Source organism: Mus musculus, chromosome 6, assembly GCF_000001635.26.
Source record: "Mus musculus strain C57BL/6J chromosome 6, GRCm38.p6 C57BL/6J".
In the NCBI taxonomy this organism is placed as follows: domain Eukaryota; kingdom Metazoa; phylum Chordata; class Mammalia; order Rodentia; family Muridae; genus Mus; species Mus musculus.
The window spans coordinates 126523812-126667990 of NC_000072.6; the positions used below are offsets into that span (position 1 = coordinate 126523812).

The following is a 144179-nucleotide window of genomic DNA, read 5'->3' on the forward strand; positions in this document are numbered from 1 at the left end:
AGCTATTTTCATCCCTCCTTCCCATTTCCTTCCTTCCTTCCTTCCTTCCTTCCTTCCTTCCTTCCTTCCTTCCTTCCTTCCTTCCTTCCACCCTCTCTTGTCTTTCAGACCCACAACCTCAATGTCTCCTTTATCCCACCCATGTGTCTGGTCCCCTGCTGTGACTGGTTCAGGCTATCAGTGAATCCAGTTAAGCCAAGTTTGATGGCAGGGCTTTGACAGAAGCTCGGGCTTCTTCCTGGAGTTTTATGTTGTCGTCATAACAACAACTCACCTTTGCAGAAGCTTTCCTGCCTGACAAACAGTTATGTGCCTTCTTTTATTATTCTGCCATTTTATTTTCTGGTATTGAAGGTAGACCAGGACTTTATTCACTCTAGGTTGGTGTCTGTAGCACAGAGCGGTCAAGTTTATTAACGGAGGCATCTTGTTGTATGATGCATGAGCAGGGGCAGGGACCGTGGAGGGATGTTGCTTACAGCTCCCAAGTTCATGTTCAGCTGTCCCTTCTTATGTGGCACAGGCTCATCTGTCACCCACAGTTAGCTAGACCTTCCTTCACTGATTAGCAATTGAGAAGATGCCCCTACAGACATGCCCACAGGCCAGTGTGATGGAGAGGCTTTCTCAGTTGAAGTTCCCACTTCCCAAGTGTTTCCGGTTGACAACCAAGATCAGCCACATCCGGCATCCTCTTTTGCCTCTTTCCCAGTTGCCTTCCACTCTTAATGCCTGAATCACAACCCTTTGTGCCCCACCTCCTGGACACAGAGTGCTCTGAAGCTGCTGTACGGCGACTCCACACTCTACATCTCCAGCACCTTATCTCTGCAGCTATTAGGCAGCCTACTGCCAAGACTGGCTTCCTCTATCCCAAAGCTGAAATTCACATTTCCGGTTTGGATATCCTTAATTGTATTTGATTTAATTCACACCAGAGTGTGAACGAGGATCAGCCTTCTAAGGTGCAATAGGAACTTGAAATCTGTCACCTCCAAGGCTTGGTTATGAATCTGCTCCCTAAAGAAAATCCTCAATTGAGCCATGGTAATGTTTCCTGGTTAATTGTATAACATGCTCCAAAATGGCCCCTTTGGATATTTATCTACCTCATCTCCAAATGTGCGCACCCATGGATTTACTGTTCAAGCTCTACTGAGTTCGTAGCCAGTCTTCATTCATGTCTTTCCCACACAAGTCTCACTAATGCACAGTTTCCACTGTGGAGACACTATTCCTTTGTTTCTGACCAGGCTCCCTCATCTCTGAAATACCTTGTTGTAGTACATCCCCTCTGCTACCCATAGCCTGAAGGTGGCCCAGGCCAAGCATCAGAGACCAGAGAGCTTTAATTCACTTAATTAAATAACAAGCAGATAATTAAGTAGACTTAATCTTCAACCTGGGCTTCTCCTCGAGGGCAGCCCCTTTTAAAGCTTCAGAGCAAAGGCTCTGTCCAACTCAAGGAGATTTCTTCCAGGCTCTGTACCAGTGGTCACCAGCTGTTCCTATCTGAAATATATTTTCCAGTTGCAAAGCCACCCAGATAAATACCCATGATATGGCTAAGCCAGTGTGGGACACTAAGGTCAAACAAAACTCAACTCAAAGAGGAGTGTTGTGGAGCTGGAGAGGGGGCTCAGCAGTTAAGAGCACTGGTTGCTCTTCCAAGAAAGCTAGATTAGATTCCCAGCGGCCACACAGCATCTCATAACCATCTGTAACACTGCAGTTCCAGGGGATCTGAGGTCTTCTTCTGACTCCCTCAGGCAAAACACTCATAAGCATAAAATATCAAAGAAGGAGGAGAAGGAGGAGTGCTGTAAAAGACTGTCTGCAGACGGCACAGCCAACATTCTCAAGAACTCACAGTGTTTGTGGTTGCCTGCACAAAACCTGCCCAAATGGAGCCTGTGAACATTCCAGCCATTATCAGGATCAGGGCAGGTTAACAAAGCCTTACTCCTACATGAAGAGATATTGGCTGTCAAAGGGTGCAGGGGGACGGTAAGTCATTTTATTTAGTGGTATAGCTGCACATGGTGTGTGTGTGTGTGTGTGTGTGTGTGTGTGTGAAATAGCAACCTGAGCATCCAATGCCAGCCAAAAAGAAAAAGTAAAATATTTCTGAAATGACTTGGCTTTTGACATTTCTACACACACACACACACACACACACACACACACACACACACACACACACCCCAAAAATAAAATCAGTAAGGGAAGCATAGAACTCTGGGGCTTCTAACTTTCGATGGCTGGAACAGTTTTATCTTGAATTTTACATTCTTTTACGACTAAGATATCACAAAGCTTAAGCTGAGGACTGGATTGTGGTGGAAGAAATAGATTAACTCCACAAGGTTTCCTAACGTCCTATTTATACTGAAATCCAGCACAGCAGCTGGCACAGAAGAGCTTAGAACATCTGTGGGAACATGGTTGATCTTGGCTCTCCAGGCACTGAGCTACTGATGCTATTGTGAACTAATCCAGTGACCCCCCCCCCCCAGGCTCTGAAAACACAGCCAGGAACAGTGGAAGGAGAAGATGGCACCACTACCTCACTTCTACCTCCTCTGAGTGGTCATTAAACTAGAAAACGGGGGAGAGGGGAGCTAGAAAGCCACACACAGTTAGTTAGGTTTCCTTATTTATAGCATGCTTGCCTGGGTTGTCCTTGGCAACCCAGACTCAGTCAGTCAATCCATCATCAAGGTGCTGACTTTCCTAGCTTGCCACCACTGGCTTCAGCTCACTGTCTTCCATCCTTGCCCCATGGCTCCCTCTTGGTCTTGATAGCACTGCCCTGAGTCCTTGTTGATAAACCTGTCCTTATGATTCCAGAAATCTCAGCTCACAAGATATGCTTCATCCACCTGAACTGCATCCTTGGCACATAGGACAGCGCAAAGGGAAATGGTCAATGAATGTCTGCCATTCTCCCACAGCCACCTGGATGCCAAAAGCATTAGTTACTTGCTATAGAACAATGTTCATACAGGAGCCAGAGTCAAAAGAAGTCAGTGTTGTAAAACAAACAAACAAACAAACAAACAAACAAACGTGTGTATCTGCTACTAACACCAGATTAAAGGTATCAGGATTATAGGAGGGAATGAGCTATATTCTGCTCCCAAGAAGGAATTTGAGCCTGGGTGGAAAAGAGGCAGGTAAGCCACCCACAGATCCACAGAACACGTTTGTGAAAGGAACGTTAAAGGAGGAGGATGGCTGGAGAGACTAAAGACAGCTTCATGGAGAAGATGGATTTGTCATCACACTCTGGAGGGCTTTGAGAGTCAGGTTCACGGGACTAAAGTCAGTTTGGGAGTCCTGGAATGATGCGACAATAGGAGCTGTCCTCTGGAGAGATGGATCTGAAAACCGCAGGCAGAACTGCCTGGAGACAGGAAGTCAAAGGGAAGCAGGAAGACCATGAGGAGGTGACCATGGTTACCAGAGATGATGCAGTTCTCAGAGGTGGCATCACGACAGCCAAACAGGAACAGAGAACAGCATCATCAAGGGAGGGGGAATAGAGGAAGAGCTGTGTCAGCAAATATCAGCTGCCCTGGATAGAGAGTCAGCTTGGATTGCAGCGGATGCAGCTGGTCCCTGGGCACCATGAGACCACGGGCCTCAATAATTGAGGTGATGCCCACTTTAAAAACAGAAGTGGCCTCAGTGGAGGAAAGCTGGAAAGAGAAGGGCAAACACATGGGTGCTAGACTCTCCTGTGAGTGGCAGGCCGGGCATTCTGAGGCACCACAAAGGCAGACGCTATCTCAGTTTTTACAGTAGCCCACCAAGGTGGCAGCCGTTACAGCAAAGCTGCTAATCATCTCTTGAGTTCCCAAAGATCAGAGTGTTGTGGAATTTTGTAATTCTCATCATTACATGCTGGCACGTTATATTACTGGCTCTTGGAGCATCCGAAAGGGCAGGATTGAGTTAAAACACAATTTATATGCTTACTAAACAATGGGCCTGAAGAATTATTAAAGGAGTCAATTTCAAGAGATCAATTATTATAAAAGCCAAAACAAAACAACACACTCCATTTTTTTTTGAGTATGCGAACTCAACAATTCATTATGACCTCTAACTATCATATATTAGGGACTTGTCTTGTGTCACAAATTGCCACTGTTTTGTGTCTGTGCCTTAGCTCCTAGCTTAGGAGATAAAACACAAGACAAGATGCAACCAGTTCAAAGGGGGGAGTGATGGGGGACAGCTGTGGGGTTGAGTGGAGCTTCCTGGGGGCATGAAGATGGAGACTATAAATCAGCTACATCTAAACTGAAATGTCCTTCACTGCCTTCTAGACTTAGGTCAGCCTGCCAAGCGTTTAGACTCAGAGGTATTTATCTGGGGTGCCTGTAACTGGGTCTTTGGATTTCAGCTCTGCTTCCATGGCCCCCAGCTCTGGCAATGAGCTCTTCTGGTTGCAGGGGACATGGCATCTCCTCAAGTCCCCATGGACCCCATATTTCTGTCCTGACCCTGTGTTTTGCTAAGCTTCAACCTCTTTAATATCAAGAATACCTCTGAGCCTATAAAGGCTTGGAAGGAAATAAAGGCAAGTTGATTTGGCTTAACAGGTACCCAGGAGCTGCAGTCCCAGAGAGCTGGAAGCAAGAACAAAAGGCAATGGATGTGCCTCTAGAGGCTAGGCAGAGGGTGCAGCTTGCAGGGAATTTCTAGCCTTTTTTTTTTTTTTTTTTTTAGAACTTGCACAGTGGCTTCGGAGTCAGGGAAATACAATTCCAATCTTACTTTGACAGGTGGTATGAATCATCTCTTTCTGGGCCTCAGTTTCCATCTGTAAAATGGGTAAGACAACCAGGTTACACATGAGAGCCCTTCCAGATGAAACAACCCAGGACACACAGTTTGACAGTGGAAAGGAAACACAAAGGAAGGTGGCTTGTGTGTTGCTTTCTCTGGAGGCCTCTCTCTCTCTCCCTCCCTCCCTCCCTCCCTCCCTCCCTCCCTCCCTCCCTCCCTCCCTCCTTCCCTTCCTCCCTCACTCCTCCCCCCTTCATACACATGCACTTAAAAAGTTCCCACAGATCACTGAAGAGCAGCCCCTGGGCTGCCTGTGTGGTGTCAAGGGCCAGAAGGAGGGTTCCATGCTCTCATAGGCTACAGCCTTCCACAGAAAACTTAGGGAAAACCCTGGATAGGACGTCCAGTGTGACATCATCTCCATCTGCCCCACAGACAGGTGGCCAAAACTGACTTTGACTAAGTGTCAGGAGAAAACTAGGTCTCTCCAAACGTGTTTTCTGAGCGGTGCACTGCTGGTGCACTGCCCTCTCCACATCGGGACCTTGCATTGGTGATATGTAAAGCTGAATACAGGGAAATCAGAGGGACTGCTCTGGGCATCATGGATCTGATGAAACCTCCAAGAGGCAAAACAGCATGACAGTTAAGCCAAAGTGACAAGAGTGTGCAACTCTCCAGCAGAGACAGATTTGACACTTGTAAAGGTTTATATTTTAAGTAGCTATATATAAACCTACAGTAAGACAGATTTTTGCCTCAGCCTACAACACCTAAAACATGCTCAAACTGGTCCCTTTCATAAATGTTGCCAAAGAGGACCACCATTGCCGAGCCTGCTGAGCCTCCCTCTGAACTCTCCTTAGCAAGACTGGAGCTTGCACTGTGGCCCTCAGTCTTAAGTCAAGACACTAATTCAAAGGACCATGACAGACATAGGTCAGGGGCTCCCTTTACATCACTGCTGGAATTCCTCTTTGAGGTCTCTAGAAGGTCTCCGGTGGCCTAGCCCAAACTCCACCTGATCCTTGACCTTCCATTTGGTTATCCCTAGGAGGGACTTGCTCACTCACGGTCTTGTAGAACTTGCTTGTTTTACACTAACTGACCCTTCTCCATGAGTCTGGAAGCCTTAGGTGTTTGGACATTTGTTCCCAGTGTCCAACCGCCATTGAAAGAGAGTAGGCCTACAACAGAGAGAAAAGATCACTTCACCTCCACCCCAGGACCAAACTCCATTGCAAACGAACTTGCCCATTTGCGGAGGCTACTCAGAGCAAGGTATCCACCCCAAACCAGACAGAGTTGCATCAGACAGAATAATGCAACACAAACTCTGTGGAGGCCTCCTCAGAGACCTGCAGTTTGAACTGTTTGAACCCCCTCCGGGGAGCAGCCCCAGCAGGGCCAACCAAGGATCTGGGGATTTTAAAGAGAGTCAAGGATTCTTCTCAAACCCACAGCAGGTAAAGCAAAAGAACAGAAATAGCAAAAAGAAAAAAGAAAGGGGGAGATGCTCGCCTTGCTCAGCTCCCATGGCGCAGCCCAAAGCTCTGTGTACACCTTAGCAATGAAGAGGCAAAGATTTCCTGCTGTGGGAGCCAGGAGGAAACATCTGGAAATGTAAGCATGACTGAATCCACTTGATTTCCCTTCTTCAAGGTGAAGCATGAGGAAAAACAAGGACAGGAAAGAGAGGGGTCGGTGAGGGAAAACTCCTCAGCAGGATCAGCCTGGAAACAGTTCAGACCTCTGGTGGCTTTCCTGGTCACTGGGGCACAAGGGCAAACTACAATGGTAGGATGGGTGACTGCAGCAACTTCCAGAATCAGAAGATCAGGGGCAGTGAGCCCCTTTGAATAGCCCTGTGCGAGCCTTCTTAGTGGCTGGTCCCCTGTCATTGCTGTGTGGGATAAGAGGGTGAACACAGAGACTGGGAAGCCTCATTAAATAATCTTGATCTCTTTTATAGCCCTGAGCTAACATGTCACCCTCCACACATGCAAAAACATCAGTCTTGCTTTCTCAGTTCCTCTACTCAGTCCCTAAGCATGCATGGAACAGTGTGCCCATTCCCTGAAGACTCTAAAGATGAAGTCCGTTATAAATGGGCCAATAGCTTATCAAGCCCTTGGATGAATCTAAGTCCTGAGGGCAGCTCTGTCTGCCACAGCTAATCCTGCCTATCTGTTTTGCTTTGCAGGGAAGGCTGAGCCCTAGGGGTTACCTCTCAGATCCAATTCCCAGGCCAGTGCCAAATCAAAAAACACTAGCTTTCAAGGTGCAGAGGTGACTCCATGAAGCAGGTCTCTGGCAGATGCCTTGCTTTTCAGCATACTGCAAATTGTAAACCAATAGGATCTCTTATGCATACTCCCTAAGCTTTAGTGTGCACTGAAAACCAGCAGAGCCAGGCTGCCTGGTCCTACTGTCTCCCTAGTAGATCTGCTATTATGAAAAGAGTCCTTGAGTAGAAATGACTATGGGTATTCAGACACTGGTTTATTCTATGCTATCTTATTTAAATCCACAATCCTCAGACTTAAACTTGGTGGATTAAATAGGGAGACCCAGCCACAAATCCCCCGGGTCATCTTGAAGTGGGAATGGACCAGTGGTACCTTCCCTGGTGAGGCTGCAGAACAACCAGCCTGCTGCATTCACTAGAAAAAGCAATAGCAAGAATTCAGACAGCTCAGGAACCCAGAGAGAAATTGCTGTGGGATTATCCCACAAGCCACCCAGTTGAAAGAGAAACAAAGAGATTCATTCTGAGTTGAACGATTATGAGAGCGAACCCACAGTTTGTCCTTTAACTGGAACAATGAAACCTTTCCATACTCCCCGCCATGAAGACATGGCTCCTGTGGTGAACAGCCAGGAACTCTCCCTGAGTGACCTTCATCAGACTGTGATCCTCTGAAAGGGCTTGTCTGTGAGCATCAGGCTTGCTTCTTTGAGCTCCCTTGAGCAATTAACAAGAAGGACTTGGGACTTACAGTAAAGGAGACAACCTTGAGAAACCCAGAGCCTGGGACTATAAGAGGACAGCTGCAGGGCGGGGCTCATCACCCTTTTCCCTTAGCCTCAAATCTAGAGTCTGTGTTGACAGTAATAGGCCCACATCACACACAGCCTAGACACAAACAATCCATCTATCATCTTTCTAAGCCAGTGGTTTTCAGCCTTCCTAATGCTTCGACCCTTTAATACAGTTCTTCATGTTGTAGTGACCCCCAACCATAGAATCATTTTGTTTCTACTTCACAACTGTAATTTTGCTATGGTTATTAATCACAATGTACATATCTGATATGCAGGATATCTGATATATGAACCCCCAAAGGGGTCTCCCCCTAGAGGTTGGGAACCTCTGTTTAAGCTCAGTGAGATCTATTAAAAAGAGGATGCTGGACTAACCTGTGTCCATGGGATCACAGAGACTGACTCCCCAACCAAGGAGCATGCAGACACTGGAACTAGGTGCCCTACACACTTGCAGCAGATGTGCAGCTTAGCTTGGCATTCATGTGAGTCCCCTAAGAGTCGAGCAGAGACTGTCTCTGACTTGGTTGCCTCCCTTGGGATCCCCTTCTCCTAGCTGGGCTGCCTGGTTAGACCTCAGTGGGAGAGGATTGCACTTAGTCTTGCTGAGATTGGCTGAGAAGGCAGTCCCCTTTCCAGGAAAAGAAGAGGGGATAATGGGAGGAAGGATTTGTGAGGGCAGGGCTGGGAGGAGAAGGGGGCTGTGATCAGGATGCAAATGAATGAATGAATGAATGAATGAACAAATAAGTAAATGATGGGGGGTAGGGGGATGCTGGGCTCCCTGAGTTTTCTAACCCTGTCAGAGCATTTGCACTGACAGCGCTCATACCAGACAGCAAGTGGCAGACTTCACTGATTAACATGTCACACCCTCAGCAGTAGACAAACTAACACTTGCCCGACAGAGTCACATTTTATTTCCTGCTATCAAAATGAAAAGAATGAATTCTCAAAAGCCTTCTTCCAACATCCTTAAAATGCTTCTGTGAAGAAAGTCACAGGATATGTTTAAGGGGAATAAAAAAAAAAGCAGGTTTGCTGCTCTTCTAGAACATTCTCTACCTTAGACACAAAGCACCAATAGTACATCCCAGAATAATGGGAGGCTTGGGAACACAAACTTGAACAACTTCTTTAGTGTCTCTGCCCCTGGGTTGTCCCAGGAAATGATGACCCCCCCCAAGACTTCATAATTCAAAGTACATCTTAAGAACACACCCAAATATTCTTCATGTGCACTGCTGTACAAAATGCACTCGTCAGCCATAAGAATAATATTTGCCATATACAAATATAATCACGTGTAAAGTAAATTTGGAACACAGGAATAGAGAGGGCTATGGACTCTCTTGGGATCTGAGCTATTTAAAGTCAATTTTGTTTGAGTTATCCCTCTGCTGGGTATAGAAAACTGGCTATGAATACATCCATCTTACAGTGAATGCTCACCACTTCAACGGCTCCTGCGTCATGGAATGCGATACTTTTTAAAAATAGGTGACCCTTGGTGTTATGGAAAGGGGGGGGGATGGGGAAGTTAGAGGGCAGGAGGGTGGGAAGGGTAAACGGGGAAAGACAGGATCCGGACTTTGATGGGTGACCAGGTGGGCTTAAATACTCTATGGTGTAAAGCAGATAAGCAAGCTCAAGAGGAACCGGTTCCCAGCTCTGCTGTTGCAAGTCTGCCTTGATCTCTCTTTACAAATCTGTTTCCCGGCTAGTGTCCAGACAGAGGGCATACAGAGACCTTCGCAGGTCCACGTTGCTCTTGGCCTTTAGGTGACACTTTTCTAGAGGACAGCTACCCCTTCTGATACTGTCAGTACTCTCCAGGGGTCCCCCAGTCTTGCAGAAGGAGGCCTTGCTGCAGCTGACCTTCCGTTGACCTCCTGTGTCCAGCCCAGACTCCCGCCTCTGGATGCCTTGCTCTTCCTTCAGGGCAGCCTGCTCCTCGTGGTCTGTCTCCCGATGATAGAAGTAATTAAAATTGGAGACGATGACGGGCACAGGCAGAGCAATGGTGAGGACCCCAGCTATGGCGCACAGTGAGCCCACAATCTTGCCCCCTACAGTGATGGGCCTCATGTCCCCGTAGCCTACAGTGGTCATAGTGACTACTGCCCACCAGAATGCATCCGGGATACTGGAGAAGTGCGACCCCTGATTGTCTGCCTCTGCGAAGTAGACAGCGCTGGAGAAGAGGATGACTCCGATGAAGAGGAAGAAGATGAGCAGCCCGAGCTCCCGCATGGACGCCTGTAAGGTCTTACCCAGGATCTGCAGTCCCTTGGAGTGGCGGGAGAGCTTGAAGATTCGGAACACCCGGACCAGGCGGATCACCCTGAGGATGGCTAGGGACATGGCCTGCTGCCCATTCTGACCACCACCCCCTGGTTGTTGCTCTGCCAGCTCGGTGCCCAGGGTGATAAAGTAGGGGAAGATGGCCACAATATCAATGATGTTCATAATATTCCGAGAGAATTCTGCCTTGCTGGGGCAAGCAAAGAAACGCACAAGCAGCTCAAAAGTGAACCAGATCACACATGTGGTCTCCACGATGAAGAATGGGTCAGCCAGTGTCCTAGGCAGGAGCGGAGCCACTGTGGGGCCAGAGGAAAGGACACCAGAGCCACTGCCATTTGCCCCTGGGGCAGGGGCTGGGGGCTGCGGCGGCACTGGGGGGTGGCGTAACAGCTCCCGTTCATCCCTGAACTCAGGCAGAGTCTCCAAGCAGAAGGTGATGATAGAGATGAGAATGACCAAGACCGACACGATGGCAATGGCTCTTGCTGACCCAGAGCTTTCTGGGTATTCGAAGATAAGCCACACCTGGCGCTGGAACTCATTGCGGGGCAGGGGCTTCTCCTCTTCCTTGATGAAGCCTTCATCCTCCCGGAAGCGCTCCATGGCCTCGTCCCCCAGCTGGTAAAAGCGGATCTCATCTGCAAACACATCCAGGGAGACATTGACCGGCCTGCGCAGGCGGCCCCCAGACTGGTAGTAGTACAAAATGCCATCGAAGCTAGGCCGGTTGCGGTCGAAGAAGTACTCATTTCTCAAGGGATCGAAGTAGCGCAGGCGTTTGACTGGGTCCCCCAGGAGGGTGTTGGGAAACTGCGCCAGGGTGCCCAGCTGCGTCTCAAAGCGCAAACCCGAGATGTTTATGAGGACCCGCTGGTGATGGAGTGATCCTGAGTCCTGAGGAGCCTGGTCCTCCTCCACTGTGCCCAGGCCAGGGTCGCCTTCTCCCTCCTCATCCTCAGCAGATGGCCTTCTAGGCTGTGGCAGCTCCTGAGGCATAGGGGGCAAAGGCCTCCCACCCTGGCCCGCATCCTCGTGTGTGGCGCGCCTCCTCGGTGATGTTTCTTTGGACTGATTATTGAGTCCAGCCGTCGGAGGGCACCCACACTCTCCCCTGGGGCTCTGCACACAGCTTGCCCCTGCCTCCCCTCCTCCTCTGAGGGTCATGGCACTGCCGTTCTCCATGGGCACCAGGGAGATCTCCATGGCCCGGGGGCAAGGGGCATGCTGCGCCCCCAGACAACCGGTTCCCACACCCCAACTCACGCTCCGCGCCTCGCGGTTTCCTCTTCAGCCGAGGGCCCCCGCTGGCTCTAGGCTGGCTGGGGTAGCTGGCTGGATCCCCTTGGCTGGTCCTGACGTCAAGAAGCTGCTGCCCCTGCTCCCTGCCTCTCTCTCTCCCTCTCAGTGTTCTGGCAGCTGGTTACCAGGCAGCAGAAAAACCTCCTTCCAGCAGATGCAACCTCCAGCAGCCCCTCTCTGGCTGAGCTCCCCGGCCTCCGCCCTCTGTGGCTCCCTCCTCTCCTCCTCCCCCTCCTGTTTCTCCTCTGGGGACGGAGTCAGAGAGTGTCTCTCTGGAGGGTTCAGCTGGGGCCCCAGCAGCAAGGACAGGAAGGGGAGGAGGAAAAGAGCCTGAGGAGCGAGGAACAGGTTGTACCAGGAGCGCTGAAAACTCCCAGGGCAACAGGATGAGAATAGCTTCAGGATCTCAGATCACCTGGGAATGCACAGAAAGCGGAAAGGGGACTCCAGGGGGTGGGAACTGCTTTAGATGCAAGGGGAAGGCTTGTAGCTGAGTTCCAGTGAGTGGAGAAGAGAGTGCTCTGGGTGTTTTTCTTTTAGAGCAGTGCTTCTCAACCTTGCTAATGCTGCTGCAACCTTTAACACTGTTCCTCATGTTGTGGTGAACCCCACAACGGTAAATTTATTTTTGTTGCTACTTCATAACTGTGATTTTACTATTGTTATCATAACATAAATGGAATTTGTTACTGAAGTGTAATGTAAATATTATTGGAAATAGAGGTTTGCCAAAAGGATTGTGAACCACAGGTTGCAAAACCAATGCTTTATAGATTAACAGCCTCTCTCTTTGGGAAAAATGACACTGCAGGGGAGCAGCGAGCTGTGTGTGTGTGTGTGTGTGTGTGTGTGTGTGTGTGTGTGTGTGTGTACTCTGGAACTCTTCCAGTCTATCTACAGATCCATTGGAAGGTATGAGACTGAGACCTCACAGCACCCCCTTAAGCCTGCTTTTCATCATCCAGACATTGGTGATTTGATCTGCTAGTATGGAGCCAGGAGGAGTCTCAACTGAGAGAGAAGCTGTCTGGTCTCCTGCCTCTGCATTCTTCGCCATCCCTCCAGCCTCCTCACCTAATCCTCTTTTTGTAAAATGCACAGTGAGAAAAGAGAATAAATCCTGGTGGAGAATAATTGTGCACGGGAAAGCTCTAAGCTAGCGACTGCATAGAAACCTGTGTAAAGAGGAGGCAGAGGGACTTATTTATTGCTAGTATGTCCAGATCATTCTGGACTTGTGTGTTTTTGCATCAGCTTACTTTGTAAGTACTAGGACTACCTTCAACATACAAAGAAACTCAGGCACAGATAGATTGACTACATTGTATATGGAGGCCACAGAACTTGACTACATTGTATATGGAGGCCACAGAACTAGAAAGTATCAACGCTGCAATTCAAACCCAAGTTGCTGGGTTTAGGGAGCTCGCTTCTTTCTCCCCTCCCCACATCTGGCCTGAGGCCCTTCTTCCATTGCAGGAGGCAGAAGAATGAGTAAGATAAAGATTGGGTTCTAGGCTGGGATGCCAGGGTCCCTCTCTACACTCTGCCCTTGTCTTTAGTCTCTGAGGCTGTTGTGGTCTCCAAAAGCCAAGGGGAGGATTTTTCAAGGTCTGTCAGCCAATTCTAGATACAGCTTCCTCCAGATGTTTTTTGTTTTTACATTGCTGGAAAGTTGCTGTAATTCAGAGTGTCTGATTATATTGTCTATTTTCTTTTCCTGCATATTGTTTGAGATTCTACTCCAGGGATGTCACCACCTATTGTCTGTGAATGAGTCTACAAATACAGGTGCTTTGGAAACTTGAGGCAAAGTTTGTTGAAACAGCAAAGGCCACACAAACTTGCGTTGCCTCTGGAAATGCAGAGGATGTGACTTCATTAGTGGATTTGTACAAGAAGGTTGCTGGGAAGTGGGTGTGTGCAGACATTTGGCTGCATGTGACTTCATGTAAATGGTGTTAGCAGAGATGCAAGGATGAGGATTGAGTGTGGATGTGACAGGTGACATGAGGGGGTGTCAGCAGCCAGCGTTACGACATTGCACTCGCCACTCCACAGTGCCATGGTTTATTAATTCTTCATTTACTAAGGAGTTGAGGATCTAACCTAGGACCTGATACATACTAGGCAAGTTTTCCACTACTGCCTAAAACCTGCAGTGAGTTAGGTGGCTCCATGCTGGGATCATGGTGGGTGAGGTTAGAGATGTGTTGCCTTATATCTTATCATGGAATGATACATCTTGTGCATACGAAGGAAGATGGATATTGATTCAGGTGGGCCACCCTTGAGCTCCCTAGGGGGGAGAGTTCTCAGGAGCTGGGACCTTTGAGAAGACTATTCCTGGCAGAATAAGAAGATAGAACATAAGCACATTAGTCAGGCCTCCTTCATTCTAATTTTGTTTCTTACACACTTAGACACTCCCCCAGATTTCCTGCTGAGTTGCCTTCAGGTGTCACATGTGGCAGCCACACAGGCAAGCTGCTGAGACCTCCCCCCATCATGAAAGACCTTTGTTTTTAGCTGACTGAAAGGGGAGTTAGCTGACAGCCCCAGCAGGATCCTTAAGATCTGGCCTCTGCACTGCAACCTGACAAGAGCAAGACTGGCATTGCAGCCTGACTCTTCCTGCCTAAGAGATTCTCGCATCTCCCTTCACAAGTGACAGCCCAGCACCGTGGTCTCAAGACTGTCCGGCAGAATGTGGATTCCCAGCTGTTGTCCATCAACACCACTCCCAAGTCCACGTCACACGACTGCAGTGAGTGAGTGTGCTTTTCTTTCCACTTACGGATCTGTAGGAAAAAGGATGCCTTCACAGCAGAGCAGTCTCTGAGGTGCTGTGGGTCTTAGACTGCAACTTTAGACAAAGCTCCTGGGTGGTGCTGATGTGGTACTGATGTACCTGCCTGGAAGTCACCCCCTTGAATAGCAACCTCATTCAGATTAGGTCCAAAGGATGACTCTCAAGGAATTATTTGCAGCACCTCATTATTTTCCCAGAATAAAATGTACAGAGGGGAAGAAAGCAGGGTGGATTCATAAGACCGATCCTCTAAGACCATAGGAAGCCTTGGCAAGAGTGCAGAACCAAACAGAGGAGAAGTTATAAGAACAACATTTAAATGAAGGGAACCTGAAGCTACAGGAGAAGGGACAGTGAAATTCAGAGGAGAAAGCATACTAAATGCCAACTTGGTTGATCCATTATTCATTGAGAACCAAGAACAGGAGGGCACACCATTCATTAATTCTGGCACTTGGAAGGTAAAGGATGCATGATTGAAAGTTCAAGGGTAACTTGGGCTACATAGCAAGGCTTTCTCTTACAAAAACACTTACTAAGTCAGACATGATAGCACGTACCTGCAGTTCCAGTACTTGAGAGGTAGAGGTTGGAAGAGTAAGAATTTAAAAGGCCACCCTTAGCTACACAGACAGTTCAAGGCTAACCTAGTCTACATGAGATGGCTAAGTGAAAACTATTTATTTTTTAAAATTATTTATTATTATAAATATTATGTTTTTATTATATTATAAATATTAATTAATAGTAAGTAACTATTTATTAATTAATTATCTACTACCTGCAAGCTATTTCTCCAGGGTGTAGGTAATGTATTAACAACCAGGGCAAACCTCCTTTGCAACCCTTTAGTGTAACACCTCAAGAAAGGCAAACGCACTGGTGCCTAATTTTACATCGCTTTGTTTAATTCCAACTTGGAGAGGTTCCTCACAGAACATAGGGCGCTGTGAGAACAGTGCGTCCCGTGCTCCTTTTGGAACCTAAAGAGGCTTCCCTGAGGTAGTGAGCAGAAGAGGACTCTTTAGATGGAAGGAAGGCTAGGACTTCAGACTCCAGAAAGAAAATCCCAGGCCTGACTTAAAGACCAGAAAAGAAGTTAATGGAACTGACAGAGCCGACTGAGGAAGGGTTCTGAGAGACCGGCCATGACAGAGCAGACCGAGGAAGGGTTCTGAGAGACCGGCCATGACAGAGCAGACCGAGGAAGGGTTCTGAGAGACCGGCCATGACAGAGCAGACCGAGGAAGGGTTCTGAGAGACCGGCCATGACAGAGCAGACCGAGGAAGGGTTCTGAGAGACCGGCCATGACAGAGCAGACCGAGGAAGGGTTCTGAGAGACCGGCCATGACAGAGCAGACCGAGGAAGGGTTCTGAGAGACCGGCCATGACAGAGCAGACCGAGGAAGGGTTCTGAGAGACCGGCCATGACAGAGCAGACCGAGGAAGGGTTCTGAGAGACCGGCCATGACAGAGCAGACCGAGGAAGGGTTCTGAGAGACCGGCCATGACAGAGCAGACTGAGGAAGGGTTCTGAGAGACCGGCCATGACAGAGCAGACTGAGGAAGGGTTCTGAGAGACCGGCCATGACAGAGCAGACTGAGGAAGGGTTCTGAGAGACCAGCCATGACAGAGCAGACGGAGGAAGGGTTCTGAGAGACTGGCCAGCCAGGTAGACAAAAGCCAGTTCATGAAGAGCAAACAGGCCATGTTTTTACGATCTCCCTAGCCCAGGGCTTTCCTCCACACTTAGGTACACGTCTTGTGTCTCTGTTGAAGCAACTGTGTTTCTGTACCTCTATTTCATCTCTCCCATGCTTGATTTGATCCCTCCCCTCACTTTCCATCACTTCCTCTAAAATATGCCATTGTCTTTATGCTTCAGGTGTATGTGAGCACCTACATTTGGTTTCAACTATGCATTACTGATCATCTTCCATTTATCTATCATCTATCTATCTATCTATCTATCTATCTACCTAGCTATAACATATTAATATACAGGTAAATATGTATATAGGTAAATAAGAGGGGTGAGGAGAGAGAGAGAAAGAGAGAAAGAGAGAGAGAGAGAGAGAGAGAGAGAGAGAGAGTACACTGAAGATGGAACTTGAACCAGGCCATGCTTTGCTAACTTCTGGCTTCTTACAGAATTATACATCATGCAAGCTCTATGCTGTAAATTGTAATGAAGACACATTGATTGCAGCTGAACTAAGAAGAAAGCAGTTACTCTTTCAGGAGAAAGGGAAAACTGAGGGACAGAAGCAAAGGTCATATCTAACAATAGCTATTATTATTATTTATCAATTCCACAGTGACTAGGGAGTTGATAAATGTAAGCGCCGTTTAGATGACCAAATAGGGCAAAGAGTAAATTAGGTTTGCTCTGACCCTCAGCTCAGGTTATACATTACTAAATTATCCATTACCAAACAAGCCACATCAATTTTGTGGGTAAAAACAACATTATGGGTAAAATGACAAAGTAGAATGATGGGGTATGCAATTCATTTCCTATTGTTTGAGATATAGTCACTATCTATTATGCTAGTATAATGTTATTAGATTAATATATGATGCAATCCCAAACATGGAGACCTACATTTTCACCTAGGTCAGGAGAAAGCTTCCACTACTGAGCAAATTTTAAATAGACAGAAGGGGAAAGAAATAACATCTGGTTCTAGCTGCAACATCAGGTATCAACTGTGCTTTTCCACAGTGGAGGGGTGGTACACAAAGAGACTCTCGTCAGAAATGTTCCCATGACCACAGCCTGCAAACAGGCTGAGGAAGTTCTCAGGCAGCACAAGTCTGAGAGCTCAGGCTGCTTCCTATCCTTCCATTCGAGGATGTGGACCAGAGACTGCTGTGGGGTGAGCTCTGGCAGATCCCGCAGGCAAACTGAGAGATGCTGGTCTTGGGGCTGCTTCCTCTGCATTCTCTGATCACCTTAGGAGGGAGCTCTTTCACATTATCCTTCTCACAGGTATGCCCCATCCTCTGATTTCTCCTCCCTTCTAAACCTCCATTAAACAAATCCGTTATTCAGTCCAGATCAGGGACACAGTCCCACCCAGACTGGGGATGGCTTCTCCGTGTGCTTTGAACCCTTTGATGAAAATCTTTCTTTCTGAGGAGCTGTCCAGAGAAGGCAGAGCAACCTTGAGACTTCTCCATCTGGACCAGTGAGAGCCTGGTGGAAAGTCAGTCTGTTTAAAAAAATCTACCGAAGGACTTCTCCTTTTCAAATAAATGAAGGAAAAGTTGGTCCGTGGGTCCTTAGTAGTTTGAGCCTTACTGCTGACTTTGTAAAATATACAGCTCAGTGCTACCCTACAAAGATATGCCATGATGCAGTCTTGGTTAATAGAGTGAATGGTGATACTCTCTTGCCTAATCCTCTGTCCACATATAAAACGAGGGGTGGGGGAAGAAGCCTTGCTCCCTCTCAAACCTTCCCCTCCTCATTGCCTCTCAATCCAACCCCTTGGAAGGAAGCCCTGGAAAAGTGGCCTCCCTTTCCTATTTGAAAATGCACAAAAGTAGACGGAAGCAAAGTAAGCGTGCACACGCGCGTGTGCGCGCACACACACACACACACACACACACACGCACACGCACACGTCCAATGTGTGCATGCTGGAGACAGAGGAGAGATGGGAAACAAGTTGGGGTGGGCATGGAAGGAGCATCACAGGAGGCAGAGGGGGTGGGGAAAACAGATTATGCCTACATTGCCCCAGATTCCTGTTTGGACAGATTAAAGTGAGGCCATTCACAAATTAAGGTTCACATCTGGAGCTTGGCTTCTTCCCTCCCCCACCCCTCCTCCCTTTCTGCCTCCCTACACAGTGATAATCGCAGAATAAATTCATTAATGGGTTCGGTGCATTTTCAGAGGACAAACAGAGTGTAATGCGACCTAAATATACGGTAGCTGGGAAGTTCATGGAACAGCTTGCCTTGGTGAGTCACGTGTGCGTCTTGCTTTCTCCTAGGCTTCCCATGGCTGTCCCTCCTCCATTGAGCTGCAGGGTAGAGCTGAATCGCCAGGGTCCCCCTTTTTCTCTTACATCCCGCTTTTCCTCTCCCAAACTGTCTAATCTCAGCACCCATGAAAGTCTTCTGTGAGATTATTAACCAATAGTTTCTCTTTTGTCTCAGCTTAGAGCTGATGGAATTGTATTTTTAATTTCCCAATTCCAACTATAATTCACTCTCCCCAAAGGCTCAGATCAAAGGCATGAGTTTAGCATATTAGATTCAGAGACCTTTTCCAGCCCATTGTAGCCCATGCCATGAAATATGCTTTTGAATCAAGGTGAGGCTCTCAAGATGTGTAAGAGAGTCATTTTATTTAAAAGCAGCTAAGCAAATGTGAGATGTTTTGGCTGTTGTATAATTAAAAACATGAGGGCTGAACCCAATTTATGGGCAATACTCATTTAGTTCTTCTCAGTATGCCCTTCAAAGCACATCCTCCTTATTCTGATTTGGCAAAATGAGGGCTGGATCATGAAAGAGGACTGAGGCTCAGCAACGGTGTCCAAGCAGCTGGAGGCTGAGCTGGGGTGGCCATCAGCTCAGTGCTGCTCAAAGCGTGGCTTATTGACCGGCAATAGCTGAACACAAATGGAGGCTTCCTGGGAAGTCAGTTTCCCAGGGCCGTCTCCATCCATGCTCCATTAGATTATCTGGAGATGGGCCCAGGAAATAGTGTTGTAGGAAGCTCCCACAGGATCCTCATAGCCACTAAAGCTAGGGGAGACTTACTGCTCTGTTGCCTAGAGGTACATAGTGGGCTGGGGCTGGGGCTGGGGCGTGAATTCTCCTCCGCAGGCCTGGGCAGAGTCCATTTCCTTGTGTGTGACATGAAGACCATGTAAAGACTACTTCCCATAGACCTCTCTCTATATCAGTTGTCTCATAAATCACAGCTTGACACATTAACTGACAGGAGCCAATCTATGCCTTTGACTATAATAAGCAGCCACTGACCCTAATCAATGTCCGTTAACTGTCCAGAGTGATGGATGGTGTCATTAGTGGTCTCTCCCTGTGCTGACCCCACAATGCAGATGTGATCGCCTGGGTTAGGGGAGAGTAGGGGAAACTAGATGTCTGGGCATCAGCTTCAGCATCGGGTAAGAGAGACTCATTGTCTTAGCTAGAGTTCCTACTCCTGAGATACAATACCGCGACCAGCAGCAACTGGGGGAGGAAAGGGCTTACTTCCCCAGATCACACTCCGCCACTGAGAGAAGTTAGGACAGGAACTCAAGGCAAGAACCTGAGGCAGGAACAGAAACCGAGAGCATGGAGACGCTGCTTACTGACTTGCTCCCTGTGGATTGCTCAGTTTGCTTTCTTATACCATCCAGGACTACCACAATGAGCCGGGCCCTCCCACATCTATCATTAATCAAGAAAATCCCCAGCAGGCTTGCCCACAGGCAGGTCTTATGGAGGAATCTTCTCAATTGAGGCTTCCTCCTCTCGGCTGATTTAGCTTGTGTCAAGTTGACATCATCTACCCTAAGGCCTTCCTAGGTAGTGCGAGCTTTCTATTGCTGCTAGAACAAGCTGTCAAGAATAAACTCAGTCTTTTGCAGTTCCAGACTCTAGAAGCTCAAAATTACCCTTTCTGCGCTAAAAATCAAAATTTCAGCAGATCAGATGTCTTTTAGGGAGTAGAGGATCATTCATTTTCTAGTCTGTCCCAATCACTCAGGGCCACCTCTACTCCTGGGCTAATGGCTCACTTCACCATCCCTGGACAGCTTCCACATCCTTTGTTACATCTCTTTCCCTGACCCACCTTCGTTGCCTTCTGTCTCATAAAGATGCGATTGCATTTACTCCACCCAAGATCTTCTCTAACTGAAGATCCTTAAAACAAACTCACATTTGCAAGGCCCTGCCTGCCGTAGGAAGCAGCACAATCATGGGTTCTGGGGATGAAGGATGCAGGCGTCCTTGGTGGGTCGTTACTGTGCTGCCATACTGTTCCGACCCTAGGGAGCATGCCCCGTTGAACTTGGAAAGCTGCAAGGGATATGAAAGGTAGGCTGGTCAAATAACCTCTTACAGTCTGTAAATATGCAGGTGCTTGCTCTCTGACCAGAGAGTCTCCACAACCTGAGGCTTTGATCCAGCTAAGCCGTCTTCCCCATACCTCCTGGAAGATGAACAAACATTCTGTTACCACATGCGAACGCCTCAAGCTATATGAACTCAAGCTATGTGAGTCCACACTAGGAGCCTGCTCCCTCATTACTGCCACTTCCTATGAAATGAGAGGCAGCATGATCTCTCACATGCGGCAATCATTTCTTTTTCTGATAAAGACGCTAATCGGGAGAAGGGCAATTATCTCAGCGGACTCGCCAGCCTTTCAGCATGACATTATTGACTGTTTGAAATAACACAGTACTCATTTGCTGCTATTTTAACGTCTGCCTTCTCCTATCCCTCGGCTCCTCAGCTCACTGATCAATCCCACCCTCCTCCCCTGTTTCCTTTGTATTAATTTAGGGAGAATAACTGACTTATTTTCAGCTGGTTGATGCTACCAGCAGGAATCCAATATTAAGAGTCATGACTGAAAATTTTAGTCTGTCGGCTGGCATCCTGCCACCACCCACTGAAGGTCTCAGAAGGCTTCACCTTCTTCCTACCAACAAAGAAATGGCTGGCAACAGTCCCTGCATCTGGTTGCTTGATCTACACGGCCCTTCAGAAGCCCTGGATTGTTCTAATAGATTCGTGGAAATCAATTACAGACCTTGTGAGCTGCATCTCACCGTTCAAGACAGCTTGTGTTCCCGCCTCTGTGTGTGTGTGTGTGTGTGTGTGTGTGTGTGTGAGAGAGAGAGAGAGAGAGAGAGAGAGAGAGAGAGAGAGAGATGAGGAGAAAAGGATGCTAACACTTTATGGAATTGTTTAATTCCATAATTAAACAGAATGACACAAAGGCTGGAATGCCACTTTGCACTTCTGGTCTTTACTTTTTTTGTTTATGTTTGGCTATGTGTATGCATGTGTGCCTATATGGTGATATTGAGTGTGAGTGCATTTGCTCTTGAAGGCCAGAAGATATCAGATCCCCTGAAGCTGGGGTTACAGTTGAGTTGACTGATTGGGTGCTGGGAATTCAGGCCCTCTGCACGAGCAATATGTGTTCTTAACCACTGAGCCATCTCTGCAGTTTCCCCAGTTGGTACTTCTGATTGCTAGTTACATGATGAGAATAAGTAAAATAAACCTTTGTTCTTAATTTATGAGATGGGAAAGGCAGTATTGAGTTTATAGGTTATCCTGAGTGTCTGTGTAGAATACAAGTTCATGTAGAGTATATGACCTGACCTGTGTGGTCATGATAGCTGGCTTTCATCTCAGTGTCTTAGAACATAACCCCTAAGATCTTTGGAATCTTCAAAGGGTGGATTATTATACATAACAATAAATGATTTGAAGGCTGAAACCCATATGATGCTTCAAGATAGGGGCTTATCACTGGAAAGACTAAGGAGGGGCTTGAGAGCTGGTTGTGACTAGAAGGAGGGGCTGTTGGTCGCCAGCAGCTAGCAACTTCATCAGGTATGGCCACACAATGAAATCTCTATAAAGATGTCAAAGAGCAGGGTTTGAGGAGTTAGCGTGCTGAAGGCATGTGGGTTCCTAGAGTGCTCTCCACAGTCTCTGTGCCTTGTTTGTACATCTCATATCTCCTCATCTGCAACCTTTGGATTGAATAGGTAAATGCATGAATTCCCCTGAGGTCTATGGGTCTTTCTAGCACATAACACAAGGTGGGGGTTGTGGGCACTGGGATTCACAGCCACCAGATCAGAGGCACAGATAAAGCAGCCGGAGTTTATAAGTCAGCCCCTCACCCTCTACATCTGACCTTGTCTCCAGGTAAACTGAGTCAGAACTGAATGCTACTGCGGGCACAGTCAATGCTGGGAGGAGGGTGCTGGGAGCAATCCCATTTTATAGATCTGGATACTGAGTGTTAGCTCAGCTAAGGAGATTGTGTGGGGTTTCTTGAGTGGCAATTGGCAGGACCAGAGTCGCTACTGGTGGTAAGAGTGTCACTGGGGCCTTCCTGAGGAACTGGGGCCAGAGGAAAATCCTTACTGGTTTGTTCCAGATTTCTTTTGCCACCATGCTCGAGGCTAGCTTAAGTAACGGAAAAGCTGGATGGAGAAAAGCCAGCGTCCACGTATGGGTGAAAGACAACCCTTTGGTCATTTCCAAGGCACAGTGACCTGCTTCTTTAACTGAGACAGCACTACCTGCTGGCTTATCTCTCTCTCTCTCTCTCTCTCTCTCTCTCTCTCTCTCTCTCTCTCTCTCTCTCTCTTTCTCTCTCTCTCTCTTCCAGGCTAACTCTAGCATTCTGGTCGCAGCTCAGGAAGGGAAGCAGGCCTGAGTACAACACCCTCCTAGATGCTCTTCCGCTGCCAGGAGCACTTGGCAAACACTGGAGATGAAGTGAGACTGTGAAGTGAGAGAACTCGGCTTCCAGGATGCACAGCAGCCACCTCCGTACCCACCTCAGGGTGGATATTTCTAAAGGTAGCAGCTTACTTAGGAACTTCCTTCAGGAAAACTCAGCCCTTTACCCCATGACCCTCCAGGCACTCACAAGAAATAGACTTCAACGTAAGACAAGCCTGTGTTAGATGCACTCCATGACCTACACTCTGGGTCAACGTGAACAAGTCCCATAACTTCTGTGCATCTCACTTCTCTCATTTGCAAGAGAAGCGGTGTCTGGTTTGTACATCTGTGGGCTAGCACTATATCCATTGAAAGCACCAGAAGAAATGGCTGTATCATGCGCTTGGTCTGAGGTGGCTCTGACACCCACTCTGTCCTCATCAATCTGCTGCATAGGGACAACCAGGAAATCAATACATTGACTCTGAGCACAGACTCCAGGAATTCAACTCTAAAGCATTGGGGGCGGGGAGTGAGTTTAAAAATCAACAAATACTCAATAATATAATATAGATTGGAGTCTGGAAAACCATTATTTTTATACACATGAAAGACACCGAACTTCAACATGTCTCAATGTAAAGTAAGGACCAGATTTTAGGTGTGGGAAGGTTTTTCTTTCAGAGAATGAAATAGGGACGGGCAGAGGAGTTACTCAGTAAAGTGCTAGCCCACAATTAATCAGGTCCTGAGTTGGAACCCATGCAAAAGCCAGGCGTGGTCCCTGTAATCCCAACTCCAGGGCAGGATCTACAAGACTTGCTGACCTGTTATTCAGTGGTTTAAGCTCCAGGGCTTGTGAGAGAGCAGCCCAGGAAGGGAAGCAAGCATAATAAAGGCATGGATTCTCCTGGATGTGCCTCAGCTCAGCTGCCAGGAACACTTTGCAAATACTAGAAATGAAATGAGATTGGGTATTAAGATAGAACACAGCCGCTCTATTAAATAAATAAACACGTGAATTCCCTCGGGTCTATGGGTCTCTCTGGCACGTGGAACATAAGGAGGAGTTGTGGGACTAGGGATTCACAGCACAGGTAGAGTAGCCTGGGTTTACAAGTCCCTCCCTCTCCCTCTACTTCTGACTTTGTATGCAGGTAGAACTGGTTGCTACTGACAACACAGTCAATGCAGGGAGGTGGATGCCGCAAGCAATCCCACTTCATAGGTCTGGACACTGAGTGGTGGTTCAGCTAAGGGGACTGTGTGCGAGTCGGGTGGGGAGGTTCCTGAGTGGCAAGTGGCAGGGCCAGGGTCACTACTGGTGATGAGAGTGTCATTAAGGTTTTTCTGAGGAACTGAGGCCAGAAGAAAGTCCGTATTGGTTTGTTCCAGCTCTCTTCTTCCACCATGCCGTATGCTACCTCAAGTCACTGAAAGACTAAATGAAGAAAAGCCAGAATCCGACAAGAAGTGAACGACAGCCTGGAGCAGTCTCAGACCTTTGCAGTTGTCATGGGACCGTTCCCCAAGAGAAGGGTCTCCACACAGCCACGGTTGGGAAAGAGTTTTCTATCATTTCAGAGGCTGGGGTGACATAAACCCTGATCCCCTAAAATAAGCTACCATGCAATTAGAGTAGTAACTCTGTATCAGTCTCTGAGCTCTGCATGCACATGCATCATGCATACATGTATTCCTAAATACCAGCGTGGATGTGGACACACACACACACACACACGATGTCATATCTCACCAGGGCTGGTGTTTAAACAGACCAAAAGTGCATATAGAAGGCAGATATAGATTTAAAAAAATAATAATCCTCATATGCACTAAATGAGTGTGTCAAACTATTAGCTTCTTAGAATTAGATGTATTTAGTATTGAGTTTACATTGACAGAAGCAGAGATTGAGCCCAGCCATCTGCAGGCCAACTGGTCAAATTCAGCAGATTTGAAGAATCTCTCTAGAAGTCTCAGAGGCCTGCTTGAGGATGCTCAGTTGGTTGTATTCAGAATGGTCCCTTCCACCCAGCCACCACCCCCTTTCCCTCTTCCTGTGGCTGCTGCTAAGCTGAGGTGCCCTGGGGAAACAACATTTACCCTAATGTGGCTCCAGTATTAGTGTGACCAACCACTGCTAGGCCGACATATGTCTTGGCCTTGGATTCCTGTCTCAGTACAACAATCTCTCTACTGGCTCTTGGGCATGAATCTTCTGCTGGGAAGACCTCCCACCACACCCGGAGACTGTTCTCGCCTGACTTTGAATCCTTTTTGTGCTCTCTGGGCGGTGAACTTCCTCTTGGTGATTTTTGTTGTCGTTGTTCCTACTTAGTGGAATTTGTAGTCACCTTTCCTGTGGGATTTCCAGACTTAACAAAAAAAGTATAATATTTCCAGTTACTTTGGATTGCATGGGTACTTTTTAGTATAGATGCAGTCTAAACTTTATGTATGACACACTTATGGTGAAATGTATTCATTGCTTGTCTGAAATTCAAAGCTAACTGGTTATTTTGTGTTTTCACCTCTCAGCTCTGCCTCCTGGGCTATTTGTAAATCCACAGGGAAATCGAAGACTCTTCCCAGCTCTGGTCCTCTCTAGCAGGCCGTGCCATCCTCCAACATCCAGCAGCGTTTAGTAAGCTCTGGAGACTTCCCTACGTGAAAATAAATGAAGACGAACCTTTCTCACTAGTCCCCCGATCTCTCTGTAGAGGAGTTCTGTACAGTTTACATTCAGAGTGCTTAGTGGGCTCTAGTGTCTTCCACTGAGACGGGAGAGCCATTGATCTTGGATCATTTTATTTGTGAATATTTACAGAAGAGACAAGTGAACAAAGCAGAGAGATCCACATGTTGACAGAAAACAGTTCTCATCCGTGCACATAGCCATTTCTCTCACCCCAATAACAGACCATGGAACCATACAACTGCAGAGATACACATATAGAGGGTGGCAAGCCAAGAGCTATGGGGGGGGAGGGGGTGGGTTGGGAAAGGGGTAACTGTTCAGCACTACTTCAGAAACCAAGTAATTTCCCACTCCAAGTCAGATTGCCAGCCATCCTTGATTTCATTCACACCCAGGCCTGTCCTTTACCAGTGGTCATGACCACCAGTTGCTGAATCTGAGCCCTAGAGACACATTTGTTGAAATGAGGTAGGTGACAGTCCCTTCCATTATAAGACTATGTCTAGTAGAAGCAGGAGGTTAGCAAATAGTTACAAATCCATGTGAGAAGTGGGTATGAAGACATAATCCATTTCATCCCTCCTCAGGTCTAGAAGGGAGGACATTGTTCATCCAACCAACTGCAGTTCCAGGAATCTGCTAAGAGCTATGCTGTCCTCTGCCAGGGTCTCCAGGAGGACAGCTCTGTTAGTATCAGTCCCTGGTTCCACTTTTTATCTCGGCATCTTCCAGGGTCCCTTGGGGATGTCTGCTGGTGGAAGCCGAAGAAAAGGATGCTGAGGCCAAAATACATGAAGAAACGATGGTTGCTTTGGAGTCCATTGGAAAGGGGTACTTGGTGAAGAGATGGCAAAAAGCATGAGTAGTGTTGGCTACAAACTGAATCTAGAACAAAGAAACAGGAGGACAGAGAGCAGGAGCATCAGACATCATCCTAAGAAAGTGGCAACACCCTTCCCTGGGTCCCTTGACTAGACACCATGTCTACAAGCAGAAGAAAGATTTCCCAATGTTCAGAGAAAATGTCAAGACCCAGCCCATGATTCCAGAATCCTCCTGACCCTTCTATGCATCAGCTGTCCCCGTGTGTCACCCAGTTTTGGCATGCTAGCATTGGTGGCAAACCAAGAGACTCCCAGTCCCTGGGAGGGACATCTCATACTGTCATCAATATGTGCCTGTTGATGGTCACACTCAATGTACTCAGGCTTCTATGTTTGATCAGCAGCCAGGGGTCACAGCATGTTTGTGTTTGGGGGTGAGCTGGCTGAAGCATCCATGTTGCAGATGATGAGAATGAGGCCTGGGCACCTGTTAAAAGTTCTCTACCATGCTTGTTCACTATGGTTATCGCAAAGAACAGAAGAGGTAGCTACTGAGACTGACAAGTAAGGAGACCAAGGAAGACCCTGGGATAAGAAAGGCTTGTTCCTGGTCAGGTATCAGGACACAGGCATAACCCAAAACATCGCTGGGGGTCAGTTCAGGCTCCTGGAGCTAACAGGTCTTTCTCACCTGCCCAAGCAAGGAAGAATAATGCTTCCCCTATATACAGAACCAGGCTGCCATTCCACAGTATAAGTTCTAAAGATGTACCCAAAGAGAAGTGGGTAACAGCCTCCTTACAGCTGGGCATACCCTTGCAAAGCTGTGGATAGAAACTCTACTAAGGTTCTATCTGAGATCTGGCATGAGCCATCTAAGGTCCTGATGGAGGGATTGGGAAGCAGGATGCTCTGTGAGTGCATAATAACTCTTTCTCACTCTCTGGGCTGTTGACTGAGCTCCTGGAAAGCCACTTTCCCAGCCTCTGGGAGAGATAACCAGGATGCTCCCAGGAACAACAAAGGCCTAGCCTTATAACCTCAGGGAAGGGTCATCTCAGAGACATGATATGCTGGCACAGAGACACTCATCTCCTAAGCTGTCATTTTGTCCAGCAAAGAAAAACCCTGCTTTACCAGGCCCTGAACCTCCGAGGGACGACACTTACCTTCCCAGCCAGAACACGTGGGACACCAGCCCACCAATGAAAGAACATGATGCTGTAGCAGTAGATACACTGGAAGTGGAGCTGATATAGGTTCTTACAGAAGGAAGACCTGGAGAGGGAGGAGAGAGGGCGTCCATTCTAGGGGCCTTCTTTCTCCAAGCTTGTCTCCTGGAACTTCAGATATCACTTTGGAAAGGGTCCGGTTTACTTGTTTTACTCAAGGAAAAGCTGAAAAGAAAAACGACAGCAACCATGCATCTGTTTAGCACCTACTGTATGCCAAGTACATTATATGAATCTAAAATCATCTAAACAATACACAATAGTTGGCAATTTATGCTCCCATAGCCTCCATCTTACAGATAGGTAAACTGAAGCTCCAGAAGTTTAGATTCTTGCCCAAAGGCACACAACTAACGTGTGGCCAACCTAGGGTTTGAATAGTCTGTTTTCAGAGTCTAGGATCCTTCAGACATGCTATCCTGTCTCCTCCCACAACCTAGGCAACGAGCTGGGTAAAAGGTTCATAAGAAAGAGCCTCTTCTTTCCACACTACCACATGTGAGTTATGATGTGATCTATCCACATGGTCCTGCAGACCCTCTGGGTTCCCCAGCTGGGCTCTCCCCGAAAGTGACATGTAAAGATGGCTTTTCTGTTTGATGATCTTTGTCACACATTGCTATTCAGTATTCCATTTCGATTTACTCTAGAATCTAGTTGCTAATTGGTGGGTGGTACCCACCTCTATGCAAGTGCATGGATGAAGAGTGAGGAGCCTAAGGAGCCAGGTACTGAGACCAAACATCTACATCCAGCTGGAGGAAGATGCCTGCCTTGTATCCCTGGAATGCCACCCAGTCCTGGCTGACAGAACTCCATATAGGAGCAGGTGAAGGATTTTCACTTTGTAAATAACTCAGTGCCATTTGAACGGTCACAGCACTAGCACATGCTCGCCCTCTGCTGGGCATAAAGGAGAAGTGCAGTGACGCTACATCCTACTGGGGACAGGGCTAACCAGGGGAGGTCCGCCTTTCGCTGTTTCTGTGGACTTTCTGCTCGCACAATGTCTACCCATCTGCAGGCAAATGATCATTAGCTTGGAGAAGAAGGAGAGAAGGTCCTGGTGTGATTACAAAGGGACTTCCAAAAACGCTAAGCCGGACCTTTCTCCGTGGGAGGATTGAGTTTGTTGAAAACTCAGATTCTTAGCCACACCTGTCATCCCAGCTACTGTGGAGACTGAGGCAGGAGGACTAAAAATTTAAAGCCTGTTTGAGTGAGTTTAAGAGCATCTTGAGAGAGTTAGTAACTCTGTTTCAAACATAAACAGTAAGAACTGAAGATGTAACTCAGTGGCCAAGTCCGTGTGAGATGCCCTGGGTTCAATCCCCAAGCCTGAAAAATCCTAAAGGAAGGAGAAGGGGAAAATGGAGAAAAATCAAAGCAGATTCTTGGTTGTCATTTGCAGAGCAGAAGCTGAAAGCCTGGGGTTGAGCTGTTTCTGGGTAGCTGTTTTTCTCTCATTAAGACTCTGGCTGGGTCCCATGGCTGTACACCCCTTTCCCACCCAGTGACTTGTCGGGCCTCAGATTGGATTTTCCAATCCAGAGACTTCCACTCTGCTTCCAGGTGAAAGAGAGCCACTAGCAATAATGATGTGACTGTCCCCTAGCTATGACTAAGCTGTGCCAGCCCCAGTGGCAAGGGCCCAAGCATCACCTAGTTGAATTTTCTTTCTAAAACTTCCCTTTAATTGGTAGATACTGTAACTCAGTTTATGCATACAAAATGAGAGCCCCATCCCATTCTCAGAAAAGTCCCATGTCACATGGCATGGAACTTGCAGAGCCGACAACCAAGCTGGCAAAACTCCAAGAGAGCCAGTTCACTGTCCTCTGTCTGAGACTCCAGGATAATCAACTTTTTCCATTTCGCTTCTGGAACATACTTTTCTCCCAGCTTCCGGACATGTTCTCAGCTTCAGTCCCAGCCCCAGCTCACTGTAGTTGATTGACTAGTAGAAGGAGCTATGGTCAGCCAGAAGTCAGGTGTCACGACCTTGAAGGACTGGGCTAAAGGTGAGGATCATGTCAGAAAGTCACAGAGCTTTTTGTGACACTATGGGAGTGCTCCACTGGGAGCTAACGGGCTGAGCTGAACTTAAGTTTGCACCTGCATCCTTCCTATCCACAAGGAGCTGGAAGCCTGGCTGGGGATGGAAGATGCTCTCCAACCTTCAAAGCTTGTGCTAAGAGAATGGCAGATATGCCACAGGTCAGAGGCATACTGAAAATGGAGGACTAACCTCAACAAGTAGGAGGAGATGCCGCTTTCTGGTAGAGCAAGAACATGTAGAACCCAAGTATGGCTGAACTTCTGGGATCCAATAGGTGGGTGGTGATTCCTGTCTAGAAGAGCAGGCCACCCGCCAGAACTGAGGGAGAGGGTGTGGTTTAAAAAGAGGCTGGAGGCTGTTTAGGGAGCACGGCTTCTGCCCTTTGTTTCTTTGGTTGACAATGCTGTGTTGAAGGGCTCAACTCTTATCCCTATGAACACTGTTTTGAGCACCAAATCACACGGATAAAACACCTACCTCCAGGGTCATGGAAACCAAGAGGGCTGCTGAGGATTCTGAAGAAGAACCTGGCACGGGCGATGGAGGGTTCACGGAGGATTGGGATGGCCGCAGGAGGAGTGGCTGGCTCTCACAGTAAAATGAAAAGCGCTCTCCAGCACATTTCCGATCCTGTGAGGTATCAGTGCCCCCACGTGGTACCAGATGGTACCAGCCACTCTGCACAGCCCTGTCCGTGAAATCTGGGAGGGAGACAAAAATAAATCATGGAGCAACAGACACACCAGAGCCCCGTGGTGCCTGCTCCACAGGCTCTGGGTTGGGAGGGGCTCAGAGCAGCAGGCAGAAATGGCAGTGGCAGTGGAGTGCTGGGGCCATGGTGAATTCCACATTGGCTGTCTGGCTGCCTGACTCCCCTGCTACTGGTTAAGAGAGTTCACTAAGGTTGGTCACAGGGATGGAATGGCCAAAGATGACAAAGGGTCTCGGGTGTTACAGTGACCCCCTCCAAGGCCTTCTAACCCTTGGTGTAGACACCCATGGTTTGACGTATCCCTTAGATGCCTCAGAAAGGAGAAGAGCTGCATGACCCAGAATATATGTCCTAGAAAGTACACCAGGCCCAGATTGTAGGCAGTAGTGATTGTGCCAGCTCCTGAGGGTCACTTTGGGACTTAAACCACAGGGCCCACTGCTACCTGAGAAGACTGGGAGCAAGGAAGGTTCTTAAGTTCTCTGGGAGAGGCATAAGTACCAGAAGCCAGGAGTATCCTTGAGTCTAGAGAAGCAAAGAGGGGCAATGGCAGTCAGGGGAGCGGCCCACCCATCCCAGACGCTCCTTAGCCAGCTCCAAAGCTCACTCAGTCCTGCCTCTCATCCTCAGAATGTCAGGTTGGCTGAGAACTAATGAGGGTTTCCATGATCTCCTACCTCTGTTTTCTGAGAGCCCGACCTGTGGATTCCATCGCTCTCCAGCATATGCCAAGGGCGCACCTGTAAGTAGAAATAAGATTTGCATCTTGTCTAAGTCCTTGCTGCCTGCAAGTCCTGCCTCCCTCTGTGGATCTATGAACCTGAGACCCCCATTCCATCTCCCCGGCTGGCCCCTGGGACCATAGACACCTGCCACTTGCTTTCGGACACCTGACACCCACCCCTGTGGTGCATGCTATTGGCCACATGGGTCCTTGGGCTCACACCTTAATTTCTGTTTGGTATTTCCAGCCTCTAGCAGTGGCTTAGAGATGACAGGGTTCAAGGGACAGAAATATCAAGCAGGGGTTGGAGGACAGGGAAAGACAGGTATGAAGACACCCCCTCTTCCACTCCTCTCTTGTCTCAGACTGTAAGGCCAGGTCTGACTGAGTATCCCTGGCTTCTTCAGCTCCCACCGAGCCCTGGGGTCCTCCATTGCTTTACTTACTCAGTCTTGGGGATGCTCTTGGCTCCTCAGTGAGTGCCACCAGGATTGCTGCTCCAGCTGTGCAGGCTGACAGGAGTCTGATGGAGCATCCTCTGGGCTGACTCAGGCAGGACCTTGCCCTACCCGCCCTGCCCAGAAACTCTCTGATCCTGTGCTCTGGTCTGCTGGTGAGCCCTAGCCCTTTTGATCCTTCTCACACCACATGTGTTCTCATGCACACCACACACAGACACAGACACAGACACACACACACACACACACACACACACACACACACACACTCCCCAATGCCATCTGTGTCCACTCTGAATGCCCTGCTTTTCTTACAGTCAAAGAGAATAAGAGACCCCACAGCAACGAAGGACAGGGGTCAGAAGGAATGCAGAGAGGACAGCACCACGTGGAAGTGAATGGTCTTCTCTTGTTGTCCCACCACCGACTGTTTCACAATGTCCTGTCTTAGCAAAAGTGCCCTTACCATGTCAACAGGAACTCAATACTGACCTGGGCTACATGAAAAGGTCTTGTCTCAAAATCAAAGATGGATAGATAGATAGATAGATAGATAGATAGATAGATAGATAGATAGATAGATAGATAGATAGAGAGATAGATAGATAGTCAGTCAATCAAAACAATAGCTAGATACAGAGTGCATGGGGCCTTGCCAGCACCCTGGGCCCTCCCGGTCCCAGCCTAGGCACCTTCTCCATGTCCTAGGCACTCCTCCCTGTCCCAGCCTAGGCAGCTCCTCCCTGTCCCAGACTTGAGTCTCTTCTCCCCCACTCCCCCTCTCTCACAGAGGTGAAGGATTAGGGATCCCCTTCTCAGCCTGTTGAATCCTCATCTCCCCTCTAGCTCTCCATGTACCAACAATCTGAAGAGAAGCTGCAGTCACTAAAAACTACAGATCAAATCTCCCTAGCACCTACCTCACCCTGCACCTAAAAAGCCGAGATTAAAATGGATGCCCATCCAAACAGCTCTCCTGGGTTCAATCCACCCTCTTTGTTTTACAAGACAAGGGGAAAATATTCCAGTTTAGAAACCAACCTACTGGATTGAGTCATCCAGCCTATGGACACCTGTGCCTGGCTCCCAGCAAGCCCAGGACATCTCCTCCCACCAGGCTCCTTAGGAAATAGTGCCTCGGTTTCTCCTTCTGACAGACTGTGCTCTGTGGCGCTGTAAAGACTCAGCAGATAGGAAACTCTCCAGCTTCCGCACCTGGCACCAAGGCATGAAGAGACCTGAAGACATGGAGAAGACTGTGGCTGCCTAGAACCATGGCAGCCTGCACACACTGGGCTGTGCACACACATGGATACACACCATATTTGAACTCACCCCTTTGCTCCGTCCTGTCCGTGACATTGTCAAGAAAGAGCCTTAGCTGGCCTCCAATCAGAAGACAAGTCCTTGCAACCCTCCCTGTCTTAACATGTGCCACTCTTTACCCAAAAGAATCATTTTTAGATCATTCAAATAATGTTTCTAGCTGGCCCTTGCTCTTCTAGAACCTCCATAGCCAAGACCTGTGCACTGTTCTGCATCAGTCTGATCCTCTCATTTCCTGGTGCTCACTTCCCATTTCTATGTGTCTAAGAGGCTCTTGCTTTCACCCTTACATCTTGATCCAGGTTAACCTAAGTCCCTTCCTCATCCAACACAAAGACTCCCTGCTGTTCTTTCCCCCATCCAACCCGTGACAAACATTGTCAATACCTCCTAAAGCCTGATCATAGAGCAGGCTGCAAATGCCCTGGGGTATATATGTCCACTAGATACATTGAACATCCACATGTAAACATCTTGAGACTAAATCCTGGAGATGAAGTTATTGAAAGGCAAAAGTCTTCCAGCTGAGGACTGGGCACCCTCTGTTGCCAGCTCCCACCTTGTGTCTTTATACTACCAACCCCTACAATTGTCATGTGAGTCTTGAGAAACCTCCATGTGGGACCTGAAACCCTGAGATGCCCCTTTGCTCCAAAGTAAAATCGATTGTATTAAGAGAATGTCTGCTGGAAGAAGGTGCTCTTTGACTGCCCCCACTAAGTGCTCCCAGAGGCTTATAGATCATCCACATTGTGGAGGGGTGTGTCTACTGGCATCCCAGACTGAGAGGGAGGCTTGACCAGACACCACTGAGAGCTCTGTCTACCCTAGACAGTCGAGACAAGGATGCTTTACCCCCAACCTTGCTTAGCCACTCTGAACAACATTGCAGCCTGTAGGGAGATTCTGGATTACCTGACTCACAGCTGAGGGAGTCAGGCCAGCCCTGAGGTGGAGAACTAGAAATTGTATGAGGGAAGTGCAGCACAGAAAGGTTAAGCAACTTGCTCAACATCATACAGCTTGTAAGTGGCAGGGCTGAGATTGAGGTCCAGGCCATCTGCAGGTCAGAGCCACACAAGTCAGATGCACTGTGCTCCCTGGGTTGGGGGCTGTCCTGAGGGTGGATAATAATCAGCCTTGATGCCCACAAAGAGGGCATCACATCTATCTATTTATCAATCACATTCAAAATAGTCCTTTTCCTACTGGGTCTAACAATATTCCAGTGCAACTAGCAACAAAAACTTTCCCTCCCTCTCCATCCCCCTTTCCCTTCTTCCCCTTCCTCCTCCTCAGACATTTCTGCCAATTTATGATTTGTCCTCACCCTTTATTGGCCACCATGCTTGTGTTACCTAAGGAAGTTCCTTCTCAGAGATGGCACCGCCCACACCATCTGCTCCCATTGATTCTCAGTGCACCTTTCTCAGTCTCAGAGTTGGCCAAGGCTGTGCCTTTCAGCTCCTGAGGACAGCCTCTCTGGTCACAGCATAGATGGTCAGGGTCCAACCCTGTCTTCTTAACCCCATTGAGATCTGCACATTTTGTCCCTCTCATAGAATCTAGTCAATCCATTTGTTTCATCATTATCTTTTTAAGTTGCTTCAAATTTTTTATAGAATGACTTGCTGGAGGCTGTAGAAGTAAGTACAGGTGTGTACGAGCATGAGTTATCCAGACTGGGACCATGGGAGGGGTAGAGTGCTGAGTCTTGCATGGCCATGTGGAAAGGATGGTATGACATGATTTCCTGCCCCTGGAACAGTGCCAGCAGGGTGTGGGCCTCTACACGTGTTGATGATTGCTAGGCACAAGGCTTGTTTGTATATTTTACTTTAAATTCCTCCTTTGGGAGAATGTCCTCTCTGCCAAGGACTCTATGATAATCAGAGGCAGCATGAATCCGGGAAGCAAGGGTGTGTCTAATGTCTCAGCAATATGGTAAACACCGAGACCTTCAGGACAGCCCTTAAGGCTATGGGAAAGAACTCTGATAATGTGAGTGGAGACTGGAGAAATGACTCAGTGGTTAAGGGCACTGTCTGCTCCTCAAGAGGACATGGGTTCAATCTTCAGTACCCACATGGCAACTCACAACTGTCTGTAACAGTTCCAGGGGATCTGACACCAATGCACATGAAATAAAATTAAATAAATTATATTCATATATATATATAGTATTATATATATGATATAATTTCTCAACCATGCAAAATATAAGGATTCAATATGAATTATATGAGGGATTTCATGGACCTAATAAACATAGGCAGCTGCACTATGGCACTATGAGCCAGCTTGTCAGAAAGATTTAGGAAGGAGATAAAAAAATTTAGCGAATGGTGGTCACAGGGCAAGATCCCACCCAGTTAAGGTTACTGTTTGTGCTTACAAAAAATAGGCAGATCTCTGAATTCATTTGCAATGTTAAGGACAAAAAGAAAATAAAAACAAATGTGCTTGCTGTCTTTTTCTTAAGAATCAGGGGCCTGGGGTCATGATGCTGATTCATAGGATAATCAAAAAGGGAACCTGGAGTAAATGACTGGATTGATACATAAATAAAAGACGGGGCCTTGGTCTGTGAGAGCTGAGCTCTCTGGATGAGCTGTCTGAAGATCTCTTAGACAAAGCTGTCTCCAGCTTATACCCCATGATTGAGTTGTTTCTTTCACTGCTCTCAAACACCCCTTTCTCAGAACCCCTCTCCAAGCTGAGGCTGATCCTTAGCAGTGGATTCAGGCAGCCACCCCACCCTACAGGTTTTTGATGTGTGCTGCCCAGGGAATGGTCAATGAGCAATGGTTCTGCCTCAGAGGGGAACTTGATGGGGGGGGGGGGGGGGCTCTTTACTTTCTAACTGAAACAGTGTTTCTACTTCTAACTGAAACAGTATTTATACTCTCTAACTGTAAGAATGTTTCTACTCTCTAACTGAAACAGTGTTTTTAATTAGCTCCAGGCCACTCTTTCCCTACTTCTGTATAGAATCTCCCAGAAGAAATACAACTTCCCTCTAATACTTCTGTGTGTCCCTGGGTTCAACGTTCTTCAGTCATGCACATACCCACCTCTATCTGCTCTTCTTTATTCGACTTAGTCTGAACATCTGTAGATACAGGCAGTAAGTAGAGAAAGTCTGAGGCAGGAATCAAGGCTGGACCATGACTATGAAGCTTGGAAAAGGAAAGCGCTCAGAGAGGCAGTGAGAGATGGAAACATGGTATAGAATGTGTACATTCTCTATCTGGCCAAGCAAGCTTTCCCCAGAACTCATTGGCCTCTGCCCTGTGCATATCACCACGGAGCTTTGACTAATCCTTCCCATGCAGCTTTGCGATGTGTGGGTCAAAGTGGCAGACAGGAAGCCCAGCCTAGCCTCACATTTCTCGCAGAGCTAGACATCAAGCCCAAGGCCTTGAGCTTGTCCAGCAAGCTCTGCCGCTGAGCCTTAACCCAGGGCTTGTTTATTGGTTTCCCTTTAGATGTTTCCAGCACTTGGTGGGGGCTGGATGGGGCTGTGGTCTCTGGCAGAGAAGAGAGAGCTAATTGTAAAAGCCGCTCGCAGGTGCCTCCGAGGGCATTCCTGCCAGCTTCGTGGCTGCAATAACGAGTTTCTGAGCATTGTGGGCTATTCCTAACAAGGATAACTAAATCATTCATTTCATTACCGACAGAGCTTGGCAGATAATTGTGCAAGAGGCAATTATCATCACACACATTCCAGGAAGGAGCGTGACCGGCTGATCCTCAACAGCAATGCAGAAGGAAACAGGAGACAGGGCTGAAAGCACTCTGGCCTCCTGCCTGAGATGAGCTGCTTCCAGGCTTTATGAAAGGAAGGGGGAAAGAGAGAGGGCCACAGGAGAGAGAAAGGGAGAGAAGGAAATAGGCAGGGAGGGGGAGGAAATGAGAGAGAAGCAGAAAGGAGGGTAGAAAGAAAGGAAAATTCAATTTGGGAGTATCAGGGGAGTAGGGGGGGGGCCAGTGACTGGGGAGAAAGAAAAGGAGGAAGAGGGGCAGGAAAGAGTGAAAGAGAGAGACTGGAAGAGAGGAAAGGGGACACAAGTGAGAGAGATAGAAGAGAACCAAGAGAGGCATGGAACAGAGAGGGACAAAAGGTCAGAGGGAGACAGGGAGAAAGGGCAGAGAAATCAAAGAGAAAGGGGAGCTGGGAGGAGCCATAGGGAGATGGAGGCTGCACCTGGCACAGAGGTCTCTCTACTCTTTCTGTCCTAATTACTGTAGCCTGACCTCTTTTGTTCCTGTCTCTGTCTCCCTGCAGGCCTGATTGTCACAGGCTTGCCATAGCAACTTACTAAAAATCTAATTTTGTCTCATTAGTCTCTTGATTGAGAAATCATCCTGACTTGATCATATCCATTGTCTATAGCTTCCAAGCACAGCTCTGACCGGTGCCAAAATTCTCCCTGAGTGTGTGCACAGAGGCTGGGATAAATACAGTGTTCTGTATGTGTGCTATGGAACACTACTCAGTCATGCAAAGGAATGAAGGTATGTGCTACCATGCAGATGAACCCTGAATATTATGCTACATGAAGGAAGCCAGCCATAGAAGACCAGGCATCACAAGATCCCCACTAGAGGAAGTGTCCAGAAATGGCAGGCCTGCTTATAACTCTCAACAGAGGGACATAAAGTTGACCAGTGGTCACCTTAAGACAGGAAAGAGAAGAGAGAGGGAAATGGGGGCATCTGCAGATGGGATGAGGTTTCTTTGGGGGAACTAATGGGAACAGTCTAGAATTAGTAATGATGGCCGCATTACTCGGTGGCTCCACTAACAGCCACTGAATTACACTCTGTGAGAGGACAAATCTCGTGGAATGAAAATAAAATCCTTCTTTGATTCAAAGTATGGTGTAAGGTGGGAGTCACCAAAGGCTGGACAAATATGCAGCTATACACTTCTCTCTTCTCTCATGTGTGAATGCGGTATGGCTAGTTGTTTCAGGCTGTAGCCACTGTGACCTACCAGCAATGGTGGACTATAACCTGGAATTATGAGCTTAAAACAAAACAAAACAAAACAAATACAAAACAAAACCCCTCTTCCCCAAAAGTTTCTTTTTGTTAGGGTTTTTATCATCACAGCAACACAAATGAAACTAGGGGGAAAAGCATTAGAATTTCCTAAATGAAAATTATATCTGGGTAGGACAGCCCTAACAAAATAGATCCTGACTCTTAAATCTGTTGGGAATATAGCCACACCATTTTATGAGGGGCTCCTTACATCAGTCCTGTAATTGGCTATTGTCACATGTTAACGTGGTGACACCTACTGGCAGCAATCAGTGGCACACTTCCCACGATTCCTGCTTTTCTGAGGCTTCTTGCCACAAAGACCCCTCTTTGGGTTAGGTCATGTGACCTTCCTTAGCCAACGTGACATAATTGGAATGTCATAAGGACACACATATTGGAGTGCAGCCCACTGCAGACCTCATGTATCTCTGGCAGCCTTGAGCCACCAAACGAAAGGTCCAGTGACCTAAGTGGATTCACCACAAGAGAGAAATGCCTGGCCAGCCTCTGGCTCGTTCCACCACCCAGCAGAGGATCAGACATGTGTGCGAAGATGCCACCATGGACATTCCAGCCCCAGTAACAATCAGATTAAACAGAACACCTGCCTGCATACAGCCCCATACAGCCTCAGAACACAAGGGAAACATCATGCTATTGTCTTCCTAAGCCATGCAAATGCAGGCTGTGATATAACTACAGATGATCAAGACACTGGTACACAGCTGGATCTGAGTGAGATGTGTCGGGCTCATTATTAAGAGTTTATTTCCTTCTTTTGATGAAAGGAGATGTATCTTTAAGCCACCTTTTGAAGAAGCCAGACCAAGTTTGGCTGGGGTAGAGTCCCACATGGCGACAAAAAGCCCAAGGGGCCGCATGCTCCAGTTCACTTGTGACTCGTGAGCTCCAGGACCATGGCCTTAGGGAAACAGGCTGAACTGGGATTTTCAATGTCATGACCAAGGTCACAAGAGTTCTAAGTAGAGGAAGCGGGCTCCAACTGTCTAACACGCTGTCTTCCCCATCGCTTCCTACACTGGTGTTTAATTATTGGCACCACATCAAAACGGAATATGTATGGAGCCAGGAATCAGACCCTGGCTAATGATGGTTGAAGCTCCCTGTATCTCTAAGGAAAGAAAAAAGTTGGGGAGCCCTGCTTGAGCACACAACAAATACCACACTGGATGGAATGATAACTCCAGTGTACTTAGGCTAGTTTGTGTACATTTATGGGAAAACAAGAGGACATTTTTAGTGTTCCAGATTTCTTGATGTCTATTTTTCATGTGTCCAAGGTGACTCTTTGATGTCTCTGTGTATTTGAGACGATAACTACATCCAGCTAATTCACATCTCTGTCTCTTAGCTTATGTGTCATAATGCTAAGAATATCTTAGGACATCAAAGTTCACAGTCACGTTATAGCCATGATCTCTGCTCTCTCCACCAGGCCTCTCCATCCTGTTTCACACTCAGAACTCACTAAAATATTGTTGCCAGTCCCACCTCCAGCCTGCTCCACATTCTGTACATGGGAGGAAAACTTTAGGTATCCAATGTAAATGGACTCTCTCTCTCTCTCTCTTTCTCTCTCTCTCTTTCTCTCTCTCTCTCCACCTCTCTCTCTCTCTCTCTCTCTCTCTCACACACACACACACACACACACACACACACTTTACCCTTTTCAATAGACACTATAATGATTCTAGGTCTTGCTACACTGCACAGAGTTAAAAGGAACACCTTGGGCAAGTGGTTCTTCAACATGCTAACTTCATTTCCTTTGGACACAGGCATGACCCTGGACTGGGATAATGTAGATCTGTTTTTAACTTGTTTTTAAAAACAAAACACTGCATATCCACAAGCATATCCATGTTCCCACCAACAGTGTCTGGCCTCTGCCTTCTCAGATCCTCAGCCATGCTTGCTAGCCTTTTTGCTCTTGATCATAGGTGGTCTAACAAATGTGTGGGGAGAATGCCTGACGTTTTGAGTTTATGTGTGTTTGGTGCCTAATGAGAGTACAGCTACCTCTTTAACTCCTAGAACCCAAGACAGGAGCAGCTACATCACCCTGTGGTCTCTTGCCTGGTTCTCGGCTCTTTGGGAGGTGCTTCTGTGTGTGCAATCACCAGATTTCACATCTTAGTGAAGAGGTGGGTGTCAAGTGGCTCTCTTAGCCACAGCTACATCCCTGCTGCTTGGAGCCATACTCTCACATGTAGGCACTCCATATTTGCTGAGTGAAAAGAAAATAAGCAAATAATTAAGTGGGTGAAATTCAAGACTAAGGCCTGGAGTGTGCCCCCACCTTGTGGCTCAGCTTGGATCTGCAACCCTTGGTGACCCAAAGTCAGTCTTCAAGTCTGGCCACCAGGCTGCCAAGCCTAGCAGGAAGTAGCTGTCGTCGTTCCTGACCCTGCCACGAGGGGGCAGATGTGTCCCATATTTTCAAGGCAACACCAGCCGCTCTGTCGCCCTAGCTGCAAAGGCACCTTGGGCATCAGGCTGAGGGAAATGTTAAATTGCTCTGCCAATATCCGTCCAGCTCAGGGACTGCTACATAGGTACTAAATGGGGCAGGGGTGGGGTGGGGTTATGAAATGGACATCTTGGGTCCTAACCCTAAGTGTGTTGGGCGCTGAAGTGAGCCTTACATATTCTGTTGTTGAGGCAGCGGGATCCCCTAACCAAAGCACTGAAGCCCTCTCCATGTTTTGATTCCAAGCAATGTCACCAAAATGGAGAGGTAGTGTTGAGTCAGCTCCTACACGTTGCTGCTTCCTACAGAAGGAGGCAGGATAACCAACCAGGAAGCTGCTGAGGCGTGGATTAGTAGCATGTGTTGTCTGGCTGGGCCAGTGAACTGTCCTGGGTGCCTGTGTCCTTGTCTCACTTCAGCTGGTCCCTCAGGCATCTCAAGGCAGGCGATGAACACAGTGATGCTGCATTTATAGGTCAAGGGACTGAGAATAAGAATGGCTAGTTAACCAGCTGATAGGCACTCCACTGGAATGTGACTGGGCTGGGATTGCAACCCAGGCAGGCCGTCTGGCTTCTGCCCACCGTGAGACTAGGGATTTGGGAAGGCATGAAGTCTGAGACTTAGAGGTGGCAGTTGAACACCGGGGGAGGTTGAAACATACAAACACCACTGACTGCCAAACGTCTTACCTCTTTTAATGCTCGAAGTCAATCTCTAATCTGACCAGGGACCTGAGCACATTCAGGCCCTTCATTCCCTCAGATGGGATGGAAGGAGCTAGCATCTGGGAAGGCCCCTTACCTCATCTCTGGAGGTGGAGGTAGAGGGGGAGGGCGATGCTGTCACCCAGCTCTCTGCAATCTGCCACACTCGGGGAGTTCTAGTCTCTATTGCTCTTTGGAAGTCACCTCTATACCCTTTCTCCCAGCTCCTAGAGATTCAATTCTGGCTGCTCCACTGTCCAGAAATGACAAGGGTGGGTATAAAGAAAACTAGACTGTGTGCCTGAAGTAAAATATGCCCTCAGCTGCTCCCTTTCAAGGGTTTGGGAGGACTAACTCAGACCTAAAGGGAAAAGCTTCAGGCTGGTCTCTCTTCCAGCGCGGTATCCCTCAGACCCTAGCTCATTCAGATGTGGAAGGGGGCAGGGCTCAGCAGAGGCCAAGGACAGGGACCTCGGCAGATAGCCTGGGTGAGTGCAGGCAGCTGGGCTCTCGTGAAGGTCAAAGTGGCAGAGAGGTCAGATGTCCTGAGAATGGAGGGCCTAGTCAGGCACGTTTCTGCCACTTAGTGGCTGAGAGGTAGGTGACTTCACTGTTAGGTCAAGGACAATGACATAATTTGTCACAGACCCAGAGAGCCCTCACTTCTTGGTCGCTGCCTCTAGAGTCAGGAGCAGCTTTTGTTCCCAGATGATAGAGTGGTAATAGGTACCTAGTCATATGGTTAGGGGCTCCCACTGAGCAAGGCCACTCTATCCTGCCACAGAGCCATTTCCTCTGCACTGACTGGCCTTTCTCCCTCAGGGAACCTAGCTTCTCCATCCCTGGTGCCTGTTCTGACCTGAGCTTGGGCCAACAGAGCTGTCCCTGCGGCAGCGACTGCAGAGAAGGCTTTGCAAGCTCATGCTCCCGCCTCTGTGGCACTGGAAGTTTCCACAAGGTTCTCTTGCTTGAAATAATGAGAAGTCCATACATAGGTTCTGCAGAACAGAAAGGAAGGGACAGGGTGGGAGAGCAGGCAGTATGTCTGTGTGCCATTACCATGGGTCAGATGGGCAGGAGCACTGAGGTGCCCACCTCTCTCCTGAAACACTGGCCTGACATTGTGAGCAAATGCATTTTGAAAGAGTGTGGGGTGGGGTGGAGTGGACATCAAAGGTGTCCAATCCTTGTCATCTGGGTGATGAAAACAGAGGCATGCCTGCTCCTTTCTCAAAATGAGCTCTCTGAAGCCTCTAGAAATGCAGGCCTTGCTTGCTGCAGTGTGACGGTCCATGGCACTCCTTTCCTTTCTGCAAGGAGAACTCAGGGACATCCCTCCCCTGTCCCTGACAAAGATGGCAATAGCCTCTGCCTCAGGGATAGAGGAAAAAAGGAGGTCCCCAGAGTCCACTGTGGCTCTCGGATAGCACGGTGTTCTGTGTCTTCAGAGGGTCTGGTCATCAGCTGGGGCTGGGTTTTCTCAGAGTAGAGGAAGCAAGATGACTCCTCAAAGGCTTTCTCAGAGTGTGAATTCAGTTACAAAATTAGGTTCCAAGTGATTTCTGATGGGGTGCGAGGGGGAGGGGGAGGCACCTAGGCACAAGGAAAAAAAAAATCTCATCCTACATGCCTCGGCATACCAAGACACCCTCAGGACTTCCTTTCTTCCAGATAAGAGTGGAGGGCAAAGGTCGCCAGCCTGACAGTTCTGTCGTCATCCCTACCAGAGACCAGGGGATGCTGATCTGCAAAGCCTCCCTCTAAGGGAAGCTGTGCTTTAGAGAAACAGGCGCGGAGACCTGTTACTTGATGTCCAGGGAATTGTGTGGTGGGACTTTGGTCTGCAGGGTGGCAGGGTTGAGAAGGACTGGGGCACCTTTAACAGTGTCTTAGAGGTTTACTGTTGTAAATAGACACCATGACCAAGGCAACTCTTATAAGAACAGCACTGAACTGTGGCTGGCTTACAGGTTCAGCCCATAATCATCAAGACAAGAACACGGCAGCATCCAGGCAGGCATGGTGCAAGCAGAGCTGAGAGTTCTACATCTTCATCTGAAGGCTGGCTTCATATGAGGAGACTGGCTTCCGGGCAGCTAGGACTAGGGTATTAAAGCCCATGCCTACAATGATACACCTATTCCAACAAGGCCACACCTCCAAATAGTGCCACTCCCTGGGCCAAACACATACAAACCATCACCGAGAGGTAGGAATCTAGGGGCTAGAGAGACAGCTCTATAGGACAAGTGCTTTTGAGCAAGCATGAGCATCACAGTCCAAACCCTAAGCACCCACAGAGACACTGGGTAAATAATCCCAGCACTCTGGAGGCAGATGGGGGGCGTCCCTGAAGAGGACCGGCTATCTAGACTATGTGTATGGGCAAGCTTTGGGTTCAAGTGAGAAACCTTGCCTTAATACATAAGATAGGGGTCCATCAAGGAAGATATACCCAGCATCCCCTCTGGCCTGCACATGCATGCATATTATCCATGTGTTCACTCGCATACGTGCAAACATGTAGGCACACAGGCCACATAATGCACACATGCAAAAATGGGGCTGTTTCTAGCAGAGGACCTCCAGGTCCATGCTGATGTGCCTTCCTTAGAAGCACTGAGAAGTTTCTCGTGGGTCTCTGGTTAGTTGTTGTGGGAAGGTTGTTATAAAAGCCCAGCTCCATCGCACTCTGTCTGAGGTGCGATCCTTCCTCCCCCTCATACTCCCGCCATCTGCCATGCGCTCTTCACCAGAGCCTGTGTCATGCTTTTCAGATTTTGAAAGCTCTAAAACTGGGAGTCAAATAAACTTCTCTTCTTTATAAAGTTAGCCTTCCTCGGCTGTTTCGTTACAGACACAAGAAGCTGACTACTACGTACAGGAGCCCTGGCCATTTACCTGGCCAGGGCTGACCTGGGATGATGGGAGGTTGGGAGAGAGGAACCATCCTTCCACTGGCTCATTCCATGTCAGAGAGGTAGAGGGCTGGGATACACTCCCAGACTGTCCCTAGGGTCAGAGCTGGCCTGACCTTTAGGATCGTGGACATAGCAAGCATGATAGTTCCGAGGCTCTGATTCTCTGTGAGATCCAAGCAAGCCAAACCTCCTCTGAATCTCATTGGTAACACCAGGCAATGCCCCTGGGTGTCCTGCTATGACAGTTCTTTGTTGTTGTTGTTGGCAGATCTCCCACAACCAACCCCCTCCCAGACAAGCCACTGCAGAAGGTTGGGAGGCAATGACCAAGTAAGCGTGGCCAGGTTTTGAAGACTGGCAGGCTCCCTGAATTATTAAAAACACAGTATTTCCTACCCTCCCGAACTCTTAGGCCCTTCGTTGGGAGGTTCTCCCTGACGCTAGTCCTCTCCTTCCTGTCTCAGTTGTATCCTCTCATTTCCTAGAAGGTGTATTCAGGATGAGACCCGTCCAGGTGCCGCCTGTCTGACCATGCCCAGGCAGGGCAGATGTCGGCTCTCCACTCACACAGCCTCTCAGTGACCCAGCAGAGATCGGAACACAGGTGCTGTCCATTTGGAGAGATGATTCTGATCCATGACTCCATCTCTGCGTCTCTCTGCGCATATAAACTCTTAAGCTCAATCAAAGGGGTCTTGTCTTGGTCTTTCCCAAATCCAAAAGGGATTAAGTATGAGAAGCAGAAAAATAGGACGAGGAAAGGAATGAAAGGGATGTTTTACGTGAGAAAATGTGAGCTTCAATCAGATCAAATGCCCCCCAGGCTGGAAACGGGGTCATCCTCATGCCCTGGGCTGCAGGGAGAAGTGCACCCTGGAGCCAGAGTGGACACTGCCAGGCCATCTGTTGGGTTTTCCCTGCATCCCATGCACACCGTGTGAGTGCCAAATCACACTTGAGGAGGCCACCTTATCTAAGTCTGGGAGGATCTGGGCCTCCAGCTATCCTGTAAGACCCCATGGCAAACAGGTTCTATGAAGACAAAGCCCAGAGAAGTCAAGACACTTGTCTAAAGCCACAGAGGAAATCTGTTCTCTTAGGAGCAGGACTCGGCACTCACACCATCCACTGAAGCCGTGATCACGCTCTGATGTCACAATGGTTTTCATGGGCTCAGAGGGGCACAGAACAAACTTGAAGGGCACTGGCACTGTTAAAGCGAAATCAGAAAGAGATTAGCTTTGGAAGAGTAGGGTAGATTCGCATAGCATGGGATTCATAGGAGAGATGAAATTTGAAGGTGGTCAGGGTTAGTGCTACTCCTTCAAGCTGTGTTTTATATGTAAGCACATGTGGACACACACGCTGAGACACAGATATCTTTGTTAGCATCTGTTGGTTTCACAGAAGTCTGAAAAGCACTAGCTTAGCCTGTAGGCGAGGCACATAGGTTCAGTCAGTCCTGGCATTGCCCTTTGGGACAGCTGTCTTAGCTCTTGCATAACTGCATAACTTTGGGCTCCACATCTGTAAAGCGAGAACACTGAGGGGCTGCATCGCAAAGGAGTATAAGAACATTCCAGCAAAATGGTGAAAAGACCACCGGACACAAAGGCAATATCAAATACTAAATACATAGAGGATGTTGCATATATGTGTTCATGATAAAGTCAAAGATACCATACATATATGGAGGTGTGTGTGTGTGTGTGTGTGTGTGTGTGTGTGATGTCTGTCCATACAGAAGAACCTGAAGCTGAAGACACTAGCTATGAGCCCTAGAAAGAATCCAACTGTATGTAAGAAGTAGGTGTTACTTGTCCTGGCCCCCTATATGCAAACCCTGCATTTCAATCCTGCATGTGGGCGTGTGCCCTAGTCTGCCACGCATGCCTGTGTTTGGAGGCTGAGTACCTTTGAGGACAAGGGACAGTTTGAGCTTCTTGACACAAAAGGGCAGAAGCTGAGAAGAGGGGGATCGTAAAGAAATGCCTGCCTCTTTAACTGCTCAGTGGTTCAGGAGTCAAGGCTCTCTCTTACTCCTCCTCCCCAGAGTACCTACATAGACCAGGGACATCGGCTGCCCTGACAGGACAGAGCTGAAGGACACAGGGAAGATGCTGGTACCACTGCAGCTTCGTGGTGGTGGTGGTGGTGGTGGTGGTGGTGGTGTTTACTTGTTTTCTGTGCAGAGTAAAACTCCTCCTGCCCCGCCCTCAGGAGGGAGGGAGGATGGAGAAGGATGCGGAGTCTCAGGATTTTTGCATCCAGGGATGTGAGTGGGTTTTATATTTAGCAGATGACTCACCTCCGAGCACATTAGTCACCGCCTCCCAGCTCCCATCCTGCAGGCGGAGTGCTGGGGATCACAGTGGGGTGAGATTAGACAAGAGATTGGGAGAAGGAGCTAGAGAGCTATGGGAAGGATGGTGGGACACAGTATGTACACAAGCAAGTACAAGAAAGAGTGGGGGGAGGGAAAGAGGGATGGAGGGAGGGACGGACGGGGATGGGGTGGACAAGACTCCAAATTAAAGGGTCCCTTAGAAGAAGGATGCTAAGTCAGGCCCAGCAAAGAAGTTCTGGAATGGTGGAGACTGACTCAGGCTTGCTTCAAGCACTCAGCCATTAAGGAGAGAAAGAGGATCCCAAGACAGAAGAGACAAAGACCCACGACACATACCAACACCTCTTCAAACCCTCCAAATGGTCCTCTACAGTGGGGTGCAAGCAGCTCACCAGCCTGAGTCTCAACGAGGGGCAGGCTAAGGCAGTGATGGGTGCCAGAGTCAATTACCATGGTGGAGACCAAAGATCCTGGATGGCCAATATCAGGAGATCTTGGGTTGCTTATGGACAATGAGGATTGGCATTCCAGCCACTCTCCTCCCTGGACTTCCTTTGCTGGGTCAAGATCTTGTCCCCAGCGGGGCCCACATGCTCCTCGTGTATATTCAGCCACAGACCCCCAAGTTTGCAGATGGAGCACTCACATATGATGTAATCTAAGACCCAGTCAAGCCTAGAAGGTTCTCTGTGCCTCAGTTTACCATTGAAACCCGAGTTGTTCACTTGGAAAGGACTATTTGCCTTATAAAACATCAGGAAAAGAACCAGATGTTACCATGACATTTTCTTGTCCAAAAAAAAAATCTGTTTCCAAAGCAGAGCTAGGCCAGAGGCAAGTCAAGAAAGCCATGCCTAGTCAGATCCCATGGCTGCAATATGGTGAATCCCAGTATTACAAACTCAATTCTTGACTTGCTCCATGGAATCTCATGGACGATACTATGACCCCGGTTCCAAGGATGGGAAACAGGGAGTTGAGAGTTCAGTGACTTAGTCACAAATGAGTGGCCAGTTCCCACTTGTCAGGACTTGAACCCAGACCTGTAACCCTAGTTTGATTTGTTGGTTTGTTTTTGCTTCTCCAAGACACCCCCAGCATCCTGTGGGTTACATCCACACCTTCCAGGGGCTGGCTTTCATAGTTACGGTGTGATTTCTCTTCCATACCATCCCTACTTCCCCTCTCCCTTCTATACATATGGCCCAAATTTTAGTTTTCAGTATGGTCCTGACTCTTCCATCTCTTCCCTCCATATCATGTGACTGTATCCTATACTTGGAAAAACCCAACCCTGCCTCAAGCTCCATCTCTCCATGTCCTGTCCTTGTCAGTCAGCATCCAGGCACTGTCAGATGCCTGGCAGGACCAGGGTTCTTGCTAGCTTCCCTCATCTGCCTGGACTTCGGGCACCTAGAGGACCATGGACGTATCATTGCCTGTTGCTCTGCATCCATCATAGCTTAGTCATATTCTTGCATCTAGAGGAAGAGTATTTCTTAACATGCAGGTTTACCATGGAAAGACACCTTCTGGGAGAGCCTCAGCATAAGCCGCTCTTCCTCAACTCACTTCCTATCCTGCAAGGCCTGCCCCACCCTGGACTGAGGTCAAGTGGTTCCATAGAAATGGAGAGTACAGTCCAACCAAGCATGTCCAGTTCTCCTAAGCCTACCTGTTACCCACTACCCCCGCCCTTAGCCAGCAGGACAATCTCCCGAATAGCAAGTTCATGGCCCTCCTTTCCCAACCCAGGTATATCCTGCTACTGCCAAGGACATCATTTTGATGGATCAGGTGCTATGAGATAAACAAATAATCAGAGACCAGTGCCAGAGGTGAGGGCAAAGGGTGCCAGAGGTGTCCTCCAGGAATCTTGGTTCACCTTCCTAATCTCTGCTTCGGTCACTGTATCTAGACATCAGAAAGAGCAGACATATCATAAACACTGCTGGAAGCATATTCAGTGAGATTGGACTTATTGAATGTGGTGAGCCAGGTGCCGGCTCATAAATCACATTTGTAGAGTGGCAGATAGGGAGCAAGATTAACTTTAATAGTACGAGTTGTGTGCGTGCAAAGAAATGAAGATGGCATGTTAGAATCACAGCCGCCGCTGTGTACCAGTCACTGTGACATGCATTGACCGTGTCTCCCTCTAATGGCAACATCTATATGATTCTAACACAAGAGTTAAGCTCAGGGATGTCAAACCATCCACCTGAAGTGACACAATTACGAGGTATATAGCCAAGACCTGCCTTGAATGGATGCTTGTTTTCATCTCCCCAGTTGAGAATTATTCCTTATAACAACCGTGTTTCAGGCCCCCAGAGAGACAAGGAGAGATTTGCTCTCAATTAAGGCACTGAAGGAAAAGAAGATAAAGAAACAGTAAGGTACCATGGAACCTTGGAGCATGCTCTGAAGTTAAAGGGCCAAAGCAGGGCAAGGTGGACACTCCTGCAACCCTAGGACATAGCAAGTTCAGAGATAGCTTGGGACATAGCAGGAAACTGTTTCTTTAAAAGTAAGTGGCTTCTCTTGAGAGGAAGCAGAGAAGAAAAAATGTTGACAGTTGTCACAGGAGGAAAGCAGAGATCATTATCAAGGCTCAACATAGCTTGTAGGTTATTAGGGAGGGACATACCAGAGATGGCATTGGCTTGGAGATTTGGCCTAAGAAAGGTCCCAAGGGAAGCAGGGGATGTCAAAGACCCAGTTTCTACCAGATGCACATGGATGTAGGGGTGAGCTTGCCCAGTTAATGTGACTATTTAATGTCTTGGAACAAAAGTGTCATGGCCCTTTCTTATGACAATACAGTCCCCAGATTCCAAGATTTGGAACAAAAAGAAGGAAATCCTCTTGTTTCATTTGCATGAACTGACTTTCTTAAAAATCTCCTTCCTGGATATCTGGAAGACGCTGTATGCCTAGCCGGGATTTCTCTTAAGGAAGAAGGAAGAAGATATTCCTAATTAGCTGGCTTCCCAGTCTAGTAGTCTGCTGGAACTTGGCTGGATGGCCAAAAACCTAATACCACAGTCACTGGGGGTGTAGCAGTGATTTTCTTGAGATGTGCCCTGGCTCCCCAAAAGTATCTGCATCCCCAGAGAAGCATACGACACCTGGTCCTCTGTGGCTTTGCCATGTCCTGTTGAGCACTTGGCTTGATGTAGGCAGGTAGTTCTGTTTTGGACGAATTTCTGTTGAACATGTTTACAATCACTAGAAGACACAGTCTGCCTTCCCTATTGCTTCATGGTTATTGTTTACTAACTTGTGATTAATTAATCATTACAAAGGCTGAACGGACCCAGGAGACGGAGTACCAGGGCTTTTTTGGCTCTCTGTTTTCTTCGTCTGGTCCTGGGTATGCCTTAGAGCTGCATTCATGGTATTCTACATGAGAGAAGGAGAAGGAAGGGAATTAAGTGGCCTCCGTTCTATTCAGGCAGCCACTGAGGTTTGGGTTGTGTGCGGTGGTCTGGCTTTGCCTAAGGTGCCTGAACATGATCCTGTTTTTAAAAAATGAGTGCAGCCATAGCCCCAGGAGCCACAGAACCTTCTACAACAGAGTTCTTGCTATCCTCACCTGACTCAGTCCTCAAAGCTTCCTGCTCGCTGGTTTAACTAGCCTGCTGGTTCTTCTCTTTCCATGGACTCTGGGGATATCAGAGGCCCAGCATGAGCCTGCATGCGTTTGTGACTGTCTGACAATTCATCCAAATCTTCTTTGCCTTGAATGCCACCAGAAGCCCAATATGCTGAGTACAGGATTTTCTTCCCTTCTGGAAGATTTGCTCCACTCAACAAAGGGAATTCTATCATAAAATACCCACCCTATCACACCTATATCACAGACACATTCTGGCAGAGTCTCCTATAGAACATCACCCCTGAAGCCTGAGAGCTCAGCCACAGGAATCCCAGCTCTCAAAGACATCTCACCAAAGTAAATATGGCTGTCTGCATGTCTACAGGCAGGTTAAATGACAGACCATCAAGGTTAACCCAGGGCCAGAAACTTGCAAGGCCTATAAATGGCATTCAGAGCTGAATCCCAGTACCACATGTGTCTCACCCCAAGTCCTTCAAGTCTCAAGGAAACTCTGTCTTCAATGCTCATGAACCTGTACAATTCAAAAGATGGCTATTGTGTTGCCAAATTTCAGCGGCTTGCTATAACAAAACAAAACCACGGAACAAAACCATGTGGGGGTTCTTGTGAGTTTACAGACAACCAGAAAAATTGATTATGCAGAATGGCACAGCCCCTAGCATTCAAATACAATCTCTTCATCTACGGGGTCACCAGAGGAAGCTGAAAAATATCAATGATGCCGGTATTTGTTCAAAGCTGCTTTCTGAAGTTTTGGTCAGCCAAAGGTAGGAGTGTGTGTGTGTGTGTGTGTGTGTGTGTATGTGTGTACACATAATACAAATACAACCAAGAATGTGTTATATGAGTGCATGTGTGTGTTCAGGAGTGAATGTGTGTATGTGAATGAGTTCCTGTGCATAGGTGAGTTATCTAAGTAAATGTGTTTGAATTGTCCACATGTTGAATGACTGTGTGCTTGTGAGCAGAAGAGTGTGGTGATAGGAAGAAGATGTCATGGTCCAGCCACCTGACTGATCCAACCAAAGCCCAGGAAAGGGATGGTTTGTAAAGAGTAACCAGGGTGGACGTGGGACGGAGCAACTGGTGCTAAGAACTCCCATAGAACCATGCACAACTCCAAGTCTGTGACTATGAAAAGACAGACTGGGCTGGGCTGATGAATTTGGGGTGGGGAGCCTTAAGCCGCAGCTTGGCTCTATCCATACCTACACTGAACTGCTTGGGATCGCCCTTTTGACCTTTCTCACAGCCCACATATCCTTTACACAGCCGTGCTTCTTCTCATGACTAGGGCTGTTCATCTCAGTTCTGTCCATAGGCCTCACCCTAGCGTGGGAGGGCTCACTACTCATAGGAGTTAGAGAGGGAAAGACTCTAACCTTCGGCCATCTGAGCCTGCATAAACAATGGATGTGTCGACCACAATGTCTTTGTACTCTTCTTTCTAAAATTCAGAAAGGAGTGGACAAATGGGAGGGTGAGTCACCAAATACTCATTTTAATGATATATAGAGACAAGGCAGAAAAAAAAATCACTAAATAATAGTCATTTTAATGACTGGCTTTATACCCCTGGGAATAGGGGTGGACATGTCTACGTACATGAACTATCACTTACAGGACAGAAACCAGCACCTAGGCCCTCCAAAGGAAGGCATCCCAGGAATTATCTGTAAGCACCAGATAACTGGGTATTTAGGCACAAGAATAAAAGAAACAGAGGGGTATTTTTTCCCTTGGTGGGTAGCTCATGCCAGGCCAGACCAGAGGCTGGAAGCACTGGCCCCTCAGGATTTTCTCATTCCTCTGTCAGGACTAAGATTTAAACCAGGGCGTAAACCGGATGCACTCACTCTGATGATCTCATTTGTCTCAATGTTTCTCACCAGAAACAGTAAGAAGGGAGAGCTGGGATGACATTCCATCGCACGGACTTTCCCTGTGTGACCTTGAATGACCAAATGTGGTTTTCTGTCTCAGTGAGCTAATCAATGGGCCATAGCTATGTTGGCACCTATATCTCTATGTCAAATCCATCATCATTAGATCTGGCTGCCTTTGACTCCTTAATGGCGATAAGGCAAGGGACACGGAATAATAAAACAGTTGTTGCCTGTTGCCAGCATTTTCACATCTAGTGGACGCTAAGAACAATTTTAAAAGCCTATAACAAGAATCCTCAAAGCACTATAGTCTAGGAATCAAATGTGATTGAGTATATAGGCTTGCAGACCCAGATAAAAGTAAGTGCGTCCATCCAGTAGATGCATGCCCTGTCCTCAGTAGCCTGGACTACTGTTTCCATCTGAGCAACACAGACCTATGCTTACCAAAATCCAAGACCTACAGGCAGAGAGAGGATTCACCTGCAGTCAATCAAGCTTCAGAGAGCTGCTTCTCTTGAGATCCTGACCCACTCTCTGCCAAGTCTGCTGTGTTCCATTTGGTCAGCTCCTGGACACTGCTTGGAGACATGACTGCTCTTCCTGCTCAGCCCACTCGAGGTAAGAGAATAAAGCAGATGATCAAGGTTTGGGGTGCTTATGCCAGAACTAGTATTCTGAATATCTGCGCCATTCTAATCTCTGCATGGGTAGTACACTGGCTTCCATGCCTCTTGAAGGCAGGGAAGCTTAGAACAGAAAGGTGACCTCCCTTCCTGAGGTCTCAGCCACTATCCAGAGCTGCACTGGCTGGTTCAGCACAATACCTGTGCTGACTCTCAGGTAAGGCTGAAGTTCACGGATATGCACCACCAAATGTAACGTGAGGAAGTTCTCCCTTTTCCCTGCTTCCTGTAGGTCACAGCCACCTATTAAAGCCACCTGGACATCAGATGAACAGCCTGTAAAGCAAATAACAAGGCCAGATGGAAGAGAGGACACTCATTGACTGTCACTGAAAGGGGAGGCATGAGGCCCCAGGGTCTCACCTTGCAGTAAGCTGTCTGCAAAGACACAGCCATGCTGCCTGTGCACCAGTTCCCCCAGGCTAGCCCTGAACCCCAGAAATACTTATTTAGAGCAAGGCTTCTCCCCAGTTAGGGCTGAGTCATTCTGTTCTGTGCCTTGGTAGGAATCTGTCAGCATCCTTGGCCACTATCCACTAGACTCACATGACTAAGGGTTGACAGCCAAAAACACCTGCAGACTCTGTCGGATGTTCCCTGGGGGTAGAAGGACAAAAGTGTCAGGGCCTTCTGGCCTAGGGCTCAGAGGTCACTGTGCAGTATGACTCTCCCTAGGCAGTAAGGACAAAGTGGGTGGCATCAGGTATCTAGGTAATTATGATAGGTCACACACTCTGGTCTGGAAGAACCTCTAGATTCAAGACGCAGTGCCTGATCACCACTCAGCCCAGAAACCTGAGCACCATTTCTCAGGGATAATTTCCTGGTCCCCTGAGCTGAGGCAGGAGACAGGTTAGACATCAACAGCCTGGACCTTCTAGATTTCTTGGGGGATTTATGGCACGGGCCCTTGTGATTTGGCATCTGTGACAAATGCATGAACCTGGATGCAGGCCCTCCCTTTCTTCAGACTGAAAAGAGGATGAGCTTTGCAGATAAGAGTATATAAGGGTAAGCAAGAGGGCCTGTGTGGTCTGCTTTGGCCCCAGGGTCCACAGTGCTAGCATGTAACATTGTCTCCATCCTTACACTCCTACTGCACCACTGCTTGCTCAATCTTACCCTGAGGACCGACCTTTTGACTGCCAAGGACTCACCTTCCAGACATCACCAAAGAGTAACTCAAGACACGATTGGACACTGATGTCTCAGGAATTGAGAGTGCCTATCTCCGCAGACTGTTGGCTGACAGCTATGCCCAGGTCGAGGATGGGGGTGGGGAGCAGATTGCTGGTCACTCCTTCCACCTCAATGAGGCCACCAGGTGTCCTCTGGGGAAGGATGCCACATGATGACAGGATCACAGCAGTAACTGGCTGGTGCTGAACAGGCTGTGTGGATCATAAGGTCCTGGGCACTCCCTGGGTCTTTCTGCTGGCCTTGCCCTTCAGCAGCCCTTGGCTGTCCTCAGCAGAAGCCATGAATCCTAGGTTCTTCTCCTTCCCACAGCAGAAGCATGTCAGGATGTTTTCATCAAGACATTTAAATGTAAGGGGAGTCACACTTGAGTCAAGTCTTTGTTTCCGGGAGGACCCTACTCTCTTCTTCTTGGCTACATGTTCCCCAGGTGTCTTCAGCCCAGTGGCGGCAATAGCTATTCCTAAAAGCTTGTTACAAACACACAAACTCAAGCCCCACCCAGACCACTGGACCTAAGCCCACCTTCTAAGAAGGTCCCTGGGCAGTGGGCTGCACAGTAAAACTCAAACACAAGGTGTTTCCTTGAAAATATGAACATCTCTGGGGCTGACTACAGCAAATGTGCCCTTTGTGACTTACCCCCATCTCTCCTACAATCCCACAAGTCTATCTTGGTCATAGACACTCCTGGAAAAGATGTCTTGCTGCCACTGGCTTATCCTAACAGCCCCCAGGATGCCAACAACTGGGTGGCTCTCTCTTTTTTCTGCTCTCTATCTTGCCCGCCACAACTGTGACTGAATTCTACTCGTGCAAGCCTTAACACTTGGCTATTCAATAAGATTTCATCGGCTTAACGACAGTGAGTCACGGGTCGCTTTATGGCTCGTTGCTAGTTATTTTCAGAGGAAAAGCCCGAGGCTACCACAGTAGAGACTGACCACACAGCCAGACACAGAGGCCAATACAGAATGAGCGGAAAACTCCATCCAGCTGATACAGTCGCTAGGAAGTACCAGGATTTCAGGCCCTCTCTTCCCCCATGCTACTGCCTCTGCTTGCAGAGGAGAGATCAGGGAATGTAGAAGCAACAGCTCCAGCTGGGGCTGGGGTTCCAGCACCCAGGCTCTGCGGTGTCAGTCAGAGAGAAATGGATCGCTGCCTGCAGGTGAGACCACTGGAGCCACACTCCATTCTTGGGGCCGTGTTGCTGGGCTGCCGCAGGCAGGATGCTGTGAGGACCTGGGGCTAAACTCATACAGGCCTGGGGCTCCATCCATGCCCGGGAACCCTCTGTGGCTTAAGAGGATGGCTTAAGAATGCCCTGCTGCAAACTGAGAGAAAAGAACCACGCTCTTTAAAATAACAGAGTGCATCCAGAGCTCTCAAACCTAAGCCCCGCCCCGGAAAGAGAAATGAAGCTCCTCCCACCATTCCATCCGGGTGCTTCCTTCTGACCCCGCCTCTCCTTCTGAAGTCACCTGCCTCTTAATCAGCCTGTGAGGACCCTTTAGTGTTTTATTGGTTTGTCTGTTGTAGGTTTGGGGAGGAGGGTCTCCCTACCTAGCTCCGGCTGAACTTCAGGCTTGTCTAGGACAGGCTCCCCTGTGTGAATTAATGAAGTGTTCCTTTTCCTGGGCTCTGCAGTGGTGTCCTGACACGACCTTCTGCATGTAGCCTAGCCTCCGCTGCAGTTGTTGGTGATGGAGTTGGTGCCACAACTCCAAACTTTATTCCACACTCACCTGATACCTTAGCAAGGTGATTTAACCCACAAACCTTGGGTGAAAATGGGTACAATAACACTTATCTCTTAGGAAATGAAGTCAAATGGGGCAACGGATACATGCCACGCACATAACATACCACCTGGCACAACTGTGTGCTCATGCAGTCACTGGCGCTAAGCTGCCATATTGTCACTAATGGCATGACCATGAAAGCCAGAAACCCCAGTGGTCACTGGCCTGTGCTCCTGGGTGGAGAGAGAGATCTTCAAGTCACCTCTGACCTTGGCAATGTGTTATTTGTCAGCTTGACAAAATCTAAAATCAGCTATCGGATTGTTCTTACTACATCAGCTCATGTGGGGAAAGCCTGCATTCATTGGGAGCCAGACCCCTCCTCAGGCAGTATAAAATGGAGACCAGGAGCATCGCAACGGTCTCTGCTTCTTGGCTATGGGTTCAATGTGAGCACCCTGTTTCACCAAGCCCCTGCAGCTTATCTTCCCTGACATAATGGACTGAGCATCAAAATGCTAGCCAAAGTGATCGTTTCTGAAGTTGTTCGGGTCAGGGTGTTTTTATCACAGCTACAGGAAAAGAAACAAGTTACCGTGAGTAATCAGGTGTTGTCACACAGTAACTCACCTCATGTCGTCCTGAGGCGTGGAAGGGAGGCGGATAAAGATTCTTATTGGTTGCTCCCACAACTAGAGTACCTAGCTCTCACCAAAAGGCTCTGGAAACCTCAATGTGCTTATTATTTAAGAAAATGTGTCTTCGATGTTCTGACGTTTCCATACTGGAATCAAGGCTACTGGTTAAAAGGGCTTAAGAGTTAGGAGATGGGAGCCCAGGGCTAAGCTAAAACATGAATACTAGAGATATTCAACTTTGTATCTGCAAACTAGGAGCTGGTAGACAGAAACCGTACCAGCTATACGTCCATGTTTGGGGTGGGTCTGAGTAGAGTCTCCCATGTCTCTGTGTCACTCCTAAGATGTCTCCAGGACATGTTTGTGGCAGGCTGTGTAGATTGTGTGTTGGAGCTGAGTCAGAACTTTGGGGGGTTGTAACAGAAGAAACAGGAAAGAGCCCAGCCTCCTGTAGAAAGGTGGGGAGGGGCTCGAGATCTGGAGGAATCAGATGATCTCCAGGATCCTAGGAGAGAGATTCTAGGAAGGAAATCTGCATTGGCATCTCTATTCAAAGCAATACCTTCAACCCAGGTCATGAAACCTACATGCCCGGAGGCAGAAAGAAAGAAATACTAGTTTCTGTTCTCTACCTCAGGGGAGACAGTGGAAACCAAACTGCATATAAATGTGTGTGTGTGCACACGCACACACACACACACACACACACACCTCACTCACAGATAAATCTAAGCGATGGCTCTCTGTTAATAACAATAAACAATTTTCTGGCAAGTGAGAAGTCAGCGTGACTGACAGAAACTGCACAGAGTGACAGCTGGGCTCCTCTACCCTGCCCTCTACAGTCCCAGTGAGCTCATCATCTGCCACCAAGACCATTTGTTCTGAGGCTGTACCAGGAGCACCATCCAATGAGAGGCATGTCACCAACCTGAAGATCCTTCCTTGTACACCCACAGGGAGAAAGCGCTCCCTCAGAGCTGGACTCACATAGTGTCTACCTTTTGAACCTGTACATTTGCAATGACCTGGACAGTTTGAAGCCTTCTCCAAATCTCAGCTTTCCCCTGTGGGAGGGACCATGAGGAGGGACACTGGAGGGCTCATGTAGAGAGCAGCTGATTGTCACTGCATTGCCAGTGTCAGTGACGACTGCACAATCATGACCGTGGCTGGGTCTGTGGGATGCTCTAAGTCTATCCCAGATTCCTGACCTATAGCTTGACTGCATCTCCTGCATCTCACGCCCCTATATTGTAGGAGTCTTCCCATCACTGAGACTTGTTGTGACTTCCCATCCATGGCTTTTAAGAGTGGGCAACTTTTCTGCATTATCCCAACCAAAACACAAGAGCCCCCTGCTCCCCCCTGCACTGCATCCAGAATAGACCCCCAGCCTGCATGGGGCTGTGGTAAGAATGAACTCCCAATCCGCTGAGATTCCAAAGGCTGTCCATCACTAGAGCTGAGACAATACATTCCAAGGAGACTGAGCTTCTTGCCAAGGCTCAGAAACTACGAAGCTCTTGGCTTTGAGGGGGCATCTTCTTCTGGAAACTCAGTTTCCCATTCCTTAGCTAGATGGTCAGTACTGTGTCCTTCCACCCCAAAATGCCAAAGATGATGGGTGGAGGCTCTCTAGTCAACCACCACCTGCCACTGAAACACGAACTACTGCTGAGAAGCCCCCCAGACAACCCGGCTGGTCATTGCTAGCCCAGTTCCTCGGGGCGCCCTTTGTGCAGAGTCAGCAAGCACAGCAGAGCTATGGGCAGACCTCAAGAGCTGCTCCACTAGTGTGCCTAGTGGCTCAGTTGTACAATGACAGCGAAGGCAACAGAAGCAACGGAAGCAGGCTTTCTCAGGACTCTTTCCCACGCATCATCCTTAGGACCGGTGACTGTGAAGCTATCTTAGCATCTGTGCTGCTCACATCTTAGTCTGGGACCCTGGCCTCCCCTGGAGTTATGCAGTGCACAGCTGGCACAGCAGTGGGTGGCGGCCTTGGCTCTGATGTGTCTTCCGTGAGTGCCATGCGTTCTCACACCTCCCTGTTTCTGTGTGTGCATCTGCCATTGCCTGGAATAACTCTTCTCATTCTCCAGCTGCACAGCTCTTGCATTCTCTCAACGGCTGCCTGAAACAGCTCCTTCCCTGGGACCCCTCTCTGATCCTGAGCACAGAGTCAATTCTTTATCTCTCCTTCCCAGCCCCCAACCCAGTATCAGTCACTTGGTTAATTATTTAATGCCTCTCTCTCCTCTACTGAATTGTATTTCTAGGTTCTATGACCTTGCCTGGGTGGCTTTGAATTCCCGGTGCCCTGGTGTGCCAGCCTTATGATAATTTTTCAGTGAATTCTTGTGAACTGCGGGAGCCAAGTTTTCTTTTTCTTGATTCTCTGAGTCAAATACACTGACACCAAGATGTATTTTTGAAAACCAAATCACAGGCTTGCTACTGTGGTGCCTATTTGTAATTCCAGCTCATGGAAGGCAGAGGCAGGAAAACCAGAAATCCAGTCATTTCATTGTTGTCTATATAATACATGTGTGTGTGTGTGTGTGTGTGTGTGTGTGTGTGTGTGTGTGTCCCTGTTCCTGCCCCTTCCCATGCCCCCTCCCCCGCCCCTTCCCCACAAAGAATCTCAGGGTGATGTGGAGTCAGATCATGAAAATTGGTAGGGCACAAAATCATGGCCACCATTGCAGAGAGACACACTGAAATGTGGTATCTATAGTTCATTGACACTTAACAGATCTCCCAGAAGGCCCACTCTGTAGGCTGGCAGCTGCCACCATTGCTCCTAATTAGTTTTCTCATCCCCAAGGGCTCCGAGATGAGGGCCAACCACAGAATATGAAATATCTGTATGAAAGGAGGCTAAAGGACCATTCGTCATCGAGGTTTCCGTCAAGGTCAAGAACAGAGGGAGATAACCCCTGTAAATGGTGAGAGACTGCAATAGGCAAAGGTGGAGATCATGTAGCCAAATGGCTTGGGCATGAAAGACACCAAGGACACCCCTCCCTCTCACTGCAAATGCAGCCAGGGCAGTGGCCTACAACCTCAGAGCAAAAGAACACTTGTGTATTCTCTGAACTCAGAGATACTGTGCTGCAGTCACTAGAGAAAGCAGTCTCCAAATGAGGACCAGAAGCAATAGGTGGTTTATGGTCAGGTCTCTGGTGATTTGCATAACCATGTCCATAAACGGTTGTCCCTACTCAGTCGCTCTTGGTCAGCTTCGCTGTCCCATCATTCTTGAGATACGAACACCCCAATGTTTCCCTGATGTTCAGTTGTCCTCCCTACTCATCGATCCCTGAATCCCCAGAGTCAGTGAGGATGCTGCCTGGAGAAGTCCTCGGGACCCATGGAGCTAGTGAGCTTCCTACCTGACCAGCCATGCCTAGTCTCACTGAAGCGCCCCCTGGTGGTCATGAGCAGTTGTGCAACCCCACCAGCATAGGGTCTGATGTCCTGATCTTCTCTTCCCATAGATTGTGAACTCCCTGAACAGCTGTGTCCCCAGAGCCTATGTGTGTAGTTAAAACTCTGACCTTTCCCCAAAGATCTCTGACTTCACCTGCGGTTTCTATGAGGAAATCAAGAAGCCCTTGGAATATCCCACTGTCATGTAGATCTTTGCTTTGGGGAACTGGGGTATGATTGGTGGTGTGGGTTTTGAGCCCTAGCAACAGTGTTATGTCAAGAGGAATTTGGAGGTCACATTGTGTCCGTTTACATTGTACAGGGAGGGGGGAGGTTGCTACAGACTGATATGAGCCACACAAGAGGTCACCTGTGCTCATGTGGTTGGAACATGGATGAAATGCTTGGACACCAAAGTGGCTTGCTGTCAGTCCTTAGAGTCCCCCTGTGTCATCATGCATTGACATCAGGAAGGTTGTGCTACCCTGAGTCAAAGGAGCAAACACTTAGAAGTTCCATGTTCAGAACTCTCATTGGGTTCTACCACGAGTGTCTCTGTGGCTGATCAACCCTAGCCCATTTCCTATAATATACCATCAAAAGGAGTATGACAGCTGTCACGGGGCCCCATGAATCATGTTAGTGAGGAGGTTCTGGGGACCCCTGGACTAGTAGTAGTTCAGCAATGGGCTTCTATGAACTGCAGCTCCATGTTGACTCAGGGGTTCTCGTCTGTTGAGGTAAGGAGGTACTATTCATGGGTCTCCCCTTCTTGGACAATCTAGGTGAGAGCGTTACCCAGTCCAGCAAGCTGGGAAATAAAGGCCTGGGAGGCTCAGGCTCGGCCTGCTGCCTCTCATCCAGATACTTACGAGGGCCTTTCCTTCAGAAGAGAGAACTAGCCCCTGAGTATAGTTTCTCAAGGGCAGTGGTTCTCAACCTTCCTAACGCTGTGACCCTTTAATACAGTTCCTCATGGCGTGATGACCCCCATCCATAAAATGATTTTCATTTTTATTTCATAACTGTCATCTTGCTACTGTTATGAATCATAATGTTAATACCTGATGTGCAGGATATCTGCTATGCAGCTCCTGTGAATGGGTCATTCGGCCCCTGAACCACTCCAGACGTCTCTAGCCTGTTGTGAAGGGTTTGAAGGTAAGCGCCTCCCCTCACGTCCCCAGCTGTGATGTATTTGGAGAGCACAGGTGATGCTTTTCTGGGAGCTTCCCCCTGACCCAGGGACTGTAGGCAACAGAAGATTCTACTCTATGGCAAGAGCACACTCGTACGCTTCCATCTGAGATGTGGCAATATTAGGAACCTGTATAATAGCAGCAGGGGGAGGTGACAGCACTCTTTCTACCACACACCCCAAAGCCTCTGCCTTCACTGACTTACATAATCTCCACAACTCCATGAGGTGAGTATGTTATTATTCTTGTTCTCCTGAGGAGAAATTTGTGTGGTAGAGAGAGATTAGTGACTCATTCAAGGTCACAGAGCAGGTAGAGAACAAAATCAAAGCTTCCAGCTAGGGCTCTTTAACCCTGAGGCCACACTCTCAACACAATTACACACACACACACAGACACACACACACACACACTTCCTGGAGTTGTGTCTGTTATGAAACTATGAGCCCCGAGCCTCTAGATCCTCTCAAGTCGTGGGCCATATTATTTAGAACCTTTACTGTATTAGGTTAGCCTCTAAAATATTACCATGAGGTGACCATTCTTAACCATCAAAAATGCTGATTTTGTGTGGTTCAGTCTAAAACCGTATGTTAGGCTAGGCACAATCTATTTCATCTCAAGGACAGAGGAAACATCATCCAGGTGGGTGGCCAGTCTTTCAGCCTTGGGGCCTCCCACTGCCTAGTTACCTATATGCTACCCTTTGAAAGTGCGGATGGTCCATGAAGCACCCAAAGTCATCCTGTGACATTGCAAAGACAGGTTACATAAGATGAGTGCTAATAGCTGAGAGGGCACGAACACTCTTGCAAGCACAGGATCTGTTAAAAATTTGTAACTCAAAAGACCAGGCTCAGACAGCTCAGCAGCAGAGCACGGGCTCTGGGGTGCATCCCTAACACCATCAAAAGAAAATGAAGTAAACCCAAGACTTGGTTTGGGTTTTCAGCTCTGCCCTTCAACATCTATGTGACCTTCTGCGTTTGACTTGGCATCTCCAAGTTCAAAATTCTATAAAGGAAGGGAAAGAGGGAGAGGGGATAGGAGGGAGGGTGGGAGAAGCTGCTCCCTGGAGATTGCTAAGGAACCATGGTCCCACGGCCATGCAAAGGCTGTAGGATGCCTTGTGAACACGTTGCCCAAATCCTCTCTGTGCAGAATGACCTTAGGTTATGTCACATCCCGACAGTCGCTGTCAATGTTCCCTGTCCACCAGTATTGCTAACTTTTCAGGAAAGTCTCCCATTCAAGTGCCACCTCGCCTAGTTGCTTGTGCCGAATGCCTGGTGTCCTGCTGTGCATGCCCTGAGCAAGGCCAGACCCAGCTAGGCAGTTACATGGGGAGTAAACTGAAGCCATGCAGTGCCTGTCATGCAGCCTTCCTGTCTTCCTGTTCCACCCCTGTGCCTGGAGAGGGAGAGGGGAAGAGGGTCGACACACATCCACCCCTCTTCCTGGCCTCCGTCCTGGAGAGAGAAATGCGGCTCCATCTCCACAAGCCAAAGGAACAGCTTGTGCTGCCTGAGCAGGCGAGCGCCAGGAGGGGATCTGAGTCATTCTGACAGCAAGGAAGGCACTGTGCCAGCCATGCAGAAGGCACTCCTCTAGGGCAGGACAGCCGACATCAGGGCAGGGAGATGGAGCTCCCAAGCAGAGGGCTCCAAGTTGGCTTTGCGGCCACCTGGCCCTTGGAGCACACAAGAGCAAAGACTCCCTTTTCCCTATGTCCGTGTCCATGTCCGTGTGTGTGTGTGTCCGTGTGTGTGTGTGTGTGTGTGTGTGTGTGTGTGTGTGTGTCTCCTTGTGACACAAGGAGCACTGGCTTCCCTTATAGCATGGATCAACTACACACCCTGCTAAGTGACCATGGGCCTTCTGTCCTCACTGGACTGTGGTGGGTCACATTGTCACACAAGGAAGAGACAACACATTTCCACTTCCTACCTATACCTCCCAGGATGACTGCCCTCCCAAACACACACAGGCACACACACACAGGTACACACACACACCCACCACACATCCTTTAATAATTTCACACAAACCATTTTTCTCATGCTTCCCCCTTTCCTAGGTAAGGCTTACATGCTTGCTGGAACCTTTGTTTCCCAGGTGGCAGTGCCACTCGCAGAGGTTATAGAATCTTGGGGGCATGAGGCTTAGCTGACATTATGGGTGGGGCTTGAGGGTTTGAGCTTGGTCCTCTTTCTATGTCTTATTTCTGTTTCTTGCTTCAATAAGATGTGGCAAGCTTCCACCCACGGCATGATCCCACAGTGGCCATGAACTCCAGTATGCCTTCCCTGTCAGTCAAAATGCATCCTTGCTTCTGTCAGCTATTTGATCACAGTGAGGTGAGCTGTCATCACTCAATGACGACTGTGTGCTGCATTGCTTCTTTTCCTGTGACTTAGTAGCGTTAGAGCCAGGAGGTAGCTCTCTGATTCTTAACCCCGACTCACTGTAGAAGCACGAACAAAGATTATAAAACAGTTCCTGGGTTCTACCACAGGGTAACCAACTCAAGTTACAGGCAGGGATGTGTTTCCCAGACTCCCAGAATATACCATGTCTTAGGACCTGCTGGCTCTAGATGCTCACACATCTTCCATGAAGGCACATTCTGTTCAGAGACAGGCCAACTACTACCTTAGCTCTCCAATTGCTCTACCTACCTAGTGAAAGGTCTTCCATAATTCTAAGCCCAGCCCTAGTCAAATATTGTGTGTTTGCCTCATCTCTAGGCCACTCTGGTGTCTGTCACAGTCCTGGCACCTATTTGAGACTTTGATGGCCCCTTGATGGTCCACATGGAGCCCACCAGCTTCTGAAAAATGTGTAAGGAGGAAGCTTGCTTTATTGCCCAGTCTCCTCATTTGTTTGGGGCTTAATATCAGGAGAGACCACCTTACGAGGACTGAGTGAAGCCATCTTCACAATAGCTATCAGGAGCGGCAACAGATTACATTCCTGATGTGTCCTGGGGTCCAGACAGGTGGAATAATGAATCACCCACACCCAGTTGTGTGGATGCTCCCGCTGCCTCCCAGAGGATACATGTCTATAGCAATGGGTCTTTGGAATGGAGAACTGTGTCTGAGCCCAGGGTGGGTGAGCATGGGCAACAGAACACTTCCACCACACAAAAATGCTTGAAGGCCCAGATGGTATTCATTAGAGAGGGAGTCAAGCCAGCACAGGACAGCAGCCTTTTCCCTTCCCCCAGCCTCAAGGACAGCCTGGGAAAAACCAGGTCCTCCCTTCTTGGAATGAGTGTCTGCTGCTCCTTTTTAATTCTAAATCTCTCAGAGAAGGACATTGCTTCTCAGTGCCACCACTCAGAAGGGAAGGGACAGCCTCTCTCTCTCTCTCTCTCTCTCTCTCTCTCTCTCTCTCTCTGTTTTATTGGATATTTTCTTTATTTACATTTCAAATGTTATCCCCTTTCCCAGTTCCCTATGCCCCGGGGTCCCCCCCCATCCCTGCTCCCCTTGCTTCTATGAAGTTATTCTCCCACTCATCCACCAAATCTTGCCTCCCTGCCCTGGCATTCCCTTACACTGGGGCACCGGGCCTTCACAGGACCAAGGCCTCTCCTCCCATTGATGCTCAACAAGGCCATCATCCACTATACATGCCACTGGAGCCATGGATCCCTCCATGTGTACTAGTGACAGTGTCTCTTAACCATCACAATTCAAAATTTAGATACTAGATGTCACTTCCTGGGTGACCTTGTACACACCCAGCAGTTGTGTGGAATGTTCCTCACCCTGCTTACATTTCCTAAAACATAAAGAATATCATTTGATAGGCCAGTGTCAGGGTTTGCCACTTGCCATCTATAGGTCATCAGAACTAGAGGGCCACACAAAATCAGGCTGGAGTACATCATTAGTGAATGAAAATCTGGTACAGCTGCAATCTCAGAACACAGGAGGTGAAGCAGAAGGATGAGTTCAAGGATAGCCTGAGCTACATAGTACATTCCAAGCCAGTCTGGGCTACTGCCCAAAATAAAAGAGAGGGAGGAAAATCTGAGAATGTAACTTAAAAGTAGAACACTTACTTACCTAACACATAAGATAAATGATCTTGGTTCAATCTCTAGCACTACCATAAAAATGGATGGATGGATGGATGGATAAATGAATGATTGAATGAATGAATGAATGAATGAACGAACAGCAACCAGCAAAAACTTGAGCAGGTGCATGATCTGTTACCCCTAGTTTTCTAGAGGACCCCCAAAGAAGCTGGGGATTGGTAAGAGAACTCAAGTTTCCCAACTCTGCTCTGAATGAAGCTCTAAGACACTAAGCCACAGAGAGGGGATGGCCCAGCCTTGAGCTGAAGAACTGTTGGCAGCTGCCTCCTCCAGGAAAAGGAGGAAAAGTGGGCAGCTCTGTGGCTCTGTGGCTCTGAGGCTCCTTCCCCAGCCTGGCACTCCCACTTCGGTCTGCCTGCCAGCCCACAGCACCACCCTTCCTATCGTATCCCAGAGAGGCAACACAAGACCGTTATGAAAGCAAGTGCTTCTAGATTTCAAGGTCTCTGTTTTAAATCCATGACCTTCGATGTGATTAAAATGCTGCTCTTGGTTTCACAGGAGCCTTTATGTAAGCGAGTAGAGAACCATCCCCAACAAGCTGTGCCTGCTTCCCAAAGCCTGCTGGGAAATGGTACCTAACTGCAAAGGCTTTCAGAGCAGAACACCGGCTAGGGGCTCTGAGAGTTTGAAAGAATCTCTTCATCTGATTCAAAAGCCCACAGCTTTACAAATGTGTCCATCCACTAACCTCAGCCTCAGCACACTTAATACATGGGGACTGGGTAAAAGTGATGGTTCTAGGGATAACCCATGCTCAGGGGCAGGAAAGGAAAGGGCCGGAGAAAGATAAGCCAAGAGGTAGAAATGAGGAGCAAGCTTTTCACCCAAATAGAGATTCAAAAGACAGGGCAGGACCAGCATGACTCAGGACAGACAGCTCAGGAACTGTTTCTGAGCTTGTTCGCAATGTTGTGGTAGACCAGTACTCCCAATAGAGCACATTGGACACTAAGTCAGTTGTAGTGTTTCATAATCCCACTGAAAATGAACACAGCTAAAGTTAATCTGTTTTAAGATAAGAACTTACTATGTAGTCCAGGCTAGCCTCAAACTCAGTGTATAACCCCAAACCACTCTCAGGGCAATTCTCCTGTGTCGCCCCCCTAAGTACTGGGATAACAGCCATGTGTCACCATGTCTAGCAGTTTTAATAGTATTTTTAGTTCACACAGTATGTTTAACACATAGATATTTTAGCACACAATCTATATGAAATAACCAACAAAGATAGACCTTTTAATGCCCATTATTTCAAATCCATGACTACTTTAAATCCACATGTGTCTCAGCTCACCAGTGCCACATAACAAATGGTTGACTTCTCCTTTTGTTGAGTAGCTGCCATAGTGTATTGGATGTTCCAGAGAAATCAGGAGAATAAAATAAGCCTGATATGGTTACCAAAACTTCCAAATGAATGGGGATAGTGATATTGAGGTGTCCTTGGAGGCTTTAGAGCATAACTAATTTTGCCCAACTTAGAGGTTCAAGATAGCTCCTGTATCCCCGGGGGAAATGACGCTAGGCCATGCTGCAAGCTGAAGAGATTAAGTCCTGTTGGGGGATGAAGCCTACTAAGAATAGGTTTTAGGAAGCAAGTATAAGCAAAAGCTGGGAAGTGGTTCAGGCAGTCACTCCCATGCTGGGTAAGAGTGAAGAACTGGGTTCTGATGCCCAGGATCCACATAAAATCCCTGTGGTGTTGTACACGTGTGACAAAAGAGTGGAGCTACGGAGACAGGTGAATGGAGAATTTTCTGGACACACAGGCCAAATGAAACAGCAAGCTGGAGGTTGAGTAAGAAACCTTGTCGCAAAAAGTAAAATGGAGACCAAGAAAGGAAGCTACCCCACCTTGACCTCTGGCTCTTCATATACTTGTGAGGGGAAGTACTCCAACATACTCAGTGGCAACTGCTTCTTATCCAAAGATGTGTGCAGCTTCCTGGTACCGAGTAAACTCAACTTCAGTGGTAGCCTCATCCCATGAGAAGTCTGAGAGATCAAGCGTCAGAATCTACCCCCAAATGGCACCTATTATCTGCCTTTGTATGCTCGTGGAGATAAAAGAGCTGATTCCTCTTGGCAACATACACAGCCAACATTTGGAAAGTTCCAGATAACTACAGTTTTACCGCCTGACCAAAATAAAAATCCTGACTCTGCGAACCAAATTAAGAATCTTTCCATCCTCCATTCCCAGGTAGCACCCATCCTGGATCCCAAACCCACCCTTTTGATGTGAACAAAGAAGTTCTTACAAACTTGCTCCCTGATTCTCTCCAGGGACACTGACATTGGTCAAGCTTCTGGGGTTTCCTTGAGAGAAACGCCTGATGCTCTCGCCGATTGCCACTCAGAGAGATTGACACACAGCAAACCAGATGTGAACTGCTGATTTTCATGCTGTTTTGACCCAAGACTCTAAATCACTTCAAGCAGAAAATGTTCTATCTGGCAGAGGGTCTGGAGAACCAAAGATTGGTTAAGCTGAGAAGGAGGGAGACAAATGCTTAGCAACACAGAGATTATGGGTTGCATAAAAGTCATTCTTTTATAATCAGGTCTTTGGGGTCAATGTTATCATAGTGTTCCTTAGAGTAAAGGACCAGAGGAAATCTCCAGTGCTGCTCAAAAAGGGGTCTTTGGGGAGATGAGCTATGATCCTCTGGAATATCTATTGAGTGATAGTCACCAAGTGCCTTTAACTAACTATGGGGTGAACCAGCTTCTGCAGAAGGTATGGTGATAAAGATACCACAGTTCTCTCACTGAGGAAGCTTACTGTGTAGTAAAGAAAAGACGACACGTGGGAACATATCACAAACCCAAGGTACCATCTGTTATGAGAAATATAAACCGACTCCAGAGAGGACCCAAGAGCTGCTACTCACTCTCTCCTATAAAGTTGGAATGCTGGCCGTATGGAATTACATCATCTTGTCCCAGAAGATTAGGATGAAGGCAGTGACAGGCAAATTTGGGTGGAGATAACTCAGGCTGAAAATTGGCCTAATGTAGAGTCTGTGCACAAATACAGTTTTAAGAGTCAAAGAAAGGAAATGCATGTATCCATCAAATAATATCAAACTGAGGTGTGTGTTGACTCAGGGCAGGTAACAGAGCATCCCAAGGTGTGCAGATGAATGGGTGTGAATAAATATCCTTGGAGACTGTAGAATCGGCTAGAAGATTGATGGAGTCTTAATATTGCCTCTCTGGACTTAAATGTGAGCGGTAACACCACTAATTGAGTTTCATAGAACAAGCCAATGGCTGATCCTCTCCTTCTGTTTACACCTCTAATCCAGGAGTGTGATGCAGTTTATATTTATCTCCACTCTGTGTCACCTCATTAACATTAGGAGTGGAAAGTACCCAACGTGTGGTGAACAGAAAAATGAATGGAAACTTGAACTAACAAGCAAAGTGCTGAACATGTCAGAGTGCGCACAGTGGACTCCAGTTCTCCAATACATGCTGATACTCATTTTGGCCAAGACATTAGATATCTCCAAGCCCTGTTTTCTTCATCCGTATCACAGATCTGGCTGTAGAGACTGTTGCAGGTACTTGTGAGGATTAAAAGACAGGGTAATATACTTGATAAACTAAAAAAGAAAATATGTAAACCAAAATATAATTGGTATCTCGCTGATACAATGAAAGAATATGTGGGAAGCTGAGAGTAATCCTCAGGCCATCATGCTTGTCACAAAAACTCTCCTGTGAAATGGATCCACACTGAACATTTACCTTCTTACCCTAGGCAGGAGACCAGTGACAAATGACCAGGTGAAAATTTATAACCAGAGATGTCCACATAGCCTTGCTTGGCAAGTCACTGAGTCGAGGAGATTCTCAGTCTGTTCCTTACAAGTAGGAAGGGTACTGTGCCTGCCCTGAATTTTCTGAGCCCTTGAATTAAGACAGCAGCTGGATCTGCAGGCTTTGTTCACTGCCAAAGCCACGTGTGCACACATGCACACGCACACAGGCATATGCGCACATACCCAAGCCGGCTCCTGACAAGACAAGTGGGCAGTGTCGTGACAAGATTAATTAGACCACTGCTGTAGGCATCGGTACAATTTTCCACCTGCCTTTCCAGATGTGCACACAACAAGTATAGCCAACAGGCCCTGACAGGTCAGGCTAGTGTAGTTAAAGACATGAGAGCGACATCTGGACAGATTTCTTGGAGTCAGAATCTAGCTTCCCACCCTTTCCCGGTGGGTGCTAAGCTCACTGATCAAGACTCTGCTGTGGTTTTATCAAGGAAGCAAATGGCAGAGTGAGCTTCCTGCGTGGGGCCTTCACATCTACATGAGCTAGGTCCAAACCCATATGCCTGTGCTAGGTATGGACTCTTGACTACTTACCTTCACCCCTCCCTGTGATCTCCTGAGTACCACTTACATCAGTCAGCTCAGCAGCCCTGACCAGTGACTTCCATACCACCCTGCTTACTCTAATGGATGCCATCAGCAGGGTACTCCAATATACACATTGTGTTCCATTTTGGAATGAGTTGTCCAGTGTGTTATTTCTTGAATCATGCTACCTGCTGCCCTTTAGAAACAGCATGCTAGGGGTTGTAAGAACTCAGGTTTTTATATAGAGTATAATTTTTGGAAAATCCCACTGTCCTCTCCCCTCTGCCTTTATGAGCGTGTATTAACAGTGTTGGTAGGGATAGGAACATCACTTTACAAAACAACTCTCAGAATCAGCCTACTCGCACATGAAGAAAACAATCCCTTAGTTGCCAAGCAGCTATCAGTCTTTCTATTGGGCTGATTTCGTGCCTCCCTTCACCATCAAGAGCTAGTTTCTAAGCAACTCCTGCATTGGAAGGCCTAGAAGATCTAATCCAAAATGCAGCCCTCTGGCCTCCACTCTACAGCTCCCATACAGAGCATGGAAGCCTGCCATCTGGGTCTTCATAAACTCCCTCCCCTCACAAGTCTCATCCATCTCAGTTTCTGAGCTCCAGCTCCAGATGACAAAAACCAGGGGCCATGTGCGTCTTGGACTGCACCTTCTGCTGCACCTCACTAAGGAGACTGTTCATCAGTGTCCAGAGATGAGAAAGAGAACGAGCAAGAGATGAAGTGATTTCACTCTGTGAACCCTGGACTTCTCACAAGGAATGGAACAGGCAAAGCGCCCCCCTCTGGAAAGGACTGTTGGGGACATACCTGGGCAATCTCAGACTGCTGGCATCCCAGAGTCACTGTGTGCAAGACTCTGGTACAGAAACCAGAGGGAGCTGCCTGATGCCCACCGGCTTCTGTCCCGAAGCCACACAAGGTCAAACCTCACATAAACATGGTGTCGGGCTCCTTGAGGTCCTGTTCCTATCTGAGGTTTAGGAAATAAATCTTTAAAATTAGGATCCAGTGTGACGAACAATTGACCTTTCAAAGCCATTGTGACCTCTATTACATTACTATCATTGCTACATGGCCACGGCTGACATCCCAGTGATGACGACTCAGAGCAGTTACTATGCACCAGGTACAACAGTTCTTCCTCTCGATTGTTTTTTCTACCTTTGCTTTACTTAGAGGTGAGAATTCATATGACATGAATAACCAAACTCCAGAGAGATCACATGACAAGAAGAGAATGTAAAGATAATCCTCTCCTACCCATGGCCTCTGTACTTCTGGAGTCCTATCTGCTAATTTAAATTTAGGCACGAGTTGAAATGCTGAGAAAGAAAGTGTCTCCTCTGTACTGAATACACAGGGATTAATTCCTCTGTCATTCTCCCATATGTTATAACTCGGTGATGTTTTTCATGCCAGTTCCATTGCATCGTGGTTTATAAGTAATCTAGGGATGGCTTTAGGCACAGGGACAGCTGTTCACACAGTATGTGCAAACGGAGCCCCACGTCACTTTATGGGAAGGACCTGAGCATCAGGAGATTGGGGGATTTGAGGAGGACTCCTGGATCCAGTCCCACTCAGTCACTAAGGGATAGCTGAATAGCTCCCTTTTGGCTCTTCCTTGTACAGTTGGGAAGCAAGAAAAGTCCTCGCCAGGCTTGCGAAAGGGTGTTAGGAAATGCCACGCACTGCCTATGGCTCACAACACTTTCACAATGGATGTTTTAGATCTGGAAACAGTCCACCCTCGTCCAATCAAGAAAGTATATAAACTGATCGCATTGAGGGTTGCTTTGATCCAGCTTATTATGGTTTATGCTGTACCCTCCCCCACCCTGCACCCCCCCCCCAAAAAAAATCAGGATTCTTTGAGACGGTTCATTCCAAAAACAAATTAGTGGCCTGTCACTCCTGAAAAGACCAGGGCTGCATGGTCACAGTCAGTGAGTAATTTGATTTCTTTATCCCTTGCCACCCACTGGTGGGTTAAATAGAAAGCCGAAACAGGCAACTAAACCCGATCAGATCTCACCAGGGAATCTGCCAAAACCCCAAACTGCTGTTATAATCCATTCCTTCTTCTCCGCTTCTCTTACAATGATTCCTAAGATTCTTATACCTCACCCCATGACCCTCACAGTGTTGCTGGGTGTCCTTTGCCCCTGGGCAGTCCCTGCTCCCCGGAGAGAAGTCATGGGTGTGGAGCAAAGATTTTGAGTCAGCTACCTAAATGGGTTCCAGCGTCTGCTCTGCCACCTCCCCTTGTGTACTCCTGACAGTTACATAAACATCCTGAGCATGGCTTTCTCAGCCTGCTGATGGGGACCGTGTAGGACAGAGAGGAGAGGAGAGTTCAGTTCTGCACAGTACACTCCTCAGGGAAGGTGGCTCAGCGGTGAAGGAGCTCATCAAACAAGGAAGAGGAGCAGAGTTCAGATTCTCAGGCCCACCTGAAATGCCCAGTGAGCACTCTCACTGCCCCATATGTAATCCCAGCCTCATGGGCGGAGGCAGGAAACTTCCCAACCAAGCAATCCATCCGGAGAATCTGTATCATCAAACTCTGAGTCTGACAGAGAGAGACCTTCAAAGGAACAGATGGAAAAGCAAAAGAGGAGAAGTCCGCAAATCACCCTTGCTCTGCCACACACGCACACACAAACACACATGCACACACTCACATAAAAACAGTGTGCAGGCACCACACACATACAAGAAAAAAAATGGACTTGGGGTTCTCAATTTATAGTCTGAGTTATTAAAAAAAAAGATCCTGTGGAAATATTTGCACACTAAATATTCCTGCACAATAAATCAACCGAACACGCCTTCTAGGTCTGTAATTATCTTTCCTACTCTAGAAGGAGTTGTAATTCACTGTACAAGGAAGGCATTTCTAAGAAGGCTTAGGAGCCATAGCCATCGAAATTGTCCCTGCTGTCTACACAGGACCAGGGACTGCAGGTCCTGTTCCAGATGGAAATGAAGTCAGACAAGCAGAGCAGAGGGAATCAGAGGCACGACTATAGTAATCCAAAGGCTGACAGAGTTGATGGCTCTTACCTCGCAGGCTCTGCAAGCTCCCTGCCCATCACATCTTACAGACAAGAAAATTAAAGGTTGGAGACACCAAGCTAGCAAGAGGTAGGATCTGGAGTTTTGACCAGGCTATCCAGGGCCTGAGCCATGCACCCCTCCCCTCCGGCTCATCTAGAAGTATCTATGAGTGATGCTCCCTACCAGTCACTCTCAGCAAAATGTCGCTGCTTCCTCCACCCTGATCCATGTCCGCCCCCACCAGACTGTCAGTCTCTATTTTGCACTGAGGGAGACAGGTGGGTCTTGACAAATGAGAAATGGCAGCATGATTACCCGGTCCCCTTAGTGATTTCTGCTATGGGGAGAACAGAGCACGTGTGGCTCGGAGCCTGCTCTGAGTGACACAGAGCCCCAGTGTGACTCACAGGAGCATGCGAGGGGTGGCATCACGGCAAGCAGCAGCTAAGAGGCTTCGTGTCAGCGGCAGTGCCAGGACCAGGAGCTGCTTACAAATGTTCCTGGCTCTACAGAGCTGGCCGAACAAGAGCCCAGCCGGCAATCAGGCGCATTAGCCAGGACCCCAGAGTCCTAGGGAGAAAAGTTTAGGAACCCTATGAAAGTACTATTCTAAAGCCTTCTAAAAATGTACTCAGCCTCAGGCTAGAAGCCACTGGCCTTCCATGAGGCAGCTGGTGGTCCTGGGTGGCCCTTTCAAATAAATCTGTGATTCCCATCCACTTCCTTCTGCTTTAGAAGGTGGCATGAGGCTCTTTATTCTAAGTTTTGTAAAGGAAACAGCTTTACTTTTTTAGATAAAGCTCTGGTACACAGCTCTGTCAAAGCTTTTCTCTGGGATCCTTCAGGGGCTGCCCCTCACTGCCAGGATGCTGGTTTGTAACTAATTACTGCATACGCGTGGCATCCAAGCGTGTATGCACGTTTGCGAGCAAGTGTGTGGAGGCCAAAAGCCCAGGCAGGCATCTTCCTTTGCCATTCTCCACTGTGTTTTTGAGGCAAGGTCTCTCGCTAAACCCAGAACTCACTGATTGGCTGGACTGGCTGGCTAGTGAATTCTAGGGATCCTTCTGCCTTTACCTGCACAGCTCTAGGGTCACAAATGTGCAACACCCTGGCTGGCTTTTAGCAGTGATGAGGGAAGACACGGGTCCTTATGTGTGAGCAGCAGGCACCACGCGAGCTATTGACCCAGCCCAGAGACATTGACCCAGCCCAGACACATTGACCCAGCCCAGGCAAGCTGTTCTTACCTAGACCCTGCACTCTAGCTGGGTCAATGAAATGGACAGTCTTAGACATAGTTTGGGAACTCCCAGAATGCTTTGCCTTTCCCTTTGCAATGGTTTCACTGAGTGTCTCTCACAAAGCCTGAGCGTTAAAAGCTTGTCCCGCAGAATGAGTGTGGAGGGGGCTATGGGACCCTATGGGAGGGGCTGTGGGATCCTGTGGGAGGGGCTGTGGGATCCTGTGGGAGGGGCTGTGGAACCCTGTGGGAGGGGCTGTGGGACCCTGTGGGAGGGGCTGTGGAACCCTGTGGGAGAAGCTGCAGGACCCTGTGGGACGTCTTCCTTGTGAGGGAGGTGTCTGTGGGACGTCTTCCTTGTGAGGGAGGTGTGGGGTCTGTGCCATCCTCGTTCTCTGTTTTCCTGTTTAATGGAGGGCCATTTGCTCTCCCGTGGTCTCCAGTTAAGAGGAGGTCCCTTGCTAGAGACCCCAAAAACCAAAGCGAAAATGTCAGGTGAAAACAAAGGTTAAACTCCTGTCTGCTGGAAAGGACCTGCTATGGCACAAACAGGTCCCAGCACAGAGTCTCAGCCGGTGGCGCAGTGTTGGGAGGTCACAGAACCTCAGGAAGGGAGTCACAGTTGGCAGAGATGGGTCACCTGAGTGGGACTTTGAGGTTATAACTTGGCTCCCTGCCTCTGGTTGCGTTCTCTGCATCCTAAACAGTCAAGATGTGAACAAGTCAACTACACACTCCCACCAACAGCATCTCCTGTCACCAGGCAGCCCTCTCTCCATTATGAAGCACACACTGCAACAACTGGGGAATCCCTTCAGTTACTTCTGTCAGGCATGTGTGTGGCCTCTGAGTTGGTGTCTTCTGGGGACTGGGCCAGCTGGTGGCTTCCAGTGTTTCTCCTTCCTTTGTTCTCAGCCAGGAGCCTGGCCACCCTGCTGGGCTCTCCTGAAGTATGTGCTCTGTAAAACCTGAGAGGTATATTTGTTTGTCTAGATACACAAATTCAATGGCATGCATAAGGTTAGTGTTCCAGAAACTACATCATTCCCCCATCACACCCCACTCTCCAGCGTGGAGAAAGCCGGCCTGGGAAGCCCACTGACCTAGGTGATGGAAGAGCGGATCTGGGCAGAGAGAAAGGCGGATGCCTCGTCATTGAGTTCCCGCACCTGGAGCCTGCCGCGCCTGCAGCTTGGGTCCAAGTGCAAAGGGAAACTAGGCACATTTAAAACCACATTTCTTCATCTTGAACTACTCTGTGCTTTATTCTTACTAGTTTCACAAACAGAGGGCCCATGGTGCTTAAGCGTGATGTGGTGAGCTCTAGTCCGTGCTAGTCTACCAGCTACAATTCGGATACAGACCTTAAGATCTGTCCGGGCTTAAGTCAAGCATCCTGGCTTCAGAGAAATCTCCTTTTCCTCCATTTCCGCAGACATCAAGAGACAGCCCTTTAACACTTCCAGGGTGCTGCTAAGCTTTCTCACAGTGCAGTGACCTCTGGTGAATGTTACTATTTCCCTGACGTGGTTTGAACATGTCCCCCAAAGGACTATGGTCTGCCCCACTGTGGTCATGTTGAGAGATAAGGGAACTTTTAAGAGGCAGAATCCAGTGGATATGGTTAGGTCAGGTTATTACAAAGGGTGCCTGGCCCTGAATTGTGCTGGCGTCTTGTCTTACCCTGATGTCTCTCTTTCTTTCAATGCTGTCCCTCCCTACAACGATGTTACCTGCCATGTTGTAATGTGACTGTGAGGTCCTCACCAAAGCCACCGAGATCCTGACCCCAACTGGAATCTCCAGAACTGTCTGCTAAATCATTTACTTTTTATTTTGTAAAATACTCAAATACTTTGTTACAGCAACAAGAAGCCAACAGAATATTCATGCGGTACACCTTGTGCGCCTTACCTTGGGGAGAATGAACTCTGTTCCCCCCATTCCTTTAGTTTTACAAGGAGAGGAAAATGGCGAGAGAGCAGACAGCAGAGAGACAGTGGTGTTCAAGGGTCACCTGGAAGGAGCCAGGGCCTTAGGGGAATAGAGCCAACCCATTATGACCCAACAGGAAAATCCAGGGTGCACCCAACCTTACTCTCTGCTGCCCCTACTGTTGGCCCAAGTGGCATGTTCTCTGGCACAGGCAGGTCACAGAGCAGGTGGGAAAGGCTGCCTTGTGAATGTAGGAACTCAGGAAGATGCCCAGGCACTAAGCCTTCTCCTTCCCAACACAGAGAGAGTCCACAAGAGAAGGTGGAGACCATACCCACAGCTGATCACCTCTCGGCAAAGCAATTCTTTCACTTAGGTCTCTAACATCTCTTGTGTCTTCCCACTGACTGGTATGGGTAGATATTTCAGAATTCCCTCCCTATCCAGGCATGTCACTACAGAGAGATGAGGCTGGCCATGCCCAGGGTGAGTGAGATCTGGGATGCAGAATGCTATGAGCTGTCTGAGCCAAGAGGAACAGAAGCCTCCATGGCCTGCCCAGCATCACATAGCAACAGGGCTAAGAATAGATCTCAGGCTCCTGCTGCCCACCCACCCCCAGGCTCTCCTCCATCCTTCAATGAGTGCATGTGATGCTGGCCCTCCTGCAGAGCCCCCACTCATGCATGGGAGGTGACTACACTTCATTCAGCCCATTGATGCTGCTTGGGGGTGCAGGGCTTGGTTTGTGTTCAGGAAAAGTAGAGGGAACCTTCCCAGAACTCGCAGATCTGCTCTTGTGAAGAAACGCCATGGTCCCACTTGCCCTGGACAGCCATTAGCCCAGAGGCTGTGTATTGACTGACTTCAGAATCTCAGGTATAGTCAGCTACAGCCACGCTCCCGCCTGCCTGCACCCAAGGTCCATACTCAAGGAGGCTTCTTCTGTAGCCTGGGGGCTGCCTCAGCCCATGGACAGAGTGCTGTGGAAGGTGTAAAGCCAGATCCTGAGTCCCATGCCTGGATCCCTTCTAATTCCACCACTGCTGACAAGCCGAGTGACAAGGGAAACTCACTTCCCTTTCTAGTCGGGCATTTCTTCAGGAAAGGAAGGCATAGAACCTTGGCCTCTGGGAACCTGGATCTTGTGTCCCTTAGGCCCTTTGACAGCCTAGCTTTTTCTGCTCTTCCTGGTGCAGACTAAGCAGCGTGGCACATGACCTGGCTTCCTAGATCCCTACACTGGTGTCCCAATGATGACCTTACGTCTTCTTGCCCTGGTAGAGTAGCTGTTTCCTTTAAGGGGACTTCACCTAGAAAAGCCAAAGGTCTTGGGCGGGGTTGTTACTTTCTCTAGGACTCCACAGCCCCTCCCTCAGGTAAAGTCAGGAAGCCTTTGTATGGTGAGGGAATGCTAATATAAAATCTCTAATGTGGGTACTAGGGGACAAGATTCCGAGGGGTAGTTAGGTCCTGGGGGCAAAGCATTCATGAGTAGCTCAGTGAGCTCCCACCGGAGAGTGATCTCTTGTCTCTTTCTCTGTGTAAGGACCCAGGGAGAAGATGGCCATCTATGAACTAAAAAGTGGTCCTGAACTAATGGGGGATGCTGTTAGCATCCCCATCTTGAACCTGCAACTTCTAGAACTCTAAGGAACATTTTTGCCTGCCGGCCTGTGGCATGCTAAGGTATTTTGTAGGCGTGTTGTCTGGAAAGCTAAAGGGAAAGGGGGTTGACTAGGGTTTGGATCTCTCTTGAGGGAAGACGGCCTTGACTCCAGCACCTAGTGGCACTTCAAATACTAATCACAGTCTGTGAGTCCCAAGTCTGGGTGACATTGAGCATTTTTCATAAACTCACTACAAAACAACAACAACAACAAAAAAAAAACCAAAACAACACTAACCCAAAGTCCAACAAGGTAAGGGTGAAGGGCGTTTCCTCTGGCATTTCAGACCTTTCAAAATGGTGCCTATGCATTTTTGTGAAGGAGGACAGGGTTCGCTTAGCCCCTTTTAAAACATGATACAAATGCATGTGTCCCGCATGTTATCGAACTGTCATCTTCAGGTCCAGGTTTTTATTCGTGGAAAGAACACTGAGGGACATGGCTGAGGAGCTGAGGACGGGCTTCATCACTGAACTAGTCTGGAATTCCTCCAATATCGATGTCCTCCCTGGGGACAGAGAGAACATGGGTCTGTAGACGGTCATGCTTACACAGCGCTGTGTGAAGGTGACCACGAATGTGGTGGTGGCAGAGACCCTAAGCTAACTGAGGCTGTTGGTGGAGCCGCCTGGGAAAGTGGAAAACCCTGAGCAACAAACACTGCTATGTCTGGGAGAACAAGGACAGAAGGATTGTATTTGGTCCTTGGGGTACCCATGTGGGACTGGAGGAAAAGCTTTCATAGTGGGGTCCCGTCACAACACCATTGGGAAAGAAGACTGCTTCGGCAGTCTTTCTGAAATGCTCACCTACAGATCTCTGAGCACTGTGGACTCCCATCCGCTCCAGCTTTCCAAAGCTACCTCTCTCCCTGGGAATCTAAGCCTTTTGCCCACACACTCAAACTCCACCCCAAAGCATGCTCACTGAACTACTCCAATTCCAACCTCCCTTTTCCTATTGACAACATTTCCGTGGCCCAATCTGAGCAAACAGCACAGTGGAGGAGAGCGGATGTCTGTGAGCTAGCTAGTGATTAAGCCATGACCAGCACGCATCGCTTCAGTCATCAAAATTTCATGAAGTGCCCGTCGGCAAAAGCCACTACAGTGATTCCTCTAAGAGGAGAGCGTCAATATGGCGTCCACGGCCAGGCCAAGTGTTTACTAATGTGCTGATTCGATGAGAAGAAATCGCTTCCCTGTGTTCAAAGAGAGGAGTGGGAAAAATATAGAAATATAGGCATCCTAGCTGCCCTCTTTCTCCATAAGGCAAGATTTCAAATAATGAGCAGATCTACAACAGATGGGCTGGGTTTTAGCACTCCTGAGGGGGAGCACATGGAGCCAGTCTGTCTCTCTCTAAATCTAAAGAGAACGTGAGCCAGCGTCAGTGAGAGCATCTCCCTCCCTCCCTCCCTCCCTCTCTTTCTTTCTCCTCCCCCCCCACCCCCCCGTGTGTGTGTGTGTGTGTGTGTCTGTGTGTGTCTGTGCGTGTCTGTCTGTGTGTCTGTGTGTGTGTGTGTGTGTGTGTGTGTGTGTGTGTGCGCGCGCGCGTGTGTGTGTGTGTGTGTGTATACAAAGAAGGAGGAGAGATGGAAAATCATGAAGGTGAGGAGGAAAGAAACAGGTCTATAAATCCAGGAGATGCATGAGGAACAGGTGACAAGCAAGATAGAAGTCACACATGGATGGTGGAAGAGGCAGAAGTGGGGAGAAAGAATCCAGGAACCAGCTTGATAGACACAGAGAGAGCAAGCAGAGAGGTGGAGGGAGACAGACTATTATTAGCTCAAGGGAAGGTATTGGGCAGGATGAGGGTGGGTAGGCACCTGCTTCTATCACAGTTCTATACTTGCTGAATGGTGCACACACACCCCACTTCTGAGACTATTTCTACAGCTGCCAAGGGTAGGAGACAGGCCAGCTGATGTTGGTGTTTCTTTCCAGTTCTTCCTGTCAGTGCAAGGCTACAAACGAGCCTCCAGACCTCTCAAGCCTTTAAAGACACTCCTGCAGGAGGGTTCTGGGGATGAGTCCATGCCACTCACATAGGCCAGGCTGCGAGAAAGCAGAGTCCTGAGGGTGCGCACGCAGGGCACATGATGCAGCTCCTGGGCACCCCTAGCTTGGTGACCCCCCCACCCCCCGGGGCACTGACGTACACTCTCTGTAGAGAGTTCTCTGGCACACAGACAACCTCAGCCTTTTCTTCCACCTTTCCCTCCATTGGCCAGTATAGCCTTGGTTACCAAGACAGTCTCCTTGGTAGCTAGCTTCTCAACCATTTGTCTTACCTGCATGGACGTTACTTGATTTGAGTTAACGTTTTGTGGATTTTTCTCTTACTATGTTGTTATCCTATATGAGCATGTGGAAACATCTTAGATACCTTCTTCTTCAAGCAACTCTGAGAACACACACACCCCTGCTCACATCACCTAACCAGCCAGCGAGTTAACTAGAAAGAAATCCCAGGGCAAGTGTTATAGTTCTGTGGTTTTAACTACATGGACTTATGTCTTTGCTTAGTCTACTTGCTGGATAGCCTTGGCCAAGTTACATAAGTTTTGTGGCTTAGTTTTAGGTAGGTGGGAGGGGTGTGTGTGTGTGTGTGTGTGTGTGTGTGTGTGTTTCACCTGCAAATCAGAAATGTTACCAGAAGCCCTCTCTTCATCCCCAAGTAGCTGTGAGGATGAAAGGAAAGGCAGAGCTGAGGAAATGGAAGGGCTTTTCTTGGCATATTTTGGGCTCTTTACAACATCAACCCAGAGAAGTGAATATAGACACTTTCATATCCCAAAGAAGCACTGTCAAAGGATCCTTCCCACCTCATGAATGAGCCAAGCTTCCCTGGAATGGCCATTGACAACATTGCTCCCCAGACTCTACTCTCTTCTGTGGTCAAACTCTTTGTATCAGTCTGGGGTTTCCTCCATTGTGGGAGTACTCTGAAATGCACGAGATGCCCATCATTAAAGCTTCCAGTACCTTCCCTTAGAGCAGGCAGCTACATTATCATGCTCACTCAGCTCCAGGTTCAAGAGTGATCAATGGTGTCTACATTGGCTAGGGCTCACATTTCTGCTGTCCACCATTACTCTGTATGCCCCCACCACTCTATGCCCAAGCCTTTCTTCTTTCAATCACAAATCTCTCCCTGCACCACACAACCAACTTGTTGTCATTTTGTTAACCCTCCCATGGATCTACTCTAGACAAAGAGCAGAGAGGCAGCAGCTCTCACCCATGCGGTCAAGAGGCTGAGTTTAGAGACCCGATCTACCATCAGCTTCCTGCTTGTATGTATGTCCCTAATTAAGATGAGAGTCCTTGATGCTTACTTGACTTTGGCCAAGATAGGGTGGTGGTCCTTAGTTGCATCTGTTTGTTCCCCCACCTTGCAATTGCTCAAGTGAAATATATTTCACAGAATCATAGATGCATCCCTCTCATCTACTTGTCAAAGCCCTTTGGTACCCTGTAGTCCATCGGGCTAGCCTGTCACGTGCCTCTGCTCACTCATCACCTGCTATTTGCACCCATCTTCTTGCCCAGGGTCCTTTCTCCTTGCTACTCTCCACCCATACACAGTCACCTGACAATCACCCCAAGCTCTCTCCACACTTCACCCTCCACACCCACTCACTCTCTTCCCAGGATGTCCACCTGAGCCATTCCTAACGGCATTTACGCTTTGCATGTTCCCAGAAGTCTTCTTGGTATCCTTATAGCATGCCTCATCTACCCAACCTCTCAGCCACCTCAGGTGGGCAGGCAGCCCTTCTCTGGAGCCCCACAGATGTTCTGCCACATGTGGGCACGTCTCTGCTCCTCATGGAGCTTGAGGAGGATATAAACCATCTTCCTATACATAAACTCCCATGGCTCTAGGCACTGGGCTTGATAAAAAAAGATTCTAGGCTTTCGCTTCTAGAGAAAAGTGAGCAGAGATAAACAGGGACGTAACTTTTGTGCTGGCCTAAGAACTAATCTCAAAACCCCTGAGGCAAAGAACCTTCAAAGAGGTGGGAGTCAGCAGGTCCCAACAGGAACAAACACGCTGCACCTGACTCTCCCGCTTACCCTTCATCTTCTCTGCTCCCTGGTGGCCTGAGAGCTACAGATGCTGAGATGGAATAGTGCTCCCTTATACCGGTAGCTCTGTGCTTCCAGAGAAGTACATCTAAGCACAGTCAAAGAACGAACAGAATGCCAGGCTCAACTCCAGCTTAATAGCTCCCAAAGACAGAGCAGCTGAAGAAAGCTTTTGAGTGGCAGGAGTTCTGGGTTTACCTGCAAGTGCGGCTTAGAACTGGAGGTCTGGATGCTGTGCTGTCTGAGTGGAGGCTGGGGAGAGTCTGTTTTCTCTTTACGAGCCTTCTCTCCTTTGCCAAGGCTCTCTGGCCCTACTCTCACATCTTTACTGAGGTTTGGCTTCCCTGTCAGGTGCTATATCTAGGTTTATGAAATCCCCTAATAGGGAGAGTATGGTGGTGCATGCCTTTAATCTGAGCACTGGGGAGGCAGGTCTAAGTTGGTCTCTGTGAGCCAGAGGACAGCTTGATCTATATAGCAAGTTCCAGACCAGTCAGGGCTATATAGTTAGACCTTGTCTTCAAAAAAATATCCCTCTACTAAGATCTTCTACACCCTCGATGTTTTTCTAGGTCCTTGATGTTCTAGATTGCCCTTATTAAGATTAAAGGACAGCCAGTGTACCAATGTTCTTTGTTCAGTGAATCCTCTTAGGATATGGAGAATCTCAAGGGGACACAGCCAGGTATAATGAAAATGCACACTTGCATTCCCACAAATGCTTGCAGGAGATTATCAAAATGTACCTAGTACATGTACATTTTCTTAGACAGGCTACTCAGACAGCCCTATTCCATAAACTACCAGACAAGAAAAGGGTTCCAGAAGAAAGGTACAGAAAACACCAACCACCTCCACAATCAAATTCTCCACAATGGCTGAAGTTTCCTCACATGCTAGTTCCAGCCTAACATGGTGTCTTAGTCAGGGTTTCTATTCCTGCACAGACATCATGACCAAGAAGCAAGTTGGGGAGGAAAGGATTTATTCAGCTTACACTTCCATACTGCTGTTCATCACCAAGGAAGTCAGGACTGGAACTCAAGCAGGTCAGGAAGCAGGAGCTGAGGCAGAGGCCATGGAGGGATGTTCCTTACTGGCTTGCTCAGCCCTCTCTCTTATAGAACCAAGACTACCAGCCCAGAGATGGCACCACCCACAAGGGAACCTGCCCCCTTGATCACTAATTGAGAAAATGCCTTGCAGCTGGATCTCGTGGAGGCATTTCCCCAACTGAAGCTCCTTTCTCTGTGATAACTCCAGCCTGTGTGAAGTTGACACAAAACTAGCCAGTACACATAGTGTAGACAAAAGCAGAGACCTGAAGGCAAGGCACAAAATGTCTGTGTCCCTGACTCATGGGAGGCCAAGCCTAGACAAGACAGTGTGTCCTAAAGAAGGAGAGGGCAGATACACCAAGCCTTTTCATCTAATGCTCTCCTGACCACGTCTAAAGCCAGACCTCAACAATGAACTTAGTGAATCTGTTGTGCTACTGGAAGGCAAGAGTATGACGTCAGCAGAAAAGTGGCCACACTTCCTAGCAAGGCAGAGTAGCTGACCAAAAGAGTGCCTGTGAGAATGACTATATTGTGGACGGACTGATGAAGAGAGCTATACTGTGGGCAGGTTCATGAGGGTGGCTATATTGTAGACAGGCATGGCACACATCTGTGAGCACAGCCACTCAGCTTAAGACTACCCTTGGGCCTGCTAGTATACAGAAAACATTAAGAGTCTGAGTTCTGAACATTAAGGCTCAAGGATTCCAGTAGTTTCTTGGCATCACAATTATCAACATAACTATACCTAGTTGATAGTTATCAAATGATAGCTTAGGTAACAACCATGATAAATAACATCCTTTATCGTGTTTGACTCTCATGAGAGCCCTGAACTGTCCATATGTTTTTATAGCATTCTACAAACAGGGAGAGTGGTCCATAGAAAGGTCATGTGACCTACCTAAGGTCACACACATTGAATGAAGCAGCAAGAACCGGCCTCTTGAACCTGAACTTAGTTAGAAAGTAGCCTGGCAGAAAAGAGAATTCTAGAACTTCATGAAGATGAAGGTATGCACTCTGTGGGCAGGTTTACACAAATACTCACACTCTAACTTTGGCCAACCCAAACCTGGATGGTCTTGGGAGTGTTGCAGTCGATAGTGAGGAGACAGACTTTTTCTCTAAATGAAGATAACTAGCCCTACTAAGACACAAGTACTGTGCCAAGAACTCATATTTAGAAATAAACTATTGTCTAGAAGTGGAAGACACAGGGTTAGGGAGCATTGGGGAAAAAAGAAAACAGAGATCACTATTTTTTTTATTAAAGCTTTGCAGAGAAATAACAAAAAATTATATCCCCCATCTTCTACGCACAAACATCGGGCAAAGACCACACACACACACACAAATCAGATCCGTGCAGAAAATACTTTCCAAGGGAAATACTAATCTCAATCACAGAACTTTGGCAGGCTGCAGAGATTTGGAGGAACATCAAGAAAGATCTAAAGATAATGATATTGGTCAGAAAATTAGACACAGCTATGCAATCCAATAAGACAGTGAGATTCGACACTGATCCACTTGCAGGGGTTCCCGAGCCAGCTGGGGTCAGAAGAGGAATCAGTCCTGGGCTGAACCCCTGTGGGTCACAGTTAGAGCACAACACTTGGGATGAGTCTCTGTTCTGGATCCTAGGAGGGGAAAAGAGGGGACGACAAAGACAAAGGATGGGAGTGGAGGATGGGCACTCAGTGGTGCAGACAGATAACAGGAGAGGCGGGAAGAGAAAACGGAAAACTGAACAACAGTAAGAAGAAATTCTAGCAGTCATGTTGTTTGTTCTCCAAAATGCACAGAGAAGTCAAGGGACCACGGACTACACTGAAACGCCATCAATCCCATGCCCTGCGCTGGGGTCCCAGGGCTGTCCCCATGCTGTCCCTGGCTTAGACGTATGCTACACTCAGCTTCCTTAAAGACGTGTCATGAAAGTGGCTTTATATATCCACTGGGAACTTATGGAAAGTTCTTAATTATGCTTATGCACACAGGCATGACTTCTTGGGTCAAACCCAAATCCTTCCACAACCGTAACCATTTTTCCCCTTTTTCTGCTTAACCATTTTTTTTTCTTTTTGAAGGAGAATGCTTCAGTATCTGTTGTGTAAACAACAGCTCTGTTCTTGAAGGCTCTTGTGGCAATGTGGTTTTCCTGATCTCAGCCGAAACAACACCTCAATTACTTCCAGGCCTCTCATTTTCCTGCTCTTCCCATTTTGGAATTTTGGAGGAAGAAAATAAACAAACAAAACAAGAAACCTCAACAAGACCTGGCAGAGACATAAAGATTTAACTCTGTCAGCAGGGGTCAAAATATGTGTCCCCCAAATGGCCCACCCCTTCTCCTTAGATCTGACTTTCTTAACTCTGCACAATTGACATGCTATTGGTTTAGGTATAATTTTTTTAAGGAGATGGAAGTCTTAACATGGTAGCTCAGGCTAACCTAGAGTTCAGTATATAGCCCAGGATGACCTCAAACTTAGCCTCAGCCTCTCAGAAGCTTAGATTGCGGTTGTAAGCCACCATGCCCAGATAGTGTTTTGTCGGGGAGGCTGGAAATCATAGAACATTTAGCATTTTTCCCAGGCTATACATTAGATGCCAAGAGTATCCCCATTCCAGCTGTTCTAACTAAGCATTTCTCTGGATTAATGCTATCTGTTCACTGGGGGAGGCAGTAAAGCGAGCTCAGTCTACCTTGTGCACCCCATCTTCTCTTTCTGACTCTATCCCTCTCAACACACACCCCATCCATTCAGGTCATGACCTTGATTCCAGCATGAGACTTTGACAGCCATGAGAGCTCATGGAAGAAGCTGAATTGCTTCCTCCCACAAGCTGGACTCCAGACTGACCAGCTTGGCCAGGGCTGTGTGAAGTACAGCGAAGAGACCAGTGGAGCTGGGCTACAGGTCCCCAGAAATACAGGTGAGGGAATACGAGCTCACCTGGGCACTATGGAGGTCAAACTCAGGGTGAAACCCTTCCGACCCAGCCGACCCCTGTCCACAGAGCACCATGCCATAAGAATGCCAATCTAATGTGGCTCTTAGCTCCAAAGGTGCTGCTTTGTGTCCAGAACTTTCTGCAGCTTAATTGTCTAAAGGTGGCCTTTTCATGCCTCCAGAACGTTCCCTCCTAGCTGTCTCCCCGGGTTGCCAGGCTCTCTGCAGAGTACTGATTCTGGTGGCTCTGCAGAATAGTCACAGGACCAGAGCCCAGCTCCGGAGAGGTGTTCAGTCTCACTAGAATCCCTGCCAGGAGAAACAACAAACAAATTACTCCAGGCACTGCGCAAAAACCACAGCAGGGCTAGCACTACCTCACCGCAGGCAGGAGTGAAGGAGACAATTCCTTCCTCCGCATCTCCACGGAAGCCTGGGACTTGAAATTCCAGTGCTGCCAAGTCCCACCCACCTGCACCTAATGCTAAATAATCCATCTTATTGTTCCTATTAATAAGTATAAATTTGACAAGTGAGGTCCTCTGAACGCTAAATAACCTTTGCAGTTTGTCACCGGGTCATCCATCCAGAGTGGGGAAGAGCCTGGCTAAAATGGTAATTACATTTTTGCAACCCGTGGTTGTCAGGAAGGACGATGGTCACTTCCTCGGTGACAGGGGATCCATGGTCTAACTGGGTCACATTTTGTTTTCTAGCTAGCAGACTGCTGCCCCAGTGAGAGTGGACCATTTAATGCGCATGCCCGTGCACTAAAAACTAGTGCACCCCTGTGATTTCCAGGCAGAAGAACCTCCAAGGTTAAGCGCAACCCCCAAGTCTGCGGGGGATTCCTTCCCAGCACTGTGCCTTCAACACCGCTTCAAAAAACCTTTAAAAAAAATATATATGCTATTGTTTGCAAAAAAATTAAGAATAAATACAACTGGAGATCATTGCATTAGACAAATTAAATCCATTTCTAAAGGGCAAATATCCCATTTTCTCTCATTTGCAGATTCATAAAATCATGTATGTATAATATATGTAGGTATCACAATGACAGTAGAAGTGAAACTGTCCAGGAGACATGGGGACTCACAGGAGGGGGAAGAGGCTGAGGAGTGGGGGGAAAGGCACATTTTATACCTACAAATGTGAAATGGTCCTATGAAGCCCAGTACTGTACATAATGAATACAAATCAATAAAATATATATGTAAAATAACTTGATAAATATACATCATCTCAACAAAACACAAGCTAAATCAGCAATCACTTACCCGATGGGAAAAATTAATCCACGTTCTTTGGCCTCATTTACAAGCTAATTACCACAGAGTGTTTTGTAACACATGCATTGGTGACAGCAAGCCTGTTTAAGCCTTAATGGACTTTAGGGAAACCTGGGTCTGAGCTTTTCCTTTTTGCACAGTCATTTCTATTTTAAAGTAATATTCAGCTCATACAGCTTAGAAAGGAAAGACAAATATCTATAATCCCAACACAGTGACAAACAGTTGGGATTCTCCTCTCCCCAGAGCAGAACATTTTTTGGTGAGAGATAGTCGGATGCAGGATGCTAATCCCATCAGAATCTGAGTAGAATTGGTGTTTAAGAGAAGCGAGGCACACAGTATCTCAGATGGACGATGCATGCTGAGGCTTGGGAAAACCTACCTGCCATCCCCTCTGATGCCCACTGCATAGGAAAGTAGGTCTGCTCTGCCAGGTACATGCTGCACACCCTCCCCCACCTCTGGTCTCTGCTCTATTTTTGATCTACCTTCCCTCCACCATCCCCATCCAAGCTGAACAATGCCACAGTGGCCGGTGGAAGGCATCTAGCACACCAATGGTCAGCCATCCACTCATCTGCTGCCACACTGCTACTACTGAAAGCACAGAGCACAGGCAACCCAGGCCTCAATGCAGAAAAGCCCTGCTGAGGCTTAGCCATCTCCCGAGGCAGGATGCAGCAGAACACTTGGCAGAAGTCCCTTCTGTACCGCACCAAGGGATTTGGCGGCTGTGTGGCTCTTGAGCTCAGGACATACAACTGTTTGGATTCACCAAGTCTAGAGTGAAAACACAAAATGCAGGGAAGAGGTGGGGGATCCTTCAGTTCACCTAAACAACTAAAACAATGTGCTTTAATCCTAATCTGCCCCTTCCTCTGACAGCAAAACTGAGGTGCCCCAAGCCTTTTCCCCCTTTGCACACAGATATGACCCGGCTGAGCAGACCTTGGATACCTGAAGGAAGGAAGCGCCTCGGATTTGTTCAGACTCTACCCTGTGTCACCAAAGCCCCATCTCAGGCATGTGAACTGACTCCCTCCTTCATCCTAGCATTCTTCCCACTGTGGTTTGTGCCACCAATCCAAGAGGACAGTGCATACAAGGCAGAAAATGGAAGGACCAAAGACCACTTAGAATGTGGATCATATGCAGTTGGTGGCAGGCACTCCAGCCACTGAGGTGAACAAAGGAAGAAGCCCAAACATGCATAGGGTGAATGATTCAGGTTAGGAACTTACCACCTCCCTCTCCCCTTCCCCTCTCTCTCTTACTCTATCTCTAACTCTATCCATCTCTATGTCTATCTCTCTGTCTCTGTCTCTGTCTCTATCTCCTCTCCCTTTCTCTATTACTCTCCGCAGCCCCAGCTTACTTTTGACTAATACCAGTGCTAAAGCACAATAATGCCTACGAATGCCTAAATTACTTCTGGACTTCATTTTCAAGGGCAATGTAAGCTGATATGTCTACAAATGAAATCGTAGAACTCGGCTCCCTGAGGATGAATCACATTTGAGTGGGGTTTTCAGGTTTTAGTTTTTCCTCCTCTGAAAATAAGACCCGGAGTCCTTAGAGACCCCTCAAACTGTCTCTGCGCTTCCCAGACAACTGCTCAGGGGCAGAATTTTTCTCAGTCTCCATCAAGGAAGAAAGGAAAGGCAATCCTTCCCCCTTTCTTCTCCCCACTCCTTGAATATCTTTGGGGGCTTTATATAACTCTTTATGCTGTGCCCCAAAGAAATGAGCAGAGGTGAGAAGTCTGAGAGAGCCCGCTGACTGTCCCACTTCTCAGGTGAGGAGACATCCCAAGGAGAAGGCCGCCACCATGGCTCATACCACTGTCTACACGCCCTGGCCAGGACTCCTCTGTTCTTCTTAGCTCACCTCCATAACCCTCCTTCCAGCTGGGGGAGAAGGCATGTGCCTTTAACCTAGCACTTGGGAGGCAGAAACAGGTGGATCTCTTAATTCAAGGACAGCCTGGTCTACAGAATGAGTTCCGGGACAGCCAGGGCTACACAGGAAAGCCTTGTCTTGAAAAATAAAAACAAAATATTTAAAAAAAATGACAATATACCTGGACACCTAGCACTCCTTGCCCAACCCAGCCTCAGCATATGCTCATCTTTCATAAACCAGTTGGTGGGGCTTTTTTTTTATTTTTGTGCTTTGTTTTGTTTTGTTTTGTTTTGTTTTAAGAGTCATAGTGTATAGCTCTGGCTGTCCTGGAACTCACTTTATAGACCAAGCTGGCCTCAAACTCACAGAGATCTGCCTACCTGCTTCTGCTTCCTGAGTGCCAGATTGAAGATGTATATCTCTACACCAGACAGTGACTTTAAAAATTAAAAAAAAAAAAAGAAGCCAAAAGTCAATTTCCATAACAAGAATGAATGCGGAGGACCTAAGTGAAACCAGCCAGACTCAAAAAGTTAGACTCCACATGACCCACCTCGAGGACTCTGGAGCAGTTGGTGGCATAAAGCAGGCTGGGACTAGGTAGCATGGAGGTCAATGGATCAACAGATAAAAGGTTACAGTTCCACGGGCTAAGACCCAGAAACTTCTGTTAACAAAGTGACTGCTGTCAACCATAAAGCACTCTTCATTCAAGAGAGCTAGAAGAAAGGGTTTTGGATGCTCTTACCACAAAGAAACCTTGACCATTTTAAGCAATGGATGTTCTAAACACTCTGATTAATCTTTGCATGTCACATCCTACTACCCCCAGAACTGTGTTCCCTTGCTGTAGCGTCAGACATGAACAGCAACTAGAAGAAGTGAATCCCAGGCTAGCCCCACAGAGCTAAAAACGGGGTTAGGGAAATTGCAGAAATTGCAAAGAAGGCAAGGCAGGGTGTGTCTGCTGTTGGTCTCAGGGGTCCCCCTGGAAGGGGTACACAGGGAGCAACCAATGTGGGCAGGTTTGCCAAATGTTTGCAGCACAGGGGTTTGCAGGAAGGAACACATCTGTTTGGAAGGGCTCCTAGTGGCACACCAGTGACCAGTGTCAGGAAGCTGACACAGCAGACTGCTGTGGGCTCTGTGGAGACCAAGGATGCGTGGGATCTTGGGCATAGGAGCTAACTCTGCAGGCCCAACCTCGGTTTCAGAGGTCACTCCACCATCCGAAGCCCAAGCAGCCAGGCTGTGCAAAGATTTCCTGCTGTCTTCTTTCTGCTGTCTCTGCACTGAGCCTGGGAGGAGCTGTCCCCAAAGGCTCAGGAGGAAGCGCTCTGATTACAGAGGATGAAAAACTCCCTGAGGAGCTTAGGTCTCAAAAATACTAAAACGAATCAATGGCTAGAGAAAAATCTACATGCAAACCGATGATCACCTGAGGGGGGACAGCTGGGCAGCTTGGCCCCCTGGGATTTATCTCAGGCTTCCAGAATGTTCTTGGAGATTCCAGTTCGTATTTTTAGGCCCAGTCCCACGTGCACTGTGGTTTCACAGTTTTACTGATGGCTGAGTGGCAGTCCTTCTGTGAGTGCGACCTTGAGTTCTTGGCAGGACCACGGGCCACTCCCCACCTCTGTGTGATGGGCAGATTATTGGAGGAAGGGAGTTCAGAAATCTTTAGCCTTTCATGCTGCCTTTTCTCAGTGACAGGAGTCACTGTTCTGGAGTGTTCAGGCTTCAGTGACATTAGGGTTCTCTCTATGGAGCCCCAAGGTGTAGGGAAAGTGGATCAGAAAGCATAGTGACAGCAGTTCACTGGTGCCTAAGGCTGAGCGCCTTTTGTCTCTCTACTCACTCCGGCCACTCAAAGGCCCCAGGGGAAGAAGTTACCAGCAGTGCTGCTGGAGGACGTGCATCTGCCAACAACCAGGCAAAGCCTACTAGGAGAATCACTGTTTCCTTCTCTATAAAGGGGAATATCAGTAGCACCGAAAGAAAGGCTGGGCAGTGCTTCTTGACCTCCCTAATGCTGCAAGCCTTTAAGGCAGATCCTCATGTTGGGGTGACCCTCCCCCAACCACAAAACTACTTACATTGCTACTTCATCACTGGGATTTTGTTACTGTTGATGACCCCTGTGGAAGGGTCCTTCAACCACTAAAGGGGTCATAACCCAAAGGCTGAGAACTGCTGGGCTAGATGCTCTAGGATAAATTACTATCATTATTTTTCAGTAAGAGTTGCCTTGGTCATGGTGTCTCCTCACAGCTATAGAACAGTGACTTAGAAAACGTGTGTGTGTGTGTGTGTGTGTGTGTGTGTGTGTGTCCCTCAGTGTGTGGGCTCGCACATACCTGGTATGTGGCTCTGAAAATGTAGTTGCAAAAGGTTATGAGCCACCATATGGGTGTTGAGAATCAAACCCAGGTCCTCTGAAAGAGCAGCAAGTGCTCTTAGCCTCTCATCCATCTCTCCAGCCCCATATTTTGTTTTGTTTTGTTTTGTTTTAACAACAACAACAAGGAAACAGGACCAGAGAGATGGCTCAGAGATCAAGAACACTGTTGCTTTTGTGGAGGACCTGGGTTCGATTCCCTCACCTGCAGGGTGGCTCACATCTGCCTGTGAGTTCAGTGACGGGGATCAAACACCCTCCTCTAATCTCCATGGGCACCAGGCACACATATGCTGCATATATATACATGCAGGCAACCACTCACATGCTTGAAATAAAATTTAAAAGCCTTTTTTTAAGAAGGAAAATAATGGGTACTGGCAAAGATGTGCAGAGATTCTGATCACCTTGTGACGCCATTGAGTCAGTTGATTTGGAAATCAGTTTGACAGCACCTTAGAAAGTTAAACCTTAGAATCATAGAATCCAGCAATTCCACTCCTGCCTAAAGGAGGAGAGGGGGAGGGGCTAATGGGGGAGGGACTTGTAAGGGCAGGCAGGACTGGAAGGAGAGGAGGGATGGGGGCTGCGATCTGGTTGTAAAGTGAATAAAAAATAAATTATTGAAAAACAAAGTCAAGTTCACACACACACACGCGCGCGCACACACACACACACACACACACACACACACACACACACACACCTATACCCAGACATGCACAGCATTATTATTTGTAAGCAAACACAGAAAACAATGGAAACGCCCAGTCGCCAACTCATCTGCAAACAAATGTGGCATTTCCCTCCAGCAGGAAACCATTCAGTCACAAGAAGGCTGAAGAGTTGATGCAGTTATTTAGGAACCCCAAAGACACTTTGCTAAGTGAAAGAAGCCAGACCGAAAAGGTCAAAAGGCTAGGATACGATTCTATTTACATGGAAGACTCAAACTAGGCAAATCCCATCCAGAAGCCAGGTTGATACTGCTGGGGCTGAGAGAGGCAGGGGATGGAAATGGCTGACAGTAGAGGTGGAAACTAGGCAATTCCAATGAAAATATTCTCGAACTAGATAATGTAGGTAATATTCTGAAAATCAGAGTATATACCTTCAAGAGTGAACTTTATAATATGTGCATCACATTTTGGTAGAAAACACTGGCATAGAAAGATTTGGCCTGGAGGGGTCTTCAGTGTCCTTTCTCGATATAAAGAAGCAACAGGAACAAACACTATCACCTGCTATGAGGTCATGATCTAAGTGTTAACTGCTCAGCGAGTGGTCACACAAACGTGACACAGACAGGCAAAATCCAGAGCTCTTGGCACTGCTGTGTTAGCAGGAGGACCTGAATTGGCTCTCTGCAATCCACACAAGAGAAGACAGGCATGGTAGCAGGTGCCTGCAATCCCAGCCCAGGAGAGGCAGAGTCAGGAGGAGGAATGGGGTTCCCAGGCCAGCCAGCATCACCTACTTGGCTAATTATAGGAGAGGATGCGATAGCACTGAGACTTCATCCTGACACACTGGGAGTCATTAGACACTTGGGGCTATGCACTTCTGGGCAGGAGGAAAGGGGTGAGGGGGACAACAGGGGGGCAGGTTATCAAAGCCCCAGTGAGAAGGGAGGAACAAAGGCCTCTTTGGGAAGCTCATGGGGCTTTGGGGCAATCCCACGCCAGTTGAACAAATAGCAATACAAGAAAGTAGGCCTGGTTGAAGAGCAGGCCAGCATCTTGCTGGAGTAGGAACCAGGTTACGAAACCTAAGATAGTGGCTTTGGGAAGCCGGGTCCTTTCCTGGATACCTAGGAAAGGCCACACTGCCTTATTCTCCCTCAACTGAAGGTTTGTGAACATAGACCTCCTTGAGCTGCTCTCCTGGTGTCTGGCTGAGGAGAGCCTGTGTTCCTCAATGGTTGGTGTGGACATCAGGAAGCCACGCCCACCGAGGGAACAAAGCCAGAGTGGCCAATGGGTAGGTCTGTGTGCCCAGTGGAAGACAGACCTTGGAGGGAGCACACTGGAACAGGAGGGAGAAAACTCCACTCTGTACCTGTGTGTGCCGAGCACACTGCTACATCTTTCTTCACGCGGTACCAACCCCATGCCTCCTGAGAAGTTAGGGTCCAAATTTTACAGGCGACAAAGATAAGGCTTAAAAAGGAGTCTTGTGTGTAAAGGGTTAGGGACCAGACCAAATGGAAATGGGAGTGTCTGGCCTCTGCTTTGGGCCTTGCCCCACCCCCCTCTTTATTTTTTATTTACCTTTATTTTATGTGTGGGTTCCACAGCTCCTTCACCAAGCCTGTTCATCCTCCTGTGTCCTCTATATCAGAATTCAGCCCCCGAGTAAGAAAGTGGGGGTTATCTGGCATGCTCCCCGCCCTCAACCTATTCAATTGGTCCACAAATATGGTTCATTCTGCCTGGCAGTGAGTGTATACCTGATCTATCTGTTTCTCCCCACTCTTCTTCCACAGAATCTCCATCACTTCTTGCCAGGAAGATTCCATTAGTCACCACATTAGGCTCCCCTGACATCTATCCATCACTCAGCAGCCAGAATCAATGACCTTTTCGAGACCAGATCCTGTAGCATTGTATTGGCCCTAGAATAAAGTCCTAGAGAGCTCTCTGTCATCTTGCCCCCACCTACCTCTCCTGCTTCTCTCATGCCGCTGTCCCCCACTCTCCCATGCCCTGTGCTCTGTCTACTCCACCGGCCGGTTCAAAGGCTCTGCAGTTTCTCCCCCATACCCAAATAATCAGGTGCAGCTTTGCTCTTTTGGTCCTCTGGAAAAGAAGCCTTGGTGCTCTCAGATGAAGTGAGGGCCACCTGTCATCCTCTCTGGTGTGTTCTGCCCATCACTCAGTGGGTGGCCTTCCTAGACATTTGTCTTCCGCTCTTCCTATGTAGAAGTGAAGGCAAGGCTTCTTGCACTACCTGGCTTGCGATGCATCCTCAGTGGCTGGCACAGGGCTTTAGTTGAATGAGTGACAAGGGGAGGTAGTTCACCAAGAGTCTAAAAGGAGAAGCAGCATAGACTCTGAGCTGTTACCTTGCTCAGGGAAGACTTCATCTAGGAAGTGCAGTTCACACTATGCTGCCAAGTACAGCAGATCCACTTGCCTTTGTTGATGTCATATGGTACCCTTGCCTTCTAACCCCCAGCTATTTTCCTGTCTTACTCAATGTAGATATGCCAGTGATATGAAAATGGCTTACATGTTCACTAGAGTCTGGCCTACTCCTTTAAGGCTGACCTTGCTGCTGTGCAAACCTAGACACAATGTTCCAGAGGGTCCCTCTGTTGGGGAAGTGAGCCCCTCAGGCACCCGATAGCTCTGTGCTTCAGTGAGGATGGACCTTCATCTCCATCTAAGCGCCATCATCTCTGCACTGCTCTTCCTGGCTTGTCTATGTAAAACAGGAACCCCTGAGATTCCTCCTCATCCCCTCCCTTCCTGCTCTCTTAACATGCAACATCATCAGAAATTCTAGAACAGTGGTTCTAATCCTGCAGCTCTTTAATACAGGTCCTCAATGACGAGGTGACCCTCCACCCATAAAATTATTTCCCTTGCTACTTCATAACTGAAAGTTTGCTATTACTGTTAATGTATATAAAAATCTGATATTTCCGATGGTCTTAGGTGACCCCTGTGAAAAGATCATTCGACTGCAAGGGGTCTCGACCCCACAGAATGAGAACCACTGCTCTAGACGATTTATTTATTTACTGCCACTGCTTTCCTCCTCTTCCAAGAGTGTAAGCTCCAAGGCAGAGACTTTGGGCCATTTTGTGTCCTCCAGTGTGTCTAAAAGAAGAGCATCCAGCCTGTGAGTTAATACATGTGGAATTGATGTCTTCCTCATTTACCTCTGACCACCACGTGCAGTATGCAACCATGTTTTGCCTTCTCTACTTAGCACCCTGTGGATCCTTTCTGAGTCTTTTTAGAGTCATCTGCCATCTGCCATGTCTGTAACAGATCTCACGAGTGATTGAAAGTTTGAGCTGAATATAATCTATCAGTCTTATTGCCTGCCCCCACACAAGCTCTAACTGCTCTCGATTTAGCAAGTTCCATTCTATAGAGAGTCTAATTATAGAGGACTGTAACAAAAGCAGTTTCATGTTGCAATAGCATTTGAATGTGCTCTTGGAGAAGTACTCAACTGTGCGTGGCACACTAGTATTACAGGCCACCCAAGTGATGGGGCATCGGGACATGGCTAAGCTCAACTGTGGAGGTAAGCAGATGACTTTGCCTGGAGGAAAAGGGTGCAAAGGGTATATTCTTGAAGGAGACTGATTTTCCAGGGACCCACTAGCAAGTGCCTTTCTAATTCATTTATTCATTATATACTTGCTACTTAACATTTTTTGCTGTTCCAGGGGCACTTGGGGACCGTTCAGAAAGAGTTCATGACTAAGAAGTAAATCTGGCATGTAAACAGATTACTAACCCAACAATGTATTCATGGCTATTGCAGAAAGAGGTGAGCCAACAAGATCTGGCCAGATAAGTGAAAAGGTTTTCATGGGAAAAAATGCTTAAGCAGGGTCTTCAGGATAGCTAAGAACTGTCTAGAGAAAGAAGGTTAGCCAAGAAAACACAGTCTAGGCAATGGGGTACCCAAAGCACAGGCCAGTCATCTGCACGGCCTGAAGAGCACAGCATACAGAAGGCTTGCAGCTGAAGATGGAGGCTTGGGAGACTTGATGAGGGCCACCATGAAGGGCTAGTCTAGATCCAGCTCAGCAATGGAGGCATGCATGATCATGGGCTCCACTTTGAAGAGGGAGCAGCCTGGAAAGGGTAGGGAGAGAAGCTGAATGGGCAAGAGTGGATAGAAGGAGTCATGGGTCAGTGCTCTGGCTCACCACCCAGCATTGTTTCATTCGTTCTAGAGTGAGCCACCAGCTTAACAGATGTCCTCTTAGAAACACCAACACAACCCTTCTCAGAACTCAAAGTATGAGCATTGATCTAAGTGTGACTTAGTAAGACATCAATCAATCGTGCCACAAAACCCGAATGTCTACTGGGAACCTGACTCTGGGATAAACCCGTGAGCAGGACGTGGACTCTGTTCTGGAATGTCTCCCAAAGGTTCAGAAGTTTAGTGTCCAGGCAGCGCTACTGGAAGGTGGTGGTAGCTGAGGAGATATGGCCTGCTGGTGGGGGATCTTCCCTCAGATTACTGGTTCATACATACCCTTGAATGAGGCTGTAAGACCCCAAGCTCCTATTTCTCCCTGGCCATCAGGCATATGCTTTTGCTTCTTTGTGAGTTCTCCATGATACATTGGCTTGCCCCAAGCCCATGAGCAATGGGGCCAAATAGTCATGGATGAAATTCTCTTAAACTGTGAGCCGAAGCAAACCTTTTCTCTTCACAAAAGTATTGCCTCAAGTAATGCATTACAGGAAACTGACGAGAACAGAGCCTGTCTCCAAAGGGTCAACAATGAACAAAACTGAGAGTTAAGGAAATGAAAAAAAGGCCAGAAGAGAACATTCTGGAACCTAGGTCTGGTTTTAGAAAGCCACTGTGACTGGCTAATAGAAGTAACTTATGTGTCTCTTCATGGAGTTTGGCAATCGACACAACAATGTAACAGTCATTGTAAGCAAGAAAGCAAAATTCAAATGCCCTTACAGGATGTACTAAGGGCAAATGTCTGTCCCCAACCTCAAGTGATCACATTCTTCCTGTCTGCTCTTCCCTACCTTGGGTCTTCTTATCTTAAATCACACTTATTCGTTGTATGTGTCTACGTGTGTGCCATGCCACACATCATATGGAGGTCAGAGAACACCTTGTGACAGTTGGTTTTCTCCTTCCTTCATGCAGTCCTGATACTTGATCTCAGGTAGTCAGGCTTGACGGCTAACACCAACATTCATGAGGCCATCTTGCTGATCTAATCCTGCTCTTCTGTGTTCTCCACTGAATGGATAACTGCTTTCAATAGTGTCCCTGGAAAAAATGGAATATCTAATAAACTGCTCATGGCTGGGGTGTCTGTGCTCCAGTTCCTTGTGTGACCGCTCCACATTTAGTCCCACCCCTCTGCTTTGTCTCTCAGATAGCAATAGGATGAACTGTAAGAGGTTAAACTGACTCTGACAGCCCACCTGCTGTCTTTTGTCCTGTGCTGGTCTCTATACTCCATGCACACACACACACACACACACACACACACACACACACACACACCAGTACTGGAGTCTTTATTACTCCCCTCTCCACCACATCTCAGCTTGTTGTCCATGTTTGCTTGGCTAAGTCCTACTTATACTTTCCATCTAGGGTTAAAAGTCGCTTCTTCCAGGTTGACTTCTTGGACCTTCAGTCTTGGGTTTCTCCTTGCTGTAATGTCAGAAGGCCTTGTATTTTTCCAATCAAAGCAACTTAACTTGTGCTTTGGTAATAATGGAATCCATATTGATTGGTCTGTGTCGCCTCCAATCTGTGACCTATTCAAAAGTTCAGGTCTGGCACAGTAGAGACATCAGTGTTTATGATAGAACCTCAATGGAGTAATTGCCTCGATCAGATCAGTCTGTGGCCATGTCTACGTGAAAGGTTTTAATTTCTGACCAATGTGAGGGGGTCTAGCCTACCATGGGCAGTGCTATTCCTAGGCAATTGGTCCTAGGCTGTACAAGAAAGCAAGTTGAGCAAGCCAGGTGAAGAAAGCCAATAAGTAGTGTTCCTCCATGGCCTCTGCTTCAGTTCCTGTCTCTAAGTTCCTGCCTCAAGCTCTGGACTTAGCTTCTCTTCATTATAACTGTCGTCAGTAACCTGAAATAAACCCTTTCCTCCTTCAGGTTGTTTTTGGTCAGTGTTTTATTAAAGCCACAAAAAAAGCAAACTAGAACAATCACCTGCCAAAAATACTCTATAAAAGCAAAGGGGTTAGATCTCAAACCTAGTTCTAATAATAGAAACCAGCACCAAATAGTGTTTATCTCTTTGCAGACTGTTATTCTAAGTTATACATCTCTTATCATTTCAACGTATCTTTATGCCATTAGTCACTGTCTATTGTATATTAAACATATGAATCAAGTTTTGATCATTTCTTACAATGATGAATTCATCTGTGATACCACATGTTCAGCATGCCTTACATTCCATAAGCAACTCCTGACAAACTATCGGTAAGCTTTAAGTGAAAAAAATAGAGCTTCCTAGTTTTGTGGGTTTGTGAAAAGCTGCTTCATGGTTCTCTACATGAGCTTCAATAACAAACTTTCCAGGCTGGAAAGATGGCTCAGTGGTTTGATTGAGAGCACTGTCTACTCTCCCAGACGATTCAGGTTCAATTCCCAACACCCACGTGACAACTCATAAGTGCCTGTAACTGCATTTCCAGAAGATCCATTGTCATCTGGTTTCTGTGAGTACTGCACACACAGTGCACATAAGCACTACACACAAGCCAACACTCATACATATAAAAGTATATGAAAGAACCAACTAGGACTATCTCACTGAGTGTCATTGTCACACTATGTGGAAAAGTCTTCTACTTTCATAGCTATTCTTAGCTTTAAAACCAAAAGCTAACCTGACCTGAAATACTCAGCCACTTGCTTGCTCTGACACAGAATAGATTTGTGTGGGGTAAGAATATAAGAGAAAAATAATTGCATGACAAAATGTTCTTTGCCAGCAGCCTACCCTATAGCTTAGGCATATGGTGACTTTTTCCATGAGCGTGTGGACTTCTGTATGCCTGGCAATCACCAAAAGCCTGCAGGTGGCCATTAATCCTCAAGGCAGAGAAGAGAAGAAACCTGATTGCAATTTGATCTTCTGGTTTTCTAGGCCCTATCACCTTAGTCAATTGAATTATCAAGATCACCGCATGAGAAACAAATGCCTTTGTCCTTGGACTACTTCATTCAACCCAAGTACAAATGCTTCCCCAGTAACCATTTGGCAGGCCCATAGCTGTGCTTAAAGGTTAATATAAAATATGGTTCTAGGAAATAAAAATTATATGTGTGTTTTAGAAGCACCATCAAAGTACTAAGATGATGTCAAATAGCATGAGAAGGAGATATTAAATTTCTCTTAAAGTTTGGTACATAGAAATTGTGTCTTCTGCAGTTTTGGATGTGGATGCCATGAACTGGTAATAGCTGCATTGCTTGTGGCCCCTTTTCCTCCATGTCTGACTGGAATCTTAAAGATAAAATATATACTGAGCAGAAAGAAGGCCTTTCTTATATAGCTGTCTCTTATGTGCTCATTTCACAGCTCCTTTATCTTGGGCTGTATGGTTCTTTGGAAATGTAGGGTTTTTTTTTTTTTAATTATATACCTCTCTATATTATCTCTTGGAGAATTCCAGGCATGAATAATTAATAAGTAAATAGATGGAGCTCTCTGGGTTCAGCTTAGTCAGCCTGTCACTGCACCGTCACCATCTTTATCAATGCCAGAAGAGATCATTCTGCTAAGAATCACTGATGTCCAGACCATCACCCATCACCATCAAAAGAAACAGTCCCTTTCTACTTCTCTTGACTCATGGGACACTGTGTTTTAAAAGAAAAACAAAACAAAACAGAAAAAAAACAACTTAAACCAATTTCACAAAGAACTGACAAGATTTGGTTAAAAATTCTACTCCAGTCTTCCTCCCCAACATGATACAAAAATGTATGAAAGTAACAGTTGATTTAATTCCCTGCCTTTCTTCCCCTCAGCTGATCAGAAAGAAGCATGGGGCATTCTGGGAAGCAAGAGCAACAATCACAGAGGGAAAAATTGTCCCATGATAATACACGGCCAGCTATGCTCAGAAAGGACAAGTCTCTGCTGAGAAATGGAAACAGCGACTCCTCACAGGAGTATCTTGCTACCTGGCACAGTTGGAGTGACACAGATAAAGACCTGAGAATGTGTCCCCAGTGAGCTTCCTCCTCAGTCAGCTCCCCCTCTTAGTGTCTCCAGAGTGATGTCAGCAAGCTAAGAGGCAAGAATGGCTGAGACAGGCAGAGGGAATAAGAAGGCAAAGCGATCTTCAGAAAGACTAAGACGTTGTATGTAGATGTCAACTCTCGTGCCTTAGCTGTGTGGCTGGACTGCTCTACACCAGGACAGGTAGAACTCTGGCCTCTGAACACATTAGGCAAGCTCTTTCTAGCTGTCACTGTGTCTAGCCCTCTTACCAAAAAGAGCAGCTAGCAGACTTTAGACTGCCAAGGGTGGTGGAAAAAAAGAACAGAAAGGTCAGATAATGGTGTATATACAGAATGCTATCAAACATATTCTATTTCATAACGAAAACTGATATTCCCTAAGCTCCTCTCCCTCTATGACTGAAAATATCCATTGCAATGTAAAGCAGAAGTGGGGGTGAGGGTGGGGGGGAGATCTCAGAAAAAAATAGTAGTTTCCTCAGTATTTAATTCAGCAACTATCAAGCCATCTGCTCGTTGGCTCTTCAGTTCCTTTGTTCCTGCATGTATCCATTACCTCATTCATTCAGTACTAAGCAAGCATGTTTTGAGGAAGGTCCCACATGTATAGGCCATGTGACTATTGCCAATAAGGACCATACAGTCTGTGAGCGATAAATACATAGGCAGTTATGAAACATTGAGCAACATAAAAGAGGTCATCATGGATCTCGATAGTTTAGAGGATAAAGACACTTGGCTGCAACCAGTCTAGGGAGTTGCTCCAACTAAACAGGTATGACACAGAAATAAGCAAAATGCTTTGCTGCCCTGTAAGGTCTATCCATGCCTGGGCCGCAATAGGCAGTCTGTACAACTATCACTGAAGAGAGACAGGAAATGGATGGACACACTCAAATAATCAATGGCCACAGAGAGGAAAGGAGCTGTGATGAGGAGCTGTGGAGAGGCTTCTTGAGTTACAGCGGCTGAATCTAGTGGTCCACGTGTTTTCCACACGAGGGGGATTTGGACAGGGACACAGAGGAAAAGCGGCCATGTGAATACTGCGGGTAGAGACTGTAGCAAAGCCGGTCCACACCAAGGATCGCCAGGGACCACCAGAAACAGAGGGTGATGGGAGAATCCTCCTCGGGGGCCTCTAGGGAGATCACGGCTTTGCTGGTGTCTCTGTCTCGGGCACCTTGCCTAGAAAGTTGTACGGGAGTGATTTCTGTGGTTTTCAGTCCAGATTGGGTAAATAAGGATGCTTTAAGTTCAGTGTCCACACTCACTCAGAGGATTTCTAGACCTTCCTTTTAGAGGGAGGTAATGCTGCCCCACCTCACTACTGCCTTCCCAGGGCTCAGACCGCTGGCTGGTTGGTGTTTACAGTACACGCCTGTCTTGCTACAACAGGCTCGCCATGGGCAGGCAAAATGTCTGCTTTGTGTTTCCATTCCCAGGATCTACAGTTAGGATATCAAAATTAAGCAAATCCAGTCTGAAGAAAAGGCCAGGAGAATATGATTCCTCGTTGAACATTTGGGAGCCAAAGTGATGGTTAATGTTAATTTTCAAAGTAAACTTGACTGGATTTCGAATCACAGAGGAGACACAGTTCTGGATTCCCCACCCCCACCCCCATATATTCTTCCCCTCCCCTCTCTCTCTCTCTCTCTCTCTCTCTCTCTCTCTCTCTCGCTCGCTCGCTCTCTTGCTCTCTCCTCTCTGAACCAAGGCTCTCCCACTGATTACAAGGTTGCTGTAGAGCATGTGCAGGATTCTGCTACTCTAGGAGAACGAGGCTGAGCGTTGGCTGGGATATAAGCCCCACACATGGGTTAGAAACAGTTGAAAGAAGTGTAAACAAAGGGTAATGATAAATGCTTATGCTGTTAGAGGTGGGAGGTGTTTGGTGGGTTGGTGATGGGCCCAGTGTCCCTCAGCCTCTTCATTAATGACGAGGTGGGAGAAGGAAAACACCAACAGCACGTTCATTAGTGGATGCTAAATCGGGAGGTGCAGCAAACATCGTAAAGGACCAGGGCTTGTCCTGGACTGATGTGACAGGGCCAGTCTCCGCTAAGTGAAACAGAACAGTGTTCAACCCGGACACCACCCACTCCACACAACACTCACTCTTCTTAGAAACCATTTCTTTGGAGGAAAAAAAATGATTAAAAGTAAAATCTTAAAATGTTTTCATGCTTGTGTTTCTTTTTGTTCTGGGCAAGCTTCACAATGGATGTGTTACAGAGAAATTAATCTGCTTTTATGCGTCACAGAAGTCGGAAGGCCTAAATGGAAATCTCGCCACCACCATTCCTGGACTTCAGTGAGAAGAGAAAGACAAAAAGCAGCCCCATTGCACCACAAATAGCAACACAGACAATCTTCTGTCCCATGGGACCTTCTGCCTACCAGCCTGAGGTCTGACACGGACAGGGTGTTGATCTTGCAGGTTAATTCCTTATCTGTGCCTGGTTCATCTTTCCCTGGAAGGTCTCCCTTTCCATTTTCTGTTTCCCTGTGGTTATCCTTGTCACCATGTGATTCTTAATTGACTGAATCAAGGCTTAAAATTCATAAGACATTGGTGGACCATGTGAAGGAGAGAAGTCTGTTTCCTGCCCACAGGAATAACAGATGGAGAACTATTTAGCCTATTTTCAAAAGTCAAACGGTTAATCTGGAAGGAGAAAATATAGCTGAAGACTTTAGAACATTAAGCTCCTTGAAGAAAGCTGTTGTATAAATAATATATTATAAGCACTTAAAAATCTTACCTGCTTGCAGAATTTCCCTGAGTCCTTGCCACAACATCCAACTTAGCAAAAATGTTATTTCTTTCCTCATTCATTTCGGGCTTATCAAACACTGTGTGCTAAACACTATCCATGTCTCAGAGGAATTCAGAGTGATGGAGGTGACAGGTGTACAGAATCACTCTAAATACATTTTTTAAAATGTTGAGATACACTGGTAATGTCTAAGCTGGGTCTTTACAGACTGCACCATACTTGTCTAGTGGAAATAAATCAGGAAGGACAGGCAACTGTAAAGGGCTGTGCATCTATAGCCATAATGACTTAGTAACAAACACATCACTGGCAGAGCTTCTCAAACCAGTGAGTTGCTCTGTGAGGTTAGGACAAATGCAGCCTGCAGAGAAAAGACGTTGTGACGTGTTGCTGGCTGGCAGATGGGAAAGGAAGTCCAGTCCTCCATGGCAGGTCTGCTGGGCTGAGTTCTTATTGTCTCTCTTTACCACTCTAAAGAGGCTGAACTTGATTTTCTGTGTAACCCAGAAGCATCAGGTATTTAAAGCAGAGAATGCGGATTCTAAAACCATCTTCTTTCAACCACAACGATTAGTTAACCAGAGTTTCGATTTACTTACTTCATGGCCAAATGGTTACACTAACAAGATGGTATTTTATATGGGAGAGGAAATTTTGGGCATTCAATATTATAATACATAAACGTGGTTAAAAAAATGTATCCTATCATGTATAATCTTTTTAGGAGGAAGACCTCACACATTTCTTTTAAAAATGTGGCTTTTGACAATTCACAAACATTTCTGTTTGTACAAGCAAATGCACTTTGGAAGTACATGAGTTTCACTAACATCCACTACACAAACACTGAGTCAGAAGAGGCTGACTCAAGCAGGGCATAAGAATAAGATAGATACGTTAATCACGGTTTTCACCACCGTTCTAAGCATTGCCTCACTTAGCTTGCATCCATATGAGATCTCGTGAAGTAAATCCTAGTTCAGAATCAGTTCCCTTAGATCCCTTGACTTTGACTAGTGAGCTGTATGACCTTGAGCTGTCAGTCACTCCCCAGGCTCCGCTCTCTTTCATCACCTCACATGGGTTTATGATAAACGGATGTGATGATAAAGAACTGGATTTGAAACTCCCCGTGCCGTAACACAACCAAGAATGTCAGCGTATCACAGGGAAGCTGCTGAGATGATTCAGTACAAAAGGAAGAGAACTTTTATGGCCCTGGGGAATTCCAAGGATCGATAGGTCCATGACACACAGCCAAGAGTTATTAGTATCTGATCAGTGGTCAGGGGTTTTCAGGCAACATCAAAAGCACATTTAGCTGCTTTTGATAGGAAGGTTTCAGTGCTGTGATGGAAATGAAGACATCTCTTAGCATTTCACCAGGAATGACCAACTATGAAAGCTATGGGCACCCTCATGACAACCTACTGAGTGGTTTTGGACCTCAGACTCTGTTTCTAATTTAAGGGAGGGAACACTGGCCACAGAAGCACTTCTGTGACTATCCCCACTGAAACTGCCCCTGATGTCCCTGGGAGCCTGGAGTTATCCTTGCCTGTGTCTGTAGAAACTCAAAGCAAAAGCCCAACAATTGTATCCCTCCTGACCTTCCTTCTTAATGAGCTGGTACCCAGGAAACATACAGTGCCTGGCAACAGATGATAATCCCAGCCTTGGCATTGTTTGTTGTGACTTTAGATTGAAAGGATGCTACCCAATCTCACCTGGCCCTGACAGGACCATGGGATATTTTTTAAACACTGCAACAACTGTATCTCATCCCATCATATTTATGCCTCAACAGAACCTGGAACTTAATTCCCATAGTATTCAGAACCTCACTTGGTAGCGGTATTCAAGAGTTGTTTCTATGTGACCTGAGAGAGAAAAAATTGTGTGTGTGTGTGTGTGTGTGTGTGTGTGTGTGTGTGTGTGTGTGTGTGTGTATAGTGGTCTTCTATTGCTCTATTAAATGTGAAAGAAGCAAAGTTCTAACTAAATCGAAGCCAAGCTGTTTGATATGGCAGTGTTGGAAGAGTAATGTTCTTTGGTGTTGAAGCCCAGAACAGACCTTTGCTCCAGATCTGTGCGCTTTTCATAAAGACAATGGATAGATCACACTTCCCTTAAATGCGCACATGCATGCAAACAGAGACAACACTAATGGCAATGGAATCCAGAACAGGTAACTCTGAGCCCTGTACTGAGCTTTAGATAAGATATACAAGTCACAATTTGCCAAGCCCGTCCCACCCCTCCAGCCTGCAGTTCTCTGTGTGTTCAGTTTGTTCCCTCACCAGACTCCGTACACAGCAGTGCTAATGAGGTCATTTGCTTATTGCCCTTTGGATGTTGAGCTCTGGGAGAAGCATTCAGTGCGGAGATCTTGCTCATGTTTCTAGGAAGAATGAGATGAAGTTTCTAGAGTTCTAGAAAGAAATGAACTCTCCTGTTCCAACTCGGTCTTTCCCAGTAGTCGCTTTTCTAAGAGTCTGAGTCAGAAATAAGATCATAAGAAACTTCTCTTTTTAATGATGGCTACATTTTTTTTTACTTAAAGTCAGGTGGCTGCTCCATCTCCCCACACTTTCAGGGACTTAAGGGTCCTGCTTATTGCATGGACCATGATCCTGGCAATACCAAGACACTGTTGGATCCTTGACATCTCTGAAAATGGCTAGTTTGATGTCTCAGGGATCCTTCAGTTTATAGGATTCATTGCTAAGCCAGAAGCTGGCTCTTTATACTACAAGTCAAGATTCCCAACACAACTGTGATGTGACAGAATGCAGCGGCAGGCATTTGGAGAACTCCGTTTTTTCTCCAAATCCTTTCAAGTGGTCTCTGAGCCTGACTCACGTCCAATGCAATAAGCTGCCCCCCTCCAAATGCTAATTCTATTCTAATAGGTTGAAGCCTGGGAGTTCTAGGAATCACCGTTTATCACAGAGCCTAGGGGTTCCTTTAGGTCCCAGGGCAAAGCTTCCTGAACAGTTAGTCCCCTGGGGTCTGTTTTCAGATGAAAATTTTAAAAAGTCTAAATAACACTGTCATTTCTGCTCCATATGCCAAGCCCTTGGTGTGGATGCAGGTGTATGAATTCCATGGAGGTTACTCAAAGGCTTGGCAACAGTGCCACGCAGGCTGGGAGTTTGTTTTGAAAAGGCTCCTTCCCGCCAGCTCCCTTCCAGGCACCGCACTGTCATTCCTGTGACACATTAAGAGGAAACGGTAACATTACACAGATGCATTAAGTCATGCAGCGGTTTCATGTGCATCTCTGGGCCTTCGAAGCATTCCACCACAGAGGTGTCCAGCCACAGGAAGGAGTCGGCTGCATCCAGGCCAGCCAAGACTGTGTTCACAACACACATCACAAAGGAGTATGACGCCCCAGCCTGTGCCATTAGGCCGCATTAGCCAGCATCACCCATTGTCTCTGATTAATAATTGAATTCAATCCATACAGAGGACCTCGGGCCAGGCTGGAAGAGGCCTACTGCACATCAGAATGGAGCCTCTCCAGGGGCTTTCGAAGCACTTTGTCCATTTAACAAGTCAATCTATAAACTCCAGTCAACGAGTGCTCATTAGCAGCAGATGATCTACCCAGAATGTTCATCTGCTGCCCATTCACCTTGCTTCCCCAGGATGCCTTTCCTCTGGACACACATGAGCATACGACCCCTTCGTGGGACATGCTTTCATGCACCAGTCTGGATCCCTAGTCCTCCTAGCTTACATAACAGTCTTGGGTCTCTTCAGGAATGACTTACAACAAGAGACCTACTTTCCCCAAGGTCATATTCCTTCCCACAGCGGTTGCTTACAAACATAGGTTATGAGAAAACATGAAGGCCGTCGCATGTCGCATGCCAAATAAAGAACACCCTCATTCCTGTGTCCCCAAAAGGATAGCTGTGCTTCTATTTGGATGTTTGCAGGCCAGCTTCCTCTCTGCTCACCCCTACTTTCATTTCTCCCCTCAAATAACATGCCAGGAGCACTATCCAATAATACCTGTGCACATAATACTATTTGAATCTAACACAAGGAAACAAATGGTCTAGGTAGGAGCTGCACCGGTGTTCAGAGAGGGTCACAGGTAACTCCTCTCAGGATTTCACTCTGACCTGGACCTAGTGTCTACCACTGCCCCCTTCCAGGCACATGAAGAACAAATGAATTGTCTATGCAAATGGGGTAGAATCTGAGCAACTCTTACCATAGTCTCTGAGTTCTGTACCCAGGGCCTAAAGAATAATGTTTCCAACCTCAGTGGGTCACTTTTTTCTGTTTATTTTTCTTTACGAGGCAGATTCTCTCATTGCAATGTGAAAAATATTGTCTTGATGCATTTATAAGTTTCGGTTTTTGCCTCATCCAAAGGGCATGGTAACAAACCATTACTATCCTTGGAAATAAGATCTTCATGAGGGCTGATGTAGAGCTGTGCAATAGCAAAGATGATACCTGTACCATAGGCTTACAGGAAGCTAGACGAGTAGAGACCATAGTGTGTGTGTGTGTGTGTGTGTGTGTGTCTGTGTGTGTGTCTGTGTGTCTGTGTCTGTGTCTGTGTGTCTGTGTGTGCCTGTGTCTGTGTGTGTGTGTCTGTGTGTATGAAGCTAGACGAGTAGAGACCATAGTGTGTGTGTGTCTGTGTGTCTGTGTGTGTGTGTCTGTGTGTGTCTGTGTGTATGAAGCTAGACGAGTAGAGACCATAGTGTGTGTGTGTGTGTGTGTCTGTGTGTGTGTCTTTGTGTGTGTGTGTGTGTCTATGTGTGTGTGTCTGTGTGTATGTATACCAGGGTGGGTCACATGTGTTTAGATATGTGCATGAACTGAAGCTGTGGATAGATGCATGTGCATCTAGCAGCATGAGAAAGCAATGGCAAGTGCCTGAACTCTAATTCCAGATGTACATACAGCTCTTGCCCCAGCACTAACTTGCTGTGGAAACCTGTTTGTCCAAATTCAGTTCAGTGCCTTGTTTTTATCTCCCTCTTTCATTAATGTGGTAGTAAAACAGCCATGAAGAGTCTCGTGTGAAATTAGACTGTGTGTGGGCATGACATCAGGATGTAGTCAATCATAACCAAGAGAGAATGGGTGACAATCATCTAGCAGAATTAGGTACCAACCTCTGAGTCTCATGAGAGCAGCAGTGTATGTGAAGTGATGTACCAATATGGTCTTGCGTAGAATGGATAAAGACCTTTGTTATGTGGAAGTGTTCACTGTGTGGATCTTGAATAGGAATGTGATTGTCAATGGACTGTTTTGGCTAGAACTACCCTCACGGCAAGCCATGACAAGGACTCATTCCCAAAAAGAGAACATAAAAGCGACCATTTGTTGATAGTCTCACCTACTGTGTTTTCTGAAATGAAGAATTGATGTCAGCACAGAGAAAAGGAAATGTCAACTCAGCTGGAGAAGTTAAGAATTACTGTAACCAACTATGAAGTTCAAGGACCTGCCTCCAGGTTGGTGCCCTGTTTGAATCCGTGTCCTGACTTCCTTTAGTGATGAACTAAGATGTGGAAATGTAAGACAAATAAACCCTTTCCTCTCCATGTTGCTTTGGTCATGGTTTTTCATCATAGCAATAGAAACCCCAACTAAGGCACACAGGATTCAAACTCAGAGCCTCTTATTTGTATTGCAAGTGTCTTTACCCAGTGATCTATCTCCCATCCCAGGGGTTGTTTTGTTTTGTTTTGTTTTGTTTTGTTTAATAAATTGATGTAATCTTTATCCTGTTGGATTTTGAAGGCAGCTATTCAAGTCTCACTAGAAATGTCCTTTTCCAATAAGCTAATAATATCCTGTAATCATTCAGAAACAGAAATGGGTGTCTCATCTCGACAGAGTTGACATACACACAACTTTCTCTGAGGTTAAGAACTGGTTTTGCTTGTTAATATACAGGGGGAACATACTGTACAGTGAATCTAGGTCTCAGATTGATTCCCTGTGAAACTCATATAAAACAACATTGCGTCCTCTCTGAAGCAGAGATGTGACATGTCATGGGATGTGGGGGCTGGGGAGAACAGTCACTACCTTAAAAATAGTAGAAGGAGCTTGCTTGCATTTCTAAGGTTTTAGCTCACTATATTGATTAATAATTTTTTATTATGAACCGGACTTGGTGCTAAGATCAAAACAATTATCTTAAACTTAAGCCTCTCCTCCTTGATCATCTCTAATTTCAATGGGGGGGGGGAGGATAATAAATTTCAGCTGAAATTAGACTTTCCTTGACTGTTCTTGGAATGAGCTTGAACGAAGAGAATGGGCTATCTACCACAGCAAACACAGGCATACCACATAAAATCTATTTTTAAAGGCGTTAATAGGTAAAATAATTCCATTTATCCCCTGAATGTTATTCTCCAAAAAAGACATTTCATGAAGCAAAGATTCTTTCAATGTCTTGCTCAACTACATACAACAAAATGACTTAGGAGAAGCTGCCAGGGGCTTCTCTGTGGTTTACATGCAGCCAATTTCAAGAGAGAAGGGCTAGACCACCATAGAGATGCTATAACGTACCAGTTTCATAAGCATCTCTGTAGTACATGCTACTCAGGAAAAGACTATATTGACTCATAGATGCTCACGAGCGTTGTTTTATTTTTAGTGAGGACAGTTAAGAATAGGTTTTTTTATATATTTATAAAATGTCTCTCAGACAAGCATATGAGAAAAATTTCCAAGCAACATCTTGCTTTATTTCTCAATACTCACAGGTGGAAGAGGGGGAAAAAAATCAAACCAGACAACATTTTGCAATCCTAACTGAGATCATTATCAGATGCCTTCTGGTACCTCAACATATTGCAAGGCTGAGTTTGCCCTTGATACTTAGGGTTTGAAGATGGAAAACAGAATTCATTCCAAAGGCAAGGGAGGGACAGAACAGGGGGGGGGCGAGCATCTTGGGACTGCTGACTGCCTAGTATAATGTGCAAAATGTACTGAAGGTTCCTCTAGAAATATGTGCCCCCACCAGAGCGTCAAACTCCACTATTACCCAGCCAAGCAAGGGACGGGAGCACCTCTTTCCCCTGGCGCCCTTCTCTTAAACAGTACTCCCGCTACTGGGAGGAACTGACTGCTCCTAACCTCCTCTGCAGTGCTGTCCTCTGCAATTAATGACATAGTACTATCTCAAATTCCTATACATACTGGAATGTATAAAACACATGGTCCTATTATCTCTTACTGAACCCACACAATGTTAGAGGAAAATATGTTTCTCTTTCAGAAATGAGAGGAATCAGAAGAAACCAAGGACTTAAGCAGAGGCCCTCTCATCTTTCCTTACATTTATTAGTTTTTTTCTAATCGTCAGTCTGCACAATAAATGCTCTACCGGGCCAGTCACCAGGTCTCAACTCCACAATAAACTCAGGCTGCCACTCCACCCTGCCACCTTGGGCAGGTATTTTAGTCTATAAAACAGGAGTACTCACAAAGCCCTATCTAATCCACAAGGGAGGCGGGAAAGCAGGACAATTAAAGAGAAGGTGATTTAGAAACTGTAAGGAGAACTACTCAGACCTAAAGTGTTGCTATTAGCACCTTATGTGCAAACACTATGCCTTTGACTTTAAACAAAGGACTGCTAGCAAAGGTCTGTGAGCAGAGGTGTGTTGTGTGGAGAAGGAGGAAGAAAGGGAAGAGCAAACTTCATTCTGTAAGTTACAACTACATCCCAGGCCCTCACTGGACAAATGACCTCTGAAATACAACACTCTCCTCAGTAGTGTATCTCTGAGATCTAGAACAAAGTCAGCGTTGGGAAAGGACAGAACCAAAAGCCATGTGAGATAAAAAGTACTGTTAAGAGATGGTTCAGAGGTTCTATCAAGGGGCGCAGGAGTGACTTACTGATAGAATGCTTGCCTGGCGTATGCTGGGCTCCAGCTCTGTTCCCCAGCACTGAGATGATGGAGGTGCAGGTGGGAGGGGGGAAGGGAGGTGGGATGGGGATAGAGATAGAGACAGATAGACAGACACTAGCCAGGATTCTGATTGGGAAAAAAAAAACTCGCCAAATTTAAAGAGTTCAGATTTCAGAAAACAAAACAGCAAATACACTACCACCATTGTTGGCCCATTTCAGTTTGTTTCCCTGAGCTACAACCCAGGCCCAAAGAACCAAGTTGTTATTTGGTTGGCTGGCTGGCTGGCTGGCTGGTTGGTTGGTTGGTTGGTTGGTTGGTTGGTTGGTTTTTGGAGAGGGGAATAAGAAGTGATTCATTCTGGAGCCATTTAAGTGACCACAGAACCAGGAACATAGATTTAGGTTGCCCCAAAATTATATGTTCCAACATGGGAGCATTTTCATGAATTTTTGTAGTTTTACAGAACAAAGAAAGCCATAAATCATGGCAAGTGTAAAATACTCTGGTGAGTACATCAGAGAGGCAGGTACAGCAAGATGGAGGGGCGTCTCTATGGGCCCAAGGTGCTTTCTGGTGACATTCTTGGCTTTGAGATCGGTGGAAGTCAGTAGTCTGTTGTTAATGATGTCAAAAGGTTTTTATTTTCATCAGATCTAAGGTTCCTTTTAAAATGCATGTATTCTTACATCCTTAAAAGTGGGATTAATCAATATGATGCTAGGTCCCAAGTACCACTGTACTCTCCTTCCCAAGCGAATGAGGTAGGGTGTTCTGAAAACCAGTACTCAGCAGGTTCCCAATGAGGCTTGGTGATGACCAGCCCAACCATGCTGAGTCCTGTCCTCCTCTAAGCCCTGCAGCCAGGCACTTTGCTGAGCCCAGCATCAGCCTTTCTCCACTCTCCAGCCTGGTCAACATCTAGAATCAAACTGACTGCAGAAAGCAGCTACCTGCCTGACCAATCACAATGGAGCTGTGACCCAATCCCATCCTTTTGTCTGCTCTCACTTCTCTGTTTGGCCTCCCCTAAAAGTGGCATGACCAACTTCCAAATGCTCCATGATCAAGCATAGCTTCCAGTTGCAGTGTTGCCTCTGGCCCTACCCATCTCTGTTTGCCTCTACTTCCAGACCATTTGAATGCTGAGCTCTGAGGCACATACTGAAGGTCTTACTTTTCCCGGCCCGTGTGTCTCTGTTGCCCTTGGCATTAACTAGCTCTCTCCTTCCTCCAGTTTAGCCTGACCTACAATTTGACCATAACTGAAAATTCACAGACAGCTTCCTTCCTAGCCTCAGACTCTCTTTCTGGTAGCAACTTCTATATCAAAAGTAGGCTCCATCTCTAGATTACCCAGGCCATGGTGCAAGCGAACTCCATGATGGTACCCCATCACCAGGAGCACTAGGCTCTCGGAAGATCTCTGTCCTGAAGCATGGAGTCCCGTCTGCTCTGACATAAAAGTGGAGTACAATGTGATGTTCTCAAGGAAAGAGAGAGGTCTAAAGTTTAAAAAATGCATCAAGTCATGTGTTTAAAGGGAAGAAAGAAATGTTAACTACACATGAACTATGTAGGAAACTGAATGTTAACAGCACCTATGAACTCATTTCTTTCTACATCAAAATCACTACTGACAGCACTGTATATCTCAGAAGTCATTTGATACCATGCCATAGCACTGTTCTGAGTAAAACACACACACACACATACACACACACACACACACACACACACACACACACACACACACACACATACACACACACACACACACACACACACACACACACACACCTTTCCCAAAAAATGCTTCTAGGGCAGGGCTGGAAAAACTGTTCAAATTCAAACCATGACTAATGGTTCTACTCCCTTCAGCTTCATTTCTTTGCCCCTTGCAAAGCTGAATTCCCCCACCATTTGCACAGGCCAACTCTCAAAGGTCTGGGATCCTGTCTAAAACCAACCTGTGAGTTGATTGTCAAAATGCAAGCCCCAGGGCACCTCTTCGGATGCCAACAACTGTCCACCAGCCCCAAAGGAAATGAGGTCACTTCCTGGCATCTACCTTAAGTCAACACTGTGTCCTTTAACTAGACCCCAAAGCAGAGGGTATAAGTAGAGGGCCCCCCCTCAAAAAAAAAAGACCAGTTAAACAAGGCACAAAGAAACAGTCCAGGAATTCCATGATAAGATCCTTAAAAATTATCTTTAATTGATGCCAAATATGAACAGATCATGAAGTGACAGAACCAAGTAAAATTGCATAGATGAAAACTATGCGCATCCTTAGGTTCTCCATTCGTAACTTTCAGTATCCTCAACCCAACATAGTAAACGGTTAGGGCAGGGCAAGTGCAGGGGTGATGAGATGAGACGTGTCCTTAACTCAAGGAGGAAGCAATTGGCAAAGCCAAGAAAGAAAACAGAACTTCAGAATCAGCTTCAATGGTTTGTCGTCCTGAGGGTGCACATCAGATTAATACTTCTAGACTGTAGTTTTAGCCTCAGGAATAGTCTATCTTTCATCTTAGAGGTATGTCATAGAGACCATGTCACCAACTTATGGCTGCTTCGTACGTGACTCCTAAACAGTGCATTGAAGAAGGAGACTTCTGCAAGTTTTGAAGAGGAAAGACAGTTATGACCTAGCATACTCTGTGGGTACTTTCTCCTTCCATTTTCTTTCCTTATCCACTTCTTCTTCTTTGATTTAGGGGGGGAGGGCTTTCTAGATCTTTTGAAGTCTCATATCACAAATTCCCTAATAACTCCTATATGAAAATCACTGTGACTAGTGTCAACCTTCCCCAAGCTGTACGAAAGACAGCAGAGCCTAATGCTTTTCCTACACATTGGCACTCCCATGAGTCAATGAGAAAAGAGGCTGCCACTTGATCCTGGAGCTTTTAACATTATGTGTATGCCCTGAATGAGTTTGCACAGTGGCCCAAGGTAATGGAATACTTTTGGTTAACAATTCAGTTCCTGCTTGCTTCTTTACAAAAGCAACAAGTAAGGTACAATTCTTGAAGGGTTACCTGAGTCATTCTAGACATGTCTGCATATACCCTGAAGTCCTGTGCTATAAATGTAAGTCCTGCTGGACCCTGCTGTAGGTGAGAGTCCACCACCTGAGAGAACACTTCAACCAAGCCTGGGTCTATTCCTCAAACTCTAGTTTGTTTGTCTTCTCCAAGTGAATATAAATATCAAAAGGCTTCACTCTTGGAAAAGGGCTGGAAGATAATGTGGTTGTTTGGCAGTTTATACTCTTTCTAACAATTTTATACTATGGATGGTTACCACCCACCAATTCTCACTGCTCCCAGGAATAAGTCATCCCTGGAAGAAAATGGGGAACTGCCTTCTGCTAACGTTCATTTCCTACTTTTTGTTCAAGCTAATCTACCAAACAAGGAATTAAAATTTAAAGTTGCTTTAAAAAAAATAAGCATGTGCTTTGAGGCCTCTTATATGAAGCATGAGGTTGAAAACGAATTTTTTTTCTTTTTTACTTCTTTACTGATTCCTTTAGACTCTAATTTGAAAAAGTCGTAACTGCTACGCTCACTGTGAAGAAAGTCCTTTATGGGTTGTACCTCATTTCTACTTAGGAAAATGTATTTCTCAGCCACCACTCTTGTTCTGTCTAGTCTCAAGAAGATCAAGGCTGTGGCAACCCCAGTTCCACCTCAGTGGAATCTAAATCCACCACACAGTTTTGTGTTAGAGAAAATGACTGTCCATTGACTACAGTGTGGGGGAAATTGTTGGACCTGATATTCTGGACTAACCCACAAACACACTCCCAGTGAACAGGGTCATTGAGCTTCAAAATTTAGGTCTCAAGTGGGGAGTGAGGTAGGGGATGTGTACAGATGGAGAAAGGAGAGAGAGAAAGCCCAAACCAAAATAAAGCCTTTCCTGGCCATAGTCTGTCTTCTAGAAATCTGAGGACAGAGAAAATTAATATCTTTGGTCTCTCTGATTCAGATCACTTGAAGTGAGTTAAGCACTTCAGAGATTCTGGGATGGCTAATAGCCACAGGATGACCTGATCCTTCCAAGGGCACCCTATGGAACTAGGGCCCTACATGTTGGAAGAGATGGGCTATGGCTATCAGTATATCATAAGTCTTCTCCTTACAGAGAAAACGGGTCTTAGCATTGGGGCTTGAGCTATCAAGGCTCAATACCTAAGAAGGGGGTGAAAGGGCAAACACCTGGGGAAGGGAGTGTGAAGTGGACCAGATGAGAGTCATTCCTTAGTAGGCAGTTTAGTTAAGTGCACCTTCAGGTCTACAAAGACATTTCAGCACATTACAGTGCAGGGGTAAGAGCTTAGTCAAAGGTCACATGCCTATGCTACACAGATAATCCCCGTGCCCCCTGTCATCACGCTCACTGCAATGAGCTACAGATGGATAACCAGCATCTGTATCCCCCATTCACTCCAAATTCATAACAGCAGCACATCCCACAGCCCCAGGCAGACCACTTCACCACATGCAGCACTTTGTCTTGTAACATACACCAGAGTGTCAACCTGTCCAGGGCACCGCTACAAGAGGCAGGTCGCATGTCCAGTGGCTGGCTGACCAGTCTCAGGCTCAGTAACGCATCTTCTAACCCATCCATCCCATAGTACTGAGTGGATTATTGCTGTGGACAGAGTTCTGTTGTGTCCTAGATCTCAGAGTCAAAATAAAAGTTCAAGATATTCCTGGAGAGTGGGGGAGGAGTTGGCATTTTTCTCCGAACTGGACACTTGCAATCATGTGGAAGGAAAGATCTAAGGTTCAAAGATTGAGCGACACACAGCAGGGTAGAGTGCCCTATAGTCAGAGGCTGGGCAGTTCTTGGCACCTCATCTTCTAGGATATATGTTGGAACACCCTGAAGACTCACAAAAATTGCACAGGGAAAGAAAATGTCCATCTCCTTCCAAATGAGCTAGATAGCCTGGATGTCCTCATAGTTTCTTGGTTTATGGCCTCACTTCTAGTCTGAAGATTGGGTGGGGGAAAGGTACGGAAGAACCAGGGAAGATTCCAGAAGAAGCCAGGCAAGAATGTAAGGCAAACAGTAGTAGGCAGCCACATGCTAAAAGCAGAATGAAGATCCCCCACTCCGGCGTCCTTAAAAAGGCAATGAACGCCTCTCTGTTGGTGAAAAGCTGCTAGACTCCAGAGCCTGTGTGATATGATGATCTATCAGCTGGACATGGGGTCCCCACCATTCTCTGGATTCAGTGGCTGGGGCAGCAGCAGTCAGATGTTCAGCCAGTGAAGTGACTTCCCAGTGGGACAATCGGAGGAGCATCATAGGAAAGATACATAGGAGGTTGACCCAAGATGGCTGGCGTATGGCGAGTCACTGTGAGATAAGTGTCCCCATGATTCACAACAATATCCCCAAAGATCAGACTATCAGAGATCTGCGAAGTGCTATAGCTGACAGGGAGAGATGGGGGAGACGGAGCCACTGAACCTGAGGAAGCTTTGTATGTCCAGAGTGGCCTTCCACATTCCCAAAAACATTTCTCTTGGCTTTTGATCAAGAAGAAACAAAACAGCACAGAACAGAATAGAACTGGTTTATAGTTCGTGTCCAGTTCAAAGATGGGTCTCAGTTCATATCCAGAGTCAGGCTGCCAAAGAGACCAACTAAGCCCGGTAGAGGGCCAAGAGAGACAGCACCTGCTTTCTCTCTCTCTTCTTTGGGGGCTCTGAGGGTGGAGAGGTCTTCTCACAGTGGTGAAGTGAGACGGTGAGGATGGAAAAAAAAAAAAAACAAAGAAAACGAAAAGCAAAAGGTCTGTGCCCCAACCCTTCCTCCCTTCTGTTAAATAACTTCCCAGCTGAGTTACAGAGGCACTTTCTGCAGTTCACTGTGGGTACAGATAAAGGCACTAAGCAAGTATTAAATCAATTGGCTGAGTTTCTTCAGGGAGCCTCAGGGGGAGGGCTGAAGTCTCTATAGACTTCAAATCATGACTGCAAAAAAGAAATTGGCTCTGCTCTGGATGCATGAAGAGGTCAGCTTTATCAGTTACATCCTAAGAATGCACCAAGAAACCATGCAATATTGCACCTTTTTTTGTTTGTTTGTTTGTTTGTTTGTTTTGCTTGTATTTATGTTCAGCTAGAAAGAATGCTTGTCTTAGGTCTATTAAATACCTTGATGACTTATTTAGTTTTCCACAATTTTCCCTTAAAGGATGGGCATATTGGTCCTCTCTCTGTCTAAACCTGCACAGAACCTTGGCATTTCCCTGAGCAAAGGCGGGAAAACTGACGGGAGTGTCCCCCACCCCACCCCCACCCCAAGTGTTTCTTTGGGCCTTTCGTCCCACAGACTTGTAATTTTTAGTATTTTCTAATTTTTATCACTGAAATCATGCATTAATTAATTCAAGGTATATCTTAATCAAATAGGCCATAATGCTGACTAAGAGAACATGCTTTGAGCTCCGAAAAGGGATTGTCCCCATCTAATGTATGTACTTAAATACAGTACTTTAGTTGCTAAGAAAAGAGTTAATAAATGAAGGAGTGCACTTTTGGTGAATGCAAATGAAAAGGGCCTATATTTAGAAGAGTCAATTTCAACGTAAGCTTATTCCCTATTGTCTGGGTTAACTTTCTCGGCATGCGATTATAAAATAAATGTTATCAGATTCAAACATGCTTACCATTTAACTCTTGTGCTCTTGCAATAAGGAGGGTAAGGTTTTACATCCACTTCTGAAGGTCAGGGGTCAGGGGTCAGGATTGGTTAAAAAAAACTACATTTGGATCATCTGCAGTTGATAGAACTTAGCAGCCCTACAGATGAATCAACTCATTTAATCAAGTTACCCTTTTCTTAGAGAATAGACTGGATTTAGGAGAATGGGGCAGATAGAGAATCCCAACAGATTGGGCCCAGTATCAGATTTGCAAGGTGCTTTCTGAACCATTCTCAATTAGTCCAGATTTTGTTAACCTTGTATGCAATTCAGTTGATCAAAATAAAAGCATTGCCCCCCCCCACACTGACCACTGAAGCTGTTAGAAACTGTTCCACAGAGCACACTATCTGAAATGTGCTGTGCGGTTTGCAAAAGTTTAGAGTGGAGTTCCATGCAGATTTGAATTTTTATATTCCTAAGTGGTCATCTGATTTTTAGGGGAAAAAACAAAACAAAACAAAAATAAATAAATAAAAAAACGAAAACAAAACCTTAAGCCAAAAGATTGGAAATACTTCAGGACAAGGAAATCGTCTTATTTCACACAGACTACTTAATGGAGAGCATTTATAAGAAAATCCTCTTTCTTTTCTTTTTAATAAAAATGAAAATAGTTGGTTGTTGGGTCATTTTTGTGTTTTTGTTTTTATTTTTTGCTTTGTGTTTGGTTTTTTTTTTTTTTAATGGATCTTGAAAGCTTCAGGTTCGCCACTCCCCAAATTCACAATGCAACAATGCATTGCCAGCAAAATAAAGCATTCAAAGACTACTGCTTAGTAAAGTATCTACAGAGCGGGACAGGAGTCGCCAAGGGGTTTGTTTGGGGCTTTTGTTGGCTTGCCTGTTGCTTTTTAAACATCGGTCAGGAGCTTGCTCTTATTAACGCAGTTTTGATCAGCTGTGGTGCAGTTACCAGTTCTGATATTAGCCTGTCTGTAATGGGCTATGCTATTGTTCATATCCTCTTCGATCTCCATGTACTCAGACTTGCTGATAGTAGAGGAGCTGCGGCGGCTGAGGTCACTGTCAGAGGCTAAGTTAGGAGAACTAACATGGAGCAACTGAGCCTGCTCTTCCCCCTCAGTTTCTCGGTGGTAGAAATAGTTGAAATTGGACACAATGACAGGTACGGGCAGGGCAATTGTCAGCACACCAGCGATGGCACACAAGGAGCCCACGATCTTGCCTCCAATTGTCACAGGGTACATGTCACCGTATCCCACAGTGGTCATGGACACCACCGCCCACCAGAAAGCATCGGGGATACTGGAGAAGTGCGACTCAGCTTCTTCCGCCTCCGCAAAGTACACTGCGCTAGAAAACAGTATGACCCCAATGAAGAGGAAAAAGATGAGCAGCCCTAACTCCCTCATACTAGCTTTGAGGGTCTGGCCCAGGATCTGAAGGCCCTTGGAGTGGCGGGAGAGTTTGAAGATTCTGAACACCCTTACCAAGCGGATGACCCTGAGGATGGCCAGGGAAGTGGCCTGCTCGCCCTTCTGATTTCCCTCCTGCTCAGCTATCTCCGTGCCCAGGGTAATGAAATAAGGGATGATGGCCACAATGTCGATGAAGTTCATGATGTTCTTAAAGAAGTCTGTCTTGCTGGGGCAGGCGAAGAAGCGCACCACCAGCTCAAAAGAGAACCAGATGATACACAAGGTTTCCACAATGAAGAAAGGGTCTGTGAAGATGTTGGAAGTATAGATGACTGTGGTGTTGTCGATGCGGTGGATGGTGCCCGTGAAGTCCTTGTCGTCCTTCAGCTCAGGGAGAGTCTCCAGGCAAAAGATGACTATGGAGATGAGGATGACCATGACCGACACAATGGCAATAACCCGGGCAGGTCCTGAGCTCTCCGGATACTCAAAGAGCAGCCACACCTGGCGCTGGTACTCCTTCTCGGGTAGGGGGCGCTCCTCTTCCTTGATGAAGCCCTCATCTTCCCGGAACTTCTCCATGGCTTCCTCGCCCAACTCGTAAAATTTAATCTCCTCGGAGAACATGTCCAGGGGCACGTTGACCGGCCTGCGCAGGCGGCCCCCGGACTGGTAGTAATAAAGGATGGCATCGAAGCTGGGCCGGTTGCGGTCAAAGAAGTACTCGTTCCTCAGGGGGTCAAAGTAGCGCATGCGTTTCTTCGGGTTGCCCAGCAGCGTGTTGGGGAACTGTGCCAGAGTCTTGAGCTGCGTTTCGAAGCGCAGCCCGGAGATGTTGATTACTACGCGCTCGCAGCATTCGTGGTCGTCGTGGTCCGCCTGCCTCGGGTAGCTGCCATCCTGGGGGTGACCTGGAGCGGTCGAAGCCTCGTCCGCATTCTCCCCCGACATCACCGTCATGATGAAAGCAGGGTGCAGGGGTAGGAGGCCAGGAGAGAGCCCGGGTTGTGAAGGAGCGAGGGAGTAGGGGTGGGGGGGACCCAAGCGGCCCCCCCCACCGGAAAGTGAGTCTTCCCCACGCTCACAGGGAGGGGCTTCAGAGCCAGAAGGTTCAGAAGTCTGCAACTTTGCTAGTTATCACCTCCCCTCCTCCACTCTGCCTTTTACGCAATTTGGAAACCCCTCTCGCCTGAGGGCCCCCAGTGAAGCTTTTTTGCTACTCTTGGGGTATTTTTTGGGGGGGGGTGCTCTGTTTTTGTGTTGGTGAATGGGTTTTTCTTCCTGCTCTGATCACCTTAATGCACACCTGCCATCGCTTCCGGGGCTCGCCCCGGCTCCCCTCCCCTCCTGCAGCCCTTCTAGGACACGGTGCAGTGCCAACTCAGCAGCTCCCCAGGCCTGTCACCCACTTTGCTGCTCCTTGGCTCTCCCCCCCTCCTACCCCTCTTCGCCTGCCGCCTTCTAAGCTCCCACCGGGGCGATCGATGGACGCTGCAGAGAAATAAAAAGTGATACGAGGGTAGAAAATCAGAAGCATTCTGATGGGACGAGCCTATAGACACCGAAGAGCACAGACTACTAGCTTTTGTAAAACACATCGGACGTTTACTGGGGTTAACACATACTCACAGACAGACACACAACAGACACCCAGAAATCCAAGTTTGGAAATCTTCCATCCCACTTTTCCCAACGCCCAACAGCCGATCTGTTTACAACTTCGTAAAACTGGAGATCGGAAAAGCGCTTAGAGATACTGAAGGAGCTGCGGGTCCCGGAGAGCAACCCCGCACCCTCAGCCTCCCCCACCCTTCACCCCCAACCTCCGATTCTGCAGCCCCGAACTAGAGAGCTTCCTACCTGGCGGGCCGGCTTGGCGCAGAGGCTGTGCTGAGTCGGCGGAGAGTCTGAATGCGGCAGGTCGCCTTTGCAGCAGCCGGAACGAGCAGCCGCCACCACCGCAGCAGCGTGCGAGAGGCTCCGGGGCCCCTCGCGTTTCCCGTCCTTCTCCTCTCAGGAGTCCGATCGTTTTATCGAGCAGCTACGGAGGAAACGTCCGTACCCTACCCCCATCCTCACACGGTGCAAGCAACCTGGAGACGCTGTCCTCTCTCTGGGGAAGGGAGTCCCGGAGGATGCGGGGTGGAAAGACAAAAAGGCCACCTTCTCCGGAATCACCCAAGCAAATGGCGATAAGCTGCACTCTCGCCCCCCTCTGAACACTACGGGAGCCCTTGATTCGATCCCGAGGGAGGCGGGCGGCTCAAAGCCTGGCTCTACATGGCTCTCCGGTAACCTGCGCTACCACAGCACGGACCTCTCTCCGCGGCGCGCCGCGAGCCTTCAGCAGCTCCGAGTGGGGCAGGGAGCGTGCGGCCGCAGGTTCGCTCGGTCCATTTCTGGGCGCTGCAAGATCAGCAGAAACCTGAGAAAGCGCCTGGAATGCGGAGCAGCGATTGGCCCACCCGGGCGTGGGTTGGGGAGGGCGGGGGAGGGCAGGAGCGAGGAGGTAGATGGAAAATATGAGGGGGTGGTTTGGCAGAGGGGGGTTGTCATTCAGTTCCCATCCTTGCCTGCACAGCTTTTCTTCCGCCCCCCCCCCCGAAAAGCCCACCACCAACTCCTCTTTCCCGGCGGCCGGCAGCCCCTCCCACGCACGGCCCTCCGCTGCGAGCGACCTTCCCCGGGAATTTCACATTGGAGATGGTCAGGTCCGACGCAATGCAGGCGGTGGTGTCCCTGGCAGAACTCCTTGGACCAGTCTGCTTTAGATGCAGTCACACAGGCGATCTTGCTCCTGCATCTCGCTCCTCCGCGCCACCCCGCCTCTCCCCCAGAGGCCTCTCTGCTCAGCCCACCCTAGCCCCCCAACCCCACGCCAGCCACACTCCAAAGGGTGCAGTTTGGTAAGCGCTGCAGTTGAGGATCTCCGGGATTCATCCACACAGTGTTACTGGGAGAAGGTGGTGCCAAGTGTCTGTTTCACTTGAACCGAGGAGGGGGAGCTGAAGTTTTCTTACAGTCAGAATATTCTGAAATGCAGAGAATTTGACGGGAGGGGGAAGGGAGGCGGCGGGGGCGGACAAGCAAAGGTGTCGTGGATTTGTGGATTGTCTGCCAACTTGGTGCTAATTGGGACAAACGTGAGAAGCAAGTCGCCCAATTCGCTTCCTACCCTCAGTCCTGCCTTCCGAACCTCCCCACTCACCCACCCACCCAGTGGCCCTCTGCCGCTCAGGACCACTTTCTAGGCTCCGGACATATTCGCGCAAGGGTCACAGTGGCAGTCTGAGCAAGGGATATGCACCGCGTCCCCAGTGCCGCTGCACCTGGATACAGGCTGCACCGGAGGAGGCAGCCAGCAGCTCCAGTCCTTCCACCGCTGCGGAGCCTCTGAGGAGCCCCCAAGAATCCAGAGTCATCGCTGATTGGTTCTTGGCACGGCCTTGGTACCGCCCCTTCGCACCACCGCGGCTCGCGGCGCCTGCCGCCCACACCACCAACCTCTTTAATCAAAGTCAATGATCACATCCTCCTGGCTCTATTGTGGCTAGTAAGGCAGGGGCCTCTAGAAGGATCCCAGGGATACAGCTAGTTAAATTCCTCCTCCAGATTCAGACCCCAGCATTCCTTTCAGGGGGAAAAAAAAAAATAAGTGTTTGTTCGCTCCTCTCCTCCGGATTCCTAACCCTGCCTTTTCTTCCATGAACAGCGAGTTCTATTGCACAGTACTTCTTCCCACCTTAAACTCCACCCAGTGCACACTGGTCCCTCATCCCAGAAACTCCTTACCCCCCGCCCCCGCTCCTCTTCTGCACTGATGCTCCATTGGTGGAAAAATAATAATAAATGCGAGGCTCTGCCAAGAAATGTCAGGCATGATGGTTCGGTAGTCGCTGCAGCTAAAAAATCTCACAGTGAACCTACTGCATCAACATTTCCTTGCCTTGTCCCAGAGCTTCACTTCATCTTCCCTGCTCCGTTTTACTGCCCCCGCCCCGTCTTCCACTTCCTCCTTCCTGATCCTGAATTCTTGTTTCCTGTGCACGTCCTTGTCCTGATTCATCCCTTATTATAAGGAGATTGCCTAAGAAAAGTGTTTCAGATTACATAGCCTCCCAATTCAAAAATTCAGAGTTGTAAGTAACAGGATTACTGGATCCTCCCAAGTGGCTAATGTGATTAAAGCGGGACTTTGAACCTCCGAGGAACTGGACAAAAAGTTGTTGAGATGAGGATTCGGCGTTTTTCACATGAGTCCTCAGTTGCTAGGGGTCAGAAGGCCCTTAAACATTCAACAAAAGTTTGTTCTGCTTAGCTTTGGACCAGCCTTGTCCTAGCGCTGGGTGACCAGTGACATACAGTTCCACATCTTAGGGAGCTCACATTCAATGGGAGGCACAGAGTAAAGAAATAAACCCAGAATGTGTGTCCAGTACTAGGATGGGCTTCCAGATGGGAAAGACCTCTCTGCAGAGGGCTCATGGGAATCGGCAACCTGAAACACAGACCAATGGATAAAAGACAAATAGTTTATGAACAAACATGCAAGTCTTAACGCAACCAAAAGGTCATTGTGAACAGGAAGAAATAACAAGGAAGGTCATGGCAGGTGGACCATGGGACCCCTTAGGCTGGGAGGAAGAGGGCAACAGAAGGCATCAAAGGACATGCATCAACATAAAATGGTTGTCTTTAATGGGGAGAGTGTTGTTTGCTTATTCAATTTCCTTGTTGTTTGAAATGGTTTTACACTGAAGCCCAGGCTGGCCCTAAAAACACAGTAACTCTCCTGTTTAAACCTCCCTAGTACTGGGGTTACAGGCAGGAAGCATCCTGCTGTGTTTTGTTTGGTTTTAACTTTGAAATTATTTTATTTTTTTATCTGTGTGTCTGTTTCATGCATGGGGGCCACACACATAAACTGTGGTGCATGTGTGGAGGTCAGAGGACAGTGTATAACTGGATCCCCGAATCAGGTCTGGTGGAAAGCACCTTTAACCACAGAGCCATCACACCAACCCTGCTTTGGGGTTTTAAAAGATTTACAATCACCGTTGGCAGGCAGGGGGCTGACAGGGCCCCTCATCATAAGCACAGCTCAGATGAATGGAAGAAGAGCAGGCTCAGAAAATCTTGAACTTGGCTTTTTCAGAGGGAATGGGGATGGAATATAAAGAGAGAAGGGTTTCAATAATGTCCCCTGGGCTTCATGCCGCCATGATTGGGCAGGTGCTAACACCATGTGCTAGAGTAGAATCTGAGACAATGTCTCTCCCGTCTGAATGTGAAGCCGCTGCTATTACCTGGTCACATTGTCCTTACCTTCCCACCTCCACTGGAGAGGCTACTGGAAGAACCAGCTCTGCACACAGCCCCATTTTACTTCCTGTGGTTGCTACACAGCAATGAGTGGAGCCGGTTTCCCATAAACTACAAAAAGGCCCCAGAGAGCCAGACCGCCACCTGGAAATAAAATATTATCTCCATGAAGCAGTGGGAGCATAAGGGATGCAAGCTAGGATGCAGCTGTAGTGAACTGCTCTACCTTCTGCCTTCTGAGGGCCAACCAGCCACATGGCCCAGGGACAGGCTGTGTCTGTGTTCCTGAGGCTATGGCCAACTTGGTCATTTGTGTCTTTGTTTCTGATCCCTACTCACATATTCTCACGACCTGGGATAACAGCATCTACTAACTCTTTAGCACTTAGTCCCTGTCCCTGGTAATGTTTCATGGGGACCTTCACTGAGGCTAGGGAATCAAAGCTTGTTTAGAGAGTGTTAAGTTTGAAATGACAGTGAAATATGTATGTTGAACATACATGGGTTGTAGAGGCGGGACTAGGTACAATGGGAGAGAGGTGGGGCTAGGTACAGTGAGTTTCTCATCAACAAAGATGGCATTTGGGCTGGAAGCTTTTCTGTTGTGGAAGATTTTATAGTGTTCAGCATTCCTCTCCTGCAAGATACCAGTAGCAACCTACCCCCAGTTGCCACAACCCAAGTAGTCTCCAACCATTATTAGGGAAAACTTCAGTTGGGAACCTCAGAAGTAGATGATCCTCAGAGACAATCCTTGAGCTTGAGCCTGAGCATGGAAAGACAGGAAATGCACTTGCTTCTTGTACTCCAGGATACTCTAATACCAGGAGCCCAGGGAAGGAAGGAAGGAAGGAAGGAAGGAAGGAAGGAAGGAAGGAAGGAAGGAAAAGGGAAGGGAAGGAAAAGGGAAGGGAAGGGAAGGGAAGGAAAAAGGAAGGGGAAGGGAAGGGAAGGAAAAAGGAAGGGGAAGGGAAGGGGAGGGGAGGGGAGGGGAGGGAAGGGGAGGGGAGGAGAGGGGAGGGAAGGGGAGGGGAGGGGAGGGGAGGGGAGGGGAGGGGAGGGGAGGGGAGGGGAGGGGAGGGGAGGGGAGGAAAGAGCCAGCACATCGTCAGAGAATGATTAGGCAGCATGAGCAAGGAGAACATGGGGCTTCTGAAGTTGGATGAAATCTGTGTTCTGAAAGGAGTGGGATCAAGCAAGAGCTGTGTGCTGTTGGTGGATTAAGTAGAATGTGGAACTGGGAATGAGCTGCCAGCTTTAGATCTGTACTGTCAAAGGGAAATAGAGGGACGACAGCAGGGCGTAAGAAGTTTTAGATGTCAAGAGAAACAGAGGGGTGGGGTAGTAGGCTGAAGAAAAGTGGAGGGAACAAGACTGTATGAAAAGATAAGAGCGGCTTCAGTACATTTGTATGCTAATGAGCGTGATTCAGTAGGAAAGGGAGGATTGTTGATGCAGAAAAGAAAAATCGGAGTGTGTAATTGAGACGAAGGAAGGGGGGATGGGATATAAGAAGAAAATGACAGTTGAGCTTTGGGAGAAGACAGTTGTGCTCCACACAAAGAGAGGAGGGGGCACATGGAGGAACGGTGGGAGGCGCAATGAATATTCTGAGGTCTAGGCATCATGTCCACCATCAGGAGAAATCTACTCAGGAAGCAAGTATTAACCACCAGGAGAATCAAAGAGACTATGTATGGGGTGAGGAGAGCAGCCAGGGGCTCCCTGTGCTGAGGCCTGGTGCAGTGAAGCAACCAGGCCATGCTTGTTTGACAGAAACTTAGATGTGACTTGACATAGAATTAGTCCTGATGATCTTTTATGGGGGAAAAAAATGTGTAACTAGTTCTAAATATAGCTTCCTTCTTGGGGTTGTTTTCTTAAATGTCACAACGTGGCAGTGAAGAAGTTGTCTCACCAGGAAGGGGTGTCTGTGAGGACTCACCCCCACCCTGCTGAGGGCAGTATGACCAGCAAGGGAAGGAATCACCAAGGCTCTTTGAGCTTCATCTATCTGCACAGCTTCTGGGAAGTACCTCTAGATCAGGGGTTCTCGACCTTCCTAATGCTGTGACCCTTTCATACAGTTCCTCATGGTGTGGTTATCCCCCAACCATAAAGTTGTTTTTGTGTCTACTTCATAACTGTAACTTTGCTACTGTTATGGGTCATAATGTAAACATCTGTGTTTTCTGATGGTCTTAGGTGACCCCTGTGAAAGGGTTGCTCAACCCCCAGAGGGGTCATGACCCATGGATTGAAAACCACTTCTCAAGGCAGAAGATCCTATGGGCTGAGGTAGAACTGCACACAGTTATATAGAATTACTAGGGGTCAGGAAAAAAAATCTTAGAAACACTGAGGCCAAGACAACAGTGAGCAACATGTCTGTCACCACAATCCTAGACCTTCCCTTCCACTAGCATTTTCAATTGCATCGTTGAAGGCCCTCAAGTCTTATAGACCATGGAGGAAAGCGACCTGTGGAGGAAAGGTTTAGTTTTCCTTAAAGATTAGTCTGTTATCAAGGGACGCCAAGGCAAGAACTCAAGGCAGAAGCTTGAAGCAGAAGCCTCAGAGGATGGGTGCTTATTGGCATATCACCTCTAGCTGTCACCTCTGGCATGCTCAGATACTGTTCTTTCCTGAAACCTTACAGAGAGAAAGAATGCAAGCAAAAGTCTGATTATCTCACTGAGTCTGGTACTGGACTCTGCAGAGGCAAAGGCGACCGAAAATCATGAGGGAAAGCATAAGAGAAGAAGAAGCTGCAAACTGACAACCCAGGAGTGAGTGAAGGTCTCTGGGGGCAGAGTTCCTTCGGCTTCTATGAGGAGACAATGCAGTTGGCCTTCTGTTAAGGGACCGCAGGAGAGTCTGTACTGTTAGAAAAGCTGTTTAACAAGATTCAAACATGGCATTCATGATAAGACGAAGCCCAGGAAGCCTTCCCAGGGTGAGAAAGAACTTCCTCAACCTGATTAATGACATCTATAAAAACAGCACAGAGCTAATGCCACACTTGAAAGGGCTGGATGCTCTCTCTCAGGAACAAGGCATGAACATGTTCCCACTGCTTACTTAACCATGCATTAGAGGTCCTCGCTAGTGCAACAGAAAGAAATGAGAAACATACGGACTGGAAAGGAAGAAGAAAAACTGCCTTTGTTTGTAGAGAGCATGATTGTAGGTGTAGGAAATCCTATGGAATCTGCCTTTAAAAATTTACTCCGAATATTAAATGAATTTAGTAAGCCTACAATTTCAGGGTAAAAATGTGAAAATCAATCTATCTCTATCATTTATAATAAAATGGAACCACATAGAATAATCCGATGCACGTAACAGTTTGTGCTGCATGTAAGACCTGTGCATGGAGGAGTCTGAAGCATCCTTGAAATAAAATGGAGGAAGGTCTAAGTCAATGGAAAGGCACACCACGGTCATGATCAAGGCTGGAAGGCTCTGCCCTGTTAGGCTGTAAATTCTTCCCAAACTGATCAGAATGCTCAACACAATGTTAGGCTGATTCTAAATTCAAGATGTTTTTAGGACTTGTAGGAAATCACAGAGCACCTGAAATAGCTTTAAAAGTCCTGAAAAGAGTTGGGTTTCAGGGTTCACATTACCTTGCGGTTAGCCAGCATTGCTATAGGGAAAGACGCACAGCTCCATGGAAGAAATCAACCCATTCCCCTGTACTCAGTAGACCTGCAACAAAGGCACCAAGCTAACTCAAAGGGGAGAGTTTTCCCCACATATGGACCCAAGACAGTTGGATATCTATCAATCTCAACATTTATCTTATGCCTTCCAAAGATATGCAACTTTCCAGAAGAAAATAAGAAAGTCCTTACAACTTACACAAAACAACACAAGCCCTGAAAAAGAAAACTGGAGACATTGATCTTCGTAAAAATCGAGAGTTAAAAGTTTTTATTCTTCAAATGACCGGGATTAGAAAATGGAAAGGGCATCACAGACTCAGAAAATATTTACAACATGAGTCTCGGGCAGACAGAGGTCTCACATTCAAACACAGATGCAATCTTACAACTTAATGAGAAGTCTGTGCTATCAAATGGCCAGGAGGCTGGAGAGACGGCTCGGAGGTTAAGAGCCTTCCCTTCTCTGGAATTCAATTCCAAGAACCCACGTGGCTGTTCACAACCCTCTGTGGACGGACCCAGTTCCAATGGCTCCAGCACCGTCTCCAGGCCTCCACGGGCACCAGACATGCATGTAGTGCACAGCCGTATAAACAGGCAAAAACACTCGCACATGGAAAACAATAAAACATAATACGTCTTTTAAAATAAAAGTGGCCAGAAGATTTAAGGATCTAAAAATCACCGCATGTTTCATTTATATAAAGTCATGAATCAAACAGGAACCAATGGCTCCTGTCCCAGGGCAAGGGGATTGTCTGCAGAGTGGCTTAACACGATTTTAGAAGTACTGGATTTTGATGGTAGTTATGGGTCTCTAAGCCAGACCAAACTCATGTAATGGTATACTTAAAACCAGCATGATTTACTGCATATGAATGATGAATAAGTGAGTTAATATTTAAAATACCCTGTCAGGATTGGAGAAATGTCCCAACAGTTAAGAGCATTTGCCACTCTTGCAAAGGACCTGGTTCAATTCGTATGTGGTGGCTCACAACCACCTGCGCCTCCCATTCCAGAGAATCTAATACCATATTCTGGATTCCTCGAGCACCAGGCATGTCTGTGACATACACGCATACATGCAAACAAAACACTCATATACATAAAATAAAAATGAATAAATCTGAAGAAAAAAATGGTCAAAAAGATATATTGAGTTTTGTTGATCTGACAGAAACACCTTAGGAATTTAAGTAACTTTTGAGAGTTTAACCCGTGAAGACTTTTTACTTAATTTCACTTCCCTGCTCTATTGCCTTGGCAATGGTACATACTCTGTCCTTGTTCCTGATCTTAGAGGAGAACACGCAGCCTTTCTACTATTGAGTGGCTTTTCTGTTTTATGTTACTGACAGGCTGAAGGAGTTCTTCCTCTTCTAGAAGGTTTCCTTTGTTTTGACCCCCACCATGAAGTCTATCGACTTTTGTTGACTAGCTCTCCGGAGTCTGTAGAGAACCTACTGTGAGTCTCCCAGCACAGTAAATGGAATTGGTGTAAAGAACCCGCTGTGAGGTGTCACTAGAAGGGAGCCTGTGCATGTACAGGGACTGGAGAGGTGCTCTGCCTTTCTGGGACCACTGGGGCCGAGTCAGAGCAAGAGGTCTGGCATTTTGGAGTCAACTAAAAATTTTCTTTTTTAGTATTTCCAGTGTCTTGATCTTTATGAGATATACCAGAGAGCAAGCCAGAAGCTCTGAACTGACAGTCAAAGTCTAACTGTGGGAACAAGCAAAGAGATAATAATCACCATACGATGTACTATAGACTTCAAGGGGCAGGTATGCTAGGAAGAGTGGTCTCCTGCCTGTGATTTGCAGATGAGTGAAGCATTCTCAGGGAAGATAACCAGATAACAAGAGGAACATCAAGAGCTTCGAGATAGGTATGGCGGGGACTGGAGATCCATCCTTATAGATACAAAGAGAACCCACTGTGAGATCTAGCTGCATAAGTGAGTCCATAGCAAAACCCCAGAAGTTAGAGTGTGGAGCTGGAGGGTCAAGTCTCAGCAGATGAATGCTGAGAGTCCAGAGCCCTCTGCAGGAGCTACCTGTGGCCAGTTGTGGTGAGCCCTGGCTGGCCTCCTGAGTTTGCAAACAGAGCTCCCTTCCACAGAGTCATGTGCCTGGAGAGGAGCTCTCTGCTCTGGGGGAATCTCATCCAGAAGCTGGTGTGCGACCCAGTGCCAGCTGAGGAGATCTGAGAGGATGCCTGCAGAGGTCTTCAAGGGGCTGTATCTTTTTAGTGAGAAAAAGGCATAGAGAGTTGGCTTTTTCTACACTCCCTAGATGCAGCGTCGTGATGAGTCATTGCTGTAGCCATGGTCCCATTAGCCTGGATGATTAAGCCAATACCATAGGTGATGTCATAACCAAGGAAGGGGGAGAAGCTTAGAACCCGATGACATCAGCAAGCAGCTGAATCAGTCATCCATGAGGCCTTCCTACCGTGACATCTTATTAGGAAGCTCAGAACTGTACCTAGTCATGCTGTTAGGGCTGAGCTCGGTCATGACACTCATGAAGCTATGCCTCGTTAAATGTTTTAAATAAGATGGAGATGTAAGTCAAGGGCACGGCGCTCTTCTGATGGGGGTGGAGCCATGGGCTCCATCACCAGCACTGCAAAAATAAAGCATAAGGCTTAAATACAGAAATCTACAAAACATTGTGACTATCTAGAAAAGTGATTTGGATGAAGAAGCCGTGCCATCTAGAGCACTTTCTGGTGACAGGTGTGAGTTCACATGGCCTAAGGAGAAAGAGATGGGGGATGGTGGGGGAGGGGAGGGCAAAAAGAGACTGACTGGCTAAGAAAGCTGAGCATGTTGGGAACAGGTCTTCAGGAAAGGTTTGATCTTCAGGAAAGGTTTGGTCTTCAGGAAAGGTTTGGTCTTCAGGAAAGGTTTGGTCTAGCACTACTGCTGCTTTATCCAGGCTGAGTCGTTTTCCTTCTGCCTTTCCATTTTTACCATCCTAGATGATGATTCTACTCACAAACAGGCCTCTCTATTGTGTGCTTCCAAGACGACTATAGTCAAACCCTAGGGGTCTATACTTTCAGTCGGGTGAGCAACAAGTCCACTCCCCTCATAATGTGTGGTTTCAGAGTTGGATCTTAGTGAGTGACCTGGGATGGTACTACTTACTGGGACTCAAGCCAATCACTTTAGTCAGGAAGATGGAGTGTGCTAATTAGATAAAGGGAATTAAGATCCTACTCTGGAAACAGAAGGAGTTCCATACCATCTCAACTATGAGACTAGATGTTTCAGAGCACTGTAGCAAAGAAGAGCATGCTGGGGCACTGGGACGCTGGGGCATTGGGGGAGGGGGAGGTAAGGACGCTCCTGGGTCTCTGGCTTGAGCACCCTTGAGAGAAGCATATAGTAAACAGGAAGCAGTTTTCGGGTATGGTAAGAGGCACAGTGAGAGGATGCTGGTTATTTTGAATGAGATGGCAGTTTGGGTGCAGAAGTGGGTACAGATGACAACGGTTCTACTGAAGGGACTGGAGAGAGGGAGAGATGTCAGTGGTACTGTTTGAAGAAGTTTAGAACTAGAGAGCAGAAGAGAGATGGGAGACATGCTGACCAAAGTTACCTTTCCAAAAATATGTGTATAGATATGAGGAGTAATTCTCACTGTCAGCTTGACTAGTTTTAGAGTCACCCATAAAAGAACAACCTCAGGGGTTGAGGAGATGGCTCAGCTGTTAACAACAGTGACTGCTCTTCCAGAGGTCCTGAGTTCAACTCCCAGTAACCACGTGGTGGCTCACAACCCTCTGTAACAGGTTCCGACGCCCTCTTCTGGTGTGTATGAAGTCAGCTACAGTGTACTCATAAATAAAATAAATAAATCTGTTTTTAAAAAGAACATAGTCTATGGAAACATATATTTAAAAACAGTAACAACAACAACAACAACATTGTGTTTCTGGAGAGGTTTAATGGAGGAGAGAAGACCACCTCTGGATTGTGGGTAGCATCATCCTGTGAGCTGAGATCCCAGGCTAAATAAAAAAGAGAGAGAAAGAAAGAAACGGAGTAAATTAAACATCAGCCCCAGTTGCTCCTGACACTTCCTGGCACCACGCCTCCTATGCCAGGATTGACTGTATCCCCTCAAACCATCCACCAACATGAAACTTTTCTCCCTGAAGTTATTTCTATTCATTATTTTGCCATAGCACTAAGAAGAGTAGCAGAGTCTAGAGATACTTAAATGCAAGAGAGTGAGTGGAAAATACAAGGGAAAAAAAATACAAGGTCCAGGAGAGAAATGGGATCTTTGATGGCGTGCGATCTCTAGGAGCAACAAGCAGGGGTATCTAGCATGCAGCTAGACCAATTTACTAATCTGTAAGAGGAGCAAGGTACCATTTTCACTGTGGTGACTGGGGCAATGCGTTGAGAAGAGGTAGAAATGTGTGGATACCTTAAGTGGGCAAATGGATCTGGAAAACTGAGGGGGACCCAAGAGTCCCTGAACTTTCCGTTGTCTCTCTGAAGTGGTGTTATCTCCTGGCAGGCAGATGAAAAGATCCTACGGAAGGTAGAACACAGGTCCCAGGAAGAATGGAAGAAATAGTAGATTAGGAAAAGGGTGACAAGCCTTGCTCTCTTGGGCCACATCATCTAGAAGGTATGTAGTCCATTGTCATGGCAACCTTAGCCCATGTTAAAATGGTGCAGACATCTAGAAAGCATAAAAAGGTCAGAATAGGGACATAGATTATAATTTCTGCTATGTCTTTCAGATCTCCTACAAATCTCTTGTTAAAGTTCATGGATGTGGGAAGAGTATTAATAGATGAGACCTAGTAGGTTGTGAGAGTTCTATACTCATGAATGGGTCGATGATGCTCTTCATGAGTGGGTTAGTGACTACAGGAGTAGGTTATGGATAAAAAACGAGTTTAGGGCTGGGGATGTTACTCAGTGGTAGAGCCACTGTTCGACATGCAAAACTTCCTGAGTTTAATTCCCAGTACTGAATAATAGTGTCCTCACTTGCTTTCTACTGCTGTGATAAAGACATGGTATAGTAGTTTGTATATGCTTGGAGCACGAAGTGGCACTATTAGAGGATGTGGCCCTGTTGGAGTAGATATGTCCTTTTTGCAGTAGGTGTGTCACTGTGAATAAGGGCTTTAAGACCCTCATCCTAAAGCCAGGAGGTGGTGGTGCACGCCTTTAATCCCAGCACTTGGGAGGCAGAGGCAGGAGGATCTCTGTGTTTGAGGCCAGCCTGTTCTACAAAGTGAGTTCCAGGACAGCCAGGCTACACAGAGAAACCCTGTTTCAAAAACAACAAAAAACAAAACAAAACAAAAAACCCTCATCCTAGCTGCCTGGAAACCACTATTCTGCTAGCAGCCTTCAGATAAAGATGTAATACTCTCAGCTTCTCCTGCACCATGCCTGCCTGAACACTGCCATGTTGCCACCTTGATGATAACGAACTGAACCTCTGAACCTGTTAGCCAGCTCCAATTAAATGTTGTCCTTATAAGAATTGCCTTGGTCACAGTGTCTGATCAGAGCAGTAAAACCTTAACTAAGACACATGGCCAAAGCAACTTGGGACATAAAGGGTTTGTCTCATCTTAAAATTCCCAGATTATGCTCCATCACCGAGGGAACTCAGGGCAGGGCTTGAGATGGGAACCTTAGAGGCAGAAGTTGAAGTGGAGGCCATAGGAGAATGCTGCTTACTGGCTTGTTGTGTGGATCCTGATTGTTTTAACAGCCCAGGGCACCCACCCAAGGGTGACGCTGTCCACAGTGGCCTGAACCTTCCAATATCAGCCACCAATCAAGAAAATTCCCCTACAGACTTGCTTATTTGCCAGTCTGTTGGAGGCATTTTCTCAAGCTAGATTCCCTTTTCCTAGGTGACTCGAACTGCTGTGGGGTTACCACCAAACTAACCAGCACAAACAGTATGGCTACTTGGATTCTTTCTTTGTGGTGCCTTTTTGCCCTTGAGCCATGTTACATGGCAAAAGTCTTCACGCACATGCCAGTGTTGGACCCATCAGTACCAAGTTCAGGCCCCGTTTCCTTCTAAAACGTGTGTTCTCAGGGACTTCCGACCCTCCAGTACTGTCAGCCAAGTCAGCTCCAATATTTGATAAATGGCCAAGACTAAGGTTTCTGTTATAGCAGAAGAGAACACACAGAGTCAACCTGAAATGAAGAGTGTGTGATCTGAGTAAGGTGTAGTAACTCGTGTGTGCAATCTCAACACTCAGGTGGTAGAGGCAGGAGGATTGCTGCAAGTTTCAGGCCAGCCTGGGATACAAGTTTCAGGAGAGGCTCTGTCTCAAACAAACAGAAATAGTTATTTAAAAAGCAGTAAGTGTGGTGTGAAATATTCACCTCTCAAAGTCTCAGAGGAAAGAATACATCTGCCCTGTGACTTTGACCTTTGAACCATCCATCCCATGGTTCAGCAGGCCCAGAAATGTTTTCAGAGTCAAACTTGGTTCCTGCTTTAGGCTCTCTCAGCCCTGTAAGTTAGAAAGTAAACTCAAGTCGCAAGAAATGCACCCCTAATGGTTCATCCCTAGGAAGTATAATTGAGACCTGTTTTTTGCTACCTACTGCCCATGGCTTTAAGCCACATAGCCACACTTGAGTGAGTTTAGGTCAGAGCTGAACTTCTGTTCTTCATCCCTCAGGCTTCAGGGCTAGGGTCTCAGAGTCACATGTGGCTGTTGACAACCACAGTACACAGTGAACAGACATGTCCCCGCCACCACAGAAAGTCTTATCAGACAAAGCACCCTCTGAGAAGCTGGCCTTGGGTCACCCCAGGCCACCAATGACCTCACAGCAGGCAGCATTGCTTGTGTGCCTGCAAGAATCATCTTTCTATCTTCAGTTTGCAAGGTTGTACATTGGAAGCATGGGCCTTGTTTACTCTGGTAACAACTGTTGCTGTGACTTTGTGGAAGGCATCCCCTGCCACCCAGCACAGTGACTCCTCTCAAAGATTTTTTTTAAATCCCATTCTGGGTGTCAGACACAGCCCTGTGTCCCTTAAAGATTGGGTGGCTTTCACGGTATAGTCACTGTAAATCTCGAAGCTGATTTCATTACTTTACTGTCCTTAGGTGAACTTTGTGCCAGGTCTGAAGCCATCTTTCTGCCACCAAACAGGACACTGCAGTTTCTCCCCTCTCTCTTTCTCTCTCTCTCTCTCTCTCTCTCTCTCTCTCTCTCTCTCTCTCTCTCTCTCTCTCTCTCTCTCTCTCACTGTCTCTTTTCCTCTCTCCTCCCTCTGACCTTTGTAGGTGAATAAAGGATGGGGGCCATTTTCTAAACTCATTCTGCTATTTGTATGTAGCTTGCATTTTTTTCTTTAATTTTGTAAGTAAGTTTTTCCAGAAACAGAAATAAAACACATTCATATGCATGCATGGCAACTTAGTTCCAGGTATACAGCTGTCATTCTTAACTTCTGAAACCACCGTTGATTTAAAGCAAATCTTTCCCGTCAAAGCACAAAACTCAGGTTACGGCCCCTGGTGTGTAGCTACACTGTTGAGAACACAAAGATTGTTTTGCGCATGGCCTGTGCCTTAGAACCCATCGCTCTAAGATCCTTTCAACCACCCAGGATGACATCTCAAACCATCACTTTCCTGGATGCAACAGATGAGTCACTGTGACGGTGACTTCAAGCCTAAGCATGTGATAGGATAGGCTTCAGGATGTGACCTATCCAGTAGTTGGTGACATTGGCTGACAGCAAGAAGACTATTGCGGACTATCGCCATGATCCTTCGAGAGTGGCTTCAGTATGTTTTAGTGTGTGGTGTCTTAACAAACATATGTGTATCTATTGTGTGCTCACCTATGGTGTGGCACATGTATGGTGATCAAACGACAGATTGTAGGAGTCAGAGACCTCCTTCCACCGTGTGAGACTCAAGGATGACTCGGGTCATCAGACTTGGCAGGAAGTAGTTTACCTCTGAGCCATCTTGCCAGCCCTTTGTGTATTTTTACCTCCAACAGTTAGAAGAGCAATCATATTGTCTTGCCTCCAAACTGCTAGAATCTTCTCACGAACTATTCTTGACCACTTTTTTGAGACATGCATTATGCTTACATGATATATGAATCCATAAATAAATACTAGGTTTAATTTATTTAGTTATCTCTAACAAAATAAGAAACAAAAAGCCGGGCAATGGTGGCACACCCCTTTAATCCCAGCACTTGGGAGGCAGAGGCAGGCAGATTTCTGAGTTCGAGGACAGCATGGTCTACAGAGTGAGTTCCAAGGCATCCAGGGCTACACAGAGAAAGCCTATCCAGAAAAACCAAAAAAAAAAAAAAAAAAAAGAAAAAAAAGAAAAATAAAAAGAAAAAGAAAAAGAAAAAGAAACAAAGATGGAAAGAAATATTGGATAGTGTTCCATTCACAAGATCTCTAATCCAATTCTGGATCTTCTTTCCCGTCACAATCCCCTAAAGGGTAAAAGCCTCCATATCTTGCATCTTTCCCATTTTCTTCCCCCTTTAAATGCTGATTTTGCTACCTTATATTTACACGGTGCCTATCTTTTCGCTATGGAAAAGGCAGGAAGAAAAAGGCATTGTCTGCATCTACAAGTCTGTAATCTTCCCTGAGGGGATAAGCATTGTCTAAATGACAGCTTGTACAAGCAGGCAAGTGCACAGAGAAATCTGAAATGACCTGGCAGGCTCTAGAGACAGGCAGGACAGGCAGGGGTAATCTGATTGGATGCTGAGACACTTTGCAGGTGATGTGATGGTCCAAGGCTCTGCCAAGAGGAAGAGAAGAGATGGGTGTAGTGGATGAAGCAAGGAAGTCAAGTGTAGAGATGCCTCTGCAGACTGTACATAACCTTGCAGGGGGTTGGGTGGATCATTCAGTGTGACGATGGATACAAGCTCAGGCAGAGCTGCTCCTGAACAGCTAAATGACAGAGCCAGACAGGAGGGAGATGGAAGATGAGGAAGGACCTGTGATGGCCTTATGCCCCTGGCAATCTACCCTAGAGAGTCAGGGAGAATTTACAGCCAGGTCTTGGTGAGGGAGTAATAGTGAAAGACAGTAGAGTCCTGATGGCACTGGCCACTCAGCATGAAGAAGAGGTAGTTTTAAGACTTCGTTTTTTGGATTGTGTCTTACACTTTCTAAAGCCCTTGCTTAGACATGATTCTTTAGGGCTCATAAACTCTTGACGGGGATTCACAAGTTGACTCTGGGAGTAAGATCAATTTCTGCACAAGCCTGACCACTTGAGTTTGAGTCCTGGATCCCACAGCAGAAGGTAAGAACTGAATCCTGAAAATTGTCAACTTGTTCTCTGATTATCTATCACACATGCCATAGCATACATGTACCTGCATGCTCCCCCCGCCCCCACACACACACCATTCACATGAATGAATAAATGAATGAATGAATAGAGAGAAAGAGATAGATAGATAGATAGATAGATAGATAGATAGATAGATAGATAGATAGATAGATAGATAGAATTACCTCGATGCAGAGAGGAATAGCAAGCATTGATTGTTCTCACATAAGAAGAATACCAGGGAGTTCTGAGTGGGACAAACTGCTGTCCTCGGTTCACCCAGATTTGTATAAATGCTGAAGGATTACATCTGAAAATCTGGGTCACCAAGTCCCAGAGGACTCAAAGATCTTTCTCTATCTACCCCCACGCTGCCCTAAGCCTTCTGACATCTGGAACTGAGAGCCATTGTCAATGTCCCCTGACATTTCTCCTTTCATATCTGCCTTCTGGCATATACAACAGTCAGGGTGAGAAGAGAGTGGGCTATTCTGAACTTTGTGATTTGGAGGGGAATGCTGCGTAAATTAAGGAAAACACTTGCCCTTCTGTCTCCCTGAATGTCTGTCTTAGGAGTCATGCCTCCTGTGTGGGACTAATTTGGGTCAGTGACTTGAGGGTGCTGAGAGCCACATTGTCTCTGAGCCTGTCTCTTAACTGTTGGCCTGGCTAATGCTGTCAGGAGTCCAGCTCTTCTTTAAAGTGTGTGGTGGAGAGATGAAGTCAGAGGTAAGCAGTGTGTACATGTGGAATAACAATGTAAATATGTTAGAGACAGCAGCACAACAAACTTAAATACTTTTGCTTGGGCACTTACACAAAGGGGCACATGGACCCAAACACCAACATCTTTGCTCTGCAGAGGCAGATAGTGCAGCGTGCCTCACAGATCTCAGCACTTCTCAGCACTGTTGGGAGCAGTCTCTCCTGTTGTTCTCAGGAAGAGATCTCTTGGCAGCCTGGTAGACAGCACATACCATCTATTTCAGTCATTAACCTGCTGAGCCATGTGTGTTTGTTCCTCCCCGAACTGTGAAGCAGTGTTCTGTCATTTATTCCCTAGCAATGTCACGATGACCAGGTTTCCCAAGTTCCAGACCCGTTGTTCTGCCTCTGACCAGCACCAGCATGTAATCCTTGGAGTGCATTCCCAGTTCTCCTGCGGTCTCAGATCCATGGCTCACTCAGACCTCAGAGCCAGAAGAGCTTAGAGAATGACCAGCACTGATTTGACCTTGGAACCCTCCTACTGTGAGAGAGTCTGCCTAAAAACCTGTTGTAACTTCCAAACTTCTACTTATTTCTGAAATGACATTCTGTGTAGTTCTGTCCTCTTACAAGACACCCTAGTATTCTACTTTACAAAGAAAAAGAGAATCTGGTGGAGATAAGCTTCACTCTTCCCAAACACCCAGAAAACAGCTCTCCCTACCTCTTTGCTCTGCTCCAAAATTATTGTCACCCCACCCCAAGCTTTGAATCTTCAACCCTTAGGAAACTAGACCATAGCTTCCCTCCTTTTCACTCTTTAGAGAGTCAAGAGATACAGCCATTAAACCCATAGCACTCAACTGTGAATGGCCCCTTTAATTTGAATTTTGTTTTCTCTGTTATTAAGCAATTATCAAACCCTTGCATCCTTCACATAAACCCAACATTATGGTTTTATTTGTCATGTTAGACTTTACAGTTGAACACTGGGGCTGGAGAGATGGCCCAGCAGTTAAGAGTATTTTCTGCATACAAGCTGACATCTCATGTATGCCCGGCACTTCAGCTCCTAAGCAGGAAGAGTCAGGAAAGAGGGCTAAGGCTGACTGGCTTCCAGTCTAGCTGAGAATGGATGAGCCCCAGATTCAAAGAGAGACTCTGCCTCAAGGGAGAAGGCGAAGAGCAATAGAGGGGCACCTGGCTCCTCTGCTGGTCCTCACACAAATACATAGCACATATACCCCCATACACATGCAGATATACTCAAGCAGACACATACCCACAAATTAATTAATTAAACATAAATTTAATTTAAAAAATAACAAAGGAGTTAACTCCTTTCTCACATTGTTTGCCAGAGTAAGGAATCATAATCTTGATAGCTCCATATAATGTATTAGGAATATCTTCCCTTCCATCCTTAGGGGGCACACTACGAATAGTTTTGTATAAAATTTTTTCATTAAATTTCCTATGTAAGCCTGTTGATGACTTTATGGGAAAATCTTAAACTATTAGCTTGATGGATACATTATCTTAATTACCTTAATCAAAGTGGATATTTCTCTTTGGATTTGTTTTTTTAAATACTCTAAAATTTCTAAGAAGGCTAGATTTCCAGATGTGTTAGACTGAAGTTCCTAATGGTATTTTGTTCTGTCCTAGTCACTCATTTGTAGGTATATCCCCTTGTGAATATTGTTTGTTTGTACCTACTCAGACCTTCCTGTCATTCATTCATCAATGTGGGGCTTCCATCTCAGATTTGCTATGCCACTGCAGGTAAATGGATGGCTAGATGGATGGGTAAGTGTGAGCACACTCACGTGTGTATAAAGACACAGTCTCACTTAGCCCAGGCAACATCATCCTCTGAGCAATCCTCCTGCCTGCACCCTCTGCATGCTCTATGCAGACTTTCTGCTCCCCTTCCGTCGGCCCTCCGTTCCCCTTGAACATTACACTTCCATTCGGAGGTCACTCTTCTTCCTAGAGCACATTCTCTTGTGCAGGTTTTAAAGTTGCCTTTTGTGTTTGCCTGGATGTCATCCCCTCTCTCTTCAGTGAGCTCCTCCAGTGGGTATGATTCCAGGTTATTTTCCCTGGGCTCTCTCGTGCCGGCTCAGAAAGTCTAACGTCAGGCTTGCTGTTGCTCCTTTGTATGTGATGTGTCCTTCCTCCCTCTGACTTGTGTTCTCCTCGGTTAGCTTCTGCTACACCTGTGGCGTTATTTTATTAGTCGTCTTTTGTGGTTTCTTAGTATTTTGAATATATGGATTGATGTCCTTTCCTTAGACATTTGCTTGCTGTTGTTCTTATGAATAACGGTTTGTAGATTTTTATGTATTAATTATTTTTTGAGAATTTCACATGCGAGTACCATATCTGCATCATTTACACGCCTTCCTCCCCCTCTCCAGCCCCACCTGTGTCCTCCCCACACGCCTTCCTCCCCCTCTCCAGCCCCACCTGTGTCCTCCCCACACGCCTTCCTCCCCCTCTCCAGCCCCACCTGTGTCCTCCCCACACACCTTCCTCCCCCTCTCCAGCCCCACCTGTGTCCTCCCCACTCACTCTCAAATTCGTGACTGATCTACTTTAACTTTTAATTTTTACATATAAATACATCCTACTGAGTGAGTCCATTTAGTGTTGTTCATATGTATATATGTACATGTGTATAGGTGTGTATGTATGTATATATGTGTATAGGTATGTAACCTATATATGTATCTAAGTGTACAGGTATATACATGTGTATGTGTTTGTATGTATATATCTATGTGTGTATCTATATGTATGTATATATGTATGTATATGTGTATAGGTGTGTAAGTGTATATGTATACATATGTATGTATGCAGGTATATACATGTATATGTGTATCATGTATATTATGTATGTATATACATATATGTACATCTGCATATGTGTGTAGTGTATATATATATACATATGTATGTATATGTATATATATGTATATGTGAACATATGTGTGTGTGTGTATATAGATAGATAGATAGGTAGGTAGATAGATAGATAGATAGATAGATAGATAGATAGATAGATAGATACAGTGTTGACTACTGGGATTGGCTTGTCCCAGGAAAAAAAATGAATTCTCCCTCAGCCTCCTTAAATTGTCTCTAGCTCTTCATCTTGGAGTAGGGCCCCATGAGAATGCCTCCATTCATGTTGGCATGTATTAAGATTTCATGAGTGCAGCTTCCCTGTCCTACATCAAAGACACAGCTTGCAGCAGACGTTCTGATCCTCTGCCTCTTATAATCTTTGCTCAGTGTTCTCTTAGATGTTGGCTTTGTGTTGTATGTGTATCTGTTGGAGCTAGGCATCCCAGAGTCAGCTGTTCTCTACACATTAACAGGTTATGGCTTTTTGTAGTGGTCTCTGTCTGCTGCAAAAAAGACATTTCTTTGATGAAGAACGAAAGCTGCACTTATCTGTGGATATAAGTAAGCACTTAAAGTGCACTTGGGAATCGTACTAGTTTATAACTGTGGCAGTAGTGTGTGCGTTCACTGCAGGTGGGATTGTAAACTGGTGTAGGCATTACACAAATCACCGTGGTGAACTCTCAAAAGCTAAAAGAGTCTCAACCATACCCCAACGGTGCCACCTCCTCCTCCACAGACACTTGCTCAGCCGTCTTCACTGCTGTTCTATTCAGAATGGAAACAACCTAAATGATCTTCGACTGAGGAACGGATCACAAGCGCGTGGTACATATACCTGAGTGAATCCTATTCAACTGGAAAGAAAAATGAAATGGTGACATTTGCAGGGAAATGGGTGGAACTAAAAGACTACAGAGAGTGAGGTGACCCAGAACTTAAAGGTAAGACCCTGTGCTGAAGACACCACACACGTTGTACACAGGACTTGGAGGAATCAAACTGGTGCTGATGCTGAAGTCTCCTTCATGGGGATTAGCTCTCATAGTACCCAAAGGTGACGTGCACAACATCAAGCGAGAGAAGGGAACAATAGTCCCACCCAGCTGTGACACCTACAAGCCACAACAAAGACCAGCGTGACAAGGGTGAAGTAGTCGCTCTTGTATCTTAGGGTCACCAAGAGCTGTATAATTGGATTTAAGGTCCACTCAAAAGGAAGGAAAGATGCCTGGTGCTGTAAACCTATCTAACTATCCATGGCTAGGGAGGTCAGGGGCCTTGAACATTAAATATTTCTTATGCTTCATTCTCTTCCAGCTCTATGGGCACAACTATATCTTTTAAATTGCTTTTACATCTCAACATTGGCTGTGGTTTCCTCTCATTGTGCCATATTTTAAATAACTCTTTTCATTTATCCTTTCATAATGAATTCTCCTTTATCTCTTTATCTGAATCTTATCTTCTGTTAATCCCATACGTTTTAGTTTACCTTTCAACTGCAATTTTTGTTCAAACACATTTTAGATATGTCCAGCATGAATTTGTATTTCCTATATATTAAAGCACAATAAACAGATATATGTGTGCATGCACGTGCGTGTACACACACACATACACACCCACACCACTGTATGCTGATTAAATCTTAGTGATTACTATTTTCATCTAAAAAAATGAATCACATTTTGCAGACAGTTTCAGAATCATCTACTTATTTTAAAATGTACCCCTGATCACTAGAGATGCCCCTGCCCCCTGATTCTCCTGGCATTCTGTTAGTTCCTCTAGAGATCCTAACCTGCCGCAGAATAGGAGAAAATATCTGACAGCCCTGCCTCACTCCACTCTGCAGTGTGAGTGAGAAACAGCAGCCAGGATAGAACACGTTACTCACTCTCGTCCTTGTATATCCCATTTTACCGACAAAGGAAACAGAACGTGGGAGGCAATGGCACTCAGTCTGCTCAATGGCAGGGATTTACATCGAGAGGAATCTGTCTCCAAGGCAACTATGACTGACCACTGCTCAGTGAAAACCAAATCTCACACCCCTGTCCCTTCCTCCTTCCTTCTTTCCAGAAGTCTCTAGCAGATGGTGTGCTTGGATCTCCATCTCTAGACTTACAAGCAAGCTGGCTTCTGCACATGACTTAATTACGCTGTCCTGTGACCTTCTCGTGTCTTAAAATGGGGTCCCGGTGCCCAAGAGCCCAGCCCAGAGCATAACGTGTAACTGATTCTTAATGGCTATAAGTGGATGGCTTTCTCCTCTTTTCACTTATTTTCAGTCCTGATTCTCAATCCTGTGCTTTTTTATTATAATTGTAAATTGTGGCCCAAACTGATCAGATATCAAATGCAACTGGGGGCAGTTATAGACTGTGAAGACTGGATTCTTCATGTCAGGGGTTGGCTGGGCTGAGCTTTTACCTATGGTTGTGTCAAGGTTGTTTTTGAAAGAGGTCTTGTTTTCTGGGACTATTATGGGTACCGTGACATAATAGCTTAGGTTTGTTCCCATAAAACCCTGAAAATTTGAGGATCAGGAGACAGGCATGATCCTGAAGGTAGAGCAAACAAGACTGGCTTTGAAGTGGTGTCTGCTGAAGGTAAGCAGTGTGCCTGGATCCTATGACACTGTGTTTCCTCTGTCTCTGAGTAGGTTTCAATTTTCCCAAAATATTTTCCAAAATGCCCAGCACAGAAGGTTCACACCTTTCCACACCCTCCAAAGCTCCCAGTTTCCTTGAATATCCTCTGGAAAGCTGTCCTCGGAACGCATGGGGGCTCTCAGACTCTGTGCCAATGAAGTGCCACACACTATCGGTCCCCACATTGGCACTTGGACAGAATCTCTTCCTGACCCCAGATGGCATCCCAGCTTCCTGGGACTGAGCCTGTCAGCATGTTTTCCCAGGCACCTGACTCCTGAATGTAGCAGCAATGGAACCAACTGGGATTTGTCTAGTCCCCTCTGAAGCAGATATGTTCCATTCTGAAGTTGTCGGCCTGCTGTGCGAAGTGATTTTAAAAGTTCTAGGGCTAAATCTCATGTCTCTTGACCACTAGTTCATGTTTGCTTGGTTTTTTCTCCCCAAATTAAGATGGCTTGTTATTTGCAAATGCATTAAAATCTTCCTGAGGTGGGCTCGACAGGGTGGCTCAGCAGCAGGCAAAGCCAGCTTCTATGAGGCTCCAACACTGAGCATCTATCTTGCCTGTCAGAATCCAGGCAGCATTTACTGCAGAGGAACATTTAGGGTGAAGATGATAAGAGCTATAACTCTGCCCGCTCTGCAGCACAAAACTTGCTCTCTGCTAGGAGCCACTGTCCTTCTATGCAAGGAAGCTATACAGGCAGCTGGTTTGTCTCCAACACTGGTAACACTCATTGTGTACTTTAGAGAAAATCTAGATGCAATGCTATACTTCAAAATTCACACCCTTCATTCCCTTTACCTTCCCTTTCTTTAGTTAATATTGTTGTTGAGAAAGTCACCAACCAGTATCAGTTTCTATTTTATTCCCTTCCCAGAAAGAAAATTAAAATGGGCATCCAATGAATGTAAGAATCTACATGGAAAGCCTGGTGTCCCGCTGCTGGACATCTTCCCCCTGAGCTG

At 47.0% G+C, this 144179-nt stretch overlaps 2 protein-coding genes and 3 long non-coding RNA genes across 11 annotated transcripts; 1 reads left to right on the forward strand and 4 right to left on the reverse strand.

The window, feature by feature from the left end:
• Positions 1-8739: 8739 nt before the first annotated feature.
• On the reverse strand, positions 8740-11744 carry Kcna5 (potassium voltage-gated channel, shaker-related subfamily, member 5). Its single transcript, NM_145983.2, has one exon. It carries the CDS (start codon positions 11350-11352, stop codon positions 9544-9546), a length of 1809 nt encoding a protein of 602 aa, NP_666095.1. The 5' UTR covers positions 11353-11744; the 3' UTR covers positions 8740-9543.
• A 13766-nt stretch (positions 11745-25510) lies between these two features.
• On the reverse strand, positions 25511-34781 carry Gm33320. 2 transcript variants are annotated; one of them, XR_378037.2, is made up of 5 exons: positions 31415-34781; positions 30922-30984; positions 30010-30233; positions 27411-27638; positions 25511-26302 (listed from the first exon to the last, which is right to left on the reverse strand). It is a non-coding gene; the product is annotated as a predicted gene, 33320 (long non-coding RNA). The 2 variants fall into 2 exon arrangements; XR_378034.2 differs by having other exon boundaries at positions 30922-34781.
• Positions 34782-40227: 5446 nt separating this feature from the next.
• Positions 40228-64094, reverse strand: Gm33449. Its single transcript, XR_378038.3, has 2 exons — positions 52265-64094; positions 40228-51342 (listed from the first exon to the last, which is right to left on the reverse strand). It is a non-coding gene; the product is annotated as a predicted gene, 33449 (long non-coding RNA).
• Positions 64095-75613: 11519 nt separating this feature from the next.
• Positions 75614-86142, forward strand: Gm33496. Of its 6 annotated transcripts, XR_003956513.1 has the most exons (5): positions 75624-76306; positions 76977-77116; positions 77499-77664; positions 85030-85198; positions 85932-86129. It is a non-coding gene; the product is annotated as a predicted gene, 33496 (long non-coding RNA). The 6 variants fall into 6 exon arrangements; XR_003956512.1 differs by lacking the exon at positions 77499-77664 and having other exon boundaries at positions 75614-75654; positions 85932-86142; XR_003956514.1 differs by lacking the exon at positions 77499-77664 and having other exon boundaries at positions 84349-85198; positions 85932-86142.
• Positions 86143-112651: 26509 nt separating this feature from the next.
• Kcna1 (potassium voltage-gated channel, shaker-related subfamily, member 1) lies at positions 112652-121990 on the reverse strand. The gene is made up of 2 exons (NM_010595.3): positions 120445-121990; positions 112652-120075 (listed from the first exon to the last, which is right to left on the reverse strand). The coding sequence occupies exon 2, from the start codon at positions 119542-119544 to the stop codon at positions 118057-118059; it is 1488 nt and encodes a 495-aa protein (NP_034725.3). The 5' UTR covers positions 119545-120075; positions 120445-121990; the 3' UTR covers positions 112652-118056.
• Between the last annotated feature and the right edge of the window lie 22189 nt (positions 121991-144179).

Coding starts and splice junctions, on each gene's coding strand:
- Kcna5 (NM_145983.2), bottom strand. CDS start 11,352: ATGGAGATCTCCCTGGTGCCCATGGAGAACGGCAGTGCCATGACCCTC.
- Kcna1 (NM_010595.3), bottom strand. CDS start 119,544: ATGACGGTGATGTCGGGGGAGAATGCGGACGAGGCTTCGACCGCTCCA.